This window comes from Nelumbo nucifera, chromosome 1 (assembly GCF_055504915.1).
Source record: "Nelumbo nucifera cultivar China Antique chromosome 1, China Antique-T2T, whole genome shotgun sequence".
NCBI lineage: Eukaryota > Viridiplantae > Streptophyta > Magnoliopsida > Proteales > Nelumbonaceae > Nelumbo > Nelumbo nucifera.
In genome coordinates this window covers 81,140,806-81,284,984 of record NC_142649.1, presented here as the reverse complement: position 1 = coordinate 81,284,984, position 144,179 = coordinate 81,140,806, and the positions used below count along the sequence as shown (strand labels likewise).

At 39.0% G+C, this 144,179-nt stretch overlaps 4 protein-coding genes, 3 non-coding genes and 1 pseudogene across 10 annotated transcripts in view; 4 read left to right on the top strand and 4 right to left on the bottom strand.

Annotated features, from left to right (window-relative positions):
- The window catches only part of LOC104587159 (transcription factor-like protein), a 56,399-nt gene extending 5,735 nt beyond the window's left edge, over window positions 1–50,664 (top strand). Inside the window, exons 4-15 of the mRNA XM_010244641.3 lie at window positions 5,175–5,268; window positions 5,439–5,539; window positions 5,682–5,724; window positions 5,829–5,888; window positions 7,539–7,607; window positions 8,244–8,327; window positions 8,446–8,529; window positions 30,397–30,482; window positions 33,250–33,340; window positions 49,541–49,621; window positions 49,841–49,915; window positions 50,012–50,664. Of these exons, the coding sequence (XP_010242943.1) occupies window positions 5,175–5,268; window positions 5,439–5,539; window positions 5,682–5,724; window positions 5,829–5,888; window positions 7,539–7,607; window positions 8,244–8,327; window positions 8,446–8,529; window positions 30,397–30,482; window positions 33,250–33,340; window positions 49,541–49,621; window positions 49,841–49,915; window positions 50,012–50,149 (1,006 nt within the window). The 3' untranslated portion in view covers window positions 50,150–50,664. The remainder of the gene's footprint in view (window positions 1–5,174; window positions 5,269–5,438; window positions 5,540–5,681; window positions 5,725–5,828; window positions 5,889–7,538; window positions 7,608–8,243; window positions 8,328–8,445; window positions 8,530–30,396; window positions 30,483–33,249; window positions 33,341–49,540; window positions 49,622–49,840; window positions 49,916–50,011) is intronic.
- A 13,885-nt stretch (window positions 50,665–64,549) lies between these two features.
- LOC104587160 (Acyl-CoA N-acyltransferases (NAT) superfamily protein) lies at window positions 64,550–65,705 on the top strand. The gene is made up of 2 exons (XM_010244642.3): window positions 64,550–65,002; window positions 65,277–65,705. The coding sequence occupies exons 1-2, from the start codon at window positions 64,756–64,758 to the stop codon at window positions 65,504–65,506; spliced, it is 477 nt and encodes a 158-aa protein (XP_010242944.1). The 5' UTR covers window positions 64,550–64,755; the 3' UTR covers window positions 65,507–65,705.
- Window positions 65,706–78,743: 13,038 nt separating this feature from the next.
- Window positions 78,744–78,816, bottom strand: TRNAV-UAC (transfer RNA valine (anticodon UAC)). Its single transcript has one exon. It is a non-coding gene; the product is annotated as a tRNA-Val (tRNA).
- Window positions 78,817–78,905: 89 nt separating this feature from the next.
- TRNAV-UAC (transfer RNA valine (anticodon UAC)) lies at window positions 78,906–78,978 on the bottom strand. Its single transcript has one exon. It is a non-coding gene; the product is annotated as a tRNA-Val (tRNA).
- Window positions 78,979–79,072: 94 nt separating this feature from the next.
- TRNAV-AAC (transfer RNA valine (anticodon AAC)) lies at window positions 79,073–79,145 on the bottom strand. Its single transcript has one exon. It is a non-coding gene; the product is annotated as a tRNA-Val (tRNA).
- Window positions 79,146–85,093: 5,948 nt separating this feature from the next.
- LOC104587161 (tetraspanin-19-like) lies at window positions 85,094–89,210 on the top strand. Of its 2 annotated transcripts, XM_010244646.3 has the most exons (7): window positions 85,094–85,304; window positions 85,404–85,596; window positions 86,252–86,351; window positions 87,533–87,613; window positions 87,711–87,815; window positions 88,618–88,818; window positions 88,970–89,210. In XM_010244646.3, the coding sequence occupies exons 2-7, from the start codon at window positions 85,433–85,435 to the stop codon at window positions 88,979–88,981; spliced, it is 663 nt and encodes a 220-aa protein (XP_010242948.1). In that variant the 5' UTR covers window positions 85,094–85,304; window positions 85,404–85,432; the 3' UTR covers window positions 88,982–89,210. The 2 variants fall into 2 exon arrangements, with proteins under 2 accessions (XP_010242948.1, XP_010242945.1); XM_010244643.3 differs by having other exon boundaries at window positions 85,095–85,596.
- Window positions 89,211–102,007: 12,797 nt separating this feature from the next.
- On the bottom strand, window positions 102,008–123,172 carry LOC104587162 (sphingolipid delta(4)-desaturase DES1-like). 3 transcript variants are annotated; one of them, XM_010244648.3, is made up of 5 exons: window positions 123,064–123,141; window positions 122,916–122,950; window positions 120,936–121,147; window positions 105,862–106,088; window positions 102,008–103,154 (listed from the first exon to the last, which is right to left on the bottom strand). In XM_010244648.3, exons 4-5 carry the CDS (start codon window positions 106,009–106,011, stop codon window positions 102,315–102,317), a joined length of 990 nt encoding a protein of 329 aa, XP_010242950.1. In that variant the 5' UTR covers window positions 106,012–106,088; window positions 120,936–121,147; window positions 122,916–122,950; window positions 123,064–123,141; the 3' UTR covers window positions 102,008–102,314. The 3 variants fall into 3 exon arrangements, with proteins under 3 accessions (XP_010242950.1, XP_010242949.1, XP_088742942.1); XM_010244647.3 differs by having other exon boundaries at window positions 120,936–121,159; window positions 123,064–123,138; XM_088886816.1 differs by lacking the exon at window positions 120,936–121,147 and having other exon boundaries at window positions 123,064–123,172.
- A 2,926-nt stretch (window positions 123,173–126,098) lies between these two features.
- Window positions 126,099–128,574, top strand: LOC148803486 (protein FAR1-RELATED SEQUENCE 5-like; annotated as a pseudogene).
- The last annotated feature ends 15,605 nt before the right edge of the window (window positions 128,575–144,179 follow it).

Sequence of the window (144,179 nt, the reverse complement as noted above, 5' to 3'; positions counted from 1 at the left end):
GTAGAGGGTTTGGAGAGTTGTATTCTGGTCGGAAACTGCCACGAAGTGATATTGTACTGCTTCTGCCCAAAACCCTAGCCGATTAGAGATTTTCGAAGTTACAGATAAAAGTAAAGCATTGGGTGTGGCGCTCTGTGCTTGGGAGGTGCCTTTTGACTTCTAAAAGAGGGCAGTTCAGTTTTGGAAGAGATTAGGAAGCTCTGGTAGGAGCAGATGCATCTTTTCTCTTTCTCCCCGACAGCCGGGCGTAGTGAAACCTTAGTTTTCAAGCATTTGGGTACTGGTTTGACTTCAAGTAAGTTTATAAAGATTAGATTTTTGGTTTTTTTGATTTTCGTTTGATTAATGGAGCAATACGGAAGTGAGTTCAAGCAGGTGCCTATTTCTGGGCTTGGCTCGATAGATTCCGTTTTGACTGGTGTGACCACAATTAAGCTAGATGGAACCAATTATCTTGCTTGGGCACAGTCTATAAGGATTTGTCTGTAGTAGAGGAAAATTAGGGTATCTCACTGGCAGTAAGGTGAAACCCGAAGAGACAAACCCTGAATTTGAGAAATGGATCCAAGAGAACTATACAGTCATAGGATGGTTGGTCAACTCTATACAGCTTCATATCAGTCAGCACTATCTCTGGATGTCTTCGGCCAAGGAGATCTGGGACAGTGTTACTGAAACCTATTCACAGAAGATGAATGTGGCTAGAGTCTACAAGCTGAAAAGTGATGTGAAGAACCTAAGGCAGGGGGAGAAGAGTGTGGTAATCTATTATTCTATGCTGAAATCCCTATGACAGGAAATTGATGTTATGGAGACAGTTGTATGGGTGAGTACGAAGGATGCAAAAACTTTTAGGAAGTTGGTGGAACGAAACAGGGTTTTTGAGTTTCTTACAAGACTCAACCCTAAGTTTGATATCATTAGGCAGAATATTCTGGCCAAATATGAGGTTACTCTTGCCTAGGCATATGCTATGGTAAGCAATGAGGAGAGTAGGCGGCAGGTTCAATTATAGAGTTCACCTACGGAACACTTTGCACATGCTGGAATAAAGCCGAATGCCCAATTGAGAAGAAGGAACATGTATGTGAATATTGCAAGAAATTAGGGCATACTAAGGACACTAGCTGGAAGTTTCATCCTGATCTTCTACCTAACCGGTTTAAGAATAGCAACAATTTTAAGAAAACCAGTCAGACAGGAAAGCCTAAGTCAGCTAATGTTGCCATAGTATTTGAAGGAGGAAGTAAGGAGAGTGAAGAGAAGTCAACCATGGAAAGGTTGGTAGCAATGAAGGCAGATTTTGAAAAGTATGGAAGGTTGTTAAATTAGTTGGAAGCTACTGTCTCTACATCTCACTCTCCAGGCAACACATCATCATCATCAGCATTTGCTCACTCAGGAATTCGTGCTTCTGCAAACCATGCTTCAATTTCAGGTAATCATAAAATCCCTTGGATCATTGATTCTGGTGCATCAGACCATATGACCAGCTTGTCTAATCTTTTTTGTTCATACCACCTCTCTGGTAGAGAGAAAATCTCCCTTGCTGATGGGTCTCTTGCTCCCATTTCTGGCAAGGGGGATATCAAGACCTCTGACACCCTTTATTTATCCTCTGTCATTCATGTCCCTAAACTTAATACAAATCTTTTATCTGTTAGCAGCTTAACTAAGTCCATGAATTGTAGCATAACCTTCTTTCCCACTCATTGTGTTGTTCAGGACTTGCAATCTCAGAGGATGATTGAGAGTGGCCATGAGGCAAATGGAATATACTTGCTAGACATACTTGATAGAGTTCTTGGACCACCTCATGGAGTTGCCTTGGAGTCAGTTTTGTCAGAGTCTGTTGACAAAGTCATGTTATGTCACTTTCGGTTTGATAATTTGTCTTTTTCTGCTTTGAGTCATTTATTCCCAGATATGTTTAAGGGAGTGTCTTTATCTAGTTTTCATTGTGAGTCATGTGAATTGGCAAAGCATTATAGACAATCTTATTCAGTAAGCAATAAAAGATTTATTTCTCCTTTTCATATTGTTCACTCTGATGTGTGGGGGCCATATCATTTGCCTACTATGGGGGTTACAAGTACTTTATCCTTTTGATGATTACTCCCGTTATACTTGAATTTATCTCATGAAATCCTAGGATGAAGTACCAAATATTGTGCAAAAATTTCATGAACTCATTCTTACCCAGTTTAACACCCGAATCAAAATATTCTGTTCTGATAATGCTAAGGAGTATTTTGAGAAAATCCTCTTAGCCTATCTTGAAACTTTTGGGGTTATTCATCAGAATTCTTGTTCGTACACTCAACAACAGAATGGAGTGACGGAAAGGAAGAATCGGCATGTGGTTGAAGTTGCTAGATCCCTCCTTTTTGCATCCCATGTTCCTATAAAATTTTGGAGAGATGCTGTCCTTATTGCTACCTTTTTGATTAACTCTATGCCTTCCTGGGTTCTTGGCTTCAAAACCCCCTTTAGCCTTCTCTTTCCGGATGAGGATCTCTTCCCTCTTCCTCTTCATGTTTTTGGGTGCACCTGCTATGTACATGTTCACAACCATCAAAGGCACAAATTTGAACTTAAGGCTCGTAAATGTGTTTTCCTAGGATATGCCTCCATGCATAAGGGATATTGCTATTTTGATCCGGTTAGTGGCACCCGTTTTGTATCTTGGGATGTCACATTTGCTGAATCTACTCCTTTCTTTAGCATTCCTCCTGAGGGGGAGAAATCTGAGGAACCGTTTACTATGTCTCCAGCAGTTTCTCTTCCTGTTCCTTTTGAGTCATCTGATGAGGTATCCGCTTCTCCCACTAGGCCTACCTCCAGTATTCTTGTTCCTCCTCTTCCACCTCATCCTCCTGTAATTCCTCCTCATCCTGTTCTCCAAAGGTGGTACCAAAGACATAGATTCAGACATGGGCAAGTTTTTCCACTCCTACAGATGAGCCTCTTGTTCCTCCCATCATTACTGAGGTAACAAGTCAGCCTTCCTCTAACCCATCTACTTCTTTCCCAGACCCTGATCTTCCTATTGCTCTTTGCAAGGGCAAGTGGAAGTGTATTACCCATTGTATCTCTAAACACCTGTCCTATAGCCTTCTATCTCCTACCTACTATTCTTTTCTTGCTTCTGTTTCTTCCCATGTGATACCTAGGTCTATACCAGAAGCCCTATCTAAACCTGAATGGAGGGATGCTATGATGGCTGAACTGGATGCTTTGCATAAGAACCATACCTAGGATATTGTTGACTTGCCAGAAGGGAAGGAACCAGTGGGTTGTAAATGGGTATTTGCCATTAAATATCATTCTGATGGCTCTATTGAGAGGTTTAAGGCCAGGCTGGTTGCTAAAAGGCTACACTCAGATGTGTGGTATTGACTATCTTGAGACCTTTGCTCCTATGGCTAAGATGACCTCAGTCCAGGATTTGTTGTCCCTAGCTGCTACTTTTGAATGGCCTCTCCACCAGTTTGATGTTAAAAATGCCTTCTTGAATGGAGATCTACATGAAGAGGTCTATATGTCTTTGCCTCCGGGATTGTATGGAAAGGAAATGCAAGGGAAGGTGTGTAAACTGTAGAAATCCATTTATGGTTTCAAATAGTCTCCTCGAGCTTGGTTTGAGAGATTCAGGGCTGCTTTGGTGACCCTGTTCTTGAAGAGAAGTGTCTCTCTGGTGACCTTTCTAATAGTTTATATTGATGATATTGTGGTCATGGGTAATGACACCCAGGAGGTTAGTAAGCTCAAAAGGTTTCTTAGCTCTGAATTTGAAATCAAGGATTTAGGAGATCTCCCATTTTTTTTGGGCATTGAAGTTGCTAGATCTAAGGATGGTATCTTCATTTCTCAATGCAAATATGTCCTTGACCTCCTTGTTGAGACTGGTAAACTTGGTGCTAAACCAGCCTCCGCTCTTATTGATCACAATCATAAGCTTTCTACTACAGATGGTGAACTTTTATCTGATAGAGGAGTGTTTCAGAGACTGCTTGGGAAGTTGTTATATCTCTGCATGACTTGGCCAGCCATTTCCTATGCAGTGAGTGTTATTAGTCAATTTATGCATTATCCCAGAGATAATTATTTAGCTGTTGCAGAAAGAGTTTTGTGTTACTTGAAAGGTACTCTAGGGAAAGGCATTCTATTTGCCAAACATGGACACATGAAGTTGGAAGCATACATTGATTCTGATTGGGCATGATGTATTGATAAAAAAAAGTGATAGGTTATTGGTAAAAAAAAGGAGACAAGCAATAGGGAGAGTGTATGTCTGTATGTATATAACTCATCAAATGGAAAAATAAAAACAAAATAAGTAAAAGCATGGAGCCCCTATTATTTTAAATGCAACAAAGATACACAGAAGAAAAAGAGTGTGTGTGTCTGTGATGTATATTATTTGCAACAAGGAAAAAAAGAAAGTGAAGAAAAGAGAAGGGAAAACCCCGCTCTACTAACAGATAAAAACATAGACATGAGCGATTTGAAAGAGAAAACATTAAAAAATGGAGGGGCAAACATCTTATTTTGCCCCAGATGTATGTATAATGACAATAATGATGCTCTGTTTTGCAAAGAATATCATGCTGAAGCCTCCTAAAGAAAACCATACCATAACGAGTGTATTTTTCTTCCATCACTGTCTTGTTGTTGCTTTTCTTCTTGCCTTAAACCCATTTTATGCCTTTTTGAATTGAAAACTTGTTTTTTATGATATCCTTTTACCCTTTTGGCTTTTCATTATACAAATGAAAAGTGTAGTTGTACTAGACCAAAAATTGGTACACAGCCTATATGAAAGTACCAAGGTGAGGCCCAAGGCATTCCCCCAAAACCCCTTATTGCCTAGGTGTCACCTTGACAACTGTGGCTTTCTCTTTGTTATCATACTAAAGAATGCATGGATGAGTGGTAGATTGCCAATCTTCTCTACCTCAACTGTTGCTTAGATCTTGATTGTATCCATTTGTTTGCATTGTTATTTGGTTTGTGATATGGATTATGGAATGGATATAAAAGTTCCTGCTTGTTTTGCCAATATATTTTTGTATTTGCAACTCTGAACGAGTATTTTTACCTCAAAGTGTTGCATTATATTCAAACTTTCAGAGAGGTTTTTGACTTGTGGAATTTGAACTTGAGAATTACAGTGGAGTTTTACCTAGGGAACCAATGCCTTCAAATATCACTGTGAGGCTCCCAACTCTGGAGGAATTAGATGCCTATGCACTTGAGCAATGGGAGGTTGTCATCCAGCAAAATATATCATCTTGGTCTATCTAGTTTGCATGTTTTCTTTGGGCAGTAATTCCAGTTTTACCCATCTTGTGTCTTAAAGTGGTCCTCTTGTCAATTTGTAGTTTTATTAAATTTCAGGTTACTCTTTCTTATGACTTGAAATTGTGATAAACCAGTGCTTCTTGCTACAACTCATTAGCTCATCCCATGCTGAAAGGCTAACAAACTTCAGCCCTTCTATGATGAAAGTTTTCCAGCGAGGTCTTTTAAGTCAGAGGTCTTTCCCTTACATTCTTTCTTTTTAAAATTAATCTATTTCAGCATGTTCTTTTTCGTCCAAGAAAAAGCATGTCCTATTTTTCAATTATAATGACTAATATTTGGAATGTTCATACATGCTTCTCTGCCTTTTTCCACAGAGAGAAAGGACCAAGGCTAACTGAGAGTGGTTTCCAGTTCTTGGTGCACATTATTTTGACCACAAGCTACTTCTGTCAATTTTAAACAACACCAAACAAAATTTCTGTTATTCCTCATTAGAATCTTATTCTATGTGTAAACTACAGTTGATGGATACAAATGCACAACTTTGGTACATTATCAGAGAATACATCTCTAATTCAGAGGTATGGACCTTGATGGTTTTAATATGATGGAGGCTTATTTATTTCTCAAGACCCTGCATATCCTTTTTTGTCCAAAATTTGATCTGTATTTTTTCTTGGGATATCACATTTCTCACATGTTTCATGTAATCATATCTGAGATTAGCATGAGATTTCTTGTTTTTATTTTCATTACCAATGTATATTTAAGGTTCTCACTACTATTTTCAGTGTCATTTAAGGAGTAGCCCTCAAGGCACCCCTTGGGGTGATGTTTCTTCAAAATGCCTTGAGGTGCATTAGTGAAGAGCCCTTGTCACATGAAGTGTAAGCTTCATGGTTTGAGGTCTATATGAAGCATAGAGGCACACACATCAAATATGCTTCAACCTGAAGATCACATGCTTGAAGGTTTGAGGTGCATACATATATAGAGATATACACATCGTAAAAGCCTACCATATTGGACATTTTAAAATGTGATTGGTAATTATTTGATAAACAACTCTATGCAGCAAAACAGATCCTTTACATATTTAGCCTATTAGATTGTCTTTTCAGTAAACACCCATGAATATTCATTCAACACCAAACTGCACACAAAGTATGCAGCAAAAGAAGCATACAACATTGGACCTCCCAAGAGAGGCCTTACCACAATTAACAGCAGAAGCAAAAACAAATGACAGCAACTGGTTATACATATTACAAATTAGCAGCTGGTCCCGGACATCCCCAATCTAAACAAACTTTTCCAACCCCGGCCTTATCCAGAGAATCAGCTATCATGTTGGCACTCCTAGGCACCCACTTGAACGAGGGTTCAATGCAGCACCTAGAGCTTGAGCCAATCTGACTAGAAGTCCTGAATTTTCATGGAATTTGACTTTGACCTGCCATCCAACATAAAACCACTTGACAATCACCCTCTACTTCCACATTCCTTAAATCCTGCCTAGCCAACAACTTCAAATCTTGAACCAAGACCAGAAGTTCAGCCCTCGAAGAATTTCCTTGGCCCACCAGATCTGAAAAGCTTAGAATGATACTGCCCCCATGTTCTCTAACAACTCCCACCACACCCAAGGGCCCCAGATTTCCAGCAGCAGTCAAAGTTGAGTTTGAGCATCTCTATATCAGGAGGGGACCAATCCACCACTGTTCGTTATACTTATAAAAATGACCATCTGAAGTTAACTGCACATGCTAAAAATAAATAGAAAAATATATGGGTTAGGTTATTAAAGTTTTTAAAATATATTGATTTAAAAATTTGATTAAAAAGCAAATTATGAAAATAAAAAGCAGGATTATAGTGTTTTAGTAAAACTGGAATGTTATTACTTATGCATTAAAAGACATGTCTGTTAGCCCATGCCTTGAGGTTTTTGCTCATGCTTCAGACAAATGGAATGCTTCAAATCGTGCTTCAGTATGTTCTTACATTAATATGTTTTTTTTTTTTTTTGTCTTTATTTTCCTATGATGATCAGTAAATTTATGTTACATAGAAAATATAAAATGCAGAAGGGGATATTTTGAGTGTGGATTTAGCAAGAATAGGAACTTATACTAGCCACTGTTTTACATAGTTCTTTGTAGAAGACCTAATAATTTTAGTTGGTTATTTGTGACATCTCTAATGATTTGCTTTTCATCTTTGTGATGCAGGACCGAGGTTTGGATCCTGCAGATTTGATTTCATTTCTCTTAGAGCTTAGCTTCCATGCCACAGGAGAGGTAATAAGAAGGGCTGTAGACATGATTACTTTGAAAGCTCCAATAGCATGCTTTAACTTCTAATGGACTATATTGCATTATTCATTCTGGAAATTCAGTCAACTCTTCTTGCCTTTAGTTACAACTAATTGGGCAATCTATGTGCGCAAGTGAGATGATCTCTAATACACTCTTCATAAAAAAAAAGAGACAGATGATCTGTAATACCATATTGGACCTTGTGAATTGACTCCTGGGTTCCCTTTGGTTTCACAGTGACGTAACTTTCACAGCTATTGTATTTTGTATTGCTACAGACCATCTGAATTCTCATATTAACAAGATACCTGACATAGAGAAGCTTTTTACAATCTTTCAAATGTAATTTAACAAATGCAGATTCTTTAGTAGTCTATCCCCAACAAGCCATGTTCTTTAATAAGTAATGAATTGCTAGCCACAAATAAATATCCAAACCAAGTGAACTGTCAAACCTAGTAACCATTGATTCAAATCTGTTCAGTAAGAGATGCATTTCAAGATGGGTTTTCCTTTTATCCTTTATGTGGTTTTAGAGAGCTTTCTCCATTAATAACAGATTTTGAAAAGTATACTCTTTTGATTTCTGGGACTAATCATTTTTTCTTTATGTTTTAGGCCTATAACATAAACACCTTGACTGAGATTCAGAGAAGCATTATCAAGGATCTTGCAGACTTAGGAGTAGTCAAACTTCAACAGGTAATCATGACATGATTATTCTTGTTATAGAACAGAAGAAATATCTTTTCCTTGGTAAAATGAGGCGCCCATTTTTATATTAGAATCTGAAACTTTGAAATATTTCTTGTTACTCCAGGGTCGAAAGGAAAGCTGGTTTATTCCTACTAAATTAGCTACTAATCTTTCAGTTAGCTTGTCGGATTCATCATCACGCAAACAGGTTTCTTGTTAATTTTTCTCTTCAAAATGTGGTAAATGAATGAACTGTAGCTCTTACCTGATGCGTGCGTATGTGTATGGATATTTCCTACTTGAAGTGTTGGACTTTAGAAATAGGAAACATGAGACCATCCCAAAAACTATTATCTCATTAGACACACCCATTGATATCTCAGCAATGCGAGTGTACATGCATGTGTGGATACTACCCGTTATGATTTTTATGTGGATAATTCCTACTTGAAGTGCTCGGCTTTAGAATTGAGAAATGGGTGCAAAATGCCATGCCATTATTATGCTGTAAAAAGAGAATTGAAACATTCCAAAAACTGTTCTCATTAGACATACTTGTTGAAATTTCAAAAGAAGCATGGTTACACAGTTTTACATTATTTTATGAATAGCATGTCTTCACCTTCTTGGTTTAATTTAATAAATTTATCTCCCAGGAAAACAAAACTTCAATACAAACTTACAAAACTTAACACTATATGGCTGTTAATCCTCCTTAGGGTTCATTATTTGCTTGCATCCTATTTCTTCAATAATCTTATTATTTAGATATTGCCGGCCTTCCACTGTGTAGGGAAGTGGAGAAGGGGGCATAAAACTAATGATTGTTTGACTATCTTTAACAAGTTGGTTATGTGCAAAACCTAGAACTTTCAGTTTTAACAGTTCTATGCAGAAAAGCTGATATTTCAGTGTGATCCGGGGGAGGGGGGAGGGTTTCCAAAACATTTTGGACATTGTAGAAATGCTGTACCTAGAAAAGAAACAACTGAATTCGTCCTTGTCCCCTAACTAGTGTTTCTTATGTCAGTTGAATGGTGAGACTACTTTTCATCTCTTAATCTCTTGTTTGCTGTATTTAGGATTATTTTTCTCTTTTTGGTTTTAGGTGGAACCCTCCTACCAGTTGGAAAGGTTGTTTAGTCTGTCTGTTTTGAGAAGCACAAAAAGGAGGGGCGAGATACTGTGGAAATGCACAAGGGCAGCAGTGATTTGGACGGTGTGGGAAGAAAGAAACACAAGAATCTTTGGGGAGAAGGAGAGGGGTAAGGAGACAATGATAGAACTCATAACTCTAACAGTAGCACTTTGGGTGAAGACCTTGAAACTATTTTCAGACTTTAAGGTGGAAGATTTGTAATCTTAGGAGCTGTACTCGAAGTAGCAAAGAAGAGAAGAGAACCTCTGAAATGCAGTGAATGTCGAACAGTACCTGCCAGTCGACCATGCTATTATTTATGTTTGAATGTAGTACAAGGTACAAGAAATTACTGGGATGCCCCTGATTAGTGATGGGACACCCAGATGACTTAAATCATTAAACAGGATTAGGCCCATTAACACAGGCCCAGTTACAAGATAAGTTAAATATAAGTATGGGCTAATAAGAACTCTTATCAGCTGAACATCATTCTAACATTCTAACACTCCCCCTCAAGCTAAGCATGGATATCAATCATGTTTAGCTTGCCAAGTATGTCCCTGAACTTTGTTGTTGCCAGCCCTTTAGTTAGTACATCTACAATATGCATCTCTGATGGAGTATAAGGCACACAGAGTTCTCCTGAAATAATTCTCTCTCTGACAAAGTGTCGATCAATTTCAATATGTTTTGTCCTATCATGCTGCACGAGATTGTTGGCAATATTGATAGCAACTTTATTATCACAATACAGCCTGAGAGGACCCTCAGTCTTGATACCAAGCTCATTAAGAAGAGTTTTGAGCCATAAGAGTTCAGCAACCCCGTGTGCCATAGCTCGGTATTCTGCTTCTGCACTTGATCTAGCCACAACATTCTGCTTCTTACTGCGCCATGTGACTAGGTTTCCTCCCAAGAATGTACAGTAACATGAGGTTGATTTTCTGTCTCCAACAGACCCAGTCCAATCAGCATCAGTGTAGGCTTCAATTTCAAGTCTGCTGTTTTTCCTGAATAGAATTCCTTTCCTTGGGCAAGTCTTCAAGTATCTAAGAATTCTTTCCACTGCTCTCATATGAGGGGTCTTTGGTGAGTGCATGAATTGACTGACAACATGCACTGCATAGGCAATGTCTGGCCGAGTAAGGGATAAGTATATCAGTTTTCTTACCAATTTTTGGTACCTTTCTTTATCACAGTATTCCTCACCCATTGATTCTTGTAATCCATGGTTCGGTTCTATTGGAGTGTCTGTTGGCCTGCACCCATCATGCCTGTTTCCTTTAGGAGATCTAGCACATATTTTCGTTGACATATGTAGATTCCTTCTCTTGATCTATCTCAGATTTCCCAGGTATTTGATCTCAAATTCTGAAGCTAAGAACTCCTTCAGCCTCTTCATCTCTTTCACATCATTTTCAGTAATCACCATATCATCCACATAAACAATGTGTTGTAAGTTTGTCATCCTGTCTCCTTGTAAACAATGTATGATCTGCACTGCTCTGAGTGTACCCTACTTTCTTCGTGGCCATACAAAGTCTCTCAAACCATGCCCGGGGACTGCTTCAAACCATATAATGCTTTCCTTAGTTTACACACCTTCTTTCCAACATCATATCCAGGTGGGGGTTCCATGAATACCTCTTCATGAAGATCACCATTTAGGAAGACATTCTTCACATCCAGCTGATGAAGTTCCCAAGAGAATTTTGCTGCTAGTGACAGTAGAACCCTGATTGTGTTGAGCTTTGCTACTGGGGCAAAGGTTTCCTTGTAGTCAATTCCTTCATTTTGTGTAAATCCCTTTGCCACAAGTCTGGCCTTGTATCTCTCAATTGACCCATCTTCCCTGTGCTTTACTGTGAATATCCACTTGCACCCAACAATGCCTTTCCCCTCTGGCAGGTCCACCAATTCCCACGTTCTTGCTTTCATTAGGGCTTTCATCTCTTCATTCATGGCTTCTTTCCACCTTGGATCAGATGCCGCCTCTGAGTACTTGGAAGGGACACATATAGAGGAAAGAACAGACACAAAGGAATGATAGGCAGGGGATAAGTGTGAGTAAGAAACATAATCAGCTATGGGATGCCGAGTGGTACAAGAACGAACAGGCTTACGGAGAGTAATAGGAAGATCCAAATCTGAATTGAGTGAGTCAGAATTACCTTGGATTGTAGAGACAGATTGATCTGAGTTCAACTGGAACCTTCAGAAGCATCAGCTGAATCTAGAGAAGTAACTGGCACAGTGGGAGTCTCACTAGGTTGACTTGGGATGTTACAACTAGGAGTAGTGGAAGGTGATGAAAGGGGAACAAAAAAGAAGGGAGAATTATTCCAACCCACTAGTCTCCCCCTGAAGAGGATTTTGAGAAGACTGGAAATAGGGTTGAGACTCAAAAAAGACTACATATCTGGTGACATTTTTTTCTTGGAGACAGGATCATAACACTTATACCCCTTTTGCGTAGGAGAGTACCCCAAAAAAATTCCCTTTGTAGCCTTGGGATTCAGCTTGGTTTTCTTTGGATCCTTCACATGTATGAAGCATGTATAGCCAAAAACCCGTGGGGGAAGAGGAAATTCTGGAAGAGTGGGACACAAAACAAAGAAAGGAGTCTTCATACCCAGTACCTTAGATGGCATCCGATTTATTGGGTATGATGCAGTGAGTATAGCTTGAGACCAATATTGCTTGGGCACATTGTGCTGGAAAAGTAGGGCTCGAGCTGTTTCCAATAGGTGCCTGTTCTTGCGCTCAGTAACCCCATTTTGCTGAGGGGTGTAAGCACATGATGATTGGTGTAACATGCCCGCATCTTCCATGAATGAGTTCAAGGATCTTTCAAAGTATTCAACTGCATTGTCTGAACGGAATTGCTTAATCTTCTTATCAAATTGTGTTTCAACCATCTTGCAAAACATCATAGTTATCCGTGGAACTTCATTACGTCCTTTTAACAGATAAATCCAAGTGCGCCGAGAATAATGGTCAATAAAACTGATAAAGTAACGGAAGCCATCAATGGAAACAATGGGTGAAGGACCCCAAACATCAGAATAAACCAAATCAAAAGGGGCTTGAATTTCATTACTAGAAATTGGATACATTGATCTACATTGTTTTGACATTTGACACACATCACAAATTCAACTCTGACTTGGAATGCCCTTACATAATTCGGGAAACAACATTGCTAAAGAAGAAAAAGACAAATGACCTAGCCTAGCATGCCACAGGTGCAGCCTAGCTATTGACTTCACACTTTCCGGACTAGTAGTAGCAGAAGCTTGTAGGGCTGAGCTGATATCTGCATCAAAATAGTAGAGGCCCCCATACTCATGACCACTCCCAATCGTTCTCCTCGTCAATCTGTCCTGGAAGACACAATGAGAAGGAAAAAAAGTTATAATGCAGTTCAAATTTTTTGTAAGCTTTGAAACAAACAACAGATTTGAGGTAAGGCTAGGAACATGTAGGACTGATTTAAGAGAGAGATCCTTGCTTAGGTCAACCACCCCCTTTCCAGAGATGGTGGAGAGAGACCCATTAGCCACTCTCATCTTATCCTGGCCAGACAACAAATGATATGAAGAGAATAAGGAGGACATATGTGTCATATGGTCAGTGGCTCCGGAATCAATCACCCAAGAGGTAGAATTAATGGAACTAGTTGCACTAAATGCAGAGGCTGTACCTGATTTGGCAGCCTGCCTTGTGGTGGAAGAGGACACTGTCTAAGTACTTTGTGAGTTGTCACTACTGTTGTTGGTGGCAAGATTCCCACTTGTTGTGTGGCCCTTATGTTGCCTTTTGTCTTTTCTCAGAGCAGCTGGCTTCAGATGAGGGTACAAGACCCAACATTTCTTCTTTGTGTGTCTCACCACCACAATGGGTACACTTGAGGGACTTCTTGTCTGAAAATCTATTTCCCTTAGTGGAGACTAGGGCTGAATGTTCTCCAGATAGTTCTGTTGACTATGTCTGGGAGTCAACTTGCATCTCCTTTCTCCTTACTTCTTCATTCCTCACCAAGTAGTAGACATGGTGAAGCTCAGGTAATTCATCTCTCCCTAGAATCTGTGACCTTTTACCTTCATATACAGGGTCTAGGCCCGCCAGAAACTTGAAGGCTCTGCTCTCCTCAATCTGCTTGTCATGCCTCTCCTTATCCCTGGCATTTTCCCAATCCAAAATCAAGTGATGGTCAAGCTCTTCTCAGGGGCCTTTCAGTGTTGCAAAGTATGTTGCCACGGACATGTCTCTTTGCCTTAGGGCTGCAATGTCTTGGTTCAGCCTGTAGATTCTAGCATTGTTCTTTTTCTGGCCGTATGTCTTGGATACTTTCTCCTAAATTTTAGCGACTGTAGGGTAATGATGAACAGTTCTGGCCACCCGAGGAGTCATGGAGGCCAGCAACCAAGACATGACTGTGGCATTTTCCTTGTGCCACACAGTGTATTCAGGACTGCCAATTTCTGGTTCTTTCTTGTCTCCATCCAAATAGCTTGTGAGATCACGAGAGGTAATGAACAGCCTTGCTGAGACGGACCACTCTCTGAAGTTATACTCATCCAGCAGCACACTTGTAATCTGCAAGCTGTGCAGATTAGGGTTTTCCAGGTTTGAGGACCTTGCGACAGGTCTGTTATCTCTAGAGGAAACTTCACCAGATAGTGAGGACATCCTGACTTCAGTCCTAGAGTTGTTCACAGTGCTGTAAGTGGTTCTGTTTAGGGCTGGCCGAAGTGGTCACAGTGTTCACAGTGCTGGTAGAAGTGTTCACAGTGCTGGTAGCACACTAGATAGACTTCACTTGGACTAAACCAGTTCGAGTACAGTAGCAAGTAAAAGTTCGAGGCTGCAACTGTGCAGTGTAAGTCTTTACCACTGTGCTGTGCAGGGCTGAAGTAGGGCTGGTAACCGACCTGAAAATAGGGCTCTTTACCACTGTTCTGTAAGAGTCTTGCTGGTGCACCGAAGCTGCAACTGTAGAAGAGGCTAAGTCTTTACCACTGTTCTGTGCAAGTCTTGCTGGAGCACTGAAGCTACAACTGTAGAGGAAGCTCTCCCCCTTTCGGCTAGTGCTAGGACTGCTGAAATCAATCCTCAACTAGGTCTGTCCTATACAGACCTCTCTTAGTAGCCAAATAGCTACTACTTGCTGGAAATAACCTAGTAGGACATCTACTTCAGGGTCTTACTTCCCTTGAGTCCTACAACCAAGAGAAACCCTAGGTTTGAACTTGCTTTACTCTCTTACACCCCTAGGTCTTTACTGCAGCAACCTAGAAAAGGAAGAGAGAAGATGAAAAGACAGCAAGAGAAGAGAGTGTGCCGGCTGAAACCAGGAAGAAGCTAATGCTCTGATACCATGTAATCTTAGGAGCTGTACTCGAAGTAGCAAAGAAGAGAAGAGAACCTCTGAAATGCAGTGAATGTCGAACAGTACTTGCCAGTCGACCATGCTATTATTTATGTTTGAATGTAGTACAAGGTACAAGAAATTACTAGGATGCCCCTGATTAGTGATGGGACACCTAGATGACTTAAATCATTAAACAGGATTAGGCTCATTAACACAGGCCCAGTTACAAGATAAGTTAAACATAAGTATGGGCTAATAAGAACTTTTATCAGCCGAACATCACTCTAACATTCTAACAAGATTTTTTTAGGAAATGAGGGCAATAGCTGGATCCTCTAGGAAACAAAAAAACCCTAGAGGTATGGTTGTTTAGGAATTGAAGTTTGATGACAAGTAGTGTGGGCAATTCAGGTCCTTTAGGAATTGGAGGGGTGGTTCAGTAAAAGCAGAATTCTTAGCAGCAGTTTTTGGGGTAAAGATGGCTAAAGAACTGGGAGTTGGGAGATTGGTCATTGAAGGTGATTCAAGGCTAGTAGTGGGGTGGTTAAAGCAAGGTGAGGGGGTGATTTGGCAGCTTAGAAATGAATTCAGGCACTTCAAATGGCTATCAAAAGACATGACCATTCAAATAAAACGGGCTAGGAGATCTGCTAAGAGTTTAGAAGATGGCTTAGCTAAGCAAGGGGTTCGAAGACAACATATGTACTAGGCACATTTGTAATACAGTTGTGTGGGGTTGTTCTGTAATGGGTTTTGACAGATTTTCACAACTTGTTGTAATGGCTAAAGAACTGGGAGTTGGGAGATTGGTTATTGAAGGTGATTCAAGGCTAGTGGTGGGGTGGTTGAAACAAGGTGAGGGGGTGATTCGACAGCTTATAAATGAATTCAGGCACTTCAAACGGCTATCAAAAGTTATGACCATTCAAATAAAACAGGTTATGAGATCTGCCAAGAGTTTAGAAGATGGCTTAGCTAAGGAAGTGTTAGGTAACTGCCTAACTCAGGGACTTTTTCGAGGAAGCCTGCCTCCTGAATGAGAGAGAGAGAGAGAGAGATTGTATTCCCCAAAATCGATAATTCCTCTTCTGGCTTCCTTTCCTTATTTATAACACTTTGTTACAATTCTGTTATATCAGCCTCTCCACTTGTCCAGTTTGTTATTTAGTTTGTTCTAGTGGTTGGCTGTTAGTTACATTACTTAAAGGCTGACATGGCCTTTTCTTGTACACTTGTCTCTTTATTCCCTTTATTTGTGTCTCAACAGTCCCTCCTCCCTTGAAAGCGACCTTGCCCTCGAGGTCAAGATGTGGAAATCTATTCTGTAAGTCCAAGTAAAGTTCCCAAGTTGCATCTTCAAGTGGGAGACCTGACCATACCACCAATGCCTCTGGTTCGATGTGATTCCCTTTGCGTATCCACCTGAAATCTGTTATCTGGGTGGGCTCAATTTGAACTTGGCCATCTTCCGAGAATGATGGGAGGGTGGTTGTTGTTATTGCTCCTGTTTTTGGCCATTTCTTTAATAGAGATACATGGAATACAGGGTGCAATTTCAATGTTGCTGGAAGGTCAAGCCTGTATGCCACAGACCCAATGCGTTCCACAATCCAAAATGGGCCGAAGTACCTTGGGCTCAGTTTGTTCCACCTGTGGCCTACTACTGAAACTTGCTTGTATGGTTGTAGTTTAAGGAAGACTTGCTCCCCAATCTGGTGCTGGACAGGCCTATGCTTTCTGTTGTATGAGTCTGCCATCCATTGTTGGGCTCGACGGAGGTGGGATTTGAGATCTTGTCACACCCTATCCCGCTGGAGGAGTTGGTCTTCCATTGCTGCTACTGCTATAGACCCTTTCTCATATGGGAGTAGGGGAGGTGGGTCCCGTCCATATAGAGCCCAGAAGGGAGTCATTCCTGCTGCACTGTGATACGTGGTATTGTACCACCATTCCGCCCAATGAAGCCACTTGAGCCACTGACGTGGCCTATCCCCTGCATAGCACCTTAGATAGGTTTCCAAACTCCGGTTGACCACCTCAGTTTGCCCATCTATTTGAGGATGGTAGCTGGTAGATTTGAAGAGTTTCACTCCCTATAGTCGAAAACGTTCTACCCAGAAACAACTCATAAAAATTGGGTCGTGGTCTGAGACAATAGAGTTAGGGGTACCATGTAGTCGTGCCACCTCCTTAGTAAAAATCTCAGCCACCATTGAAGCTGTAAAGGGGTGGGAAAGAGGGAGAAAATGGCAGTATTTGGTGAATCTATCAACCACTACGAGAATGACAGACTTGCCATAGGAAAGGGGAAGCCCCGTTATGAAGTCCATGGATATATCCGCCCACACTTGTGTAGGAATTGGGAGTGGTTGTAGTAGACCTGTTGGAGACTGGGTATCAGCCTTATTTTTCTGGCAAATGACACATTCGGCTATGAATTTTTGGACTGAATTCCGCATGCCTTTCCAGTGGAATTGGGTGGCTAGTCTCTTGTAAGTGCGCAGAATCCCTGAGTGTCCTCCTACTGGTGGTGAGTGGAACACTTCCAGAAGCTGCTGAATATGGGCTGAATCCTGTGGTATCACCATTCGGCGTTTATACAACAGCAAGTTATTCTCCACTGTGTACCCTGGGTGGCTGGTAGGGTCCTCTTGGACCTGTGAATGTAGCTTGTTCAGTTGTGGGTGTCTTTTAGCTTCTTCCCTTAACTAACTCATGATGGAACATGTTGGGCCCATGAGAAGTAATGGAAATAGTTGTGGTTGGCGTGACAGTGCATCCACCACCTTGTTAGTGTGCCCTGCCTTGTATTTAATGACATAATCGTAGCCAAGTAATTTGGCTATCTATCGCTGCTGTTCTGGGGATAGTACGGATTGCTTCAACAGAAATTTCAGGCAATGGTGGTCAGTTCGTATGATGAACCTTCTCCCTAGAAGGTAGGGTCGCCACCTCTGAAAATAGGGGTAACGATAGAGCCTTACATTTGTGGGTGCCGTTCCGGGCAGCAATGGAATACAATGATCATGGGCACGTTTCGGTGGTAATTCCTTAGGCTCTTGGAAGATCACTGGAAACTTCTGAAGTAGCTGCTATAGTTGTATGTGGTTTTCTTCTGATCTGTTGGAGTTACTTCCTTGGGCTAGCATTGGGCTGTTCCCGTGGGAGTCTATCTGCATTAAAATGATGTGGGCTGGGTCTGCTGCCTATTTTCTTAGGGTGGCGAGACTAATGTGTTCTGGACCCTTGGACAGCTGTCCTTGAATATGCACCTGTGAGCTGCCCACTTGAAAATCCATCGTGAGACGGGCGTAGTCACATATCACCGGCCCTAGTTGCCTTAACCATTGGACTCCGAGAACTACATCTGCTCCACTGATTTCCAGGGGATGTAGATCTACCTCGAACTTGTGTCCTTGTATCTTCATTTTTAATCCTGTGCACGTACTGTCGCACACCAGGTTGCTCCCATTAGCTACGTGTACCCGGAATGCTGTACATGGTTGGTCCGGGATCCTTAGTTGTTTGATCAATGTTTGGGTAATGAAATTGAGAGTGCTGCCACTGTCTATAAGAACCGACACATGTCGCCTGTGTACCAGTCCAGTTACTCTCATAGTTCGAGAGGAGGCAAGACCGGTCAAGGCTTGCAGGGATACTTCCGGGTATTCCTTTATCCATTGCCCCCATTCTTGGTTGTCCACTGGCTCGTCAATGTCTGCTGATTGCTCGGCGTTTTCGGTTTCGGGCCGAAGGAAGAATACTTGCGGGATCTTACAGCGATGGCCCGGTCTGAATTTGTCTCCACATGCATAACAAAGGCCCTTTTCCCGTCGGGCTTGCATCTCAGCCCAGGTTAACCTCTTGGTTGAGCCGGGGCCTGAACCAGAGTTGGCTTCCTTGCCTGTGATTCCTACTCTTGGTCTGGACTTCGGTTTACCCAAGATACCCGATTCTGGATTCGGTATACCTGGTCTGACTGCAGCTCCCAAAGGTCAATTAATCCTTCTTGCCCGATTCAGTTTGTCTTCATGGAGTCGAGCTAAGGCTGCTGCGTCAAGAACAGTGGTGGGTTGCATGGCTTTCACCTCCAGCCGCAATTCTTCCTTGAGTCCACCAATAAAACTGCCAACAAGTGTGTTTTCTGGCCACCCTTGCATGCGCGCAACTAACCTTTCGAATGCCATCTGATAATCTTGGACGGAGCCGGTCTGTCGTAGCTTAGCGAGGCTTTCATCATAGTTTTCAAAAGCCGGACTCCAAATCTCATGGTTAAGGCATCGGTGAAGTCCACCCATGTGGCTCTTGGGTGCCGTCGCCGGTACCATTGGTACTAGACAATCGCCTCTCCTTCCAGGTGTGCGGAAGCTAATGGAACACGATCAGGTCCCTGTGTATCGTGGTAATCGAAGTACCTTTCGGTTCGCAGAAGCCAGGACGTGGGATCTCCCCCTACGAAGACGGGAAACTCGATTCTTGCCGTTCTTGATCCGCTTCGATGACTAGTGGTCATTGTGTTCTTCCTGCCCTTCCCGATTCGACACTGGTGGTGTCTGTTCCAGTCGCTCAAGCAAGGATGTGAAGCTTTCTTTTATTTCTTTGACGTCAGCTGATAATCTTTGCATTTCTCCTTCCATGTTGTCGACCTTGTTCTCCATCGCGGACGACCTTGTGCTTGGCATCTTGGCTCTGATACCAACTTGTTAGGTTACTACCTAACTCAAGGACTTTTTCGAGGAAGCCTGCCTCCTGAACGAGAGAGAGAGAGAGAGAGTTCCCTTATTTATAACACTTCTGTTACAATTCTTTTATATCAGCCTCTCCACTTGTCCAGTTTGTTATTTAGTTTGTTCTAGTGGTTGGCTGTCAGTTACATTACTTAAAGGCTGACGTGTCCTTTTCTTGTACACTTGTCTCTCTATTCCCTTTATTTGTTTCTCAACAGGAAGGGGTTCAAAGACAACATATGTACTAGGCAAATTTGGAAGCTCAAATTTATCTTCAGAGAAATTGACATACTTGCAAGGAGGATCAACTCTCAGTTTGGTTGGGCCAAATGGGATGCAAATTGGATGGCGGATACCCTAGCAAAACAAGGGGCAAATAGATCTTCATTGTATTGGGCAGAATTGTAACTGATTGCTGGAGATTGCAGTTTAGATTAATGTCTCTCTGCAATCTTTATCCATCGTAACTGAATTTCTCTGTTATTAATGAAAATTTCTTGCTGATAAAAAAAGAAAGATTTTAATGAATGAATTTAAGTCTACTTTGGCCAACCTACCAGATTATTTCTTGTCCACTTTCAAGCTTCATGTGAAGATAGCAAGTCAAATTGAAAAGTTGATGAGGGATTTTCTTTGGGAACCAGGTGACTCAAAAAAGGATCACCTAGTGAAGTGGGAATTTGTCACTAGGAGGTGAGAGGACAGGGGCTTAGGCATTGGTAATATTAGTTTAAGGAACCTAGCCTTGTTAGGAAAGTGGTTATGGAGATTTCCCTTAGAGCATGAGAATTTGTGGCATAAGGTGGTGGTGAGCATTCATAGTTTGGCAACAAATGGATGGGATGCTGGTGTCAACCCCAGGGCCTCTCACCACTCCCCTTGGAAAGCAATTGTTGGAATCCTACCTTCTTTTCAACCTTTCATAAGGTATGATGCTTGCTCAGGTAACAAAGTTCTGTTTTGGGAGGACACTTGGGTTGGGAACGATCCTCGTAAGGACAATTTCCCGGTTATGTATTCTCTTTCATTAAACAAATTGAAGGTCATTTCCTCTGTTTGTGTGAATGAGGGTCCTTGGGATCTGGGACTAAGGAGAGGGTTGAGAGACTCAGAAGTGGCCTCCGCAGATGGGCTGTTCTCTCTTTTGGGTGCAGTTTTCTTAGATCAGTCTTGCCCAGATACTAGAATTTGGTCAGAGTCCCCCTCAGGGTTTTTCTCTTGCTCTTCATTTTTCAATGTCTTAGTTCTGATGTTGTGCCTACCCCTTTCCCTACAAAACAAGTGTGGGCTACTCCTGTTCCACCAAAGGTTAGGGCTTTCTGCTGGGAAGTGGTTCTCCAAAAGGTCAATACTTTGGATGTACTTCAAAGGAAAAGGAAAGGCTGGTGCCTTTCTCTTCATGTCTGTTGCCTTTGCTTGCAAAATGGAGAGACAATGGCTCGTCTATTTATTTCCTGTCCTTTTATTTCTTGTATTTGGGATTGGTTCTCCTCTCTCTTTGGTTGTAGGTGGACTCCTTCGTCTATGCGAAACCTTTTCGACTCTAGCTTCATCCAATTGCCAAAGAAGAGAGGCAGGGTGATGTGGAAAACAAGAGCAACTGTATTATGGTCAGTGTGGGAGGAGAAATAATAGGACTTTCCAAGGACAGGAAAGAACCAAGGAAACACTTAAATAGAGGGCATCACTACCAGGATCATACATTGGACAAAAGCTTTGGAGCTTTATAAAGACTTTTCTTTCACTGACTTCATTAGAGGATGGAGTGTCATAGCTGGTTCCTCATCTTTCTCCCCATTAGTTCAGGAAAGTTGGACCCCGCCGCCTTGTTCTAAAGTGGAACTAAATTTTGATGGAAGCTCTATAGGCAACCTGGTCCCCTCGGGAATAGGGGGTGTTTTCAGTGATGAGGGAGGTAGAGTGCTGGCCCTATAGGGGTGGGGGACTCCCTAAGAGCAAAAGTTTTTGCTTTACTCCAAGGTCTCAGATCGGCAAAGCACTGTGGATTGCAACAAATAGAAGTGGAGGGAGACTCCAAATTGGTAATAGGCTGGCTGCAATCTAGAAGCTTGGTCTCATGGATTTTCAGACATCAGCTAAGGGAAATCTCAAGCTTAGCAAGGGAGATTGGGGTGAGATTTATTTGGGCAAGAAGATCAGCAAATGGTATGGCTGATGCTTTAGCAAAGCAAGGAGTCAACAGGCAAGAGTTGTTTTGGGCTTGTTTTTGAGACAGTTTGTATCAAAGGGTTCTCCATGCGGCCCTTGGATGGTGGCAGATGTAATTTTTGTCCATTATTATTAAGGAAAGTTACCATTTTCCATAAACAAGCTGATCTTAGAAGGAGACGCTGAAACTGTAGTGAATTTGTTAAAAGAAGAAAATTCAAGAATATGGAGCTACAACAATGAAAAGAGGAAATACAACTGGCTGACAAAAGATATGGAAGTTCGATGCACTTGGATAAAGAGAAGTGCAAAATCCTTTTCAGATGGGTTGGATAGACAAGGGGTGAATAGGAGCTCTGTTTTTTAGGCTCAACTGTATTTTTGGCTTTAGTGGCATTTGCAAGGAGTTAAGTTACTTCATCTCTAGTTGAATGTTTTTTATCACTTAATCAATTAATGAAATCTCTATTTATTGATAAAAAAAGTGGCCGTTTTCCATAAAATATATATATAATGCTGTACTTAGGGTGTGACGTTGATCTAACTGCTTTTGTGTAGGCTCTTAATTGTTGACAATTAGTAACAATTACTATTTGTCTTGTAATAATACTGTAAAACAATATTATTCATTGTATCTAAGAGGAAGACTGAAAGTGCATCTAATACTAGTTAATGCAAAGTTAATTTTAATTATCCTCATGAGGCATGTTTCTTTTGGTTCACGATATTCTAGTTTCTTGTTCAGTGTTGCCCCCAATTATACACATGATGTCATATTTTCTTCTACATTCATGCATTGTATACTTTGTAGAGTTTAGTTTGCTTTTGCCACTCATTTTTATAAAACAGTTGTAAGGCTAACAATCAAGGAGCAAAGTATTAATATCAGGTATCATATTGGATAACTTAGATACATATACAAATACGCTTGGGAAATACATGGATACAAATAAAAACTATGAAAACAGTTGGATACTTTAGGGAAATGCATACAAATTCCATAAATATATCAATAACATTAAGTTTAATTGTCAAAATGGCTATAAATACATAGGAATTGATTATTTTAATGGTATACATGAAAAAATATATTACAATTAATATAGTGGGATGCATACGTATTATACAATTTTATTGATAATGCATCAATTAAAAGTCTAAAACACATATTGTATAGATTTTTACAAATTAATACATGCACAAAGCTATTATTATTTTATTTTTTATTAAAGTCCAAGGCACAAAACATATGCAACTATAATATCTGAATTATTATATCAATTTTTTTTATTTATTTTTAACATTAACAAAAAGTCAACTAAAAAATTAATTCTCAAATGTTTGATGGATAAACAATATTTTCATTTTTGTAAACAATAAAATATGTTATTTTAAAATATAAAATATATAATCTTTACTTAAAATATATCAAATCTATTAAAATTTTGAAGATGCATATCATATGAAAATTCATAAATTTTAATTACTAAAATAATTATTCCATTATTAACATTTTTTTATAAATTTTTAAAATAGAAAATTAATTTCTTATATAAATTTTGATTAGTGGATTTAATAGATCCAATTTATATTGTATTCTTAAATATTTTGTAAACAATATTTTATTTTTGTAAATAATAAATACATTGTTATTTAATGCAAATTAAAATATTTATTAATATTTTATAAAAATTTTAAGATACATATCATGTGCAAATTTATAAATATTAAGTATTAAAATAATTATTCTATTATTAATATTTTTATTTGTATAAATTTCTTGAAATTAAAAATCATTTTTTGATATATATATGTGTGAAAAAATGATTTTTAATATACATATATATATATATATGTCTCTATTAGAGTTGAGCTTCTAGGGGCAGTACAAGGTATTCAGATTGCAAACCAGTTAGGAGTTTAGAATTTGTTTATTGAAGGAGACTCCAAAGTTGTTGTGGGTTGGTTAAAAAGTCCAGCTTCAGTTATTTGATGCTACAGGGGTATTATGAGGAAAGCTAATTGGTTTTCAAGGAACATGACTGTTAATTATCAGTGGGTGGGTAGAACAGCTAATACCACAGTGGATGGGTTAGCTAGGCAAGGGGTATCAAGGGAACATTTATTCTGGGCTGCTCTGTAAACTCTCATTTCCTAGTCTGATGTAGTACATTGTTGTTGTTGAGGAGAGGTACCAGCTCGTGCCTCTCCTTGGGCAGTCTGTCTTGTAATATCATTCTGCTTTTTTTGAATAAAATATCAATCATTTAATTTTTCAAAATATTCCATTGGTTTTTTTGATTGGAAAATGTTCCCATTGGTTTATAAAATACTAATTTAGAATATTGTTCCTGTTAATTTGTAGTTGGATTTGTTGGACATAAGTGTATCCTGTTTGTTTGGAGTGCATGTAGACATTAATGTTAATAAAAGTTGATTTATTTCATTTATTGTCATAAAGTAAAAGGTGGCTTGGTGGTTAAAGATGCATGCATTCTTGGGCACCGAGCGATCTGTGTTCCTAGGTTAAAAATTCAAATCACACTAGGTCTCTTTTTTATAGTGAGCCATTGAATCACATGTCCAACGAATTAATATGGCAGAAATGCAAACATTGATAGGGGTGAGTGGGAAAACTAGGAAGAACCAGGTTCGGTTGCATGCAAAAAAGGAGATGGGTTTAACTGCTAAAACTAGGAAGAACTCATTTTATCCGATAGCTGATAAAATGAGTTTAACTGTTTAGGTAGACTAAGATGGTTTGGTTGCATGCAAAAAGATCATCTTTGGCACCCATAAGAAGTGATTTGTTACAAGTTGAATGGTCCAAAAGAGCTAGGGGCGGACCAAAAAGGAGATGGGTTGAAGTAGTAAGAAATGATTTTAGGGCTCATAATTTAACAATGGATATGGCATTGAACAGATTGGATCATTGGAATGGTGAAACAGGATTCATGTAGCTGACCCTATATTGGTTGGGACAAGGTTTAGATGATAATGATGGTGATGATAGTGATTCTCGTGTTTTAGTATTCTATATAATTTTTCACATTGCCTTCATCATAGGCTCCTACTTCTATTGGGATCAGATAGAAGTTGTCATCTATCCTATATTTATTCTAACCATGCCAGAAGGTCATTACTCGGGACTCTACTTAGGAGACTGTTGGAAAACGTGGGGTTACTGGTGCAGATCTATATTTGGTAGTTGTGTAAAAATAGAATTGTATATATTCCTAGGATTGTGGAAGGATTGATTTAGAACGTTTTCTTTCTATTTCTTTCTTTCCATTCTTGTACTTTCTATTTTCTTTTCTTTCTATTTTTTTACTTTCTATTTTCTTTACTTTCTATTTTTTTACTTTCTATTTTCTTTTCTTTCTATTTTTTTACTTTCTATTTTCTTTTCTTTCTATTTTTTTCTTCTTTCTATTTATTGCAGCAGCTTACTGTATAAATATGCCGATTGGCAATAGAATGAAATACATCAGTATTCTACCATTCCAAAACATGGTATCAGAGCTCTTGGTTTGTCAACCTTGAGATTTTTTTCGGCCTTCATTGCCAGTTTTTCGTGTTTTTCTCTTATGGCCTTCAGTGTTGATCTGTAACCAGAAGTGTTCCTTTATTCTCCTTTGTTCCGACCAGTTCTTCCCTCCTTTATTCTCCTTTCCTACTGGCCTTATTTTTCCTCCATTAACAATGTCCGACATGATTGCAACAAGTGCTCCCGTCCAAACCGATGAAGGAGCAACAAATTCTCACCTCACACTGGTGATTTGCAGAATATTCAGACAACATATAGACTGAATGGCCAGAACTACTTGAAGTGGTACTTGTATGTTTCTTCCCTCTGCAAAGGCTATTTGGGATGCTATTCGACAAACCTATTCCAAAGCCCATGACACTGCTCATGTCTATGAGGTCAAAGTGAAGACAGTGGCGGCCAAACAAGGGAGCAGAAGTGTTACAGAATATGCAAATTTGCTGCAAAATTTATGGCATGAGCTTGATCATTATCGGGTTCTTGAGACAAAGTGCCTTGATGATGCTGTGATCTTGAAGAATTTTATTGAAAGAGATAGGGTGTATGATTTTTTGGTCGTATTGAATGCTGAATTTGATCAGGTCCGAATACAAATTCTTGGCAAAGATGAAGTGCCTCCATTGAATGAAGTCATAGCCTTTGTCAGAGCTGAGGAAAGCCGCCGTGGAATCATGCTTAAGCCTAAAGATCCCAAAGGCTCAGCCATGGTGGCAAGGGGAGGAAGTTACAGTGGTTCAAAGGGTGAGAACAATCACAACTTGGCTCGTGACACAACTACCCGTGACTCTAACGATAACCTTTAGTGCACCTGTTGCAAGAAGCCCAGACACACAAAAGATCGGTGCTGGAAACTTCATGAGAAACCTCCCACATCCAGCAAGGAATGGGGAAATCGAGGAGTTTCGAAAGGAGTTCAACAGGCCCATAATGTCTCCACAACCCCGCAGCAAGAACACTCAAGTCAGGGACCATTTAATGATGAAGAAATTGAAAGGCTAAGGAGCTCCTGAAATCCTTGAAACCAGGAAGTGGTTCTACCTCTCTTGCTCTCTCAGGTGAGTCTTTATCTCTAGGATTACATGCCTTGGCTAGTGTTTTTCCATGGATTCTTGATTCTGAAGCTACTGATCACATGACACCCTCTTCACTACATTTTCTCACCTATACACTTTGTCCTAGTAATAGAAAAATTTCTGTTGCTGATGGTTCTTTCACCACAGTGGCAGGGATTGAGAATATTCAAATTACTCTATCCCTATTGCTTAAAATTCTGCTTCATGTTCCTAAGTTATCCACTAGCCTTATCTCTATACATAAACTCACCCAGGATGTGAACTGCAATGTTGTATTCTTTCCTTCTTACTGTGTATTTCAAGACCAGGTTTCGGGGAAGAAGATTGGACTTGCTAAGGAAAGGGATGGACTCTACTACCTTGAAGCAACCGGCAAACCATCTCACACTGTTATGCATGTCACACACGAGTCATTCTTATCTACCTCCAATAAAGATTTAATTTGGCGTCATCACTTCCGTTTCGGTCATCCTTCATTTCCTGTTTTAAAAACAATGCTTCCTTCCTTGTTTAAAGGAATTGATGTTGAAACCTTTCATTGTGATGTTTGTGAACTTGCTAAGCACAAAAGGGTTTCTTTCCCAATCAACAATAAAAGATCTTCAACTCTTTTTTATTTGATTCATTCGGATATATGGGGCCCTTCTCAAATTCCCAACATTACTGGTTCTAGATGGTTTGCCACCTTTATTGACGATTGCACTAGGGTCACATGGATCTTTCTTCTTAAGTCTAAATCTGATGTGGGTACTATTCTTCCCAACTTTCATAACATGGTCCAAACTCAGTTTGGTGTGAGAATTAAAAGGTTTCGATCTGATAATGCTACAAATTATTTTAATCAGAATTTGTCCCCATTTTTTCAGAAAGAAGGCATTGTGCATGAATCCTCCTATGTTAACACTCCCCAACAGAATGGGATAGCTAAGAGAAAAAATGGCCATCTTTTGCAAACCACCCGAGCCTTTCTCTTTCAAAACCGGGTGCCAAAACAATATTGGGGGGAAGCTGTCATTACTGCTGCATACACCATAAATAGACTACCATCTAAAGTTCCTAACAACCGAAGCCCAATACAAGTCCTTTCTCAATTCTCCCCTGATATTCGAACCTCAAATAATCTCACACCAAGAATTTTTGGCTGCACTGCCTTTGTTCATGTCCATAATAAGGGAAAATTGGATCCACGAGCAATCAAGTGTGTCTTCTTGGGATATTCCCCAACTCAGAAAGGTTATAAATGTTATCATCCAGCCACTAGAAAATTCTACACCTCCATCGATGTCACATTTGAGGAGGGACAATCCTTTTTCACTCAACCTTATCTTCAGGGGGAGCCCTCATTAATGGAAGATAAGGCCTCGGATCTACTCTCCTTAGATGTATTACCCTCCTCACAGTCATCCAACCGTCAAGAATCACATCCCTCTGAGTCACAATCCTTTGAGCCCCACATTCCCGAGTCTCAACAAGAGTCAAACAACCCGACCATTGAACCAAATTCAGACACTGTTAACCCCACCAATGATGTGCATGATGATGTGAGATATGTGCAGGTTTACTCTAAGAGAAGAAATCCAGATCCTCAACTTGTGCAAGTCCAAGATTCAACTCCTAATCCTGGAACTAAGGGATATGCAGAACCTGAACTTGCACCTTCACAGTCCGAGTATGACCACCTATTGCACTGAGAAAAGGAACCAGAGAATGTACCAAACGCCCATTGTACCCTTTAGCCAAATCTATTTCGTTCCAAAGATTCTTTAAATCCCATAAAAGTTTTCTAGCCAGCCTTAACACCATTCCAATTCCTAGTACTCCAGCCGAGGCACTTTCTAATAAGGAGTGGAGAAAAGCCATGAGAGTGGAAATGGAGGCACTAGAAAAGAACAACACATGGGAAGTTGTGGATCTACCAGGAAACAAGAAGACTGTAGGTTGTAAATGGGTGTTCACAATTAAGTACAAATCTGATGGGTCGTTAGAAAGGTACAAAGCATGACTGGTAGCCAAGGGATATACACAGACTTATGGCATAGATTATCAGGAAACTTTTGCCCCAGTAGCTGAAATGAATACAGTAAGGGTGTTGCTGTCTTTGACTGCTAACTATAATTGGGATTTGCAACAGTTTGATGTAAAGAATGCATTTCTCTATGGTGATCTAGAAGAGGAGATATACATGGACATTCCACCAGGTTTTGGAGAAGGCATTAAGGGGAACAAAGTTTGTAGGTTGAAGAAAGCACTATACGACCTCAAACAATCTCAGAGAGCATGGTTTGGAAGGTTTACAAAGGTGATGCTTAGTACAGGTTACAAGCAAAGTCAAGGTGACCACACATTGTTTATCAAACACACAACCTCAAGGGGAGTTACTGCACTATTAGTCTATGTGGACGATATAATCGTTACTGGGAATGATAAAAAGGAGAAGGAAGCATTGAAAAACTGTCTTTCCAGAGAATTTGAGATAAAAGACTTGGGGAGACTAAAGTATTTTCTCGGAATTGAAGTTGCACATTCTAAACAAGGCATCTTTATCTCTCAACAAAAGTATGTTGTTGATCTTTTGAGAGAAATAGGAAATATGGCATGTAAATCAGCTTCCACGCCTATAGATCCCAATCATAAACTTGGAGAAGCCAGCGAGAATGCAAGTGTAGACAAGGAGATGTTCCAAAGACTGGTTGGAAAACTCATTTATCTTGCACATACACGGCCAGATATTGCATACACTATAAGTGTAATAAGCTAGTTTATGCATAATCCTAAAGAAGTTCATCTGCAGGCTGCTCATCGAATTCTGCACTATTTGAAAGCCAATCCAGGAAAATAAATTTTATTCAGAAGAAATGAGGGATTGGCTCTTGAAGCATATACAAATGCCGATTATGCAGGATCTTCAGTAGATAGACGGTCCACTTCCGGTTACTGTAAACTTAGTCACTTGGAGGAGTAAGAAGCAAAATGTAGTGGCTCAGTCAAGTGCAGAGGCAGAATTCAGGGCTATGGCACAAGAAGTGTGTGAATTACTCTGGTTGAAGATAATTTTAGAAGACCTGGAGATTCCACGAGAAGAGCTAATGAAACTATGTTGTGATAACAAGTCAGCCATCAATATTGCTCACAATCCTGTTCAACATGACAGGACAAAGCACATCGAAATTGACCGACACTTTATAAAAGAGAAACTGGACAGCAAGTTGATTTGCACTCCCTATGTGTCTACAAAAGGACAACTGGCCGATGTACTTACTAAAGGGCTCAATAGTACAGACTTTTGAAGAATTATAGCCAAGCTGGGAATGGAGGATCTCTATTCACCAGCTTGAGGGGGAGTGTTGGAAAACGTGGGGTTACTGGTGCAGATCTATATTTGGTAGTTGTGTAAAAATAGAATTGTATATATTCCTAGGATTGTGGAAGGATTGATTTAGAAAGTTTTCTTTCTATTTCTTTCTTTCTATTCTTGTACTTTCTATTTTCTTTTCTTTCTATTTTTTTACTTTCTATTTTCTTTTCTTTCTATTTTTTTCTTCTTTCTATTTATTGCAGCAACTTATTGTATAAATATGCCGATTGGCAATAGAATGAAATACATCAGTATTCTACCATTCCAAAACAGAGACCACTTGGGCAGAAGATGTCTTCATTGGCATATACTGATAGTCTAATCTATAGAGTTCTCTAGGTTGTTAAATATCAACTACACACACACACACACCCCATACAATAAGTTCCTTAGGTTTAATTTGGATTTTGAGTAGGATCAATTCCCTGTCTTCCAAATGAGCTTGCAAGATATTCCAAAATGCTGATCTTCAATGCTTTCTGTGTATGCTCTATGTAGCACAATTCTGGTAGAGGATGACTTTATCTCAATTTTGCCTTGAATATATCCCATCCTTCAAGACTTAAATATTCATATTTTTCCCTTTGTTCTTGTATTAAGTTGCTATATTTTTGCAGCATCAGCATTTTTAGAAATTGAATAATGTATTGCTTGGTAATACTGTACCAATATATTTTTTGTTCACATAGGGACTTGTGGTTGTGGAAACAAATTTTAGGATGTATGCATACTCATCATCTAAACTACATTGTGAGATTTTGCGCCTTTTTTCAAGGTAAGCTATACTTTGTTGTTTTGGGAGTCTAATGATAAGATTCATTCTCTATTTCCAAAAGGTTCAATTTTATGGAAGGGCATCTTTTTGCTAGGTTTGACAAAATAATCACTAGAGCTAAATGGCCTTATGAGAAAGTTTAAAAAACTATCTTAGACTCAGTGTTTTAAAAGCACAAGGCACAAAAAAAGCGCAAGAGCCATTTTGTGGCAAAGGCGAATTGTTTCAAGGCTTAAAAAAAGTCATAAAACTTTAAGAAAATGCAAAATATTAAAAATATTAAACACATTATTCATTCAAAATATGGACTTGAATTTTAAAACAAATGCTTCAAAAAACCTATTGTCACAAATTAAAATACATAAATAACATGTAAAACATATTTCAAATGACAATTAAAAAACAATATGAAATGCAACATATAAAACATATTCAAGCATCTAAACTCTTAATCTCATTATTTTTTTGCCAATTACATTATTTCAAATAGCTAATGTGATGTTAAACATTATGCATTAATGATTCTACGAGCTGCCTTTGTACCAAGCCCCTTGTGGCAAAGCCCAGACAAGTCCAAACATTATGCATTCCTCATTCTAGGAGCCCAAACAAGCTCCAACACTTATAAAACCTTTGTTTATAGGGATTAAGAATTTAAGACCCTGATATGGACTTGTTTAGGCTTGCCTCGAGGGACTTGGTTGGGGTCCAAGGGTGGAGCCCCTGACCCAACTTCTAAACACAAAAAAAAGTGCATAGATTTTCAAAAGGTGCATACCTGGGTTGAAGTGCAAGGCGCACCTAGGCACACCAGGTGCAAGCCTTTTGGAAGTGTTGTGCCTAGGACATAGGCGAGGTGTTTACCCTAAAATGTGCCTAGGTGTGCCTTTTAACTCACTGCTCAAGATAAACATATAACCACATTGATATGAGCCCTACTTTTTTAATGCACCAAATTGCCTTTTTCTTTCCAATTGTTCGGTGATTTTTCAAATTTATAGATGGCATTGTGTAGCATTGATTTCCTATTTTCCTTTCTTCATTGATTAAATACCATTATTAGTACCAACCCCAGCTCTAACCAAGGATTGAAATATCAATATGATACGTCTGATACAGGGCGTTTCGTATCGGTATCATTAGTGTCCAGCACGGGATACACTACGACTGGAGATGTATCCTGCTAGTCGTGCGTATCGGGCTGATACGAGTGTATATCAGTCCGTATTGCACTGTATCATCCGATACATATCGATACGGACTGGTATAGAATGATACACCACCCATGAGATGCGAATGCGCATGCACATACTTTTCTACTAAAAATGAAAGTCGCAAGGATTTGAACCCGCATCAAGAGTTAAGGGAGAGTTTAACATTCACGCCTGTAAGCCACTACACCACTCCATCTTTGGTGTTTATGAGTAAATGAATATAGCTTTTATTTCTTTATTACTTAAATGCAATTCAAATAAATAATACATATTACAGTTAACTCCAACTAAAAATTAAAAACGTAATATTTAAAATCAGTATTTTATAAAATAATAGAAATAAATAATATATCAAATCTACATTTATACCAAAATATTATTTGAATCTCAAAAAATATATAAAAATATAATATTAATAAGAGAATAATTATTTTAGTACTAAAAAATTATAAATTTGCACATGATATATATATATTAATTTACATTACATAAAATCATATTTATTATTTAGAAAATAAAAAAATGTTCACAAAATATTCAAGAATATAATCTTAAATAGAATCTATCAAACCTACTAATCTACATTTATACTGAAAAAAGATTTTTAATTAGAAAATTATAGGAATAATCATTTTAAAAGTTAAAAATTATGAATTTGCATATGATATGTATCTTAGAAATTTTAATAGATTTGATATATTTTAAGTTGAGATTATACATTTTATAAATTATTAATGGATATTTTAATTTACATAGAGAATTTAATATTTGGTTGACCTCTTTGTTAATGTAAAAAAGTAAAAATAGTAAAATCGAAAATAATTGATATAATAATTAAAATATAATAGAAAAATATGTTTTGCATTTTGGACTCTTGATTGATACATTATCAATAAAATTGTATGATATTTATGTATCATGTTATATTAATTGTAATATATTTTTTTTCATATACACCATTAAAATATACATTTTCTATGTATTTATACATAATTTATGATTATTTCACCTTAAATTTAATATTATTAATGTATTATAAAATTTTTGTGTTACCCTAGCGTATCCATATTTTTCGTACATATCCATGTGTTTCCAAAGCGTATTCGTATCCAAGTTGTCCGATACGATACTCGATACCAATACATTAATCCTTGGCCATACAACACACTTTTGACTCCATTGGCCAACTTAATTGCTATTATAATATCCTTTATTTATTCCAAAAATCTTAATTTTGTTCAAATTTGTCAGCCGTCCAGAAAAATCAAGCCACCAGTATTTCTGTTTGGGCATTCTCTATTATGTTGGATGGTCAATGTATGCCCTTCAAGTCTCAAAACTACATTACTTGGTATATTGGGCTGTAGCCAATCCAGGATCTAATCATAAAATTTAGCAACTTGATTGACGTGTAATGCTTTAGTCTGTGCTGTGCCTGTACACAGCAAGATGCCATCTATAGTGAAGCTGTGCTGCAAACCATATTTCATTGAATATTACCTAATGATCTGTACTACATTTCTGAACTCGTTATTCTGTTGTGAGAAACACAGGGTTGAATATCAACTTCCAAATCTTATAGTTGGAGCAATAACAAAAGAAAGTTTATATAACGCTTTTGAAAATGGTATCACAGCAGAACAGGCAAGTATTAATATGCCATTAGCTTTGGAATCTCTATTATTATTTTTTTTTCAATCCTGTAGAAATATCTTTTTTACTTCAAGATCAAATATTTTGATTGGACTGAAAAGTAGCCTTGTAGTTGGAGTTCCTAGATTTTGGATGGTTTGGTGCTTGAACTTTCTGTATTTTCTGGTTTATGGTTTTATGGGCTTTACACATTTACCACAAGAAGGTATAGGAATGATAGCACCTGTAAACTGATCATTTGAAGTCCAATTCTACATTCTACTAAGTTTCACTAAGGTGGTGCATTATAATGTAATGCCTTCTAAGACACCATTTGCATAATCTATAAGGCTCAGTTTGGAAGTATTGAGTAAGTCGGTGAAAACTTCACCGGTGAATTTGTTGTAATCGAAATAGCTGATGTGGCAACCAGGCAACCACTTGTCTTCTACTTGCTTTTCGCACATGTTTCCTCTTCCTCAAGTATAAATATGTATGGTGTTATATATTCAAATACAAGAAGAATTACTTTCTTCATTGTCTGTCTCTGCTGTTTTCCATGGCATTAGAGCCGTGACTGCCAGATCCAAGAACTCTTTCTCCGTTTCTTTTTTCTTGCGATTCTGGTAGCCATTACCAGGTTGCGTCTTACTTCTTTCTTTCTTTTTTTGCGAACCATTTTCGATCTTTCTTCTTTCTTCCGCCATTTCCGATCCTCTGTTCCAAGATTACTACGCAGAGATCCCTTGTTCCAAGATTATTTGAAGTTCCGTCGTGGTTGGAGAAATTGATCAAGCTTCTCCCTATTACCTGCATCCATCAGACAATCCGGGATCTGTATTGGTCTCTTGTCCCTTCACCAGAGAAAATTATTCCATGTGGCAGCAAGCTATGAGGAATGTTTTACGAGCGAAAAACAAATATGGCTTCATTGATGGATCAATTCGGAAACCAAACCTGTCGACAGTGGAAGGGATGGCATGGGAGAATTGTAACTCCATGGTCATCTCGTGGTTGTTCAACTCGTTGGCTCGTGATCTACATGAAAGCGTCTCCCATGCAGACACAACACGAGAAATCTAGCAAGTTCTTGAGGAGAGATTTTCCTAAGGAAACAGGCCAAGAATTTACTAGTTGAAGCGAGATTTGTCATTGCTCTGCCAAGGTGAGCTCTCCGTTGCATCTTACTACACCAAGATTAAGGGATTGTGGGATGCACTGACGGATCTTGCAGTTATTTCTGATTGCACATGTGGTGCGGGTAAGGATTTTTCTGTAGAGCGAGAAAGAGATCACCTCTATCAATTCTTGATGGGGCTGAATGACTCATTTAACAGCATTCTTTCTAGTTTCTTGGCTCTTAAACCACTTCCCAGCATCAGTCGTGCCTACGCTCTCATTATCCAAGAAGAGAAGCACCAAGCATTAGTTGCCAACAGGGTACCATACCACCTGAAGTTGCGGCCTTCAATCTTTCTACCAAAAATGGAAGCCGTGGCAACCTGCGCTCAAAATATAAGTGCGATCACTGTAAAAAGACCGGCCACACGAAGGACCCCTGCTGTGAACTTCATGGCTATCCGATGGGTGGGAGAAAGGAAAAACCAATTGAAAGCACCATACGGGTTCTCAGGACTGTTCTCATTTCCAAATTGCAGCTTGCACCACGACTGATGCATCTGGAACAACACAATTTTCAGCCGGTAGGCTCACACCAGGTCAGTATGCCTAGTTGTTACCGCTCCTGAATTCTTTTTTTTTGATCAATAACAGAAACTTTATTAAGAGTTATGAAGCTTTAGGTACAAAAAAGGGGGAGATAAAGAGTCTTATCTCCCCATCAGAAAATTACAATGAAAGAAGATTAAAAAATAGCCCAAAAAATAGCCTCCCTATTCACCCAGCTGTATTGTATCTCAATGCCTCTACATAGCCATAAGAATTTTTTCTTTTCATTATTGTAACTCCACAAGCCACTGTCCTCTTTCTTCAACCAGCTAATCACCACCTTTGAATCACCTTCCAAAATCAGCCGACTGATATTTAGTTCCCTTTCTCTTTGAACCCCTTCCAAAGCTGCAAGGATCTCAGCCCTAATAGAGTCTCCTTCTCCAATAGGGCCTGAGAACAGAGCAATAACAGTCCCTTTCTCATTCCTGAAAACTCCCCTAATCCCAGAGGGCCCTGAATTCCTTATGCTACTGCCATCAAAACTCACTTTTATAAATCTGGAGGGAGGAGGGGACCACAAGGGACTAAGAGTCCTCTTACACAGAGTAGAGGTTGCTATCTCTTTCTAGTTTCTTAACAGGTCAGCAATAGGAAAGTCTGAGAACAGTTCCATAGTTTTTAGCCAGTGGGCAGCCCTTAAAAGTATTAGGTCTAATAGTTCTTTCAGGGATCTTTCCTTTTCTGAAAATATTCAAGAGTTTCTTTCCTCGCATAGTGACCAACACACGGCTGCCCTAATACTCCTCCACATCATTTTCCCTCGCTTCGTAGGCCATCTGAAAAACGAAGGGGAGAACAAACCTTGGACACTCTCAAGAGGGTTCCAAGTAAACCCAAAGCGAGAAAGTACCCACTCCCAAACAGTTTTAGTAACCTTACACCGGATTCCCCATCATCTTTACAGAGAGAGCATCTATTAGGAAGTAAACAAGAATTTGGTCTCTTTTTCTGAAGTAGATCATTTGTATTTATTCTTTCCAGGAAAATTTCCCAACAAAAAAACCCAACCAAGGAGGAATGGGCTTGCTCCAAAATTCCTTAATCGGAAAGGACACACCAGAAGGGACAAATGACCGAGTTAAGATTTAAAAAAACGAAGCACAAGAGAAGGTTCCTGAAGTAGAAGGGATCCAAACTCTGGTGTCTTCCCTATTAGGATCAAGGAAGATATTCTCAAGGATGGCTAATAAAGGTAAGAGGCTGTCCAAGTCTGTATCCCTAATTGCCCTTCGCAGGCCGAGGTTCCACCCAAAACCAGAATTGGAGTTTGAAGTGTTGAAGATTAATTAGTTTTATGATGTTTTTCTGAGTAGATGTTAGATAGAAGGTGGGGACCACAGTAGTTATGTGAGTCCAAATTTTATTATGTTTTTTGAGTGTTATATATGCTGTTTTATGTTTTGCCGCCCTATAAGGACATAATTGTCTTTGTACTGTTCTATTATATTAGTATAAATAATAAGTGAAGGGGGCGGCCAAATTAATTGCTCTCTTTTCTTTCAACTTCTCTTCTACTCTTCTTCTCCTTCTCTCTTCCTTCTCTCTTCAAGAAACTACTTTCTTTCATATTTTTTAATTCAGCAGATTTCTACTTGGTATCAGAGCATCGACTAGGGTTTCTTGAAGCATTCTCATGCAGCCCTAGATCAGCTGACTGCATGAAGTAGTAAAGGGTTGATTGATCTGCTATAGATTGCCCGGTTCTTGAAGTTTTTGGTGGGATCTAGACATCAGGAAGGTGATCTACTGTTCAACATCAAAATCAGGAAGAACTGGAGTACGGGGAAGAGTCCCAGAAAAGTTGGACTCTTTGTTTTTGATCTGATCTTGGGCGCCCAGGTATTGTTAGTTTTCTTTTGATTTTCTGAAGAGGGTGGTTTGGTTTCTGAAATTTTCTAGGCCTCCCGGAGTGATCGATTCACTTCTCTCTGTTGGGAGGCGTGGGGAGGAGAGAGATTTCCCTCCAGATAGGGTTTTCTTCTTCCGAAAGGGTTGGTTATTGTGGATGCTTTTGTTGGAAAGGAATACAGCCGCAGACAACAGCAGTAAGGGGCATTAGATTCAGTGTTCCTATCCTATCTTATCTCTTAGCTAGATTTAGTGTTCCTATCTTATCTCTTGGCTAAATTCAGTGTTCCTATTAATTAGGCAGTAGCATTATTATATCCTATGTCTTTTAGAAAGTTTCCTTATTTTTTTTAGAAAGTCTCTTTTTGGAAAGTTTCTTAATGTTTTTAGAAAGTTCTTTTTCAGAAAGTTTCCTTAAGAAGGACTCTTGTAATTCCTATTTAAAGGAGTAGATGTTATTCAATAAAACTATCAATAATTTCAGTCAAGAAAGAGTAGAGGAGAGTTGGTGATCTCTTTAACAAATCACCATAAAGGCGCTAAAGATAGGTTCCTCGAGAAAAGGGAGAAACAAGGGAAAACAAGAAGTTTTCCCCGTTAACCGACCCGTGACGAGATCCTATTCGTGGGCCCTTAACAATTTGGTATCAGAGCAGGGCGTCATGGGTGACTTTGAGCAATTGAAGACTAGGGTTCATGATCTGGAGCACAAACTCGTGGAAAACAACAAGGAGGTGCGCGAGATCAAGGACGACGTCCGAGAATTGAGGCACTTGATGAAGTTATATTTTTCTAGCAAGGAAAAGAGTTTAGAAGGGGCTGCAACCAAAGATGGCCGCTGACCAGACATGGCAGAATCGTCCGGCGAGCAGTAGGTCGTTGCCTAGGGAACCGCGATCGTTCCCAAATACAACAGGCTGGAATTCCCTTCCTATAATGGAACTGGAGATCCTTTGGGATGGCTGTACAGATGTGAGCAGTTCTTTCGCAACCAACAGACAGAGGACAGGGACAAGGTAGGCTTAGCCGCATTCCACATGACAGAGGAGGCGCAACTCTAGTTTTACAAATTGGAGCAGGAGGAACCTGGGCTCAGTTGGACCCAATTCAAATCCTACTGCCTTCTCAGATTTGGGCCCCCATTAACAAGCAATCCATTAGGCGAACTAATCAACCTCAAACAGACTGGAACTGTGGTTGAGTATCAGCATTAGTTTTAGACCCTCCTTGCAAGAGCATCTTCGGTACGACCAGACCAACAGGTTGACATGTTCACCGCGGGGTTAGCGGAAACTTAGAGGGTGGATGTGGAGATGCAAAATCCCCCCAATCTGGTTACTGCTATGAATTTGGCTCGCGCTTTTGAACGCAAATTGCAACTCAACCGCGGAAGTATCTGTATAGGGCGGCCTCAAACAACATGGGCAGCCCTGAAACCACTCAGAATGGCTCCATCTTCAGCAGCCAGCCAAGAACAGAAACCACAGACGAGAAACAATTCCAGATTGACATCCAGTGTGGGAAGCAGCGTTGTTGCACCCCCTAATAAGCGCTTGTAACGCAGGGCAAGGGGACGGTGTTTTAATTGTGATGAACTTTACTCACTAGGGCACAAGTGCAAGAGACTTTTCTGCCTCCTGGTGGAACAAGAGGAAGATGAGGATGAACCCTTTTCATTGGAACCCGATCTAGGAGGGCAAAATCATTCCCCAACCTCAGTCTATTGTTCGTTCCAGAATTAATCGAGGTGTTGTTGAGGTTCTGGTGGAATGGGCCAGCTTACCATTGGCTGAAGCTACCTGGATTCCTTTGACTGTGTTTCAAGACACCTATCCTGAATTCGAGCTTGAGGACAAGCTCTTAGTCCAGGAGGGGAGTAATATTGTGGATGCTTTTGTTGGAAAGGAATACAGCCGCAGTAAGGGGCGTTAGATTCAGTGTTCCTATCCTTTCTTATCTCTTAGCTAGATTCAGTGTTCCTATCTTATCTCTTAGCTAAATTCAGTGTTCCTATTAATTAGGCAGTAGCATTATTATTTCCTATGTCTTTTAGAAAGTTTCTTAATGTTTTTTTTAGAAAGTTTCCTTATGTTTTTTTAGAAAGTCTCTTTTTGGAAAGTTTCTTAATGTTTTTAGAAAGTTCTTTTTTAGAAAGTTTCCTTAAGAAGGACTCTTGTAATTCCTATTTAAAGGAGCAGATGCTATTCAATAAAACTATCGATAATTTCAGTCAAGAAAGAGTAGAGGAGAGTTGGTGATCTCTTTAACAAATCACCATAAAGGCGCTAAAGATAGGTTCCTCGAGAAAAGGGAAAAACAAGGGAAAACAAGAAGTTTTCCCCGTTAACCGACCTGTGATTAGATCCTATTCGTGGGCCCTTAACATTGGTTTTTGTGTGTGTGGTATTAAATTATTTTTTGATGGTCTCCAATCTATTTTTTCTTACTGTTGAATTGTTTGAAGTAAAATGGAGAGTTGGAATACCGAGATGAAATCTACCGGTACTGTGGGACTGGGTGTTGGAGGTAGTAGTGATATTTTTGGGTCTGGGATCATTGCTACAGTAAAACTTGATGGTACAAATTATTTGGAGTGGGTACAATCAGCTAAGATGGCTATTGGTGCCCGTGGAAAATTAGGGTATCTCACTAGGGAGGAGAAGAAACCTGATACAGACTCTTCCCGATGGGTGCAAGAGAATTATATGGTAATGTCCTGGATGTGTAATTCTATGTTACCTCATATTGCAAAAAATTTCCTATGGGCTAATACTGCTAAGGAGATTTGGGATGGAGTGACTAAAACCTACTCTCAGAAGCAAAATGAAGCCAGAGCCTATCAGTTAAGAAATCAGGTATAAGTATGAAACAGGGAGAAAAACCTCTTGCTGTGTATTTCTCCATGCTGAAAACCCTATGGTAGGAAATAGATCACTTAGAAACTGTGGTATGGGAAAGTGTAAATGATGCAACAACTTATCACAAACTGGTAGAGAGGAATAGGGTTTTTGAGTTCTTGGCAGGGCTGAACCTTGAATTTGACATTGCTAGGCAGCATATTCTTTCTTGGGAGGGTGTGACACTCTCTAGGCCTATGCTTTTGTCTCTGGAGAGGAGAGTAGGAGGAATATAATGCTGAGACAACCTGGGATTGACCAATCGGCAATGGTTGGTACAACAAAACCTAAGCCGAATGGAGACAGGGGGAGTAGTGAGACTAGAAGGGAAGATAAGAAGGACTTGGTGTGTGATTATTACAAGAAGCCTAAACATACCAGAGACACTTGTTGGAAGCTTCATCCAAATCTTATGCCTGCTCGGATAAGAAACAAGAAGGTAAATGCAAATGTAGCCACTACAGGAGACTCTTCAGCCCCTCTTTCCCAAACTGATTGGGAATCCATTGCAGTAGCAGCAGTGAGAACAAAATTGGAAAGGCTTGGACAATTTATGGGTAAGAAAGATTCACCCAGCTCTAGCCTTCCAGATGGATAGCAGAATGCAGGAGCCAACTACACCACTTCCTTTGCACATACAAGTAGTTCATATGCAACTGCGAATCTTGCAACCACTTCAGGTAAGGAGGGACCTCCCTGGATTATAGACTCGGGAGCATATGAGCATATGACTAATGCCCCTACCATTTTCAGTTCCTATCAGTTGTGCTCTGGTAGAGACTTTACAACATATGGTTCACATATGCCCATTGCTGGGAAGGGGACAGTTAGAGTGACCAATGATATAATTTTGTCCTCTGTTTTACATGTCCCTAGACTTCATACCAACCTACTGTCTGTAGTTCTTTGACAAAAAATTTGAATTGTTCTGTGATCTTTCTTCCTGCTAATTGTGTTTTGCAGGATCTGGAGTCAAAGAAGATGATTGGGAGTGGTCGTGAGGTGAATGGAGTCTACCTTCTGGATGAGATTTCGAGACATCAGGGCCATTATGTTAGCAACAGTAGTAGTGGGTCAGAGTCAGTAAACCAAATTATGCTTTGGCACAATCGCTTGGGACATCTTTCTTTTAGTTCTTTGAAATGTCTTTTCCCAAAGTTGTTTGAGTCTGTTCAATTATCTACTTTGGAGTGTGAGAGTTGTTAGTTAGGAAAGCATTGCAGATAGTCTTTTAAACCAAGTAATAAAAGTACTTTTGCTTTTAATATTGTTCACACTGATGTATGGGGGCCATATCAAATCCCTTCCATGGGAGGATTCCGTTACTTTCTCTTGTTTGTGGATGATTATACACGATATTCTTGGATATATTTGATGAGATCACGTGATGAGGTTCCTAACTTAGTACGACAATTCCACCAGATGATTCTCACACAATTTGGAGTGAGAACTAAGGCTTTTAGATCAGATAATGCCAGAGAGTACTTTGAGAAGGACCTAACCATGTATCTCTTAGAACATGGTGTAGTTCATCATAGCAGTTGTGCATATACACCGCAACAGAATGGAGTTACTGAGAGGAAAAACAGACACATTGTGGAGGTGGCAAGGAGTCTTATGGTGTGTGCTTCAGCTCCTGTGCAGTTCTGGGGAGATGCAGTTCTTACAGCCGTACATGTGATTAACCGTGTTCCTTCACGGACTTTGGGGTTTAAGATGCCATTTAGCCTTCTTTTTCCAGATGGAGAGATATTTTATATACCTCTGAGGGTTTTTGGCTGTGTTTCTTTTGTTCACATTCTTGTCCCTCATCGCAAGAAATTGGATTCTAAGGCCAAGAAATGTGTTTTTCTTGGGTATGCTCTGAACCAAAAGGGGTATTGCTGTTATGACCTAGTGTCGAGGAGCAGATTTGTCACTATGGATGTTACCTTTTTTGAATCCACATTCTTCTTCTCGAGTGGTTCTCCTCAAGGGGAGAGTTTTGGGGAGGAGAACTCACAATCTGTTCCTCTTCCTGTTTCTGTGGTGCGTTCATCAGTTCAGCCACCACCTGCGCCATCAGTTCAGCCAACATCGGTTCAGCTAGTATCTGCACCTCCAGTTTCATTACCTGAGCCACTACGGGCAGCCTCACAGCAATATCAGCGCTGACAGATGATGGTTGACTCCACACATCTTCGACCCACACCACTCTATCAGTCCTTTTGAAACTCTAGATTCGGCAGATACAGTTCCAAGTATTCCTCTTGAGCCTGAGCCTGTTATGTTTGCTGATGATAATGTTTCTGTCCCTAACACCATTGTTGCAGCTGATCCCATTGACCTTGATCTTCCCATTGCACTTCGTAAGGGGAAGAGAGTGTACAACCCACTGCATTTCACACCATCTTTCCTACAGTGCTTTATCACCCTCCTACCGTGCTTTTCTTTCTTCCCCGGATTCTGTGTCTATACCCAGGAATGTTACTGAGGCTCTCTCCAAACCTGAGTGGAAAACAGCCATGCAAGATGAGATGGATGCTTTGGTCAAAAACCAAACTTGGGAAATAGTTGATCTCCCCCCAGACAAGGAGATAGTCGGATGTCGATGGGTATTCACAGTGAAGTATAAGGTCGATGGCAAGATAGAGAGGTACAAGGCAAGGTTGGTAGCAAAAGGGTATACTCAGACCTATGGTGTTGATTATCTGGAAACCTTTGCACTAGTAGCTAAGCTGAGTTCAGTTCGTATCTTTTATCTCTAGCAGCCACCTATTCATGGCCCTTGTTCTAGCTTGATGTCAAAAATGCTTTTCTCAATGTGACTTACAGGAGGAGGTATATATGGACATTCCAGCAGGTTTTTATGAAAATGTTGGTAAAGGAAAGGTGTGCAGACTCAGAAAATCTCTGTATGGACTAAAACAATCACCTAGGGCTTGGTTTGACAGGTTCAGAGGGGCACTCATTTGTTTTGGATACACACAGACAGTCTAATCACACCCTCTTTGTGAAGAGGAGAGATGCTTCGGTGTCAATTCTGATTGTGTATGTGGATGATATAGTGGTGACAGGAAATTATCTGGAGGAGATTGATGATCTCAAAAAATCATTGCAGCAAGAATTTGAGATCAAAGATCTTGGTGAGCTCAAATACTTCTTAGGGATTGAAGTTGCAAGATCCAAGCATGGGATCTTCATTGCATAGAGAAAGTATGTACTTGACCTACTGCGAGAAACTAGGAAGCTGGGGACCAAACTAGCAGACACTTTTATTGATCCAAATCACAGAATTAATGGTGTGGATGGTGAATTGGTAAAGGATGTGGGGAGATATCAAAGAATGGTGGACCGACTGCTGTATTTGTGTATGACACGACCAAATATTTCTTATGCTGTTAGTGTTGTGAGTTAGTACATGCATGCACCTTGGGTTCAACACTGGGAAGCTATTGAGAGAATACTTGCATATCTGAAAAAGCACCCTGGCAGAGGCATTCTTTTCTCAAATCATGAGAACCTGAAGCTAGAATCCTATACAGATGTAGACTAGGCAGGATGCTTAGATGACAGGAGGTCTACATCAGGAGTGTGTAACTTTGTAGGTGAAAACTTGATCTCCTGGAAGAGTAAGAAGCAAGCGGTTGTGGAAAGGTCAAGTGCAGAGGCTGAGTATAGATCCATGGCTCATGGTGTCTCAGAACTTCTTTGGGTTAGATATCTTTTGAGTGAGATTGGGGTGAAAGCAGAGGAACCTATGATGTTATACTGTGACAATCAGGCTGGAATCAATATTGCCCACGATCCAATTCAGCATGATAGGACAAAACACATTGAAGTTGATAGTCACTTTATAAGAGAAAGGGTAACAATCGAAGAAGTTTGTTTGCTATGTCTCTTCAAAGTTGCAGCTGGCTGATGTTCTCACTAAAGGGGTGGCAAGGAGCAAGCTTGAACATGATCTACGCAAGTTGGGAATGTGTGACATTTACTCCCAACTTGAGGGGGAGTGTTGAAGATTAATTAGTTTTATGATGTTTTTCTAAGTAGATGTTTTATGTTAGTTGTTAGATAGGAGGTGGGGACCACACTAGTTATGTGAGTCCAAATTTTATTATGTTTTTTGAGTGTTATATATGTTGTTTTATGTTTTGCCGCCCTATAAGGGCATAATTGTCTTTGTATTGTTCTATTATATTAGTATAAATAACAAGTGAAGGGGGCGGCCAGATTAATTGCTCTCTTTTCTTTTAACTTCTCTTATTCTCTTCTTCTCCTTCTCTCTTCCTTCTTGCTTCAAGAAACTACTATCTTTCATATTTTTTAATTCAGCAGATTTCTACTTGAAGGAACTAGAAAAGAAGAGATAGGTTCATTTTTCAAATCTGACAGAGCATACAAGGAAGGAAACTGGTCCTTCAGAGGTGAAACCCCAACCCAAAGATGTTCTCAAAATTTTATTCGATTGCCAGAGTTAACATCGTACCTGATCCAAGGGGAGAAAACTGGAAGTAGATCATGGATGGATTTCCACGGAGAAGCAGTTGTAGCCCTTGCCACAATTCCAGAATCCCAGCCGTTGTCTTCCAGCCCATGTATGCTAGCCATGATCTTTGTCTACAATTTTTCCTTTTCCACTATGAACCTCTACAACCATTTTCCCAACAACGCCATAGTCATTTTCTTGATGTTTCCAATCCCAAGACCTCCTAGTTTTTTTACATCTAATTACCACCTCCCATCTCACCCTATGATCTCTCTTCTCCTCTCCCGACTCCCACAGAAAATTCCTCATTAATTTTTCCAATAAGTTGGAGACCTTGGTGGGGATCTTAAACATTGACAAATAATACACAAGTAAGTTAGCTAGCGTGGACCTAATCAGAGTGACTCTCCCTCCTATTATTGCACCCAACCAAGGAGCTTTTGTAGAGGGAAGACAGATCACTGATCAAATCCACATTGCAAATGAGAGTCTGGAGAGCTTCAGGAAATCTAAGAAGAAGGGAGTGGTATGCAAATTGGACTTGGAGAAGGCTTATGACTTAGTGGATTGGTCTTTTTTAGTGGAGGTGTTGAGAAGCTATGGCTTTGGAGATAGGTGGTGTAAATGGATTTTGGGCTGTATTAGGACTTGTCACTATTCTATATAGGTGAATGGAACGGTGGTTGACTTTATTCCTGCTTTGAGAGATATAAGACAAGGAGACCCACTCTCCCCCTTTCTTTTTACCCTGATGGCTGATGTACTTGGGAGATTGATCCATAGAGCATACTCGAGGAATCTGATAAAAGGGTGGAGAGTTGGCAGGGAGGAGGTACCACTGACACATCTCCAGTTTGCAAATAACACAATTTTGTTTTCTGAGGGTGGGAATATAAGCTGGATCCGGAATTTAAAATTAGCAATACAACTTTTTGAGCAGATGTCTAACCTCAAGGTGAACTTTGATAAGAGTTGTGTGGTGGGGGTGAATGTGGAGGAGAGGGAGTTAAGGAATTATGCAGGTGTGTTAGGTTGTGCAATCTAAGAATGGCCTTTGATGTACTTGGGCCTCCCTTTAGGAGATAACCCTAAGAATGAAAGGACTCCGGTAGTGGAGAGATTTGAGAAGAGGCTTGCGTCTTTGAAGAGAAATTAGGGGCGGACCTTCTTTATCCCGAGGAACAACACTTTCGCAATTATTTTATACAAGCTATTCACCAAATTAATAGGTCTGAAATCCTTAGGTTGTGATGCCTCTTTCTTCTTGGTTTACAATTATTTTATACCGCTCCTGAATTCTAATAGCCAACACTTCTGTGCAATCTGAAGGGATGAGAGATCTTGAACCAAGAACCGAAATTTCAAAAATTTCTCTCTCCCAAGTGGGAATCGCATTCCCTGTTTTAGAAGAACTGCATTTTTCAAGGATCAATCTTGAACCAAGAACCAAACTAGATCTGAACCAAAATAGTAGGAGAAGGATATACCGGATACGAAGATGCAATATCTCCCAACGAAGGTGTTCACGCCCAAAGAAAGACTCCAAAGACTGCTCCCACTGAAGATGACACAGTGAATGGTGGAGCAGAATCAGCAAGGTCCGTCCAACGAACCGAATCCTTCAACAAGAATTCGATGGAGGCAGTGAGCACGACTTCTGATCAGCCTTTCTCCAAAGACTGATATCAAGACACCTCTTGATCGCTCCTACAAAGGAAGGAGATTGAACTAGCAGTATGGCGGCAACTGGAGGAAACGCAGGGAGAAGATGGCGCAGTCACACTGTTGTTGTCTTCTCTCTGGGTGCTCTGAGATCTGATCTCTGAGATGCTTGGGATGCTGAGGATGAACTGAATGGTTCGCCCCATCATCCTTTTATAGCCTTAAAGAGAGCTCCTAATCTCATTAGGAGTTTCCTAATCCAAATCTGTATTTGGATAAGGAGTTCTCTTTAAGAGATAAGGATAAGCCCTTATCTTATTTGCAGATTAGATCAGCTCTCTCCTAATCTCATTAGGAGGTTTCCAGATCTGAATTCAGATCTGGACTCTCTGAGTGGATAGGGTAAGACCTTATCCTATCTGCTGATTTAATCCCAGATCCGCCCCCTTATTTAACTAGTCAAACTAGGCCAATTCGAAATGGGCTTTAGGCCCATTAAGTCTAAGTACTCAAACTGCTTCCAACCTGCTGCCCAGTTGGGTTCTTTGTATGGCGTGGGACCCAAACATTGATCTACACATCAGCCACATGGGTTCAGCCCAGCCTTTGTTACAAGGCCTGGCCGAAATCACTGAAAAGACAGTGAACCCCCTGAAGCCCATCACATGGACTCCTAATGGGCCCAACACTTACACTAAGTGGTCCCTGGGCCAAGCCACCTTATAAAAACCCAGGGACTGTGGGAAGATGCAAGATTAGCCCATCAGGTATTACCCTCAATGGTCTTACACTTAACCTCTCAGTCCATAATGATCAAACATTGCCCGACAAGAGAGGACCTCTCCCTCGGCTGCAAGGAACAGCGCTGCACTCTCTACTCACATGATCCCGGGAATTAAAATCTTTTGCAAACATTTTGAAACCATAATATATATGTATATCCGTATATAAATATATTTTGCAAAACAAATTCCAACGATTGAAATCGGATGCCGGCAGTCTTGGTTTCCATCAGAGAGAGTGCATCCCCGATCATTACCTTTGTCCGACAAAGGGGCTGATCTTGTCACTATGATCACCCACTCAGATGAATTCTTATGTCCTAACATACCCAGGTTTTGACCCCCGCTAAGGATCTCACTGATTGGCATATCAAAGACAACCCAATCCGACACCTAGTGCAGTATCATAATCGAGTCTAGGGATCAGGTGTAACTTTCTAGTTTTGCCCACTAATCACCAAGGTCCAGGGCAATACTGGAAATCTGGTCCGGTTCAGGGTTTCAAGTAAACCTAAACTGCATGTACCTCGGGTCTCACCCTGGCAGCTGAGACAATCCACCCCAACACTTGGCGGCACATCAGTGCTAGCCTTAGCAGGATAAATCTCCCCAGACTTATCCAACGGCTGTGAACATTCTAAACTAACACGAGTCTCATAAGTGTCCAGTTTAAGGGTATTACACAGAAACACACCACTATAACACGAATCAAATATGTACTTTATTCATTTACAATAAATGTCATAATGTACATCAATCTAATTGGAGCTAAGGGCATACATTGTCTAACACAATCAATGTTTCTATTTATCGCCTTTCTCCACTTGGTGAACAATTTTCTTGGATTCTTGACACCGGAGTGTCGGATCATATGACCTCCAACCTATCTTGCCTGCTCCACCATGAAATTTTGAAAGTTCCTATTCCTGTACATTTGCCCAATGGTTTTGTTATCACTTCTACACACAAAGGAACAATTGTTCTAGCTCCCAATTTTATAGTTTGAGACGTCCTTTATGTGCCATCTTTCACACATAATTTGCTTTCCATAAGTAAGCTCACCCATTAGTTCAATTGCGTTGCTACGTTTTCTTCTACCTGTTGCACATTACAGGACCAAGTCTCGAACATACTGATTGGCAAGGGAACGCTGTGTGATGGACTGTATTTTCTACAAGCCACTCCGGTTTCAGCAGCTCTCTCCATCAGTGCTGAAGGCAGTTTTTCCACTTGGCACAACAGACTCGGGCACACGTCACCATGTCAGATGTCCCTCCTCTTTGGTGGTAGACTTTCCCCTTCAAATAATAATGCTTGTGATATTTGTGAACGCGCCAAGCGTACACGTGTTCCTTTTCCAATAAGTTCATTACGAGCACAGATGCCTTTTGCTCTCATTCATTGTGATATTTGGGGAGCCTATCATACTCCGTCCCACTCTGGAGCACGATTATTTCTTACTATGTGGATGACTATAGTAGATGTACTTGGCTTTATCTCATGTGACATAAATCTGAGACACACAATCTTCTTGTGGCCTTTTGTAATATGGTGCGAACTCAGTTTAATCAGGTTGTCATGTCTATCAGATCCGACAACGGGAAAGAGTTCTTTTCTGGTCCCATGCAACAATTCTTTACAGGCAACGACATCGTACACCAACACACTTGTGTGGATTCCCCTCAACAGAATGGAATCGTTGAGAGGAAACATCGGCACCTTTTAGAGGTGGCCAAAGCATTAAGATTTCAGGCTTCATTACCCATATCTTTCTAGGGAGAGTGTGTTCTTACAGCTGCATACATTATTAACTATCTTCCAGCTGCTCCTCTACAAGGCAAAACCCCATATGAACTCCTGTTTGGAAAGCCACCGACTTATGCTCATGTTAGGAATTGGCCATATTTTTACCTCCAGGGATGTATCCTTTTATGAGGACACCTTTCCTTTCACTAATACCATGTTGCCTAGTCAGCAATCTTCAAACCAAATCGCCGTCCCATTGGCATTATTGAAGGACCAAGCGAGCCCACTATTGGCAAACCTACTATGGATGAAAATCCCATCATTCATACCACAAAACCAATTTTGTCCATGCTTCAACCTTAATGAGCACGCTGGCCACCTGCCCACTTCCAAGTTGAAGGCCTTGATTACCATAACACATATGCGCCCGTGGCAAAATTAGCTACTCTTCACTGCCTTCTAACTCTTGCAGTCAGTAAGGGATGGGAATTACATCAATTAGATGTAAACAATGCATTTTTGCATGGTGACTTATCTGAAGAAGTCTATATGAGTATCATAGCTGTCAAGGCGATGCCTAGGCAACAAGGTGCCCTTTGAGGTTCACCTCGCCTAATCGCCTAGCAGTTTTCTACTTCCTACTATAAAATACTTTTTTGTTCATTCTTTTTTGAGATTATAATTATAAAATAGACATTATTAAACTAAAATAATCATTTTGTGTGTTTATCACTAATATAGGAAATAAGTCCAGTAGTGTGTTGTTTAAAATCAACTGAATATATGAATTTGAGTTGTGTTTTATCCATGGGTGGGTAATCTACTTTAATGTGTCAAATGAAGAGCATAATTCTTGCAGAGATGGAAGCAATGGTCTGCTATGGAAGATTACCTTAACCATCTTTACCTGATGTAGAACTTCTTTACCTAGTAGATCTGTCCTTGTGGCAAGTATTAAGGACCTTTACTTGTCTGAACTCAAAAGGCTGCAGTTATCCTTTGACTCTGCGTTTTGTGCTACTTTTTCTCCAGGAGTTTTCTTTAAAAAAAATAATTCCTGAAATTTGCGTACCTGCAGATAATTTCTTTCCTTCAGCAGAATGCACATCCTCGAGTTGCAGAGAAGATACCATCTGTACCGGAGAATGTTACAGATCAGGTGCCCTTCTCCCCAATATTGGACAGTATAACTGGGCTAATTGGCTATCCTTGGGCTCAATCCACTTGACGAGCCTGTAAGGGGGTCCACTCAGTCTTGGCAGATTTGCCAAGTTCTTGGACATCACTCTATTTCTTCTTTTCTTAAGTAAACATGTTCTACCGAGAGTGCATTTATTTGTCATCAATTGTGGTAAGCTGAAATGTTTTTTGTGAGCAGATTAGGCTGTGGGAAACTGATTTGAACAGAGTTGAGATGATTCCTTCGCATCTCTATGATGAATTCCCCTCAAAGGTAAAGATTCAGGCATCGTTTTTGAAACAATCTCTCTCTTGCCTCCCCCCAACCCCACCCCACTGCAACATTTGAATGTTCCCTAATGTCTTTCAGGGAGTTTTTGAAGCTGCCTGTGAGTTTGCAAGAGAAAATGGTGGATTGTTATGGGAAGATCCCAAAAAGATGCGCATAGTGGTTAAAGGAGAGATACACATGCAGATGCGAGAATTTCTCCGCCATCAAAAGCAATAGTCAAATTATGTAATGAACTTCCGTTATTCCTGTCATATTGCTGCTAATAAAGAAGAAAAGGGTGATGAAATATGAACTGGATGAAAGATGGCAAATCCTCGTGCTCCAGTTAATCCAGAAAACTTTATTCGATTGGCATGGGTGGACAGCACAGGTTCTTGAACGTTGACGGCAGAAGTTTCTCGGAGGAGACAATGTGGGTTAGATCAGGCTGGGCCAGGATAGAAATGAAAAGCGTCTTTTGAGTTCTAACTCTAAAGTCAGAGAACACGGACAATCTTCCATATTGACCATAATGAGCACGATATCCTATACCTCTTACTGTCTTGTGCAAATTCCAATAAAAAAGCTTTTTAATGTTTGGTAAGATAGAATTGATGGGCAATTTTTTTAAATTAGCTAATTGACAAATTATACCCTTATTATTTACCTATTGTCTTAAAAGTATCATTATTGTATCTGACAATTGATTAATCCTATCTTTGCTGTTAGCATCTGTTAATGTTCTATTAAAATTCGTACATATGTGACACTATGTAACCTATGTATTTTTATTTTTAAAAAACCCAATATTACTCTTCATCCCTCTCCAGTATGCCAGGTAATCTCTCTGTATCTCCTATAAGCAGAGTAATCTCTTTGCTGACATATCCAAACCCCAATATTACCGTCCATTTGCTCTTTACTGACAATAATACCCCCAAACCCAATAAGGACCTCCTGCTTGTGCAAACTCTCAAAAGGAGGTCTGGTTCATCGTGGTTGCACAGAGAACTGACCCAGTAGAGTCTGTTTGTGCAAACTCTCAAACCTAGCCAGGAACTAATTTGAAACAATTGCATCAGTCTGCTTTTCCCAACATTTTGGCCGATGCATGCTAGAACCATGGTGACGATGGACCTGGTACTAAGTCCCTTCCAGGACTCATCTTCCTTCATCGTCGGCCTTGCAACAGTATTAGCAGGTAAGGGAGAAACAGGGGAAGGGAAAGAGAGAGGACGGTGGGGAGAAAAGGAACACCGTTGAGGATTTGTTGCCAATGGTGATAGCAGGGAAGACTAAGAGAAGATGCGTGGTCGGGTGGATGACACCACGGTTTGTTTAGACATAGCTGTCGAAGGGGTATCCGGGAACAAACAAACTGGTAATGGGCTTGCTCACACATCCTTGTCTCTGTCGCTTTCAGCACGATGATCACTCCCTGCCTCTATTGTTTTTGGCACGACGAGCAGGTGGTCTATAGTCCTCCCATTCCTCCTCATAAATCCCCACTCCCTCTCTCTATTGTTTCCGGCACAACGAACAGGTGATCGACAGTCCTCCCATCGCTCCTCACAAATCCCCACTCCCTGTCTCTATTGTTTCCGGCACAACGAACAGGTGATCGACAGTCCTCCCATCGCTCCTTACAAATCCCCACTCCCTGTCTCTATTGTTTCCGGCACAACGAACAAGTGATCAACAGTCCTCCCATCCCTCCTCACTAGTCCCCACTCCCTGCAACTACTCCGATTTAGGTCCTGTTACAATCCCTTTGATTTCCTTCCTCAAGCATGTATAGGAGACAGCTCTCTGTTCCTTGGGTGACTCCAACTTCGACCTAAGAAGGCTCCCCGTTCCTTCTCCCCAAGTAGATTGATGACATCATCGGTCACATAATCGTAGGTGAAGCAACAACCACACTTATGAGTCCTAGTGAGCATCGTAGAGGTGAAATTGCTCTGGGGCCTGACACTGAACAGAGATCCAAAAGATCATCAAGAACGGCTTCGTTGCAGTTCTTCAGATATTTTATCAGTTGGGTTCTATTTTGAAAATTTTAGAAATACTAGAGGGCAAATAAGGCATTTCGTTTTTTCCATTAGCGCTTAACGATCATGTCAATTGTTAGTCTCTTGAAGACATTCGATAAAATTTGAACATACAGAGAAGATCATGTCAATTGCTAGAAATAATAGAGGTACTTTAAGGCAATATATAAACAATAAGAGTACATTTTGTCAATTCAGTAGGGATAATTTAAGAAATTTGTCTTTATTTATAACTTTTTTCTAATAATAATTATTAATTATGATAATAAAAAGTCATTATTAAAATTAATAACTTTTATTTTATTCTGTCCATTGGTTTTACTTCATGGGCACGCTATGGTTTAAGCAGACCACATCTCAACAATTTAATTTGATATGGGCACGCTATGAATAATTTAATTTGATATAACCACACCACATTTTGCATGGGTATTGATGTAAACATGTAGAAGATGAAGTAAAGCTGTAAACGGATGATAGATAAATCCAAATTTGATTCATTGATATTCTAGCTATTCAAGTTCATCTACAATCAATTCAGTTTATAATATGCAGTACTAGCTTCAAACTATACGTTGTGAGTTTTGCAGGAATGGAGGGAACCAGCTAATAAACCATTGAGCCACCCCCTGGTTGATTACCCATTATTTAATTGTAACTATCGGATCTGACCTCATGAGACCCGACTATCGGATCCTACCCATACCTATCCATAGGACACTACAGCTGTATACGGAAGATGTTCCCAACGTGGTGTCATGTATGTTGGTAGGATATCCGGATTCTGCCATTTTAACGTGATCCGGAAATTGAACATTTGGACATTATAGCTGAGTAGGTGAAAGTTGTGTTGACTCGGGATATCTGAATTTGGGGACATCCATGAGTCCTGGGTCAACCCAATTTTTCAGCTACAACATTCGGATGTTCAGGATCTGGATCATGTTTAAGGGTATGTGACTTTTTGATGGGGAATGAAGGTAGAAGATGTTAGACAGTGTATGCTCTTATCTCTAATCAGATTAATGTACTTATTATCATTTATTCTAAATGAATAAAGTGCATAATTGATTTGTGTTATTATGGTATGTTTTTGTGTAATACTCTTAAACTGGACACTTATGAGACTCATATTAATTTAGAATCTTCACAGTCGTTGGATAGATCAGGGGAGATTTATCCTGTCAAGGCTGACACTGATGTGTCGTCAAGTTGGTTGGAGTGGCTTGTCTCAGCTGTCAGGGTGAGACCTGAGGTACATGCAGAGTGAGTTTTCTTGAAACCTTGAACTAGACCAAAATTCTAGTATTGCCCTAGACCTTGGAGATAGATGGGCAAAACTGGAATGTTACACCTGACTCGTAGACTCGAATATGATACAAAACTAAGTATCGGATTGGGTTGTCTTTGATATGCCAATCAGTGAGATCATTTACCGGGTCAAAACCTGGGTATGTTGGGGCAGTCCGAGAATTCACTTGAGTGGGTGATCATAGTAATAGGATCAGCCCCTTTGTCGGACAAAGTGAATGATCGGGGAATGCACTATCTCTGATGGAAACCTAAACTACCGGCAACTGATTTCAAACGTTTGCAAAAGGTTTTAATTCCTAGGATCCATGTGAGTAAAGAGTGCAACATTGTACCTTGCAGCCGAGGGTGAAGTCCTCACTTGTCGGGTAGTGTTTGATCATTATGGGCTGAGAGGTTAAGTGTAAGGCCATTGAGGGTAATACCTGATGGGCTAATTTTGCATCTGCCCACAATCCTTGGGTTTTCACAAGATGGCTTAACCCAAGGACCATTTAGTGTAAATGTTGGGCCCATTAAGAGTTTATGTTGATTGACTCAGGGGTTTGTTGTGACTTACAATGAATTCGGCCATGCCTTGTAACAAAGGCTAGGCTGAACCCATGTGGCTGATGTGTAAATCAATGATAGGGTCTCACACCATACAAAGAGAACTAAACTAGCCAACACATAATGGGTTAAATAAGCAACACGACTTAATGGGCCTAAAGCCCATTTCGAACTGGGCTTAAATGGTTTAATTAAATTGGGAAAATTTTGGATTTATAATCTAACTAGGATTAGCAGTTGGATAAGATATGTCTTATCAACTTGAGAATCCAGATCTAAATACAAGATTTAGATTAGGAAATCTCATTCTTAATCAGATTAGGAAGCTAATCCTGAATGGATTATAAATATCCATGAAGAGAACACATTCCTTTCTACAGTCTCTTCTCTCCCTCAGTTCTTGGTGCCATCATAGTTCGATCTCCACCTGCTGGAGCAATCAAAAAGTGTTCTTGATATTGTTTCTTGGTGAAGAAACAATTAGAAGTCGTGCTCACATCACCCTACTCGATTCTTGGTGAAGAATCCCAGGTTCTTGCTGAAGAACCGTTCCTGTTGATCCTGCCTCAACATTCGTTGTGCCATCTTCAGTGGAGGCGGATTTGTTATCCTCTTTGGGTGTGAACACCTACCTTGGGAATTCCTTTTAATTTCGTATCAGGTATTTCCCTCTTCCCGCCTTTGGTTTCAGATCTGGTCTGGTTTGTTTCAAGAATAATCCTTAAAAATGTTGTTAGGAAATGCGATTCCCAGATGGAAGAGAGATAAATTTTTAAAATTTTGCCCAACCTTCCTACAGGGTTCGGCCATCCATATGATGGATCTCTCATCCCTTTAGTGGTATAATAGTCAGGTTCACATTCTTGAACCAAAATCAGATATGATCTAAACCTACGCAAATAGGCATAATCGGTTATACCCGATTTATGCAGATTAGGTTTTTTTTTTCTAAGAATTCGATTCTCAACTATGGGCGATTGATATGAAATTAAATTATTTATTTTCTGCAATATATTTAGAACTGTTCTATTTATATTTCTTGAAATCTGGGTTGTTCGTACGGTGGAGATCGAATTTCTTTAGGCATTGTGAATCTGTGCATCTACTACTTTATTCTATTCATTTTGGGTCTATAAATAATTAAATTTTTATTTATTTTCTAGGCGGAATGTATAGGAATTTGATTCTTATGTAATTAATAGAGAAATTAGGTTTTTTTCCTTTTTTTTTAATCGAAAGAAATTGCTGGAAGCACGAAGGAGAAATTTTGCAGGTATGAGTTCAGCAATCTGCGATTTATAGTTTTGGAAATTGCAAACTACGAACTAACTTTTGTTTTGCAGGTTGCAGCCTTACAAACAACCCTCTTGCTATTGTTTACTGATTCTTGATTGTCACGTATCAGTTTTTAATTTCATATCATGTTTTAAGAATTGAATTTTGAATTAAACATCAAACCCTAGATCTATTCGACACAAATTGGACCAAACTGGTTGAACCAAATTTGTGATTCGACTAGGGCTGTTAACAGTCCTGAAATTCCAGGGTTTGATGGCTGATTGCAAGATGCAATTCGGCCCACATCTGTAAAACCCAGTTTTAATTTGTTAAAGCTATATAAGCCTAATACAACATAAAAGCTATATGGGCTAAACTACTTCAGCCCATAAACCTAGATAATATTAATTGGTAATATTATGGGTTTTAAATGGGCTTTAATTGTGGGTTTTACAGATATTTTAATTGATTGGATCAATTTGTTTCATGCATATGATGTATGGATGTGTGATGTGCTACGTACATGGGCTATAAGCACTTGGTCCATGTTAATTCGATAGTGGCTCTTACGCACGCCATGGTTGAATGCACATCATTGCCATGGTGTTCATAAGATCATTGGATGATCTCGTTGCATGATGGGCCCCACATCAGCTTCCTCCCCAAGAGGAACCGTGCGGAACCCTAGCCGTTTATGGCTCATCTACATGGTTTGACCTAAATAAAACTAGGGCATAATTATTCGTTCCCTCATGAAAATATAAGTGCATGTGATAGGGAGATTCATGTGATGAACTCTCTAAAGGCCTTCCATCATTAGCATGAAGATGGGTTCTTCAGTAATGAGGAGATGCACCATAAAATTGGGCTATCCATTTGCTGTTGGATCTGTTGGATTGTTTCATAAGATGATAGGAGTGTCATAAACTGATGGGTAAGCACTTACTAGACAAAAAGGTTTAACCTAAAATGACAATGAACCTTGTCTGACAGAGGCCAAAGGGAAAGCTCATTAGATGAGTGGATATGATCCTTCACAAAAGGTGGTGGGGTTATGCAGCTGAAACAATTGGCTCTATGTGGTTTCCCACATTTTCACAGACATATTTTGCACTTTTCATAACTGAAATAGGAGGGAAATCTTAGAGATGAACAAATGGAAATGGAACATAAATTAAAAGCCATATCTATGTAAACATGAAACAATTTAGGTTGTGGACTAATAATCTGCCTTGCCTTTTATCAGAAATGGCAAATGGACAATTCACCAAGTTGTTGGACGATAACAAACTTAAGGGCTCAAATTATGCTGACTGGTTTCATAACCTTATATTGGTGTTAACGTCCGAGAAAGTGGACAAGGTTGCTAAGAACCCTGCTTCGGATCGTCCAGGTGATAGGGCTTTTGAGGCACGTAGGAAAGAGTATCAAGAATGGGAAGATAAGAATTCTCTTGCTCGGTGCTACATCATAGCCTCCCTCGATAATTCGATACAGAGACAATTCGATTAGATCGAAGTGTCCAAGGATATCTTGCATAGTCTGATGACTATGTATGAAGAGCAGAATCGTTCTACTCGTTAGAAGGTCTTGAAGTTGTTCATGACTGCTAAAATGACCGAGAGCCAGATGGTTCATGACCATTGTCTTAAGATGATGGGTTACATCAAAGAACTAGAAGCACTCGGGTCATGGCTAGCTCATGCCACCAATGTTGATGCCATCCTAAATTCCTTGCCTCCCCCCTTAATCAGTTTATCATGAACTACAACAAGAATAAGCTAAATGTTAGCCTTCAGGAACTCAACAATATGTTGCAGAGGGCTAAAGAATTGATTAAGAAGGATAAACCGATAGTCATGTTTGATGAATGTGGCAATTCGGATAAGAAGAAGAAGAGGGCAAAGAAAAAGCCTCAGAAGAAGACTAGCAAATCGAAAAAGCAGAAGAAGGACAAGGCATCAGATGCATTTCACTTTTGCAAATAGATCGGCCACTGGAAGATGAACTGCCCTCAATATCTGGAGACTAAGAAGCAAGGTAATTTCGAATCTTTTATCATAGAGACCAATTTGTTGGTTACTTCTGTTTCTTGGTGTATTGACTCCGAGGCTTCAACTCATGCGTGTAACTCACTACAGGGGTTCAAGATAAGCAAAAGACTGAGTGACGAAGAAGTAACACTCTACTTGGGGACTTCTGCAACAGTTGTAGCTACAGCCATAGGAATTGGAGGACTAGCTTTCAGGCAAGGAATAATTGTACTTAAATATTGTCTATTCGTACCTAATTTAAGAAGGAATTTGATTTTTGTCTCAAAATTGTGTTTGGATGGTTATTCTATCTTATTTAGTAATGTGATTACTATTAAACGGAATAACAAATTCCTCGCATACAGAAAGCTCGAGAGTGGTCTCTATGTTCTCCATCCTTTTCTGGAAATCAACATTACCGAAACAACGCCAAAAATAATCTCTAAGAAGATGACTCGTGATACAGTTAATCCCACGTGCTTGTGGCATTACCGACTTGGCCACATTAATATAGATCGTATCACAAGGTTAGTAAATGATGGTTCTTTAGATTTTCTAACTCTAGAAGATCTTCCAACCTGTGAACCTTGCCTTCAAGGCAAGATGACAAAATGGCCATTTAACGGTAAGCCTAAAAGTTCGACAGGCACACTTGACTTGAACGATGTGTTAGAGAGGAGAAATCAGACTCTATTAGATATGGTCCTTTCATTTCTCATCCACTCAGAGTTACCCACATCCTATTGGGGTTTCACATTAGTGACTGCGATTTACATGCTGAACCGGGTTCCAACCAAATCCGTTTGTAAAACTCCATATGAGCTATGGACCGATAAGAAACCAAGTGTGAGACACTTGAAGATTTGGGGTTGTCTGACACACGTTAAAAGACCTAGTGCTGACAAATTGGAATCCAAGACTAGCCATTGCCTATTTGTAGGTTACCCAAAAGGCTCTATAGGTTACTTATTCAATGATCCAAAAGAGCAAAAAGTGTTTTGTAGTCGGAATGCCAACTTCCTAGAGGAAGATTACATCCTGGATAATCTTCATCAGGAAGTTGTTCTTGATGAGGAGAGCCCAGGGGTAGTGAGAGACGTCCCACACCTACTCCAGAAAATAACCATCCTAGAAGATCCACCTAAGTTTCTAGACCTCCAGTTTGTTACGGCTATGACCAAGAAAGTTACTTGGTAGAAGCCATGACCAGTGAGGAGGATCCCATGACTTATGCAGAAGCTATGTTGGACATAGATTCCTTGAAGTGGGTAGATGCCATGAGAGCTGAGATGGACTCAATGGAGACCAATGGAGTTTGGACTTTAGTAGATTCGCCCCTGGGGTAAAAGCAATTGGTTGCAAATGGATCTATAAGAGGAAGAATGGCCCCGATGGTAAGGTTGAGACCTACAAGGCTCGTCTTGTGGCGAAAGGGTATACTTAGAAAGAGGGAATCGACTATGAAGAAACCTTTTCGCCCGTGACCATGCTTATATCCATTAGGATCCTGCTAGCTGTAAAAGCATACCATGATTACGAGATTTGGCAAATGGAAGTCAAAACCGCGTTCTTGATCAAAGATCTTACTAGAGATATCTATATGCAGCAACCACAAAGATTCACTGTTGTAGGTTAGGAACACATGGTATGTAAACTTAATCGATCCATATATGGACTTAAGCAAGCTTCTAGGAGTTGGAACATCCGGTTTGACTTTATTGTTAAACAATTTGACTTTGAGCAGAATCCAGATGAGCCCTGTGTTTACAGGAAGACAGTGGGAGATAAGGTTACGTTCTTGGTTCTGTATATAGATGACATCCTACTCATTGGGAATGATGTAGGGATGTTAAGTACGGTAAAAGTGTAGCTTTCACAACAATTCTCCATGAAGGATCTTGGAGAAGCCTCCTACATCTTGGGTCTTCAACTCTATAGAGATAGATTGAAAAGGATAATAGGATTATCCCAATCTACTTACATTGATAAGATAATCAAAAGATATAGTATGGAGAACTCCACAAAAGGAAATGTTCATTTCAAGCACGGAATCACTCTCTCCAAGGGTATGTCTCCCAAGACTCCCGAGGAGATTGAGGGCATGAAAGAGACTCTCTATGCGTCAGTCGTAGGGAGCATCATGTAGGTCATGCTGTGCACTTAGCCTGACATTGCTCAAGCAGTGAGTGTGGTAAGTAGATTTCAATTTAACACAAGTCATGATCATTGAACAAATGTGAAACACATACTAAAGTACCTTCGAAGGATAAAAGAGTTTTGTCTGGTATTTGATGGTAGTTCACTACAAATCTAGGGGTATACTGATGTTGATTTCCAGTCAGACCCAGATGATAGAAAGTCTACATCTTTACGATGAGGTCCTGTGTAGTTAGTTGAAAAAGTAGCAAACAGGGGTCCACTACAGATTCCACAACCAAGGCCGAATACATTACCACAAGTGAAGCTTCCAAGGAAGCCATTTGGATGAAGAAGTTCATTCAGGAATTAGAAGTGGTTCCATCTAGCACATCACCCATTCCACTGTTGTGTGACAACATTGGAGCCATAGCTCAAGCTAAGGAGCTACGAGCCCACTCGAAGTCCAAGCACATCGAGAGGAAGTACCATGTACTACGGGAGATAGTTGGTAGAGGAGACGTCTTAATTCAAAAGGTAGCATCAGCGAAAAATGTAGCAGACCCATTGACTAAGCCACTAACATAGAAAGTGTTTGAGAAACACGTGAAAAGTATCAGACCCAGACTTGTACCCAATTAGACCTAAGTGCAAGTAGGAGCTATTAGATAGTATATGCCCTTAGCTCCAATCAGATTGATGTACTTATTATCATTTTTTCTAAATGAATAAAGTGCATAATTGATTTGTGTTATTATGGTATGTTTTTGTGTAATACCCTTAAACTAGACACTTATGAGACTTGTGTTAGTTTAGAATCTTCACAGCCATTGGATAAATCTAGAGAGATTTATCCTACCAAGGCTGACACTGATGTGCCACCAAATTGGTTGGGGTGGCTTGTCTCAGCTGTCAGGGTGAGACCTGAGGTACATGTAGAGTGAGTTTTCTTGAAACCCTGAACTAGACCAAAATTCTAGTATTGCCCTAGACCTTTGAGATAGATGGGCAAAACTGAAATGTTACACCTGACTCCTAGACTAGATTATGATACAAAACTAAGTATCGGATTGGGTTGTTTTTGATATGCCAATCAGTGAGATCCTTTACCGGGTCAAAACCTGGGTATGTTGGGGCAGTCCGAGAATTCACCTGAGTGGGTGATCATAGTAATAGGATCAGCCCCTTTGTCGGACAAAGTGAATGATCGAGGAATGCACTCTCTCTGATGGAAACCTAAACTGCCGGCAGTTGATTTCAAACGTTGAAATTTATTTTCGCAAAATATATTTATATAGAGATATACATATATGTATTATGGTTTAAAAAATGCTTGCAAAATGTTTTAATTATCGGGATCCATGTGAGTAGAGAGTGTAGCACTGTACCTTGTAGCCGAGGGAGAAGTCCTCTCTTGTCGGGTAGTGTTTGATCATTATGGGTTGAGAGGTTAAGTGTAAGGCCATTGAGGGTAATACCTGATGGGCTAATCTTGCATCTGCCCACAATCCTTAGGTTTTCACAAGATGGCTTGACCCAAGGACCATTTAGTGTAAATGTTGGGCCCATTAAGAGTCTATGTTGATGGACTCAGGGGTTTGCTGTGACTTACAATGAATTCGGCCATGCCTTGTAACAAAGGCTAGTCTGAACCCATGTGGCTGATGTGTAGATCAATGCTATGGTCCCACGCCATACAAAGAGAACCAAACTAGCCAACACTTAATGGGTTAAGTAAGCAACATGACTTAATGGGCCTAAAGCCCATTCCGAACTGGGCTTAAATGGTTTAATTAAATTGGGCCAATTTTGGATTTATAATCTGATTGGGATTAGTAGTTGGATAAGATAGGATTTATCAACTTGAGAATCCAGATCTAAATACAAGATTTAGATTAGGAAATGTCATTCCTAATCAGATTAGGAAGCTAATCCTGAATGGATTATAAATAGGGGCGAATTCCATGAAGAGAACACACTCCTCTCTACAATCTATTCTCTCCCTCAGTTCTTGGCACCATCCCAATTCGATCTCCACCTACTGGAGCGATCAAGAAGTGTTCTTGATATTGTTTCTTGGTGAAGAAACAATTAGAAGTCGTGCCCACATCACCCTACTCGATTCTTGGTGAAGAATCTCAGGTTCTTGCTGAAGGACCGTTCCTACTGATCTTGCCTCAACATTTGCTATGTCATCTTCATTGGAGGCGGATTTGGTATCCTCTTTGGGCGTTAACACCTACGTTGGGAATTCCTTTTAATTCTGTATCAGGTATTTCCCTCTCCCTGCCTTTGGTTTAAGATCTAGTCCGGTTTTGTTTCAAGAATAATCCTTAAAAATGCAATTTTCTAAAATAGGGAATGTAATTCTCAGATGGGAGAGAGAGAAATTTTTGAAATTTTGCCCAACCTTCCTGTAGGGTTCGGTCATCCATATGATGGATATCTCATCTTTTCAGAGGATACCCCTTGTACAATACCTCTTTGACGAGCGTGTTACTTGAAATATTCTGAATGTTCCATTAACACAATCAAATGGGTCGGATGGATGGATATGGATTTTGGAGCAGAAGGGTGTTTTCACTATTAAGTCCGATACCATGCTCAAATGCTTGACTTGGTGGAGGGGGCGAGGCTCTCTTTTGGAAGAAATTTTGGAAGTTAAACCACTATCCACGGGTCAAGCTCTTCCTATGAAACTTGTCCATGGGGTGTATGGACATGGGATAAGTTGTTTGGTTCAGTTGAGCAGGCTCTCTGACCATTTGGCTGTGGTGTTGTAGAAATCTCATAGCACCTTTAAATGCAATGTTCTTTCAATAGAGCAGTTTGGTTTGGTTCAATCCTTGTCTGTAGATCAGATCAAGAGGGTGTTTGGTTCTGTGTGTGTTTATTGAAAAAATTCCATCACATTAGCGCTTCATAGGCATTGGCATTTATTGCATATAAAACCACTGTTTGGTTTCACCATTTATCAAATAAATGGTAAAAAATTGAAATACTTTGATTTATGTGCATGGGGCATTTGAGAAAACGTCAAATTCTCATTCTCTCAATGCCCCAACATTTCTTGAAATGAAATGCTTATGTGGCACACTTTTATGGAGTGTTAATCTGAAGTGGAAAAAAAAAACTTTTAAAGTAATGCCCAACCAAACAACTAGTTCGACTGGCCTACACATCTACATGTTACAATGCGGGCTAAACTTCTATCTGCGTTGTAACACGTAGATGGTTTAAGTGACGTATAAAAAAAGTAAAGACGGGACGGGAGTGTTAACTTCCGTTACTTTTTTTTTTACATTTTTTAAACCTAAAAAATAAAAGAAAAGCTTTAAATTTATTTATGGTTTTTGAACCACTGTTGAACCGGACGGTCAGACCATTTGGCCCAAGAATCATCTAGACAACCGGTTTACTTCAAACTTGGTTCCTAGCCAAAACCCTTTGAATCGGTCAATGACCCGTCAACCCGTTCAACAATTTTTGGCCATTTTTTTATTTTAATTATTTTTTAAATTTTTAAATTTTTATGTCAAAATGGGCCATTCGTTTGAATCAAACGGTCAAACCATTGACTCGAAGACCAATGGCCAAAATAGAATGGACCAGACCGGATGGTCAAATAAAAAAAACGTCCATTTTACCCTGGTTGAACAGTTCGACCGTTTGAATCGAACAGATGACCCATTATGACAAAAAAAATTAAATATTAAAAAATGGCCTAAACCATTGGATGTTTTGAAGGCTTGGGTCAACAATTTGATGACCAAATCAACAGTTTTTGGCAAAATAACGGTTTTGGGGTAAAATGGACAATTTTTTTGGTCTAACTGTTTGCCTTGGTCTGTTCTGGCCACCGGTCTTCGAGCCCACGATTCAACCATCCTATTCAAACGAGTGACCCATTTTGACATAAAAATTTAAAAAATTAAAGAAATGTAAAATAAAAAATGACCAAAAATCGTTGAATGAGTCATTAACTGATTCAAAGGTTTTTGGCCAAGAACTAGGTTTAAGATAAAATAGAACCAATTGTTTGGACGATTCTTGGGCCAAACGGTCTGACCATCTAGTTCAACAGTGGTTCAAGAACCATAAATAAACTTAAAGTTTTTCTTTATTTTTTAGGTCAAAAAAATGTGTTAACATTCCCATTTTTACTTTTTTTTTGTACGTCACTTAAACCATCTACGTGTTACAACGCGGATGAAAGTGAATCCACGTTGTAACATGTAGATGTGTAACCCAGCCGAACTCGTCTGTAAGTAGCTGATTCAACTAGCCGAATGGCTGCTAACGATGAATGCTCCGTTTGAAGACCTGTGAATTAACGTGTTCGCCTCGGATTGGAGGGCTCACGCTTCCTATGAACCCACGGGTTCTCAGGATGCAAGCTCCCAAAAGGCCAAAATTCATCATTTCCTGACTCTTGGGCCTGTTTGTTTCCTCTTAATTCTTATTTCTTAAGAGGAATCTTTTAACTTTAAGAGAAAAATGGTTGTTTGTTTCCTCTTATCTCTTATCTCTTAAAGTACAATCATACAAATTTTTGTTTTCCAATGATACCCCAAAAAAGACAATAAAAAACTCTCATATATGGGGTCAAAATGGATATTTGATAATTTTCAGAATTCAAAATTCAAAATTCAGAACAATATTCTTTACATTCAAAATTCAGAGGAATGAAAAGTTCACCAATACCAAAATACCTCTTAATGTAATTATTACACTTTCAAATGTCATATTTCAGAGCAAACGAACTGGCCCTTCGTCTCGCCTAGAACTGAACCTGCACTCCCTACTTTCCTCTTTTTCGACGCTGGACAACTGATTCCAGCGGTTATGTCGTCGTCCGGCGATCTCTCAGCTAATGAAAAATCTGCTCTCTCATTTTTTTTTATTTTTTATTTTTTTTTTTATTACCAGCAGGCAAAGGAGGTACTCACCACCGGGCCAAGCAGCCATCACGTACGACCACCGGCAACATTCAACAGGTATTTTTTTGCCATTTCCTTCTACTATTCATTATATATTTCCATTTTTTTTTTTGTATTTTCCCCAACCAACGAACATGTGTCATGTATTTGTCTTTTTCCCAAACATGGTCTGACGCTTTGTATCTCTGTCTCTCGCAGGAGTCAGAACCGATCGATATGCATAATTGCATATAGTCAGTCTCAGTTTGTTGGAACAATCAAACCCGATCCCGATCCAATTTTAACCGGGATGGGATATGTATAAACCCAAACCGAGTATAAATGGGTCGATCCGGTTCCATTGACTTTCCTAGTGGGGGATCTCCATTCTCCAAAGGATATGTGAACCGTCAGATACGAATCTATTGAAATGTAGGCCGATATTACCGCCTTTTATCAGCTGTATGAATCGAGTCGAGTTGAGCAGCCGTCGCGACCAAGGCAAAAGCAGAAGCTCTTCTTAGGTTGATACCAACTGAGTAGTGAGTACTGAAGCAGCATCTATCTCCATGGCAGCGAGCTCTGCCATCAAAGAGCTGAATCGGGATTCGACGAACTGGGCTAAAGTAGTGGAAGAGATGGTGAAGCTTGAGAGAAAATTATTCCCCAAGCACGAATCGCTTGCCAGATCCTTCGACGACGAAGTGAAAAGGAAGAACTCCGGGTTGCTGTACGCGGAGGTGGAAGGGGAAATTGCAGGCTACGTGATGTTTTCGTGGCCATCTTCCTTGTATGCTTCAATCACCAAACTTGCAGGTTCCTAAACCCCTCTCTTTCTTTCTTTCTTTCCTGTGAATTTAAATTTCCCCCTTTCCTAGGAAGAAAACGAGGGGCAGATCAAATGAGAAAAGGCTTTTTTTTTTTTCTCTCGTTTTTCCCCTGCGAATTTGGAATTATATTCAGTTGGAATTGGAATTGGAAGAAGAGGGAAATGCTCATTTCCCTGAATCCGTTAGTGTCCGAAAAAAATCGAAAGATATGGTTTCTTTGTCTGAATTTGAGTCTGATTTTTATTATCTTCTCTAAATAGTGAAGGAGAAGTTTAGAAGGCAAGGGCATGGAGAAGCACTACTAAAAGCAGCAATCCAGAGATGCAGAAGCAGAAAAATCCAGCGTGTTTGCCTTCACGTTGATCCTACAAGAACTGCTGCCGTTGGTCTCTATCGCAAATTGGGCTTTCAAATCGACAAGCTAGTTGAATGCTATTATTCTTCCGATCGGAATGCCTACAGAATGTATTTGGATTTTGACAGTGATTAGTCTTGATATGAACGGATCCAAAACTTGTTTCCTGTTTCTCGAATTCATGGATGTGCCCAATGCAATTTCCCGTTTTGTGTGTCTTGAGAACAGTGTGCATTGATCCTCCATTTCTTCTTCTTTTGCAGACGAAAATGTCGAAGCGGAAGCATTTGATTAGTGAGCATTCAATAAAACAATTCGGTGCATTTTTATTTTAGTGTTCTCAGTTCTCGTCGGAAGCATCAAATTACAGTTGCTGAAACCCTTTTATCCCATAATTCACTGGTTGCTGACGCCTAACTATTAGGCTGCGTTTGGGAGTGTTTTTAGCAAACGGACTTGTGAAATAAGCACTTTTTGAAATGTTTTCTTTTTTCTTTTTTTTTTGAAAAAGTGCTTTTTTAGTGTTTGGTTGATCACTAGCCTTTTGGTTCAAAATAGCGTGTTGCTTAGACTCAGTTCGGAAGTAGTACAACTAAAAGAAAGTGCTTTTTTTAATGGGGTATGGGTTGATCCTATAAGAATTGCTTATTAGAACTTGAACCGGCTCGGCATGGCTTGGCACGATGATCCACGGGCCGTGCCAGGCCTGACACGATCATGCGGGCCATGTTGGGGCTGGGGTTTTAGGTCCACAGGCCGGCACGACCGAGTAGGTTGTGTCGCCCACAACCTGACCCAACACGACCCATATATATTATTTATATAATATTATATAAATTATAATTATATAATAATATATAGTATATAATATATTAATAAAATAAATATTTTGTTTTTAATTTTATTATACTAATTTATTTAATTATTGTATATATAAGCAATTGTATACACAATTCATATAAAATTAAAATTTAAGTTTTTTGTCAATTTTTTTTTAAATAAATAGCTTTGGCCCGACCTGGCCCAAGGCTCGGCCCACGGGCCAGCCTGGCTTGTGGCACAACACAGCACGACACAGGCCCGCATGGACCTGGTCCAAGGGCCGTGCCGGGCTAACCCCCAAAATTTTCACTGGGGAGGGCAGCACGGCCCGTAACGGCCCGCAAGCCAACACAACACGGCCTGACTTTGCGCGGGTCACCCACAGGCCATGTCGTGTCGACCCATCCCGACCCACTTTACACATTTGCTATTGATCCTATGATTTCTTAGGCTTGGAGAGGAGTTCTAAATTCTAGAGACTTAAAAGGGGTATGGGTTGGATTGTTGGCAATGGAAAGAGTATTTAAGTTTTGGAAAGATAATTGGTTGGACTCGGCTCCAATTGAAGGAATATTGAATAGAAACCCTTCGGGGGTTGAAATTGAGCATGAGGAGTTGCTAGTGAATGATGTTATTAATCATGAAAGACATATTTGGGAGGAGAATAAGATCTGTAAATTAGTTACCCTCAATATTTGGAATGGCATTAAAACCATCTTTATCCCCTCTGACTCAAATGAGGATATGTTGATATGGAGGTTGAATCCCAACTATTAAATCGGCCTATAAAGAAGCTATTATCATGCACAGGGGTCAGAATGATCTTAACCTTCAGGTCAACAAGATTTGGGGGTTTAAAATTCCTCCTAAAATCAAAACTTTTTTATACCTGTTGTTTAATTCTAGGCTGCCTTCAAAAACCTTCTTGAGGTCTTTAGGTCTTTCCATTGATGTTGGTTGTGTAACTTCTGCGATGGAATTGAAGACATAGATCATATTTTTAAAAATTGTTCTATTGCTAAACAAATCTAGAGTATCTTAAACCCAAATATTAAGGGGCCTAGTAAAAATGACTCCTCACTTGGGGAGTGGTGGGATGGCATATTTTCCAATAAGATTGATTCTACGATCCATGTGAAATCCTACTTTATCTTGTGGCAGATTTGGAAGAATAGAAACGAAAAAAACCTTCCATAACCGTTGTTGCCACCCTTCGATCATTATTAATAGAGCTTTGTCTCTATATTTTAATCACAATGATGAGAACTGTTCTAACTCCGGTCCTATTCAGACTAAATATTAGAAACCAATCAAATGGAAAGCTTCAAAAGAGGGTTCTATCTACACGTCTAGAAATGATAAAGGTGATTGTGCAATTAGTTGCATTCCAATAAATCAATGGGGGAATGTTCTTGAGACCAAAGCTTATTTCCTCAATTAATGTAGCGTAGGCTTGGGTTGCATGGGAGGCCCATAACATTGCTCTTAACTATAGGGGACTGCCCGTGGAGATTGAAGACCATCATCAAGGAGTGTTTGAAGCTCACTGGAGATTTGGAATGTGGAGTCACCTACAATCACGTTTATAGAGAGGCCAATCAAGCTCATCAATGAGTGTTTGAACCTGGCTGGAGATTTGGAATGTGGAATCACCTACAATCACGTTTATAGAGAGGCCAATCAAACTATGGATTAGATGTCAAATCAAGCTCTTTCTTTAGCTCCTCTTATTTCTATCAAAAAAAGTGTTTTTTAAATGGTTTGAGCTTTTTTTCACTGACTTTACTTTTGATTTTCCCAAACATGAAAAAAAAAACAGAGAGAGAAAAACTCGCAGACGCGGCCTTAAAATAATGAATTGGATTGAATGTTTTTACCATCACTCAGACAAATTTCGAGATGATGACAATTATCGCCCCACAAACTCCGACTCCAGAATCCCGCCTTGTCTGCCATTTATCAAGTCTCGCATAAAATCACTAATTAGTGAGTTTGAACTTTGAACTACAAGAATCTAATCAGCCATCGACCAGAAAAGCCCTTCTTGTATTGAGTTTGGGGCCAACTGGAACAGCATCCATCTCCATCTCCATAGCGAGTCCTATCCATCTGTCATCAAAGAGCGCAATCGAGATTCATCGCACTATGCTGAAGTAGTGGAAGAGGTTTCAAAGTTAAGCCAGCCAGAGAGAGAGAGAACTGTTCCCTTGAGGATTGAGGACTGCCCCCGTTGGTCTATTGTGCAAATTGAGCTTTTAAATCTATAAGCTAGTTTAATGCCTACGGAGTTTTCACGATGATCACTGATGTAGGGTGATTTGGCCCGACCTCGTAGCATGGGGACATGTGTATATGACCTGGCATAAGCGACAACCCAGCACGACAGCCTAGCCACAATTCGGCGTAACAAGCTCGCCAAGTCCCGACCAAACGATTCGGCGGGTGTAACAACCCGCCGAGAAGCAAGGCCCACTTCGCCCCAAGCCTGAAGGCGGAGATCCCCGATCTCCCCCCGTGCAAGGGGACCCGAGCTCTCCCTTCCTAAGAAGGGAGCACCCCAGCTTTTGGCTAAGTGTCCCAAGGGAGAAACACCTCGGGGCAGCACCGTCGAAACTCCTGTTCGTACTCGCTTAAGGCTCACCTCCAGTATGAGCACCTCGGCATACCTCGGTACCTCGGTGCAGGGCTAACCTACCCCAGGTGGTCCGGTGTACAGCAGCTCAACAGACTACAGGGGAGATCCACCTGACAACCGTACCTACCTGACATCCGTACCTACTGGATCCAGTGGCAGTGCCCACATCCCTTGCCAGGCGGTGTTCTGCCTGTCGTCTCTGAAAAGCATGGCACGCCTGACGAGTCCGTACCCTACTGTAGCTACCTGCAGCAGCAGCCTGCACCTGCCACCCCAGCCCTGGCAGTAACGGCTAGGGCAGTGGCGGTTGTGCCTGATGTGACCGAGCTCCGATATAAGAAGACTCCAACCCTCACGAAACAAAGGTATTGAAGCTAGCACTTTCAGGACTCTTAACTCTCTATGTCTTCTTTGAGTTTTCTCAGAGTTCTAACTTAGCCATCGGAGTGTTCCCGCCAGGAGAGCTCCCCGGGAACCCTTCACCTTCCTCTTCCTCTCAGGTGTCGTCCGTCACAACTAGGAACCAAGTCTCAGCCAGCTAGGAGTGCCTAGATTGTGCTGCATCATTTGACGTCGTCTGTGGGATGCGCTTCAAAAGCCCTTCCTTTAACTTTTGTGCAACTCTCTTCGAAGAACTCATTAGTACTACCAACACCTATGGCTTCCTCCAGCAACGTCGGATGCCGGAACACCTCTGAGGATCAACCCCAGCTACCCACCATCTGCATCGGGCAGTTCATCGTTCCCCTCTCTGTGGACGGGGTTCCAAGTCTGAGTGAGCCTCAGACGGTAGCACCCGTGACTGTTCTACTACCTTCTATAGTCGGAACAACCTTCGCTAAACCCACCATCCTCCCTCCGGTGGCCAGCCAAGGTTAGCTTGAGGATCTGATGCAGTGCATGCGAGCCATGCAGGCTCAGATGCAATAGTTCCAGCAACTCCAGTTCCACCAGCAGCAAGTGTTGCACCAAATTTTCCAGTTTCAGTATCAGCAACAGTTTCCTTCACTTCCTCCTCGGCATCCAGCTGCGCAGCCAACCAAGCCTCACCGCCGAACTGAACTTCCTTCCCACCGAGGAGAGACCTCGATATCATCCCATGGAAGGAACCCCTGCCTCGCGGCCTGCAATTAGGTCGGGGGCCTCCCAGCCGGTTAGGCCGGTATCACCTCAGCGCTCGCAGTTTCCTTCACTCCCTCCACGGCATCCAGCTGCGCAGCCAACCAAGCATCACCGCCAAAGTGAACTTCCTTCCCGCCGAGAAGAGACCTCGGTATCATCCCATGGAAGGAAGGAAAGACCCCCTACCCCCGCCTCACGGCTTGTAGTTAGGTCAGGGGCCTCCCAGCCGGTTAGGCCGGTATCACCTCAGCACTCAAAGTTCGAACCTCCGCTTGCCGAAAACCGGTTTGAAGTGTTGGCCGATGACCTGGAACAAGGTCCCTCTGTTCGCAGCTACCGACAGTCGTCCAAGCATTTCCCTGGGCTCATCAAGCTCAGTAATACCGAGGCCAGCAGCACCAACGCCGAGTCGGCTAAGAAGCAGCGAAGGCATCGCCGAGCTGTCACTCGCGACCTGCCCGAGCTCAGAGGCAAGGTAGAGGTCGGCACGGGGAGCAGAGTAAAGAGGCTCCCGATTCCAGCAGACAAGCAGAACAGCCGCAGAGGCAACCTCCCGATGAGAGACTAGTCCGGGGGACCATCCATGTAATTGTCGGAAGATCAGTTGTTGCGGGCTGCACTTCGGCAGTAGCTCGGTCATCAGCTCGCGAGGCCGCCAGGGAAGAGCATAACCCCCCAAAGCGGCCAAGAATGGAGGAATCGATTTTCACGGAGGACGATGCGCGGGGAGTCAATTACCCCCATGATGACGCGCTCGTCATAAAGATTAAGATCAACAACTTCGAGGTCAGGCGCATCCTAGTCGACTCGGGCAGCTCGGCAAATATTCTCTTTAAGGCAGCCTTCGATCAACTTCAGCTCCAGGAAAGCGACCTGAAGCCCGCAAACACTCCGCTTGTAGGATTCAGCGGTGAGAAGGTCAGGCCTTTAGGGAGAGTCATTGTACCGGTGGAGGTCGGCACCTGGCCTAGTGTGGTAAGGCTCAACCACGAGCTCCTGGTGGTCGCGACCCCCTCCCCGTACAACGCAATAGTAGGTCTGCCCATCGCCCACGCCTTACGAGCAATAGTCTCTACCTACCACCTGGCGATGAAGTTCCCTGCAGACTTCGGAGTCGGAGTGGCGCAAGGTGATCAGCTCGAGTCCCGCAAGTGTTACGTAGCCGCCCTCAAAGGAAAGGCCAAGGTAGCAGATGACCTCGAGCTAGAGCGGCCCACGGAGCAGTTCGCGAAGCGAGTCACGCCTACCGAAGAGACCATCCCCATCCCGGCTTCGGCAGAGGACCTAGCTTGGATACTTCAGATCGGCTCTTCTATTGAGGAACCCCTAGCTTGGATACTCGAAAGTTTAGATGTTTTTGCATGGTCAGCGATTGAAATGCCCGGCATAGACCCCAGCATTATAACTCATAGGCTCAACACTAATCTTGTAGTTATGCCCGTTAGACAGAAGAAACGCAACCTAGCCCCAGAGCGATGGAGGGCAGTCGACGAGGAGGTCGGGAAGCTCCTTGCAGCCGATTTTATTAGGGAGTTTCATTACCCGAGCTGGGTGGCCAACCCTAATCTGGTGAAAAAGGCCAACGGTAAATGGCGCATGTGCATCGACTACACCGACCTGAACCGAGCTTGCCCAAAGGACTGCTTTCCACTTCCCATGATCGACCGTCTAGTGGACGTGACCTTGGGGCACGAGTTGTTGAGCTTCCTGGATGCCTATTCGGGCTACAACCAGATCAGGATGGACCCAGCTGATGAAGAGAAAACTGCTTTCATAACCGAGTTCGGCCTGTACTGTTACAAGGTCATGCCCTTCGGGTTGAAAAACGTTGGGGCCACTTTTCAAAGACTTGTAAACAAACTGTTTGAGCCACTAATTGGCAAAAAAGTAGTGTCATGTAGACGACATGGTCAAAACCCAATTTTCACATGATTTAATACAAGATTTACATTCAGTTTTTGAAATTTTGCGTAGATTTAATATGAAACTAAATCCAAACAAGTGTGTCTTTGGTGTCACCTCGGGTAAATTTCCGGGGTACATCATTAACCGGCATGGCATTGAGGCCAACCCGGATAAAATAAAGGTCATCCTAGACATGAGACCACCCTAGAAGCTGAAGGAGGTTCAGAGGTTGAATGGCCGAATAGCAGTTCTGAGTCGTTTCATGTTCAAGTCAACAGATCGCTGCCTACCCTTCTTTAAGGCCATAAAAAGCAAAGACTTTGAATGGACTGAATAATGCCAGCTCGCATTTGACGAGCTCAAAAAGCACCTCGCCAGCATCCCAGTTTTAACCCGACCCAAAGAGGGTGATTTTTAGAGCTATACCTCTCGGCAAGTGACGAGGTGGTCAGCTCGGTACTAATAAGAGAAGTAGATCGGGTTCAACGACCCGTCTACTATGTTAGTAAAGTATTGCAGGGAGCAGAGACAAGGTACCCAGAGATAGAGAAGTTAGCCTATGCACTGGTCATAGCAGCCCGAAAGCTCCGCCCGTACTTTCAAGCTCACACCATCGTTGTCCTTACCAACAAACCTCTAAGGCAAGTGTTGCTCAAGCCCGAGGTCTCGGAAAGGCTAACAAAGTGGGCCATCGAGCTCAGTGAATACGAACTCCAGTATAAGCCGCGAACTGCTATCAAGGCCCAGGCCTTAGTAGACTTCGTCGCAGAATGCACCTTTAGCTCTGAAGTCCCTAGGCCGGTGGAACACGAGGCCACCAGTGCGGGTGAGCCCGGGGTTCCTGGGCTAGTTGAGCTCGAGCGCCGTGATGTAGAACCAGCGCGGCCTCACTCCTTGTTAGGCTAAGCGCGAACTGGGACGAGGAACCCTGGATCCTTCACGTAGATGACTCGTCAAACCGGCAGGGCAGCGGAGCTGGGATCATTCAGTATGGTCCAAGCGGTGTGAAACTGGAGTATGCACTACACTTCGAGTTTGTTGCATCCAACAATGAAGCAAAGTATGAAGCGCTAATAGTCGGGTTGGATCTGGCAAAGGAAGTGAAAGTTAAACACATTGTCGCTTGCAGCGATTCCCAACTCGTGGTCAATCAGGTTATGGGTGAGTACGAAGCTCGCGAGCCAACCATGGTTGCATACTTAGCCAAAGTAAGAGGAGCTCTGCTCAACTTCCAATCACACTTCATCCAGCAAATCCCGAGGTCAGAGAACGCTGAGGCTGATGCCCTATCCCGGTTAGCCAGCATTGGTGATAACACCATGAGGACTCTGTATATAGAGAACTTGCCTCGACCTAGCATTCTCAGGGGGGCAGAGGAGATCGCTCATGTCATTCAAGCGTAGCCGAGCTGGATTGATCCGCTCACGAGCTTCCTGCTACACGGGACCCTCCCCGCAGATCATAATGCTGCCAGAAGGGTAGAGCGTCAGGCAGCCAAATACGTCATGATTGACGGACGGTTGTACCGAAGATCCTACACGCTCCCCTACCTGCGCTACCTGCAACCCTCTTAAGTCGAGCTCGTCCTCTGCGATACTCATGAAGGCCTGTGCGGTGGACAATTGGGGGGCAGAGCCCTCGCTCAAAAAGCGCTACGACAGGGGTATTACTGGCCAACGATGAAGGCAGATGCGACTGAGCTCATAAAAAAATGTGACAAGTGTTAGAAGCACGCCAACATCCACCACCGACCTAAAGTACCTCACTAGCCTGTGGCCATTTGCACAATGGGGGATTGACTTACTTGGGCCATTCCCACCAGCTATAGGACAAAGGAGGTTCCTAGTGGTAGCAGTTGACTATTTTACGAAGTGGGTCGAAGCTGAACCTCTCGCAACAATCACAGCCCGGAACATGCAGGACTTCTTTTGGAAGAACATAGTGTGTCGTTTCGGATTACCTCAGGTACTGATCTCAGACAATGGTAAGCAGTTCGATGATATCAAATTCCAAAACTGGTGCCGAGACATGGGAATTCAGCAGAACTTCACCTCAGTGGCGCACCCTCAGGTAAATGGTCAGATGGAAGTCACGAACAGAGCTATTCTACGTGGACTAAAGGCGCAACTAGACCGGGCTAAGGGACTATGGGCAAACGAGCTACCTAATGTATTATGGGCCTATCGTACCACAGAAAAAACCGCCACAAGAGAAACCCCCTTTAACCTCACCTACGGCACCGAAGCAGTCATTCCAGTCTAGATCGAAGTCCCCTCGCTGAGATTAGAAGAGTATGATGATAGGGCAAATGAAGATGAGCTACGTACCAACCTCAACTTGCTTGACGAGGTGCGGGACCTCGCATACATCAGGACCGCGGCCTACCAGCAAAGGGTAGCTCGGTACTATAACGCCAGGGTCAAAAAGCAAACTCTCCGCGTTGGCAACCTGGTTCTCCGTAAGGTTATGGTGCCTGAGCTCAGTGTTGGCAAGATCAGTCCGAACTGGGAAGGACTCAACCGTGTAAAGCGACTGCTCGGGGAAGGAACGTACGAGCTCGAAACCCTGGAAAGGAAACAAGTACCTCGGGCATGGAATATTGTCAACCTAAGGCAGTATTACCTATAAATAGCTGAGTAGACTACGAGTCACTCTCAGGGCTTAAGGGCCAAAATGCCGAGTTAACAAAGACCTCGGCACAATAAAACCCAGTCGCTTCTATGCCATGGGCGAACTCCAAGAGCAGACCGCGTCTCTCAGGGCCAAAATGCCAAGCTAACAGACTCCGGCATAGTAACCTAGCCACCTCTATGACGCGAATGAACCCTAAGGGGCTAGAACACCGAGCTGACCAAAGAGCTCGGTACCACAATACACAATGTGTTGAGGGTACAAGCAGACCTGTAGATTTCACGACGCTTAACTCGCCTCAGTGCATGCCAGAAGACAGTTCGGGCACATGCCTTACTATGCCTTACTGTCAATCACCTCGGTGCACGCCACAAGACAGTTCAGGCATGTGCCTTACCATGCCCTACTATGTCAATCACTTCGCACACTCAACCATGATAGCTCGGATAAAACAACACTTGGAAAAGAAAGACCAATTTCATTAACAAGTAAGTTTTGTACAATGAGCTTGATAAAAAAACAAACAAAAACAAAACAACAAAAACTGAGCTCGTAGGCTCGGAATACAAAGGCAATCACTTCGGGGACTCTTCATCTCTGCGCGAGACCTCCTCGGGAGCTTCAGGATGGTCAGGGGCGTCCGCTTCTTCGTCATCGTCCTCCTCCTCTAAATCTGGATCCTCTGTGGCTTGACGAGCTATCTCGTCCGTGATTCGCGAGGTGGTGATGGCGCTTGTGTCAAGATCGAGGTACGTATGCCTTATCAGCCACCGGCTGAGCTTGAACCCCTTGTGGTAGGCCTCCCCCAGAACGGCATCAAATTTGTCAGATTGGATGTACACCGCGACAGCCTTGATCTTCGTCTCCTCTATCGCTTGAGTAAAGATCTCGGTCTTCTCTTCGATGTCCACCTTGAGGAACTCCACCTCGTGCAGGAGGGCCCTCTTATTCTCCATAAGGCCTTCCGCCTCTGCCCTGAGGGCGTCCAGCTCGCCCCTCAACAAACTCTTCTCGTGTGCCAACTCCTCTTTGAGGGCCTCTGCTTCGCCCCTCAGCACGTCATTCTCGTGTGCTAGCTCGTCCTTCTCCGCCGTCAGCGTCGTAATTACGCCCCTCTGGGCCATGGCGCCACTCTCCAAATGGTGGATCTGCTCGCGAGCTGCCCTCATATCAGTATGGGCAGCGCGGGACGACTCCTCGGCGGTCAGAGCCTGCTTCAGGTTCCTTTCGGACTGAAGAGTAAGGGCGTGCACGGCGGAGTTTGCCTGACAAAGAAAGTTGGTTAGTACCGAAGAAACATACGTATAAAAGAAAGAAGAAAGAGGAGAACTTACCACCATAGTGTGGGTAGTAGCCCGGGCTCCGAGCTGAGTCGGTTTGAGCATATCGGCCCAGACCGAGATTTCCTCAGAGTAAACGGCCCCATGCTTTTCCGAAGGCCACATTGGGGGACCAAGATACTTCGACCCCCATCTGGGCTCCCCGAGCTGGAGACCGTCGTCTCGACTATACGGATGGGCTTGGCAGAGACCTCAACTGCTACGTCAGCAGCCCCGGTGGCAACCTCGGGCTCAGTTGTTGCCCTCGTAGCGGGCTCGGCCGAGTTCTCGAGCTCCCTAGGTGGTATGGACTCCTCCAAGTCAATGATCGGAGGAGCCCCAGGGAGCTCGGGCTCGGAAGTTGGAGCCAGTGGAAACTTGGGCTCGGGAGTGGGGGCTGGTGGTGACTCGATACGAGCTCTCTTAGCAGCCCGCTTCTTCCTCCCCTTCATGTGCTTGAAGAGCCAATCTCCCTTGAGCTTATCTGCCTCCATGAGACTTGCAACAGAGCTCGGCATTAGTACTCGAGTGAAAGAAAGGAGCAAGCATGACAACTAAGGTACCAACTACCTACCCGGGCTCAAGCCGGCCTAGATGAGCATACTCTCGGTGATGTAATCCTTGTAACTACAACCAACCTCAGCCCACGGCTGGAATGTCTCCCTGGTCTTCTTGTCGAGGATGATGTCGGGGTCTTGGATAGCCGCCCTCCAGTGAGTAGGGAAGGGCCACCCCGTAGGGTTCCGGACTACGAAGTAGTCCTGCTTCCAGGCCGGGATCTTGCTAGGAAGCTTATGCATCAACTTGAACCCCGGGCGAGGGGACAAGTAGTACGCCCTCCTGTGCTCGGGGAGAACGCATGAAGCGCTCTTCTTGATGGTGAGGATAGAACAAAATATGTCCAAGTTAAGGGGAAGGACACACTCGTAGCAGAGGGAGATGGTCCCGACCACGTTACGGACCGAGTTTGGGTGAAGCTGGTCTATCGTAACATTGAAGTGGTTCAAGACCTCCACTATGAGTGGATGGAATGGAAGGTGCAGCCCGGCTATGAGCTGCTCCTGGAAGATTACGACCTCATCAGGGTCATGCTCCCATGGGAAGTTACCCGCAGGTATACTGTAAGTGTACTCCCTGGGCAGGTTGTACTGTTGAATAAGGTGGGGGAGCCTCTCCAGGGCCATGGTGGAGGGTCTGAACCTGTCCGGCATCCAACCTCGGTGAGAGGTGGACGCCAAGTTACTCGAGGCCTCCCGCGCCTCGGGGGACTGGACTCTGGTAGGGTTACCTTGAGCCGAGGTACCCACCTCGGGCTCATCTAATTGGCTATCAAAGGAAGACATAGCAACGAAACCAAAGAAGAGCCAGGGTGACTCACCGAAAGGAGATGGACCGGACTGGGAAGAACTAACCCGACTGGAGGCTTTAGACGCGAGCTCAAAACTACAACTAAGGATTTGTGGTGAAGGAAAATGGCCAGGATCCCCACTATTTATAGCCACCATACGCGGGCGTCAACAGTTGAGATCGAAACGATCTGACGGTCCTCATGAAAATCGGTTGCACGACCTTCGAGGCAAAATCAGTTTAGCACGTTTTTTGACGTTCGCGGAGTCCATAAGTCGCGTGACGTCCATGCGTAGACCGTACGCGACCCGAGCTGCACCTGATAAAATCAAGCAGAGAACCGGTCCAACCGATGAGCTGATAGATACGAAAGCTCAGGACTCGAGCCAAATCCACCCGGCATACCGCGGACTCCCCGCGTTGGGTCAGAACCCCTAGCACGGGGAGTGGGGGGCAATTGATGTTGGGTGATTTGGCCCGACCTCGTAGCACGGGGACACGTGTATATGACCTGGCATAAGCGACAACTCAGCACGACAGCCTGGCCACAACTCGGCGTAACAAGCTCGTCGAGTCCCGACCAAATGACTCAGCGGATGTAACAACCCGCCGAGAAGCAAGGCCCAGTTCGCCCCAAGCCTGAAGGTGGAGCTCCCCGAGCTCCCCTTGAGACCCGAGCTCTCCCTTCCTAAGAAGGGATCACCCCAGCTTTTGGCTAAGTGTCCCGAGGGAGAAACACCTCGGGGCAGCACCGTCAAAACTCCTGTTCGTACTCGCTTAAGGCTCGCCTCCAGTACAAGCACCTCGGCACCTGGTGCAGGGCTAACCTGCTGCAGGTGGTTCGATGTACAACAACTCGGTAAATTGCAGGGGAGATCCACCTGACAACCATACCTACCTGACATTCGTACCTGCCGGATCCGGTGGCAGTGCCCGCATCCCTTGCCAGGCGGCGTTCTGCCTGTCGTCTCTGAAAAGCATGGCACGCCTGACAAGTCCATACCCTGCAGTAGCTGCCTGCAGCAGCAGCCTGCACCTGCCACCCCAGCCCTGGCAGTAACGGCTAGGGCAGTGGCGGTTGCACCTGATGTGACCGAGCTCCGGTATAAGAAGATCCCAACCCTCGCGAAACAAAGGTATTGAAGTTAGCACTTTCAGCACTCTAACTCTCTATGTCTTCTTTGAGTTTCCTCAGAGTTCTAACTTAGCCATCGGAGTGTTCCTGCCGGGAGAGCTCCTCGGGAACCCTTTACCTTCCTCTTCCTCTCAGGTGTCGTCCGTCACAGCTAGAAACCAAGTCTCAGCCACATAGGAGTGCCCAAATTGTGAAGAAAGGAGGAATGCTTCACTTCTGAAAGTAGAAATGGAGGATCATGTCATCTACGCTGATCTCAACCACAAAACTAGAATTGGAGTGAGCGTGAAGCAAGAAAAAGTGTTGAACTCCATTCAATCCGAATGAACACATTTCTCTTGTAGTGGAGACTGGGGATCTATTCAAGGCTTCATTCAGTTTGGGGTTTGGGGATTATTGACTGAAAAACAACGAAGCATTTGTCCAGATGCGGGTAATGAGTAGCAAAAACCAAAGTGATGCCACCCAGGCTCGAACTGGGGACCTTCAGTGTGTAAGACTGACGTGATAACCACTACACCACAGCACCAACGCACAAGAGGGTGAAAATGTGAATATCATATACAAATGAATAAAAGTCAGGAAAAGACTCATCACGAAAATAGCACAATATAAATTTGATGCTGCCCAGGCTCGAACTGGGGACCTTCAGTGTGTAAGACTGACGTGATAACCACTACACCACAGCACCGACACACATGAGGATGGAAATGTCAATTTCATATACGAATGAAAAAAAGTCAGAAAAAAGACTCATCGTGAAAATAGCATAATATTTATTAATTTGATGCTGCCCAGGAACGAACTGGGAACCTTCACTGTGTTAGACTGACGTGATAACCACTACACCACAGCATCAACTACATTTTGATTTGTTTAATAATATTTAAAAATGAAAATAATCAGAAAAGAAGATACAAACAATGAAATATGATGTTAAACTGATACTGCCCAAGATCGAACTGGCCTTCAATGTGTAAGACTGACGTGATAGCCACTACACCATAGCACCAATTACATTGTAAGTTAAAACATAGGGTAATAGTATACAAGGTTAACTTTTGGGGTTTAATATCAATAAAAGTAATATATTTAAAAAAATTTCAAAAATGGTTTCTCTGTCCAATGCCGCCACCTCCGCCCATCTCCACCTCCAGCAACATTGCTGGAGATGGGTGGAGACAGAGGTGGCAGTGGCGGCGAGCAGAGGAATGACCACCATCGCCGTCGTCACCACCTCCGGTAAGAGGTGGGCGGTGGCGAGCAGCGACGAACAGTGGTTCTGATGAAAAAATGGCAAGAAGATGATGAATAGTGTTTTTGCCCTTTATTGATATTATTTTTAAAAAGTTAACCCATTTTTGAAATTTTTTTAAATATATTACTTTTATTGATATTAAACCCCAAAAGTTACCCTTATATGCTATTACAAGATATTCGAATTTGGAAAGAATATCCTTTAACATTTCTTGTAAATACTAAAACCTCCCCTCCTTTTTTTAATTTAACTAAAACCTCCCCTATTAAAGTCTAACGGAGTCATTAAAAAAGTCTCATTACTCTTATTAATTCTTCAAATTTTCAAAATATGAGATTCAATGGAAATTTGCACGATATGAGAAGGGTCACAATTGTAACCATGGTTTTTGAACCGTTGTTGACTTGGACAATTGGACCATTAGGCCCAGAAATTATCTAAGCAACCGGTTTCGTTTCGCCCCTAACCCCATTTTTTACCAAAAACTATTGACTTGGTCAATGCCCCATTAGCCTGGGAAGTTAGGAATGGCAATTTTCCCCATTTCGCCGATCCTAATGGGGACATGCCCCATTAGGGATGATTTTCCCCCATACGGTGGGGATGGGGAGAACCCCTCGCCCCATGGGGCCTCAAAACTGTACCTAGTGGAGATCCCCTTGTATGTATGTATGTATGTATGTATGTATGTATGTTAATATTATTTTTAAAATATAATTGAATGAAATAAAAAATAGGATTATAAATTTTAACTATTTTATTTTTAATCTTCCGAATGAAATAAAAAACAAAAACTAAATTATTAACATCATAAAAAAATCACGGGGAGCGGGAATCCCCACAGGGATGGGGATAACCATGTCCTTGGTAGTAGGGATATTTTTCACTGGAAAGGGGATAGGGAGTGGCTCCTCATGTTTACCTCGCCCCGTTGTCATTCTTATGGGCAATTGAACCATCAATGCATTTGACCCAAACAATGAGTTTTTGGTCATTTTTGTTTTATTTTTTAAATTGCAACCAGTCATCCATTCGAACTAAGCAGTTGAACCACTGACCCACAAATCAGTGGTCAAAGCAGGTCCGAGAACATTGATTTGAAACCATATGCTGGTATTGGTGATAATCTTCATCTGTAGAGTAGAGGTGCTTTTAAATGTCATGTGATTTAAGCTGCATTCAAGGACTCAATCATCAGTCACTAGAAAGCTTAATAATTAATTAATGAAGATGATTGCATGGAGAATTGAAATTGGAATCAGTTTTGGGTTATTTCCCATTAAAAGATCTGCACCAACTGCATGGTTAGGAGTTGGGATGGATGAACACTATACATGCACATTACATTTGCTACCATCTAATGCACAACGTATCTGCACATACAACCACCCAAATATTAGGTTGAGAATGAAGCTTATTCTCTTTTCTAGATAGAGCACTGTGATTTCTAAACGTCTGTACCATTTTCTAAGAGCTACTTATTCTTGTGTAGTGAAGGAAATTTCATTAGGCACAAGGCCAGAAACCAAACAGCAGACAACAAGAAGCAATGCAAATACAACATAAAGCACAAAACCGAGAAAAGAAATATAAAACAAACCAAACTAAGGTGGCGTTCAGTAGCGCTGAATTGGAGGTCTTTCGGTTGCACCTCAGAATCGAGACAAAAGAGTCTTCCATAGATCAGCCAGCCTCTGAAGGAAAAGCTATGCATAGCTATGTTACAATCTCTAGGGATGAAAGCAAATCTGACAATAAGATTTTGTAATCAATATTGAGGCCCTGATCACTTTTCAGTAAGTTATTAATCGGGTAAATACAATTATCTGGGTAAGTTTTATGTGGAAACACTTACCCATGTAAGTGTATTTATCCATGCTCTTTTATTTCCCAAGTAAAAAAATGAAATGACCATTTTAGCCATATAAATCCATTATTAAAAGGGGCATTTTTGTCCTATTCAAGTGTTGGAAAATTTCCCCACAGGTGGAAAAGTTATTTACCCACTTACAAGATAGGGTAAGTGATACCTAAAAAAATAAATTTTTCCTAGTTCTCACATTAATCTGAAAAAAGAACGCCCTATCTTTCACCTGGAAGAGGATTTCGGAGTGAACTTCCTTCTTGGAATCAAGCAAGACCAACATAAGGTTCTTGCAGTGCTCCTCAAAAAGAATTTTTGGAATATTCAGTCTTTTAGCTAGTTTAACCCCTTTCAATTAGAGCAAAAGCAAGGCGATCCTGCGAAAGAAGATCCACAAGATACCTGCCCCTGAAGTCTCAACAATAACTCCAAAAGAGGCTTTATTATTGCCAAAAAAAGCCACCATTTGAATTAACTTTGATCCATCCAACGTCCGGAGGTCACCAAATAGTATTCAGTGAGACAACGAACTTACTCCTCTGTGTTGCTTACTGGGATGAATTGAGGCACTCCATTCTCTCCATAACTTTCCTATTTAAATAGTCAAATTGTTAATGAAGGATCAATATTAATGCTTTCAAAAAACAAATTTGTTTCTATCAATCCATATTAACCACTGGGAAACCCACTACTAAACACATAATTAATTGGAAATAGCTATCCAACCAAAGCATAGGAAAACGGCAGGTAACCAAAGCATAGGAAATTGATTCCTCCTTCTTTTGGCTTTGTTAGAACATTTCCACAGGAAATATTTGATTTTTTGATCCACATGAATAGACCAAATTGTGTGCTATAACTTTTTTTTGGACCTGGATGGAGATGGTAGCAGAGGAGTCTCCGTTGGTGATGATATAGTGGGTTGATTTAACAGACAAAAAACCTTTCGGGCCAGACAACCATCTCATAAAATCATTCCAAGGGAATTGGGAAAGTCTAATTTCATTTATTCTGCTAACTATTACAGCTGGAAAAGGGGAGTTCAACTGACCCAGGTTCCAGATTCTGTTAGAGAGATAGACCTAGGGACCCTGAACCTGGGTCCATAACCCTAAAACCTTCAACCCCCGTAATCCAGGGGTCAAACCAAATATCAACTTCATTTCCAGAGCTTATGGCCCACCAAGCTCTTTTTAAAAGAACTTTGCCTACAAGAACACTCTTCCAATCCCAGGAACCATTTTTCTTGACACCCCCATGGAGAATTTCATCAGTCTTGCCCACAAGCAATCTTCCTTAATGTAAATCCTCCAAGCTAATTTAGCTAAAAGGTCAAGATTGAATGACCTTAACCCTCCATTCCCTTTCTTTCTACAAATCCTCTTCCATCTCAACGGGGTTTTTTATTTTGTTTCATTTTTTGGTACTCCCCCACCAAAAATTCTTTAGGCTTTTGCCAAATCATCAGTGAGTTTCTTAGGTAGGAAGAAACAAGACATGGTATATCTTGAAATGTCTAAGACAACTGACTTTAAGGTTATGTTTGGTTTGAAAGAAAAAGAAGTAGAGAAAGAAAAGGAAACCTTTACAAACCTTATATGAACATTCTTACCTTTTCTTTCAAACCAAACATAGCCTAAAATAACCTCCTTACTTGTAGGTGAGAGAAGTTGTTTGTGCCAAGAAGTTTTATTCTGAACTCTCTATTTGAGACAGGAGATAGTCTCCTTTGATTTACCAATAAAAGTAGGAATGCTCCAATAGATAGATGGAGAGAACACTATTTTTAGATGTAGAACTTTAGCTATGATTTTCCTCAATGTAGGATGAACACATCTACTGAAAAAAAATCTCAAATTTTAAGAGGTTCACCTGCTGCCCAAAGACTCTAATACTCCTCAATTGTCTTCAATAGGTCCCACCCTTCATTGAAGCTTGCTTTTGTGAAAATATAATTGTCTTATTCAAAGAATAAATGAGTAATGTTGCGGCATAATATATTGAGCTCCAATTCCTAAAATTTAAAAGAATTTGAGAGGTCCTTAAGGAGAACACATAATAGAAACAAATAAGGTGAGAGAGGGTCCCATTGTCGAAACCCTCCTGAGGTTGCACTTGGAAACGATGCAAATTAGTGTGAATGCAAATATGTAGAGTGTAAAACGGTTCATATAAATTGTAAAATTGGGTTAGTTTTGCACTGACAAATTTACCTTCTTACCAAACAGACTTTTAGCTGTAATGGATGCAAATATGAATTCCAATAAAGTATATGCTTTTTTTTATCAAAAGCCCACTTGAATGCAAATTTATTTCTTTTTTATTGATGTACTTTTACATTTTATTATCAATGTAAATATGCATTGGTCTGTCATTTGTAAATGCATAAATATAGTGTTGCCAAACACAGGCAAACGTGAACCAGAGTGCAAATTTACCCTGAACCGGGATTAACACTCTATTTGCATCATTTTCAAACGCAGCCTCAAGGGAAAAATCTTCTAGATGAATCCCCCAGATAAAGCTAAATGTAAAAGCTTTCTAACATACCAACTACAAACTCGTTGTGCAACCCAAGCCCAAATTGGGAGTTGCTTTCTTAGTGAAGGCCAAAGCAAAGAACCATAAAAGGGGTAAAATTGGATTTAAAAAAATCAGCAAAATGTGATGTTACTTGCAAATGGATCTTAATGCTCAGTTTGGAAGCAATACAAATATAAATATGTAGAGCGCAAAACCTTATATTTTGTATGTACATATTTGCATTTATACTCCTTCCAAACTAAGCCTAAAGGATTGCCAATGGAGGGAGGTCCTTATTTGATGGCATCACCTAACAAGAAGGGTCTTTGTCCAATTTGAAAGGCAAGGGGAGGTTTAAGTCTTTTACCCTTCTAGGGATGCAAATAGATCAAATTGAATTGAATTCGGATTGGGATATATCTGAATTCGATCGATAATATACATGGTGTTTGGAAGCGTGGGCGCTTTTTGGGACCGATTTTCAAGAAAAAAACACTCCTTCTAAGACCCATTTTTCACAAAAAATGCTTATACCACGTAAGCAATGAGCAACACTATGCTATTTGGTAAGGTGATTTTCATCACCGTTTTTCATGTATGTTGACAGATAAGTACCACATAGGATACACATCAGTCAACCGTTGGGGGAAACGGGTCACCGATGCATGAAACGCCAACATCAATGGGGTCCCGATTTTCGAGGCATGACCGATTTTTTAATAATCGGCTGAACCAAACAATGAGATACATGGACATTTGTTGAAACGCCTATGTGGATCCGACGTGGCACCATTTTTTTGAAAAATGGCCACGGTTCCAAACATCCCCATAAATAATGGATCCGATATAGGGGTAATCCGAATTAGATCCGATTAAAAAATCCAACAAGAATATCCAAATATGATCGGATCCGATCCATTTACGCCCCTATTACCCTTTTATACTAAAAATGTTTTTTTCCCTTGCTGCTGCCCAGGCTCGAACTGGGACCTTTAGTGTGTAAAACAAACGTGATAACCGCTACACCACAACATTAGAATAACAAATAGTAATTTCTTAATCCTTTTATCTGAAGTGCCTTGAAGTGTAAATGCGAAAGAATTGCATGGATGGCGAAAATAGTTTCCGCAACGCGAATGACGTGAGCGACGTTGTCTTGGGGGGAAACCCTCCATGATTAATCGCTACTTCGCTACTCGTCAAAAAAATCCTTCCATCTCCTGTCGGATTGAAGCTTCCTTTGTGTTTGTTCCGTAGAAGCCTGCAACAAGAAAAAGATGAAAGCTGTTGTATGAATCCCTTTCGATGCTTAAATACCAAATACAAGAAATTCAAGTACTTCTAAGTCTTAACACTGTGGAAAAAAAATAACGTGAGTTCTTTTAATTTCTAAATCGACTGAAACCAATAGATGCTGTAGTTTCGATTGTAAGATACAGAGAGAAGTGATTCTGAAGTAGTAATTCTTCAGGTGTTGATTTGGTGGGTGGTTTGGTATCGATGGGGAGAGTCTTCAAGAGTTGCCTCCAGTGTCTCCTCAAAATCGTGAATTCGGTTATTGGGATTGTTGGAATAGCGATGATTCTCTACTCTTTCTGGATGCTTAGGATTTGGCAGAAACAAAGGGATGGGTTTGCTCTCTGGGACTTGAATTCTCCTCCATGGTAATTGACTTACTTTCCATGAAGCTCTCTTCTTTTCTTCCTTTCTCGTCATGGTTGTAATTCACCTTTTTAATTGGTTCATTGCTCAGTAGCTATCTTCTTCAGATTTTTAGCTCGTGAAAGATGTAAACTATTACAGTCGTATTTGTGAATTGAAAGGCAAATGGGTTTCACTGAAATGCAAATGCTGCATGTCACTGAAATTTTGATGGGAACAATGTTTTTATTTTTGCTCTTTTATTTCTCTATCATCTGGTATACTGGGTTTGAGCTTGATTAAGGGATATTGGATGTGTTAATTCTTTCCTGATTTTGGGAATTGATCAGTTTTAGATGCTTATATTCTTGATGAATGAATTTGTTTTTGATTAATCGAAAAGAGCTGTTTTAGCCAGATTTTGGGGAGTAGATGGTTATTCTTCTTTTGCTGGTTGACTAAAAGGAGAGTAGGTTATTCTAATTGTTGTTATGAAATAGAAGATTTTAAGATATTACATTTTGCAGCTTCTGCATGTTAACCTTAGCTGCAACCAGATGATAATTAATTTTATTTTGTTCTTTCGGTTGAAAAATAACTAGTTTTCTTCATTTTTATGCACTTAACTTTTTGTTTATATTTAAATCAGCTAAACCATTTTTCTCACAAAAAATGCAGGTTGACCTATGGGTTTTTTGGCATCGGAATCATATTGTGTGCGATTGCATGCACTGGTCATATCGCCGCAGACACCGGAAATGGCTACTGCCTTTCTTGTGTATCCTTTTCCCTTTTATTTTATTTTTTATTTATCTTATTTATTTTTTCATTAACTGCTTTTATGTATTTTATGATTGTTTGTTTGCTATATCAGTTTAATTGTTTTATAAGAATATTTTCATTCATGTTATTTCCTCCCAAGTTGCTGCCTCAGTGCATGCAACTGGGAGAGGAACTACATTGATTTAGTGAACTGGTAGATGTACTGTGAATTCTAGGTAGATGTTTCTTTTCGTATTAAGAGAATGTTAATTATTCTTGAGGCTTGTCCCAGTATTCATAGGATCCAGACTGGTGCATTTTTTCCTGTCACAGACTGAATGGAAGTGCAGGAAAAAAGAGGGCAGAAGATCCCAACTTGTATTGTGAACTTCTATGTTACCATCTTAAATCCTGCTATCCATCTGGAAGAAGTTGAATCAACCTTTTCACACAAACTGTGAGGGAGAGAATGGTATAGATTTCATCATATAACCTTTCAGAATTGTCTACAGACTACAGAGATGCACAAGGGAATTTCCAAAACTGATGAGAAAAAAAATAAATAACAGAATAAATGGAAATAAACGTACAAAAAATACTGAAGAAAGAACATTTTATGGTGACATTGCAAAATATCCAAGATTGAGAGCTTCCAATCCTGTTAATCTGCACTGTGTCCTGGCCCATTCATATTAGCTCAATATGACCCACAGTGAAATGGTATTATTTGGCCTTCTCCCTAATTCTTCTTGAAACTGGTTCATAGTAATTATTGTTTTAGGACTGTGAAACATAGTGGCCAGCAGCATTGCAAATCCAATTGCCATGTTTGATGACTGTCAAGGCTAGATATTAGATGGTGCCTATTGTCATGCAAGGTGAGAGTGTTTTGGAATACCAATTTTAATATGCATTGGCAGAATATGGTTGATTTGCATAATATTGATCTTTTCAATAGATATTTAATTATTTTACTTAGTATGGTAAGTTCTTCAACTTTTGAAACAGAATACCTGGTATCTATACCTGTTTTGCTATCTTATGTAAATTGATTTCATGGTAGACCATTTTAGAGCACAAATAGTTTGTTTTGTGCACCAATAAATTCCAAGAAACACAAACTCAATTTCATAAAGATCTATTGTGCTGAATGGAATACTGAATATTATTAATTATTGCTGACCTTAGCGGGCACAGTATATGGTATTAGTCTTCTTGCTTCTCCTACTGGAAGCTGCAGTAGCCGTAGATGTTTCTCTAAATAATCACTGGGAGGAGGTATACTTTCTTTACATATCCCTGTTCTCCTTCTCATAGTCTGTCCATAAGGGAAACTATGCTGATTCTATTCTGATTGTCTTCCCCCTTGTATCAGGACTTTCCAGAAGATCCTACAGGGAAGTTCGACAAGTTCAAGGATTTCATAAAATCAAACTTTGATATTTGCAAATTGATAGGTTTGTTTGTTGTGTGCGCACAGGTATGTGAATTCGTGTTTTTCACTGACGGCAATGGCTAATATAGTAATATTCAAGTGTGCACTAGGCTTTTGCACACAAGGAAGTGTGAAATTGGTCTTTCAGTTCAGAGGCCCTCTATCATATGACAGTGGTGGAAGGGAATGAAATGCTGGACAAATTTTTAGTGGACTTTTCTGTAGGCAAAAATCTGTTTTTGACTTTTATAGGTTGACAACAATTTATAGGTTCCCGGGTGATACTTCTAGGCTGCTTCTTTTTTTGTCCATTCTTGTTTGGTTCCTATCCCTTTTAATTGAAAACTTCCATGCTGCAAAGGCATTTTTGCCATTTATTTATGTTGTTTCTCCATCACTTGATGTCCCATTATTTGTATTTCACTTGAACTCCCAAACAGATATCCCCACTTAGATAATTCACATATTGGATGAATTAATGATGATATGCAAGAATTTCTTAGTTGAGGCCCATCGGATAGATGGTTTCTTATTTTACTATACATTGCAATGAATCACTTGCTTATGAGTTAAGATAAAAACTATTATATGGTCATATTGGTGATGCTCCCAGTTTTTCTTCAACTTTGACAGAGCATTGTTATTTTCTGTTTTGGCAAGATATACTCATGTCCCCTGATTTGAAATGTCTCCAAGTGCACTCTGTTGGAAAACTAAATGCTATGAACTGTGATAAACATTTTTCCATTTGGATAGGCATTTTAACGTGAGAATTCTGTAGTAGGGGATCGGTTTCTTTTTCATCTATGTTAGACTTGGTAATAACATCCGCACTCTCCGCCTGTAGGGATTATCAATCTTATTGTCCATGGCTCTCAAAGGCATGGGACCAGATCAGAAAAGCTATTATGATAGTGATGATGATTATGCTGCAGCCAGGCTTCCGCTTCTGAAGAATTCTGTTCAGCCACCTCCATATGTTATTGGCGACCCTCAGTATGCTCCCAATCCCAAGAGTGATGCTTGGAATTCAAAAGTTCAGGAGAAGGTAAAGATGTGTTTGGTTAACTCAATCATATCCTCTCATGCTTAGTAGTTATTTTTTTCTTGTATAATTTTTATCTCTTAGCAAAGGGGGGAGGGGGGAGGACAGAAAAGAAAAAAGTATATCATTTTCTACATATATGTACTTTTTCCAGATAAGTAAATGACTGAAATTGCACGGAAGGAGCCATTTGACTGTGAAAGCATTGTTGAGATGTGAAAACAGGTTGTTTTATAGTGAAGGAGGCTTCTCGTCCCAGGTTAGTATATGAAATTGAAGATGAAGGTCTGTTTCATGAGGATATTGAGGTTCTGTACACCCTTTGAACAACATGTATAACTGCTATTCTACTGTATTAAACAAATCATAGAGCTTCAAAGGTGTATATGTGACAATTCCTGTTTCTGTATGTGACAATGATAGTAGTAATAGTAATCCTTTAGACTGTATTATGGTTTCAGACCTTACTTTGGCAATCGCTAGAAACCAAAAGAATAGTAACCCAAAAAAAAAAAAAAATCCAATTTATGGACCAACTGCTGCAGAGGCCACTGTTTTGGAAACATCCAACAGTACATTACCTTGAACTGATCTCCTGACTGACCCACGTCCTTGTTGGACATTGTTCATGTTTAAGGCTGCAACTTGGGTCGGGTTGGCCCGAACCCAACCCTAACCCTAGGAATGACAACGGGGCGGGTTTGGGGCAGGGCACCCCCTCCCCATCCCCGCCCCATAGTCAAGATACTTTGCCTCGTCCCCAGTGGTAGGGGGGGTTCAGGGCGGGGTATCGACTCCCCGTCGAGGACGGGTAATACCCAAATTTTCCCCACTCCAAGGCAATTTCTTAAAAATTATTTATTTTGTGGACAATTTACACATAATATAGGAATTTGGGGGTATTTTAATTGAATTATAATACTTTGGGGGTACTTCAAAAATGGAATTATGGGATTCTAGGATTTTAAGAATTTAGGGAAAACTTAGAGATTTTTTAAATATCAATGTTAAACCTAGAGATATTTTACTAATTTTACCTTTGGGTTTGGGATGGGTTTGGAGAATTATATACAAAACCCGTCCCCGCCCCATCCCCGTTTAGGGTCAGGGAAAACCTACCCCATTTAAGGCGGGGCGGAACCCCAGTTTTAGGGGGGAAATTGCCATCCCTACCTAACCCAGTCCATAAAAGTTGGGTTAGGTTGGGTTGGGTTGATGCTCGGGTTAGGGTTAGGGTTGAAATTCATGAACCTGACTTTACTTCAGGTTGGGATAGGGTTGACCCCTTAGGCAATCCGACCCAACCCAAACCTAACTCTATATTACATGTTATATATAAATATATGTTATATGTAATATATAACATACATTGATTTGTTTAGATGCATGATATTTGTAGCCCCCACCACACAGTATCATGTATTTCTTTTAAGATAATCACTTCACTTTATCCTAATCGGAAAGACTAAAACCTTAATAATATTATTTTATGTTTTTTGAAAATTTTATTCTTCATCTCCTCTCTGTTATTTGTCACCCATAAAAGATCTATCATATGTCATAACTCATAATAAACTATAGTCATTTCTAACACTTGTTTTTTTGAATTTTGTACCACAATAACAAAAAAAAAACCGTCAACAAACAAATACCGATGAAACATAGGATCAATATATATAGTGAAAGTTGAGTTAAAATCTAAAATCGAGAAATTCTATGAGGTTTTAAGGGATGGGAAGAAGGTTGGGTTAGGTTGGGTTAGGATTGAGGAAATTTAGTTAGGGTTAGGGTTGGGGTTGGGGGTTTAGAACTTAGGGTTGGGCTAGGGTTGGCCTCAACCCGACCTAACTTGACCCGACTTGCAACCCTATTCATGTTAGTAGTCATAGAACTAGTAGGAGTCAACATGGTGATCAATGATATGGGCACATCACACACACACACAAAAAAAAAAAACACTTTTATGCGCAAAAACACACCCTAAAATTGGGGCTTTTGGGCTTTTGGGCTTTGAAAGCACAAGTTCTAAAGCTTATCAACTTAGGTTTCCTCGCAACTTCTCAAGAACCACACGAAACCATTTCTGCGTTTGTCCAAGAAGTTCACATGCTGGAACTAGACAATTTATCTTGTTATCGACGGCAGTTGCTGCTTGAACGCTCCAGTGGTTGTGACTACTGTGACGTTGGCATCGAACAATTTTGTGGAATCCGGATCTCCTATCCACGAGACAATAGAGCTGTATATTGGAAACAAACATTTTGGAAACATCATGACCCCAATAAAATATACAGTTGTAGCCAATTGAGTGGTGGCCAGTTGGTATGTTTGGTAAAATTGGACGATCAATGTTAGCATGTCTCTCCTTTGAGAGAAGTTATTTATCTATTTTCTCCGTTTTTTACATTTTTTCTTATTTTCTTTTGTTTTAAAAATATAAAATAGTAATTATTGCTTATCTTGATTAGATTAATAAAGCTGCACTTATTTTAATGCATTTTATTATTACATTTAGAAAAGGCATTTAAGAGAGGGAGAGAGAGAAAGAGAGAGAGAGAGAGAGAGAGAGAGACCGTTAGGTTTTACAAGGCCTCTTTTTAACACATGTTATTAGGGAAATTGTCAAAAACTCACCATGAGTTTTCAGTATTTCTCTTAAACTCACCACAATTTTTCAAAACGTCTAAAATTCACCATGTCACTAACTTGATGTTAAAGAGACTAACAGCTGTTAATATATTACCATTTTAACCTTCATAGAAAAATATAAATATATACATATATTTTAATATTTAGACATGAAAAAAAAAGAAAAGTTTGAAAAATATTTTCAAATATAAAAACATAGAAATTACAAAAAATATAAAAATTATAGAAATTGCACACAAAATAAAAAATTACTTTCAAATTATAGAAACTCTAGAAATTGAAAAACAAAATCAGAAAATAAAAATTGTAAAAGAAAATAAAAAATTATAGAAAAACATAGAAATTGCAAATAAATAACAAAAAATACAGGAAATTTTATAGATGGTAGAAAATAGAAAAATGTAAAAAACATTAGAAATTATAACAAACCACTAAAAATGTAAAAAAAAAATGAAAATTGAAAAATGAAAAAGACCGTTTTCCTCCAATTCGCCATTCAAGGGTGATTTGGTCATAAAATTGTTATTTATGCTGATGTGGAGACCTCTGTTAAGAAACACTAATGGTGTACTAACAGAAGGTGAATTTTGAAAAATAAAACTTATTGACATGATGAGTTTTAGACGTTTTGAAAAATTGTGGTGAGTTTAAGAGAAATGCTGAAAACACATGGTGAGGTTTAGACAATTTCCCATGTTATTACATTAAAGAGAGAGAGAGAGAGAGAGAGAGAATAGTAATAATATAAATCAAGGTTTTTAAAATCGAATTGGCCAACGAACCAATCAGAGGTCTGGTTCCTGGGTCAAACGGTCTGATCATTCGAATGAAATGGACAGTCCGTTCAAACCGTTGGACGATTCAAACGGTTTGACCACCCGAGTCAACGATTTACTGACCAAATCAGCAGTTTTTGGCGAAATAACAGTTATGGGGTAAATGGAATCGGTTACCTGACTGGTTCTCGGTTTTTCTGGTCTGGTTTGGTTTTGAAAACCGTGATATAAATCTAATCATATAAATAGGTTAAGGTTAAACAATCAAAATTTTATTAATTTAAAAATCCACTAAACTTTCACTAAAAATAAATATTAACAAAACTTGGTAAATATTAAAAATGTGTTTCAATTCCACTTAAAAATCCAACTTAATAAACGCAAATAAAAATAAGAAATTTAAATATAAAAATATTAATTGATAGTTTTAATAATATTATTAGATAACTTATGAGTTGAGAACTTAATAAACACTAAAAAAATATTAATTGATAGTTTTAAAATACCAAAAATTAATTATAAATCCGAAAAAATCTGAAAAACCTAAACATAATTAAAATACTAAAAATAAATAAATAAATATTGAAAATTAACAATATTTTATATTAATAAGGGTACTTACTAAAAACAATTAAAAGTACAATTAATATAATTTTATTATTAAAAAATAACAAAAATTATGAAAAAATACCCAAGCTACAAATTATTGAAAAATATTGAAAATTAGCTGAATTTTTTTAACTATGGTATTTATTTAGTTAATTTATTTTTACTGAAAGCAAATGCAAATTAATTTTGTAGTGACTAATATGCAAAAAAAATGATGAAAATACTGAAAATTATTGAAAAATACTCATATGCAAAAATTACTGAATAATAATGAGAAAAACACCAAAAAATAATTAAAAATTCGAAAAATCCTGAAAACCTAAAGTTTAATTAAAATACTAAAAATAATTAAAAAATTAAATTAATTGTATTTTATTGCAAAAAATATTGAATAATAATGAAAAAATAATGTATTTTAATTATTAATAGCAATATAATTAACAATAATTATTTTTAAACTATAATTAATAGTAATTATAATTTAAGCTATAAATAGTATAAAATTACATTTAATTACCAAAAAGTTATATTTAATTACCAAAAAATTACATTTAATTAGTTTTAGCCAAGAAATTAGAAATATTTCTAAAAATATGATAGTTTTCCAGAATTATTGTATTTTAAATAATATAGTAATTTAATAATTACAATATTTTAATAGCTAACAATATTTTAATAATTAATAATAAAAAGTAACAAATCGTTTATAACTTAACCTAACCCGATTAAATCTATAAATTTGCATGCTCAAGCAATTATTTTCTATAAATTTGTAGGCTCAAACAATTAATTCTATAAATTTGTCAGGGATAATTAGATCTGAAGTCTTATAGGGTATCGAACTTTTGGAGTCCAATGATGGCTTTAGCGGATAAGGCCCAAGCTAAACAACCCCTAATAAGCTCAACTTGGAAATTATATGCATATATAGTAAATATTATTATATAATATTTAAATAACAAATTCTATATTAACATATATATATGTTATATATTTTTTTATACTAAAATAAATTTTAATTTGTAAAAAATCATAGTTTTATAATTAACATTGGCCTCTTTATCAACAGAAAATGTGCAAGCCCGAGCTCGAGCTCGGCCTGACCTTCGTGTCAAGATCTTGAGCCCAAGCCCAGCCCTTATATAAAGCCCGAAGCTCGATCTGTATACAAAATGTTTTATTTTCAGTTTACTTTTATGAACTAATATTATATTAATTTAGTAATAATTTAATAAATTAATGAACTAATTTATATTTCCTAATCGTAAAAATTTAAGAAGCATATATATATATATATATTATAGCATAAGTACTTTTTTATATATGTAATAATATTAGGCCGAGCTTATTTGAGAAAGCTCGAGCTCGAGCCTACGAGCCTGAAGTTTTGTCCAAGCCTGAAAAGTAACAGGTCAAGCCAGGTCGGGCCGTCGGGCTACTTAGCCCATGAATAGGTCTAATTGTATATATAAACAATTGTATACATAAAAAATCATATGAAATAAAAATTTAAACATCTTTTTTAAGTTTTTTAAATAGACCTCTCATAGCTTGGCCCGGTCCGCAGCCTGGCCTGACCCAAGGCTCGGCCCAACACAACCCGATTTACACCTCTACTTGAACCCTCCCAATACTAGGGACGAGCCATGGAAATATGAGGATTCTCCATCCTTGATAAGGAGTGGGGTGCCTTGCCCCGACATTGAGGAGTGGTTGCCTTGCCTTGAACCTACCTGACACAGGACGGGGATGGGGTAGAGCGTCTTGACTATGGGGCAGGGACAAGGATGGGGTGCCCCACCCAGTTGTCATTCCTATATAATTGTTAATTATTAGTGAAATTAATAAAAATATTAGCTTTTGTAATTTTTTTATTTATTTAAAGTTAATCAAAATATCACTTAAAAATAATAAAAATAATAACAACTATTAAAATTACTATTAATTCTTAATAAAACTAAATAAATTAAAAATTATTTGTTCATATTAAATTAACAACAATTATTTTCTGTAAATCAACATTAAATTAAAATACAATTATTAAAAATTTAGATATTAACAATAACATTGAATACTTTTAGTTAATTAATAACAAATTTTGATTATTAATTTAATATTAATTAATAATAAATAAAATTATTAAATCTTTCAGATTTTTCCATATATCACAGGGTCCTCGCTAGTTATATACATATATATGGAGAGAGAGAGAGAGAGTTATAGTTAAAGTGTCCAATGGATAGAATCCTTGTGAGTAGGAGATCCGAGTTCAAATCTGTAGGTATGCCAACAGCTCCTTGGAAGTGCTATAATCATCGAACACTGGCCGTGTCAGCATGCTGCACTCTTTCACCCTACACCCATGGTAACTTGTAAGGGTTAACTTTGGCTGTTGGGGCCCAACAGCATAGGCTGTTGAGACTATGGTTTTCAAAACTGGACCGGACTGGAAAAATCGGGAACCGGTCACTTGACTAGTTCCGTTTTCCCCCAAAACCGTTGATTTTGATCAGCAAACCGTTCAATTTTTAATTTTTTTTTTGTCAGAACAGGTTGACCGTTCGAACCAGTAACCAAACCCCTAACCGATTCGATCACCAGTTCAGTTTTAAAAACCATGGTTGAGACAGTTTCTAGGTTGGGCACGTTCTGGGCAGTTCACCTATTCACGCCCATGCTTTGGTATTTAATCAAAATATAAGATGCAATTATTAATTTATCCATTCTCATGGTAACGTGTCATTTTCAAAAATTCTCTCAGTAGCATAGGTTGTTATCTGTTGGCCCCCAATAGCTAAAGTTTTTCCCTTGTAATGTATAGGAAAGGAAGCTCCAGACACCTTGGCCTCAAGCTTTTTTTCTTTTTCTCTTTTTTTCTTTTTTTCTTTTCTTTTTGGTAATGCAAAGTGTATTAATTTTGTGCTGATACTAGTCTGTTTGTGCTTTCCGGTTTCCACCAAATAATACTTTGGGGTTGTTTTTGCTGACATTTATTTAATAAACATTTTGTATAATATTTATCTTAAAAAGTGAAAAAAAAAATGGCTAAAAAAAGTTCTTTGACAGTGATGCACCATTAGATGCCATTAAGCATCATACAAGATGAATAAAAACGCTTTGGTGTTAGAAGAAACATTAAAAATAAGTTTCTCCTAACAGATGATTCTTCCACAAATCGAAATAAATGTATATGTGATAAACGATTTAACCAAATAAAGTTTCAAACTCTAAATTGGCGCCACATTTCAGACAAAGCAATGGAATCAAACACTATTTTCATTAATCATTACTCTGCAACAATTACCGGTAAAAATTTTCCCAAAACCACTGGAATAATCAAACCTCGGTAACAGTGCAATTTGGTCCAAATCTCTACAAGACTACAACCAACCACATATATTACAAACTGAACCAGTTGGTACTCTCAAACCTACATGCCACAGATACGCAAGTTCTTTGTGGTAGAGTTTGTGGATCTGCTGACCACAAAATAACATTGACCACATGGCCACATCTGCACATCAAGAAATCCGAACTCGTGGTATGGCTAGTTTTTAATTATAGTTTTCAGATTGGTATCACTCGAGTGATACAAATATGAGATGTATGGTTATGAGTTAGGAGGTGGGAGGTTCAAACTGCATTCCATCAAATGAGCTTGAACGAAGCAACCCTGTCTACATGTCTTTCTCGCCTCCGCCCCTATTTCTCTCCTGTCCTTTACTATTTTTTGGTTTCTTTTCACCTTCTCAGTCGAAAATTAATGATGTATTTGGTTGCAGTGTAATTTTATTTGCACCATTATAAATGTATGGGAGTGTAAATGAAAAAAATACAAATTTTGATTTAATTTTATTTTGAATTTTACTTGATTCTACTTTGAATCTTAGTAAAATTTGAAACAAAAAAAATAAATCAAAACTTGAAGCCAAATCATTTGCACTACCATAGTCTTGCATCAATGCAAATGAATTTCCACTGCAACCAAACACAACCTAAGGGTTTGGGGTTGTAGAACCCCCCCACACCACCACCACCACTTGATCGACACCATCCTCCCACTCAACCATCGGCAGTAACACAATCGATCAATTGTAGAACGGTTCTCACCGATTGCCCATGTTCGTCGTTGTCGTTGTCGTTATTGTTTCTTCCACCATCAATCATCTGCTGCTCCTCAAATCCTCAAACCATCCCTCTGTTTTGCTCCTCAAATCCTCACATCTATTCCTTCCTCGAATCCTCCCTTTGTTTTGCTCTCTCGTCCCTTGTCCACTTCCATCGCTACCATGTTGTTTCTTCCACCAGCCACTGAGTATTGTTGTAACTGGAGATTGGTGCAACTTGCTACTATCCCAGGTGATCGGGCCCCATGTGATGAACAGTGTTCGGTCATAGGCCCAAATCTAATCACAGTGTCACAAACCCACCATGACTGACTGGGATGTGGTCAAGCATCGAGAATATATGAGCAAGATTAGGAATAGGACTCTTACTTGAGACAGGGGAATCAGTGGACCCCTGGGACCATATGGATGGATTACTACATTTTTAAGGGTAGGATTTAGTTGGAGGAGGGATCTGAATTAATTCCAGACATCTTGGCCCAATACCATAATGCTACCCATGAAGGCTACTTGAAAACCATCCACAGATTACGAAACACTTTCTATTGGAAATGCATGAAACGCCATGTCAAAGAGTATATTAAATCTTGTGAAACATGCCAACGTGTGAAAGGGGAGCAAGCACATCAGCTGGGTTTTTACACCCATTACCTGTTCCTTCCCTCATATGGAGTGATATCTCCATGGATTTCATTGAGGGATTACCTCTTTGCCATGGAAAATCTGTCATTTTTGTGATAGTTGACCGGCTTAGTAAATTTGTACACTTTATTGCCCTCAGCCATCCATACACTGCCCAAGGAGTTGCCCAGATCTTCATCGACAACATCTTTAAATTATATGGTATGCCCAAATCTATAGTCAGTGACCGGGACCCGACATTGGCCAGCATTTTTTGGCAGGAGCTGTTTCAGCTGCAAGGTACTCACTTCAACCTTAGTTCTGCCTACCATCCTCAGACGGATGGACAAACGGAAGCTACTAACCGCACCTTAGTGATGTATTTGTGGTGCTTTGTGGGCTCTCAGCCCAAGATCTGGTGCAAATGGCTATCATGGGCCCAATTCTGCTACAACACAAGTTGGCACTCTACCATCAAGACAACCCCATACGAGTCAGTTTACGGTAGCCCACCACCTTCTCTCATACCATATGTACCGGGAACTACCAAACCTAAAGCAATAGAAAAAGCCTTGACGGATCGGGATCAAGTGGTTAGACAGCTACAGGTCCATATGAGAAAAGCTCATCAAGTTCGCATGAAGCGCATCTATGATTTACATCACCGGGAAGTAGAATTTACTGTAGGAGAGATGGCTTACCTCAAATTGCAGTCCCACCGACAAATTTCAGTAGCCACTAGAAGAAATCTTAAGCTGGCACCATGCTTCTATGGGCCATTCAAGGTTGAGTCGAGTGGGCCCAGTGGAGTATCAGTTGGAACTTCCTAAAGGCTCTCGTATTCACCCCATTTTTCATGTTTCCCTATTGAAGAAACACATTGGGCCCAGCAGCATAAAATACCGGCTTACCTAGAAACTCCCGAAGCTCCACTTCTTGAGCCTCAAGCAATACTTGATCGTCACATCCAACATGAGGTCCACCAAGCCTTAGTTCACTGGAAAAATCAGTCCCCTGCCGATGCAAATTGGGAGGATTTGAATTGGTTGTTACGGCAATTTCCAGAAATGGCCCATGAGGACATGGACTTTCTCAAGGGGCCGGGCCGGGCCGGGAGGGAGATGTCAGGAACCCATTGAGAATATAAGAGCAAGACTAGGAGCAGGACTCTTTTTTATTTAAGTTGTTCTCACTTTTTTTTTGTTGTTGTTGTTATCATTTAGTCTTTATCTCTTATTTTTTCTGTCAATAATTGCTCGTAACAAGGAGTTTTGACTCCCATTTACTCGTTGTAATAGACTATTTTCAAGGAAGCATATCTAATTTTTTCTCTCTCAATACAAAAGTTAGTTTAGGTCTGGGTTTTCTCGAATTAATCCAACGTGACTAAGCTCTCTGTCAAAATAGGAAGAAGTATTCCTCTTCACTACCAGTACCACTTCTTAGTCAAGTTCTCCAGCTCCCACGTCCTACCACGAGATCCCAAGTGCAGGCTCGTGACACGCAGCTTCCATTGAGTGCTGCTGGGGTGTTGGATTCATGTTACTCTACCTCCCACTGGAAAAAGAGTATTCCCCCTATTCATAGTTATGAGAAGGGAACACAAGCAAGCTATCGGTGTCTTCGCAGCCCTCTATTGGAATCCATTATGTGAGCCAAGTTGCTCTCTTGCTTAGATGATTCCATGGCACTAAGAGCAAGATCTCGAAAAGGTTTCAACAATTTGTAGCCTATCCCTGTTCCTGAAAAATCTAAAAAGAATAAAGAAAAAGATATTGAAGGAGTGTTACTTAATCGGAGGTGCAGATTGGAATGTGTCATGGTGAGTTGCAGATCGGAGCATTGGCAATCCTCTAGCTTGGGTCGTTGGAGGGGGTGGACTGAGTGCTGAACCGGAGGGTGGATGAAGGTGGTGGTGGTTGTCTCCTGCAAGGGGGAGATCAGAGCCGCTGCGTTTTGATCCTCATCGACAAAGTGGATGGAGAGAAAAAGGAAGAGAGAAGATGAGAGACGAGAGATGGGTTGGTCCTTGTTGCAGCTGGGAATGGGCAAAGCCGCTGAAACCATGGATGTCAATCGGACATCTCTCTTGAATGACTGGAACTCGAGAAAATGGATGTCGCCGATACATCCATGAGCTGCCATTGTGTGAGTAGTCATCGCTTTCCGACCCAAGCATTCCTCTACTTTTACATTCCAATTTTTAAAATGAGAGGGTATTTTAGAATTTTTTGAAAAATATAAGTCACATGATGTCACTAGGGATGCAAACGGATCGAATCAGATTCGAATCAGGGTATATTCAAATCCGATTTGACATTGTTCATGTCAGATCCGATCGGATTTTATTTGAATTCGAATCTTATCGGATCTTTAGATCTTTATTGATCCAACTTGTTTTTTTTTAATTAATAAATTATTAAAGAAAAATAAAATATACCAATTTAAATAAAGAAAAAACAAAAAATACAAGTATTTTTTAATTATTTTCATCATATATATATATATATATATATGTTTTTTATAATCAATAAATAATATAATAAATTTATAAAAATACAACATAAATAATATATTTATAAATAAATAAATAACATATAAATATTTATAAATATATAACACATCGGATAGGATAAGGGATGATCTGAATCATATCCGATTTCTCATCGGATCATAGGATCCGATCCGAAGATCCGATCAAGGGTGATCTGAATTCGACCAAATAGGATCGGATCTTGGACCGGATCGGATCATAATCTGATCCATTTGCACCCCTAGATGTCACATGCGATGGAGTGTGACGGAAAATTAATGGTAGGGGAGGTTTTATATAATTGTCAGAAAACTTGGAGATACTTTAAGACAATATGTAAACAGTAAGGGTAGAGTTAGTCAATTAACTAAGCCATAAGGATAGTTTAAGAAATTTACCCTAAAAACAAAAGCAAGTATCCACTTTATATAATATAGATATATTCTACTTTCTTTCATCATTTTTCAATAGTTATCAATTGTATTCCAATGTTTCAGAGTTTATATAAAGTTATAAACCATTAAATTATATTTGTAAATAATTTAATAATAGTTATATGAAACTTGCATTTATTGTTATTGATGTGTTTTAAAGGGTTTATTGGCGTCTATCTTAATTTTTTCACGTATACATCTTTTATAATTGCCTTTTCCATACTCTTTGCATATTTTTTAAGGCAAATGCTAGAATGTAGAAATTTATGATACAAAAATGAATTGTTATCACGCAATCCCCTTGTATTGCTTCATACTTCATAGCCATAAGCATAATCAGGTATTGAGTCGTTTTCAACCAATGGTCACTGAGAGAATTCTATCTATCCGACTACCATGCTCCATGCGGGGTTAATGCTACTGACTCCGTCATTTGGGAGTTCATGAAAGTTGTCATTTGGATGTGCTGGTTTTGCATTAAGAACATTTCCCAATACACGATTGAGATGTGCTGTGGGGTGTTTGTGGGGTATGTTCTCTGAGGTGCAGATGTGAAACCCTCACTTGGATGAAAACTCGGATACTTTTTTATGCTCTACAAGAGTTCGGTTCTTCACATCAACAGATGGCTGTCGATGGGATGTCATGGAAGGAATTTTGGCATGTGAAACATATTCCACAGAGAATCCACATGTTTTTATGGCAATGCTTGAATAGCTCCCTCCCATTGCTTAATAATCTCTCAAGATTCTCACATTATCATGATGATGCTTGTCGGAGTTGGATGTAACATTTTGGACCACCGTTTTCTTCCTTGCAGCATAATGAAATCAATGTGGTTTGTTGCTTTACACGTAATAGGTCATTTAGGCTGAGTTTGGGAGTAAAAATAGAGTGTAAAAATCAAAATCTTATATTTTATATTATTTTGTATGTATTTGTATTTGTATTCTTTTTTTCAAATTCAACTTTACAACCAGTTTGGGAAGAATAAAAATATAAATTTGTATAGTGCAAATTGCAAAACCTTGTATTTTATTTTTTTAAATATTCACACTTTCTAAGGCCCCATTCATTACCCAGACTATTGGAGAGGGGGGAAGTCGTCAATGGATGCCACTGACCGACTCTCCCATGTTCTTTTTAAGAATTTGGCTGGGACCTATAAGATGTTTTTCTCGGGTATTACTTATCCAGGGAAGTATTACCTTTGGAAAAGTTGTAGAGAACAAATGCTCAAAATACAATCTGTCAAAAATTCCCATTAAAACAATATAATCCAAAAAAACATGAACTTAAATCCAAGGGTAAAAATGGAAAAAGATGAAAAAATTAACCACTTCGTCGTGAATATAAATGCAGTAAAAAAACATGAAAAAATTGAAAAACTTCATTTACTTAGATAAATTTAACAAAAAAGAAATGCACTTGGCCAAATACACGTATAAATGACCTCCACATAACCAACGAGGCCTAATAAAAATCAATCAAGAATGAACCCACCGGTGTTCTGTACACCCCAGTCCGTTCTGACCGGTGTAATCGTACATCAGATGACAACTTAAAGGGTTCGTTGGACAATGTTTATCAAAAATTAACATCGCCCATTCCTCAGTCTAAAACCAGATAGTAAAATTGTAACGTTACAAAGAATATTACAACGAAAAATGAATACCGGAAGCAAAAACCCCCCAGAGGTCAGGGGCTAAATACAGTACATGAAAAAAAAAAGACCAAATAAAGGGAACACCTAGTTATCTTTCTTGACAGCACCATCACTCTTGGACCTTTTTCTCTTCATCCTGCTAAATGGTCCTACGGTCCGGTCCATGACGTACATGTAAATTACCTGGCTCCAAGATCTATATGACTTAAAATCTTCATAAAACTCAGGCGCAATTTCCTTCACCTTGTGGAGCTTGCTCCCAGGAATCCTTGGGAAATCATGGTGCTCATTGTGGTACCCAACACTCCAAGTAAGCAGGTTCAAAGGTCCGTAGTATGAATAAGTCTCCTGGTCAGGATTGAAAACATAATGCTCTGAAATGAAGTGGCCTGCCATTGGGTGCATCCCTCCTCCAACAAATGTGGAGAGGATCATGTAACCAAAAGACTTCCAACCCCAGAAATACACCATCACAGCGTCGAGAGTGAGCTGGATCACCAAGTTAGTGAACTCCCATGAACCAGGGGGCTTTGGATTGAGAAAGATTGGCCGCAAAGCGTAGAAGAAGAGCTGGAAGATGACCCATAATGACTTGGTGAAGACATTGGTAACAAGATGAGCCTCAACATGGCTGGGGATGTCCATATCAATACCATCGACACCTTGAAAGCGGTGGTGTTCTAAGTGGTATTTTTGGAAGGTGATAGACATGGGGACACCTATGGGGAAGTTTGCAAAAATCCCTAGCCAACGGTTGTAGGTTGGGGTCAAGAAGGCAAGGTTGTGACTGAGCTCATGGATGGCTAAGAAGAGATTGTGATTAAGAAAAGACCCAAAAAAATAGGCTACTGTTAATATCTTTAACCAGCTACAGTTGGAGAGCAAAATTGCAGTCCATAGCTGAAGCAAAACAACCACAGTAATCTGCAGGCACCACAGTTTCAAGGATAAGAATCAATAATCTAAACTGATCAGAGACATAGTTAACAGAGCACCATAAATCCCACATCCAACAGTTCTCCTGCCACAATCAAGTTATAGCATTAAGAACACTATTGATTGCAGGAATCAGAAGTGCTTTAGCTTGTAAGACCAACCCTTAAGCAAGAGAACCAAAAAGAAAATAAAAAACATTCATCTAGACATTCAACTAGAGAGTATTCCAAAGCTAATAGTATTTTTTAGGCCTGAACAAGATATATAGAACTTTTCTATATATCTAATCAGTAGAACCACCAAACAAGAATAAAAAACAGTTCTCATGTTGAAATTGACCTTTTAAATTCTAAGGAATACTAGGTAACTGAACATGGAGTTGGTTACATGGATCATATTTCACCATTCCACTATATCAAAAGCCCAAGTAGCTAAAATGTTAAACATCACTACCAAGTAATGTAGGCGGTACTTCTCAGCCTCCCCTAGAACTTTTTGCATCAGATAATTCCCTACTGGGGCAGTAGGTAGTGAGGAAATAAAGAAATGCAACAAAAGTACCAGTATGAATGAAGGATTAAACATTGGGTTGACATACAAGTTCATGCCTGGCAACTTTAGAAAATATTAAGTGAGGATGCTCCGAACAGAGATTTTATACATCACTGAAGAGATATTTACGACAATAAAAGAAATAACAAAAATTACTTCTTTAATAAAGACATGATGAAACAAAACTTGTTCCAGCTTCAGGCACAATAACTGAGTTTCCTAGTTGATGTAAATATTCTGTCCTCCAAATATTTCCCTACCTTTTTAGTAGAAAATATTTTCCTTCTTCAACAAGATAAGAGTTTGAAAAAGATGGATTGCCTTACCTTTTCTTTTCTTACATTAACTAATCTTTTTTTATAAGTATTAACTAATCTTCATCTATGAGCTAGACTCAATTGGCATTATATAATAAAGCTTAACTAATCTTTATTACATAATGCCAATAATTGCCTTGGCTTCACATCCAAATAACTAGGCAAATTTTAATACATGTATTTCCTGTTGCATGTACAAAGTGCATGCCACTCAACCAGTACAGTAAATGCAATTGGAAAGTACCTCTATTTGCATGTACAAATGTACATGCCAATGCCATTTCAATGTACAATTGCACATTCCACTCTCTCCATTTATCTAGAGCCTGTATATCTTTTTTATCAGTAAAAAGAATTTCATTAAGATAAGAAATATGAATTACAGATTATGAGTAGCCTCGGCTACCCCACTAAAATTTAAGTTGCCACCTATCACTTATGATTTTTCATCCTTACAACTGAGCCCAAAAACACTGATCCCTGTTTACCCCTTGTTTTGCTAGCTGGTCTGCAAATCCATTTGCCGCTCTTGGAGTCCACTAAAATGATAGCTGCAAGTCCTTGGAGAGGCTTTTAACTCTTGATATCATTTCTATGCATCCAGGGTATTTTTCAGTTTGCTTTAGCAAGCTTATCACAATATTTATGAGCTAGACTCAATAAAATGGCATAACCACCAATATGACAAGTAATATACCAGCAATGGCAACAGAAATGTCATAAGTAATAGAAATTAATAATTCCAACACAAGAAAACAATTTTGTTGCAAAGACAAGCTGCATAAAGATGAGGGCAAGAAAGATGTTAGCTCCAAATACTCTATCTAATGCAATGAAGAACAAAAAAAAATCAAGATGGTAAAAAAACAATATTGACAATAATGATTAGGAATCGGATTTTCTTCATGGCAGAATAAGGAATATGAAGTAAAAACATTAAAGCAAGACAAAATAAAATAAAAGGCACAATTTTAAATGCATAGAAAATATGAATGCCTTTTTCCAAGTAAAGCTCCAATCTTCTACTGAAGACCACAGTTTTCTATGATGCTGGAAAGACATGATACCAGAAAGGCTTTGACTAATCACCCTTCAACTAGATACAACTTGCAAGGAGAAAATGCTTTTGAAAGTTCAATTAACAAAAATTTGATTAGGACAAATGAAACCAATCAAGCATCTATTCCTTGTTTTGAGGACAGGGGAAAAATCAGCATGAAGATGACAAAGCATGTTGAGACCAAACAGGAAAACTACTAATTGATGCGTATAGAGACTGGCCATAACTACCTCCCCCCCGCTGATTGAGAGCCAAAAAAAGGAGGTACTCGTATGGTAGTTAAGTCTCTGTTTGGTTTTAAATTAAAAATACAGATTGCAAACAAACTGAATTAAGAAACCGTAAAACTCAACAATAAAAGATCAGTTCTTGTACAGTGTTTAAAATAGATCAATTAATGTAGGTTAAAGGGGACGGAAATTGAACATGAGATCCATGAGAACAGGATCATCCCGAATACATAAAACAGAACTACCCAAAAATTGGAGGAATAAACACTAGATTTGATTTGATACTAGCAAAATTAAAAAAGGACACCCGCAATCCCATTCAGAAGAAATCCAACGAAATGGAATGCTGAGAAGATGAACCTAGGAAATAAAGATATTCAGTCAGATAAAAGATATCAGAATTCTAATACACAGAAAGATGGAAAACCAAACAAGTATCACAATGCATTTTAATACAAAAGCAGGAACATCTAATCATGCTGAAAACAAATCCACATTATCAAAAAAACAACCAAGAAAGGGAGAGACGATGATACCTTGAGGAAAGCCCATGGATCGGGTCCAAAGAGCTCTTTGATTTGTGGGTACTTAGAGAGAATCTGACGCCTTCTTGAAGCATGCGGTTCATCTGTGTATGACCAGAAGAAATCCATTGCCATTACTCCATCTCTCTGTTCCCCACCCATCTCCCTCTTCCTCTGCAGACCGTCCTCTTCCTCTCTTCTTCTTCTTCTTCGGCAAGGTTGTAATCCTTCCGAAATAACTGAAAATTTAGTGGTTAAAGCAGGAAAATAGACAAGCTGTAGGGAAAGATTAAAGAATGCTGAGCTCAACCATATTTACACTTGTAACAGGAGGGGGAGACAACCCATTCCTGGTTTGTCAACATGACAACACCCATTCTGAGGCTTTAAATGATTTGAACTTCTTTGCTATATTCGACTATGATACCGGGAAGACGTGATATTGAAAAAACTTATTGCATCAACTGGTAACATAAAATAATGGCCAATCCAAACGAATGCTTAGAATACCGGGAAGGCATGCCTTGATTGGCTAAAGCTCTTTTAGTATCGTATCTTTTCAGTATACTTAGATTAAAAATACAAGAAACTTTCCTGAATGAACAAACGAATGCTTAGAATATGAGACGAGTGATGAGCCAGACGGGAAGATATTTTTGGACCTACGAATTCTGTGAAGTGTGAACTGTGAACTGTGAAGAGTGATGGGTCTAATGTTACCACCTCCTTCACTATTTCAGCAGAGGCACTGGACACATGATTTTGCATGTGGGTCAGGATTTATATCCCAATCCAAAAGAGCCCAACTAACATTCTCCTTGCACTGGCCTGATAATTCATGATATTTAGCTGCACTCTGATGGCTGTGTTAGGGATCGTTTAACCAATAATAACTTCCCATGTCAGCCATATGTTGGATTGCTTGTGGAGCATGGATGACGTAGGACATTATTATTGGTTAAACAGCTCTCAATACAGCCATCACGTGCAGCTAACCCAGGGTTACGTATGGTTGGATAGAATTAAAAAAGAAGGCTTCCACCTTTCAGCGTTCTTTAATCTTTCCCTACAACTTGTCTATTTTCCTGCTTTAACCACTAACTTTTCAGTTATTTCAGAAGGGTTACAAGTTTACAACCTTGCCGAAGAAGAAGAAGAAGAAGAAGAAGAAGAATTTCTTCTGGTCATACACAGATGAACCGCACACTTCAAGAAGGTGTCAGATTCTCTCTAAGTACCCATAAATCAAAGAGCTCTTTGGACCCTATCCATGGGCTTTCCTCAAGGTATCATCGTCTCTCCCTCTTGGTTGTTTTTTCGATAATGTGGATTTGTTTTCAGCATGAACAGATGTTCCTGTTTTTGTATTAAAATGCATTGTGATACTTGTTTAGTTTTCCAGCTTTTCGTGTATTAGAGTTCTGATATCTTTTATCTTACTGAATATCTGCATTTCCTATGTTCATCTTCTCGGCATTCCATTTTGTTGGATTTCTTCTAAATGGGATTACGGATGTCCTTTTCTAACTATGCTAGTATCAAATCAAATCTAGTGTTTATTCCTCCAATTTTTGGGTAGTTCTGCTTTATGTATTTGGGATAATCCAGTTCTCATGGATCTCATGTTCAATTTCTGTCCCCTTTAACCTACATTAGTTGATCTATTTTAAACACTGTACAATAACTGGTCTTTTACTGTTGAGTTTTACGGTTTCTTAGTTCAGTTTGTTTGTAATCTGTATTTTTAATTTAAAGCCAAACAGAGACTTAACTACCATACGAGTACCACCTTTCAAAAACATCGTTGCAAGTTATATCTAGTTGAAGGATGATTAGTCAAAGCCTTTCCGGTATCATGTCTTTCCGACATCATAGAAAACTGTGGTGTTCAGTAGATGATTGGAACTTTTCTTGGAAAAAGGCATTCATTTTTTTTTTTGGCTAATGCAATGAAAAACAAAAAAAAATCAAGATGGTAAAAAAACAATATTGACAATAATGATTAGGAATCAGATTTTTTTCATGGCAGAATAAGGAATATGAAGTAAAAAATTAAAGCAAGATAAAATAAAATAAAAAGAACGACTTTAAATACATAGAAAATATGAATGCCTTTTTCCAAGTAATGTTCCAATCTTCTACTGAACACCATAGTTTTCTATGATGCATAGATTCAAGGCTGTTTTTTTTCTTTCTTTTCTTTGTGGTTTGCAGTAGTTATGAGCCTCTAGGGAGAGTGGGTTCAAGGGTGAGGTCACCTGCAAAGAGAAAAAACACTCCAATATATGCATTTGTTCATCCATTTCATCCATCACCAACATAGTTGTCAAGGCGATGCCTAGGCAGCAAGGCGCCCTTGGAGGCTCACCTCGCCTAATTGCCAAGAAATTTTCTATAGTGTGTTATAAAAAACCTTTATATTCTTAATTTTTTAAGGTTATAATTATAAAATAGACATTTTAAACTAAAATATTCATTTTGTGTGTTTATATACTAATTTCTTTTTATTAATTTTTTATTTGTTAGGGTTTAATCAACACAAACATTGCTAAATGCTGTATTGAACCCTCAAAGACTTCAAAACCTGAACCAATAAGTAAGGAAGAACATAAAATGTCGTCCAATCAACACACTTTCTTCTTTTGCTTTACTAATTTTGTGTGTGTATATACTGATTTCTTCTTTTCCTCTTTTCTTTTCTTCTTTTCCTATAACAGAAATAGGGGTTCAGCCCCTATATTTTTTTAATTTTCTTTTATTTCTTCTTTTTCTTCTCATGAATATGTTGGAATATGTTGATTTTCTATACTTTAACATGAAGTTTTACTTTTCTTATGAAAATTATGGATATTTATTAAGAAAATATGATTATGGAACCTAGGGAACTACCCTAGGATACATGTTTTTACTTAAAAAATCCATCACCTAGGCGACTAGGTGACAAGGCGCCCCCCTATCGCCTAGCCTCACCTTGACGCCTTGAAAACTATGATCACCAATATCCAAAATGGTCTCCCATAATCCATCACATCAGCCATCAATTACAAGATCACCACTTAACATAGGAACCTTTCAAGTAAAAAACACCACATCCATGACAAAATTTATCACAACATGATCATTTTTACTACAAATTTGATGAAATTAATCATTCAAATGAAACATGATCACTATTATTATTTCCCATATGACACTCAAACATACCAGAATTATCATCTTTGAAAATTTCCAAAATTACTCAAGCATATCATAATCTTTATTTTTTAGTCCAAAACCAAAATTGAATCCAAATCCTAAAAACCAAGGTGCAGATAGTCCATGCTGACTTTAGCAAAACGAAATTCAAAGAATACAAACATTAGATGATATAAAACCTGATCCAGAATGACTCCTAAAACTCTCATGTGCATAGAGTAATACGTAATGCTATTCAGAACATAGGTTCAGCCCCTTAAAACTTTAATGAGAGTTTTACCCCCCTCACATCAAGGATTTCATGAGAAGATGTTAATCAAGCAAGAACAAATCAAAACAAACTCCTTATTTGGGTATATATATACATATATCTTTTTTTTTGTTATTATTATTTAAATTAGGAGAAAAACAAACTAGTCCTTTCCTGCTTTCTTTTGTTCCTGTTCACCCCACAAATGTTTATTATACTTTTATCAGGAAACAAACTACATCCTAAACATCTCGAGCCTCAGGGCCAGGCCCACATCTTCATCTAGGCCAATAAGACCTAGCCACCAGTTCAAATGGTTGGGATCTACTCAGGGGGTTTCGAATTTCAGACAACAGTATTCTTAAGCCTAAGTGACCAACTAAAGCAATCCTTGAACTGTAAATCTCAAATTAGGCAGATTCAGGTCAAGTGGTAAAACTCTGGGTGTATCTTGGATTGTTCACTAAAGGTGCTTAGACTAGGCATGGAATTGGGAAAAACAAGGCTGTCATGAGGCAAGTCAAAAACAACCCCGCTACAGCATACTCGATGTCACAGTAAAATTCAGCAAGCATCTGAGGGTAACTAGGCTTCAATCTTGCTTTTGTTATGAATAACTTGCATATGACAGCAACCTTTATGCATCCAATAAAAGGAAAGACCTAAAACCTTGACATAACTGAACTCTACGCAATCAAAGTCTTGTTTAACTGATACCAAGGTTCAATGGGAACTTGACTGTTAAGAGCAAATTTTTAAATATTGAAAACTTGAGGTCCCCTTTTTCTTTATTTTTTGGATTTTTTTCTTTCTTCAGATTAGGTGCCAGCTGGGTAATTTCAAGCAATTATAACCCGAACCCGCACAGATCTCATTTTTTTCCTTTTTAACAAAGCTGAGACTGTTTTTTTTTTATAAATGAGTAAAATTTTATTAAACCAGCAAATAAGAGTTACATGCAACCCATGGAAAGGCGTGAGATACGACATTTCCTTTAAAACTAGTTACAGAATTATAAGTACAAAAGAAATTACACAGAAGCCCAAAATAAAGTATCCCGGAGAACCCCTTGTTTTGCAAGTGAATCAGCCATTGTGTTTGCTGATCTGCCTACCACCCACTGAACTCTGATTGTCATATTCCTTGTTAACCATTTAACCTTTTTGAGAATATCTCTAAAACCCCAAATCACAGTGTCTGAATCCTTCAGCCAACCCACTATCACCTGGGAATCCCCTTCAATAATCAGATGCTCTATGCCTAGCTAGTTTGCAAGCTAGAATCCTTGTATAGCAGCAAGTAATTCGGCCCTTAAGGAGTCTCCTACACCTGCAGGACCTGGGTACAAAGATATAATGCTACTATCTTTGTTTCTCAGCACTCCTCCTATGTCTGAAGGTCCTGGATTTCCTCGGCTACTTTCATCAAAGTTCAGCTTGATAAACTCCTCCCCTAGTGGCATCCATTCAACCCCATGTCTGTCCTTCCTGGTAGAAGTATTAGCCACTGCTAACCAGATTCTCTATAGGTCATCAAAAGAGTATGCATCAAAGAGCTTTAGAGTTTTCAGCCACTGAATTGCCCTTGTCAGAATACATTCTTTAACTTCCGAGAAGTTCCTTTCTTTTTCACAAAAGATTCTGGTGTTCCTTTCTTCCCAAACTGTCAACAACAAAACTGCTCTTATGCACTTCCACATAATTCTCCATCTTTTTGTGTGCCATTCAAAAGTAGACAAACTAAACAACAAGCTAATATCAGATGGCAGGTTCCACCTATACTCAAACAACATAAAAATCCAATTCCATAAAGCTGTAGCAAAGGAGCAAGAGATCAATAAGTGGTGACGGTCCTCATTCTGAGACTGTCACAGGACTAATCAGTTTCAAAACGCCACAGCAGATCTAAAGACCAATTAAACTTGCTAAAGATTTAATTTTTCTTTTTTTTTTTCTTTTACCCAAAACTGTACCTTACCCTTCCTTTATTTCACTTGGATTTTCTTGATTCCTTCTTCTTTAGACCCTTTGCTTGAATTATTTTACCTGAGCTAACCCAACAACAATCCTGAATTTTTCAAGGGGGAATACTTTAGGTTATGGGGAACAAACCTGCTAATGAATCATGCTAGCCATTTATCCCTTACGCTATGTTTGGTTTGAAGGAAAGAGTAGGGAAAGGAAGGGAAATGCAGGGAAACCTATACAAGATTTGTAAAGGTTTCCCTTCCTTTCCTTTCCTTTCCTTTCCCTACTTTTTCCTTCAAACCAAACATAGCATTAATTCCCAACCAGCCCTAATGATTGAAAAATCACCAAGAAACATTGATGCCCTTCCCCCATGCTTGTCTACAAAATGTCATTTATCTGACCCATCCAGGATTAAACCTTTGGAACTTCCAAACCAATCTCTTGCTGCCCCAGAGTTCACCCACTCCTCAGAGGGCTCTCTCTACTGCTATTGGACAAGAAAAATAGGAACATGACTTGGAAATTATACTAATCAATTCAAGGGCTTGGTTTGTTTACTATAATTCAACCTGGGTTCCTAATTCAGGTTAAAACCAGAATTGATGGCCAAAAAGCTGAGTAACAGCAGAAAGAAACCCATTTGGACCTCCATATATGTTCCCAAGACAGGAAAGGCAAAAAAAAAAAACCTCTCATGAACCACTTAATATATCAGCACCTTGTATGATGACTCTACACAAACTAGAAGCAACCACTTTACAATGAATTTCAGATGCAAACCATTTATCAGAATTGGATTCTCAGTCTATCACAAGAAGGGAATCCCTCATTAGTCATTCCATGGATTGAAATAGCGTATGGAATCCAGCCATACTAAGTAGACTTAGTATGTTGACAAAATTCAAGAAGCTTCAACCTGTCCTAGAAAGAACTTTCTCCTTTTCTTTTCAAGCTTTGGGTAACTAACACCAAGAATTCGAAACAGAACTTCATCTTATAACAGAGTTTATCATGAAACTTTTCTTTCCTTTTTATTGACTCCTAGGATCAAGACAACTTCCAATTATTATTTAAATATCTTGCAAAGGCATAGTTCGACAACCAAAGAAAAGGGGGCAACTTCTCTGAAAGAACAAAACTCTAGGACTTGAAACCCTATGATTTAGAGGAGCTATAACTATGATTCTAAAGAGCACAAGATCCAGAAACAGCTCCAAGTTAGCTCCAGTTATTTCAGAATTTCTAAAGCATGCCATACACACCCCTCCTAGGTCACATGCTTACAAAAACTACTTCAGCAGAAAAAACACATACACACAACTATGATCAGTTTTGATATTTCTTAACTAAAGGAAGATTAGGAGCAAACTACTTAAGGATGTGAATCCAAAATTGAGGCCAAAATAGATACTGGGAGAACCTCATTACTTAAGTCCAAAAAGTCCTACTGTTATGATGCATGATCAATTATGTTCAACTCATTTATGCTTCAAAATGAAACGATAAGAGCAAATACTCCTAGTTCAGATTTAACCCAAAACAGGGGATCATGACCATAGAATACTCTGCACTTCCCCATTATACTTACAAGGAAAACAAATCAAATCTGAGAGATGAGGGTGAAAACCAAGCCAAATTTTCCTGCTTATTTTGACATCAAACCAGCAACTAAAATCAGAAAGTTATGCTCAGGAAATCAATTTCAATTCGTAATCCCATCTGAAAGTTTAGCTAAAAGCAAAAGACAAAGGCCACATTACCATCTACAGTAATGCAACCAGCATCGTGAACTGAAATTTGAAACAACCTCCCTCTTTGATTTTTTTTTTCTTTTCATATCAGTAGGAGCTAAGCAAAACAACATGCATGGATCAAATAACTAAAAACTTAAAACACAAAGCATGAGGGTGCAAGCTGCCACAAAGGGGGTTTATTCTTGGCTCTCCCCAGTGGAGTCACCAATTTGTGAGGCCCAAAATTTGGCCAGAGGCCTCTTGGAGTCACCACTCACCATGAATTCAGGGTGGTGAGTCCCTTAAAAAAAGTTTTCTTCAAGAATTTTTTTTAGTGATTCCACATACCTAGCTTGCTCAAACCCAGATTCTGGGGTTCTAGCCTAAGAGAGGGAGGGGGAATGGCACGAAACATAGATGTGACAATTTGGATGGGCTTGGGTTTCGTCTATTTGCTCAAGGCATCATTCCCTTCTTTTGGCTGGAACCCAATGAGGAGGGTGTTATTGGAGTTCCCTACTGACCTCTCTTGGGACCAGCTTGCATTCATAAATGGGAAACTGCAGACCTATGGATGGAACCCTAACCCTTCTTCATTATCTTGGTCCAAATAGAACAAAATGAAAAGAAAGCTAACAACAAGAGTTAGTGAGTTACAAGACTTACCTACGTATGGGACTGAAGTAAGCACTCCTGGAAGTTTTAACTCGGTTGAAACCTAGATGCCTCCACTATCAGTTGGTGTAAGGTAGGAGATGAAGTTGGTATGGGCAGGCGTCCTATCACTCCAAATTTTACCACTCTTCTTCGAATGCGAAAAGGAAAGAGGGGGAATAGCGCTGAACGACAAAGGGGTGATGAAGCAGATCCTCATTCAAGTTGGTTTTGAACCAGCAATGGCGGTTTTTTCCCTTCTTCGAACACTCCCCCTCTCCTTTCCAACGAAAAAGAGGAAGGGCGGAAGGAATTAAGTAAATAATAAATAAAATATGAAAATATAATTTCTCAAGGGATGAAATATATCTTGCCAAGGTAACATTAATAATGTGTCTTGAGAGGAGTTGAATAGCTTGATCAAATGCCCCCTTGGGCTCCTTTTCAACCCCCTTTTATAGGCCTTGGGTAGGGGTAGTTTGGGAATTTTGAAAATGTTTAAGGGTAGGAGGGTCCAAAAGTGGTAAAAGTAAGGATATTCTAAGTAAGAGGAAGGTTGGAGGGTGTTTTGTGTATTTTATAAAAGTTTAAGGGTAGGACTGTCTAGGAATTAAAAAGCAAGGGCATTCTTGGGTAAAAGCAAATTGAGGGTAGTTTAGGCACTTTCGAATTTTGGGGGGGGGGGGGCAAAAGTGTCCATAGGTGGTAAGAACATGGCAACTTTGGGGAAAGGGAGGATGAAGGGTATTTTGGGTATTTCAAGGGGTGAAATCGTTCAAGTGAGGTAAATTCAAGGGCATTCTAAGTAAGAAGGGTGAAGGGGTATTTTGGGTATTTTGAGGGTTTCCAGGGGTGAAATAGTCCAAATGGTGTGAATCCAGGGGTATTCTAGGTAAGAGGAAAGGTATGGGTGTATTTTGGATATTTCAAAGGTTCTTAGGGGTATTCTTGTAAAAATTGTAAGAAGGGAATATTCTCATCTAAGGGTTGGCAAATTTGGGTGGCCAAGATTACTTTTGGAGAGGTTATTGTGTTAATGCTACACAACAAGGCAATTGTACAGGCCAATGACAACTTGCAAAAAGGGTTATTGCCCAATTTAAAGGCTACAGAGAGTTTTTAGGTGAAATTTGGTAGGGTAGGGTTTTCAAGGGTTCTAGGCTTGTTGGTGAGGTCCAATTGGTCCAAAGAAGCTTGGATACAGGGGATTCAAGGGTCATAGGTCCCAGTCAATAAGATGAGCGGAAAAAGAATCTTGACTCGATCAAGGGGCAAACGAAGGTGTTTCGAGGTAAAACTTGATAGGCAAGGGTTTTAGAATATGTAGAGTCTTCAGGTAATGTCCGATTGATGAAGTGTCCATATTGATGATTTATGGTTTAAGAGGGTGAGGTGTTCAATTTTGGGTGCTGACAACATAAAAAAATAAAGGCATTCAATCAAATAAAAGAGATGTGAATTTGTCCTTCAAATTTGATATAAAACTGATAAAAAATAAGAAAAGTGAGAAAGAAAAAAGGTTATAGCAGAATAAAAGAAGAAGATGGAGAAGAAGAGAGTTCGATCGGTTTCTCTCTCCCTTAACTAATCTTTTATTAATCTTAATTAATTATGCTAATTACAAGCCTGCCCTTTAAGTGAGCGGCCAACAAAGCAAGAGCTTAAAAGAAATTAAAAAGAAATTAACAGGTCCATTAACTCATAAAACAAATAGAACACTACTTAAACATAAAACAAATATTAGGGCCCATTCAACCCAATATCTCTACACTCCCCCTCAAACTGAGCACAGATGTCAATCATGTCCAGCTTGCTTATATAGTGTGTCAACTTTCCTTTTGGAACACCTTTGGTCAAAACATCAGCAAAGTGCTCTTTTGAAACAATAAATGGCAAGCAAACTTCCCCTGAAGCAACTTTCTCCCTTATGAAATGTTTATCAACCTCTATGTGCTTAGTTCTATCATGCTGAACAGGATTATGTGCAATGTTGATAGCTGCTTGGTTGTCACGGTAGAGCATCATTGGCTTTTCATAGTCAATACCCAACTCTCCCAAAAGTGATCTCAACCACAATAATTCTGACACTCCATGTGCCATTGCCCTGTACTCTACTTCAGTTAGGGATCTGGCAACTACAGATTGTTTCTTACTTCTCCATGAGCCAATGTTCCCTGCCACCAAAGCACAATATCCTAAGGTGGATCTTTTATCATCAATACATCCAGCCCATTCAGCATCAGTGTATTCCTCTAGCTTCATGTGTCCATGCTTGACAAACAAAATACCTTTCCCTAGAGTGCCTTTCAAGTAGCATAAAACTCTTTCTGCAACTGCTAAATGTATCTCTGAGAGAATGCATAAACTGACTAATAGCACTTACTGCATAGGAAATATCTGGCCGAGTCGTGCAGAGATGTAACAACTTCCCGAGCAGTCTCTGGAACACTCCCCTATCAGTCAACAGTTCACCATCAGTAGCAGTAAGCTTATGGTTTAGATCTATAGGGGTGGAAGCCGGTTTAGCACCAAGTTTACCAGTCTCTGCAAGGAGATCAAGAACATACTTACGTTGAGAAATGAAGATACCATCCTTAGATCTAGCAACTTCAATTTCCAAGAAGTATCTAAGATCCCCCAAATCTTTTATCTCAAATTCAGTGTTAAGAAATCTTTTGAGCTTAATCACTTCTTGAGTGTCATTACCTATAACCACAATGTCATCAACATAAACAATCAGAAAAGTCACCAAAAAGTTACTTTTCTTCACAAACAAAGTATGGTCAAATTGAGTCTGTGTATAACCAAAAGAAACAAGGACAGCTCTGAATCTCTCAAACCAGGCTCTAGGGGATTGTTTGAGACCATAAAGAGACTTCTTCAATTTGCACACCTTCCCTTACATTTCCTTTCCATACACCCCCAAAGGTAAAGACATACAGACCTCTTCATGTAAGTCTCCATTCAAGAAGGCATTTTTAACATCAAACTGGTGAAAGGGTAAATCAAAAGTAGCAGCTAGAGACAACAAAACTCGAACGGAAGTCATTTTAGCCACAGAAGAAAAAGTCTCAAAGTAATCAATACCATACATCTGAGTGTAATCATTAGCAACCAATCGAGCCTTAAACCTCTCAATAGTGCCATCAAAATGATATTTGATTGTGAATACCCATTTACAACTCACTAGTTCCTTCCCTTCAAGAAAGTCCACAATATCCTAGATATGGTTCTCATGCAAAGCATCTAGCTCAATCATCATAGCATTCCTCCATTCAGGTTTAGACAAGGTTTCTGGTACAGACCTGGGAATCACATGGGTAAAAATAGAGGCAAGAATAATAGGTAGGGGATAGAAGGCTATAGGATAAATGTTTAGAAATACAATGTGTTGTACACTTCCGCTTGCCTTTGCAAAGGGCAATAGGAAGGTCAAGATCTGAGAAGGTAGCAGGTGGGTCAAAGGCAGGCTGACTTGGTACCTCAGTAGTGATGGGAGGTGCAAGAGGCTCTGATGAAGGAGTGGAAACAACTTGCCCATGCTTGAATCTTTGTCTTTGATACCACCTTTGGAGAATAGGTAGTAAGGAAAATATGGGATGATGAGCTGGGAGAGAAGGGGGAGCAAGAACATGTGAGGTAGACACAATGGAAGGAGAGGCAACAGAAGAGGATGACTCAACAGAATACTCCCCTTAGGAGGAACAGCTGGAGACATAGCACATGGTTCCTCAGAATACTCCCCTTAGGAGGAATACCAAAGAAAGGAATAGACTTAGCAAAAGTGACATCCCTAGAGACAAAGCGGGTGCCACGAACCGAATCAAAACAACAATATCCCTTCTATGTGGAAGCATATCCTAGAAAAATGCATTTATGTGCCTTAGGCTCAAATTTGTGTCTCTGATAATTATGAACACGTACATAGAAGGTGCACCCAAAAACTCAGAGAGGAAGAGAAAAGAGATCCTCATCCGGAAAGAGAAGGCTAAATGGGGTCTTGAAACCCAGAACCCAGGAAGGCATATGGTTAATCAAAAAAGTGGCAGTAAGGACAGCATCCCCCCAAAATTTAATAGGAACATGAAATGCAAAAAGGAGGCATCTAGCAATCTCAACCACATGGTGGTTCTTCCTTTCCACTACTCCATTCTGTTGTAGAGTGTAGGAACAAGAACTCTGATGAATAACCCCAAAGGTCTCAAAGTAGGATGAGAGGTTCTTCTCAAAATACTCCTTAGCATTATCAGACCAGAATATTTTGATACAGGTGTTAAACTGGGTAAAGATAAGTTCATGAAATTTTTGCACAATAGTTGGTACACCATCCCAGGATCTCATGAGATAAATCCAAGTATAGCACAAATAATCATCAACACAAAGGATAAAATGCTTGTAACCCCCCATAGTAGGCAAATGATATGGCCCCCACACATCAGAATGCACAATATGAAAAGAAGTAGATCTTTTATTGCTCATTGAATAAGAATGTCTACAATGCTTTGCAAGTTCACAAGACTCACAATGAAGACTTGATAAAGACACTCCCTTAAACGTATGGGGAAACAAATGACTCAAGGCAGGAAAAGGTAAATGACATGACATGACTCTATCAATAGACTCTGACATAACAGACTCCAAAGCAACTCCATTAGGTGGTCCAAGACTCCTATCAGGCGTGTCCAACAAGTATATTCCATTCACCTCATGGCCACTCCCAATCGTCCCCTAGGATTTTAGGTCCTAAAAAACACAATGGGTAGAAAAAAGAGGTTATGCTATAGTTCATGGATTTAGTCAAGCTACTAACAGATAAAAGGTTGGTATTGAGCTTAGGAACATGAAGAATAGAGGATAAAACAAGTGTGCCAGAAATGGGAGCAAGAGACCCATCAGCAAGGGATATCTTCTCTCTACCAGAGAGGAGCTGATATGAACAAAAGAGGTTAGATACTTAGATAAACTGGTTATATGGTCTAATGCACCAGAGTCAATAACTCAAGGGATTTTATGATTACCTGAAATCATAGCATGATTTGCAGAACCACAAGTACCTGAGTGAGAAAATGCGGATGATGAGGTGTTGCCTGAAGGGTTGGATGCTGAAACAGTGGTCTCCAAGTGATTAAGTAACCTCCCATAATTTTCAAACTCTACCTTTACTGCTGTCAGTTGCTCCATAGCTGATCTTTCTTCGCTTTCCTTGTTTCCGCCCTCGGGCATTGTGGCAACATTAGCATTCTTAGGCTTCCCAGTCTGACCATTCTTCTTAAAGTTGTTGTTATTGTTGTTGTTCCGAAACTTGTCCAGAAGAAGATCTGGATGAAGTTTCCAACAAGTGTCCTTAGTATGCTTCAGCTTCTTGCAATATTCACATATTACTTCCTTCTTCTCAATCAGCCCCTTCAACTTTATTCCAGCATGTGCAAAGTGTTTTGTAGGTGGTCCCTGTAATTGTACTTGCCACCTACTCTCTTCACTACTTACCATGGCATATGCTTGGGCAAGAGTGACCGCATCTTTGGCCAAGATGTTCTGCCTAGTAATGTCGAACTCAGGGTTGAGTCCTATGAGAAACTCAAACACCCTGTTTTGTTCCACCAATTTTCTAAATATCTCTACATTTTTAGTACTCTCCCATACAATTGTCTCCATAACATCAATTTCCTGCCATAGTGACTTCAACATGGAGTAATAAACTGCTACACTCTTCTCCCCCTGTCTCAGATTGTTCACATCACTCTTCTGTAGAGACTGTGAGAAGATCTAGCCGCAGGGCTATTTTTATACTTTTACTTATTTTGTTGTACATCTATTTTATGTACTCTTTCTTTTGTACACTAAGGGCATATTTGTCCTCTTACTTTCTTTAATATAAACATCTCTTTTAGGATGTCGACAGACACCAAGTGACACACCTACCAATTTGTCATGTTCTCTTCTCTCTCTATCTTTTCGATCTGACTCTAACATCTTCAACTTATAGGCTCTTGCAACATTTAACTTCTGTGAATATGTTTTTGTAAAATTGTCCCAAATCTCCTTGGCTAAGGTCATCTAGAGGCAACACTGACTTATATGGGGCGGCATAGAGTTGACCAACCACCCAATCACTGTGTAATTCTCCTGCATCCATTTCTCATATGCAGGTTTCACCTTACTACCTATGAGATACCCTAGTTTACCTCTACTGCAAACATAAATCCGTATAGACTGTGCCCAGGCTAGATAATTGGTTCCATCTAGTTTAATTGTGGTTACACCAATCAAAAAGGAATCTATTGGACCAACCCCGGATACTGGCATCTACTTCATTTCACTTCCAGATTACTCCATTGATCAAACGAAAATCAAAAAAACTAGTTTTCAATCTTTATAGACCTAACTGAGGTCAGTACAGTACCTAGAGATTCAAAAACTAGGTTTCACTACACCCAACTATCGAGGAGGAAGAGAAAAGTAGTCGCTCCTACCAGAACTTCCCAACCCTCTTCAAATCTCAACCGCACACTTCTAGGGATCAAACTACACCTCCCAAGCACTGAGCGCCACACCCAATCCTTCTCCTTAACTTGTAACTTGAAATCTCTCTAGTCTACTAGGGTTTTGGGCAGAAAAATTACAGCTCCAATTCCTGGCAATTTTTGGCCAGATTCTAACTCTCCAAACCCTCTACCAACTAGGCAAATAGTCCTCTGATTGATCAGCAACTTATCTCTCCATACACTCTTTTAATTGAAGGGTGTATGGGAAAATAAGAGAAAAAGAAAAGAGGAGGAAGAACTACTTTGATACCAAGATGTGAATATGTCCTTCGAGACTGATATAAAACTGATAAAAAATAAGAAAAGTGAGAGAGAAAAGAAGGTTACAACAGAATATAAGAAGAAGATGGAGAAGAAGATGAGAAAGGAGAAGAGAGTTCGATAGGTTTCTCTCTCCCTTCACTAATCTTTTATTGATCTTAATAAGTTATGGTAATTACAAGTCTGCCCTTTAAGTGGGCGGCCAGCAAAGCAAGAATTTAAAAGAAATTAAAAAGAGATCAACAGGCCCATTAACTCATAAAACAGATAGAACACTACTTAAACATAAAACAAATATTAGGGCCCATTCGGCCTAGTCTCTCTACAAAAAGATATCAGAACTCTAATACACGAAAAGATGGAAAACTAACCAAGTATCACAATACATTTTAATACAAAAATAGGAATATCTAATCATGCTGAAAACAAATCCACATTATCAAAAAAAAACAACCAAGAGAGAGAGAGACAATGTTACCTTGAGGAAAGCCTATGGATTGGGTCCGAAGAGCTCTTTGATTTGTGGGCACTTAGAGAGAATCCAACGCCTTCTCGAAGCGTGCGGTTCGTCTGTGTATGACCAGAAGAAGTCTGTGGCCATTACTCCTTCATCTCTCTGTTCCCTACCCATCTCTCTCTTCCTCTGCAAACCGTCCTCTTCCTATCTTCTTCTTCGGCAAGATTGTAATCCTTCCGAAATAACTGAAAAGTTAGTGGTTAAAGAAGGAAAATAGACAAGTTGTAGGGAAAGATTAAAGAATGCTGAAAGGCGAAAGCCTTCTTTTTTAATTATATCCAACCATGCTGCACTTTATGGCTGTATTGAGAGCTGTTTAACCAATAATAACGCCCCACGTCATCCATGCTCCACAATCAATCCAACATATGGCTGACGTGGGAAGTTATTATTGGTTGCGATCCCTAACACAGCCATCAGAGTGCAGCTAAATATCACGAATTCTTAGCCCAATGCAAGGAGAACATTAGCTGGGCTCTTTTGGATAGGGATATACAGCCTGGCCCACATGCAAAATCACGTGTCCAGTGTCCCTGTTGAAATAGTGAAGGAGGTGGTAGCATTAGACCCATCGCTCTTCATAATTCACACTTCACACTTCACAAAATTCGTAGGCCCAAAAATATCTTCCCAGCTCTCTCATCATTCATCTCATATTCTAAGCCATTCGTTTGTTCATTTAGGAAAATTCCTTGTATTTTTAACCTAAGTATACCGAAAAGATACAGTACCGAAAGAGCTTTAACCAATCAAAGCATGCCGTGAATTTTAATGAATAGCACCTGACTGGTCATTATTTTATGATACTGGTTGATGCAGTAAGTTTTTTCAATATCATGTCTTCCCGGTATCATAGTCGGATATAGCAAAAAAGTTCAAATTTTACAGATATATATATATATATAGAGAGAGAGAGAGAGAAATGAATCATCGAAAGCCTCGGAATGGTTGTTGTCATGTTAACAAACCAGGAATGGTTGATTAGGATATGGGTTGTCCCCCCCTCCCGTTACAAGTGTAAATATGGTGCAACTGATGTACACGTGAATTTGTAATGTTGCCAACCAACAATATTAAGAAATCTCATCCAGAATCTATGCCAATTATCTGAAAGACTGAAACCTGAAAAGTTAAACTGGAAGTACACCATTCAATCTTTCAAGTTACAAAGAAAGCTAGTGTCCCATATAAGTGCCCCCCAAGCTAGAATAATAACCAAACCACATTTTGAATTCAAAAAAGATAGAAACATGTTCAGAAGTAAACTTCATACAGTACCATAAGTGGACAATGACTTTATGTGACCAAAAAGATAGCCACTTTAACCAAAGGAGATACTTTATCAGTAATTATACGGTACTTAAATACTTATCAAAGGTTCGGATGCTAATAAGGGACCTATATTGATTTGTAATCTTGCTCACCTAGAGTAACAGAACTTGATATTCTGGCCTGATGACGGCTTGGTTACCCAAATGGGTAAACAGGACAAACAGGTTGAGGTAAAATTTTGACAATTTTACATTTTCCTGTCTAGAAGACTAGAACCGTTGTGAACAAGAAAGGGAGAATTACAATAGAACCTTTATTTTCTCAAAGTACCAAGTAATGCCTTCATTGAAATATATAATTTTCAACAGGAGTGGTCATACTTTTTTTATTCTTGTTCATACATTTGGATTGATAGAAAATAAGAGAAAAACAGAAAAACAGAAAGATGATGATAAATTGTTAATCATACACGAAACCCTGAAATTTATATAATTTAAATCCACCGGCACAATCAGAAGGTTGCATTTCCAAAAAAAGAGAGATAACCAAAAAAATAAGAACAAGCCAAAATGAAAAACATAAGGAGCAAATCTCGCATATTTCTTTATCGCAGTTTGTAGAGACAGTTCATGGATAAAAAATACCGCAGGTTTTATTGGATATACTCACCTTTACCGCTGGTTAAGCGTTCACCGGTCGGAATGCTAGACGAAACCATCGAAAAAAAAAAAACAAAACAAATAAGGAGCAAATCGAAACCCTAGAAACATGGAAGAAAACGTGAGGTAAAAATGGATATTTGAGTTGAATAGCATACCTGCGAGCCGGCGCTGGAGATCCTTTCCCCTTTCGGTTGAGGAGTTCGAATGGCCTAATCTTCGACTTAAACGAGGGGCATAACGAGTCATTTAAAAGATATATGAGGATGTTTTTGTCTTTCACCCAGGTATGAAACGCGTATTCCCGCGTTAAGTGCCTGGTCCGGCTCTTACCAATTCTGATCAGAATTTGGGTTTCAGATCTGCTAATTAGACTTCACATCTGCTCCCCACAAACGCGCTCCAAAAACGCTCCATGCACGCGTGCATTGAAATCATTTCCCGTATTTGTCAAGTTGTTACTGGGAGATGTTCCCAAAACACGGTTGATATGGGCTGTGGGACGTTTTTGGGGAGATCAAATCATCCCCCACGACGCCCCACAGCACATTCCCCACCGTGTATTGGGAATGTCTCCCGTAGACCTGTTCATGGGTCGGGCCGGGCTGGGCTCAAGCCGGGCTTTATTCATCATTAATGGAAATACGCTAGGCCCGAGCCTGAGCCCGGCCCGACCAATGGGCCTATAACTTGGGCCCGAGCCCAGCCCTGATAAAAAGCCTAAAGCCCGAGCCCGAGCCCGAAGCCCGACCTAATAAAAAAATTATAATTTTCCCTATTTAAATTAGAATTAAAAATTCAGATTGTTTTTTTTCCTATTTAAATGAATAATGGGCCTACAAGATGTTTTTTTCCCTTTCTTTTACGTTTTAAAACACAATTTTACATTCTTAAATCAAAAAATTTATTCAAATGGACATAATCACATAACCCATTTTAAGTCTAATTTTAGGTCGGGGCGGGCTATTTTGACAAAACCTGAGCCCGACTCAAATTTATTGCAGGCCGGGCTTTTTGGCCCGAATTTAAGCCCGCGGGCCTATAAACATGTTCAAGCCCATCTGGGGGCCGAGCCGGGTGGGCCGGCCCATTAACAGGTCTAGTCTCCCGATAATGAGATCACCTTTTTTGGTATTATCATTAGAATATGTTCTCAATACACAACATAAATGTGTTGTGGGGGGCTGATTTGAACTCGTTTTTGGGATGCTTTCTATGGAAGGTGGATGTGAATTCTGCTAATTAAACCCAAACCAAATGTAAGTAGCATCTAAAAAGCAATATGTTCAAACTTCATATATAACCAATTTTGTGAGAAAGGAATCCATTATTTCAGTCTCATATTCAATTATGGGGTGTCAAATCAGGTTGGAATGTATTTTGTGGGAAATAGATACCAACTATCGAGTTCGGATCTGCTTCACACAATAAGTTCCAACACTCTTCCAAATGATATGATGGCACACATTTCACCGTGAGACTAATGTGCATTATTAGATCATGTTGAAAGAGTATTGTTAGAACTTATTTTGTTGAGAACAGATCCATCTTGAAACACTACCTGAAGCTTCAAATGATTTTGTATTTAAAAGAAATGGGGACTAAACTTCATATCCAATTAAGTAAAAATGTTTTGATAGACTATAATAGTCTATAAGATTCAAAATATCGATTCAGTCTCATACATCGGATGGGGTGTATTGGCCTGTATCAAAGCTTGCCTTCTTTTTTTTTTTAAGTTCTTTTTTCTCTCAAACTGATTAGGAGGTCGATTTAAGGTCCATTTAACCACTTATAGGGGCGTATCAAAGGGCCCCAGTGGCTCCTTTGTCGAGATACTTCAAATGTACCATTGCAATGGGTAGGAAATGCCCCAAATTCAATCTAATAAATTTCTTTCCTTACCCAAAAAAAGAAGAAAGGAATTAGTTTTGGTTATTATATTCCTTGTCAAAATCAACCAAGAATAATAGAGGCCCTTAATTTAATTCCAAACTACAGATTATTGAGACGTTCAAATCAATCAATATAGTACCACAAATCGAGTTCAAATTTGTGCCCCACACAACGAGAGGCCACCACATGTCTAGTCGCACACGGTCAGCATTCCCGCGTATGAAGCTAATGGGACGGCCATTAGCCCTAAAACGAGCCTAAAAAACTCATTTCAACATTCTTGCCCCCTCAACCTTAACGCGTGCCTGAACCGAGTTCCCTGACCCCCATTCTACTCCCCTCCACCCAAGCTCAAATCCAACTCCCTCTCCGGCACTGACGATCGCTTCGGCCAGTTCACCATCAACAGGTACTCTCCAACTCTCATATTTTGTTTTTTTTTTCATTTCAAATCAGAGAAACTCTGTTCTGATGTTTTGTTTTTCATTTCAAATCAGAGAAACCACCGGCAACAGTAAATAGGTGGTTCTTTTCTCCCCTCTTCCATCTATTCATTTTTTCCCATTTGCATTGTCCCCAAACTGTTACACTAGGTATATGTTGTCGAACATAGAGCGGAACTCGACTGTACCTGAAGTTGCCTTTTGATTTTGAAGGTTTTTTATTTTATAGTTAAAGATCTTTCTCAAGTTCTATGTTTGATTAGTGCAAGGATTGAGATGGAGAGGAAGAGTGAGACAATGGTGACGAGTGTTAGCACCGATTGAAAGAGAGAGGAAGCGATGGGTCTAGTAGATCTTGAGGAGGTTGTCTGATTTTATGAGTTTGATGGTCTCATATATATAGAGCATTTTTACTTCTTCAACCCAATAGTATAGTACCATATTTCATATAGATTTCTATACTGTAAATTATTTAATAAACCACTTGTATGCAAATGAGTATTTGAATGCTTCTATAGGGACCATATCTTTTGCTATTTGACATGTTGGTTATATTTATAGAATATGATTAATAGTGCTTTCATGTTACATTGCTCATTAGGAAACAATCCATGTTTGAGTCTACAGCAAGAAGAGATGTTTTTTCCACCTTTTTCCTGTACAATTATGCATGAATAAAATTGCTTTCTTTTGCTTTTGAAAAAATAATGCACATATTTTTTGTTGATTTATGTGCTATCTGAATTGCATATTAGGTTTTTTTTTTTGTGTTGTTGTTGTATTATTTAATTCCATATTGGGTTAATTTCTTAGTTCCACGTAAGAATAATTTATTTTGGCATGTGCAACAGGAAATGGAGGGCACACCAAACTCTGTGTGAAGGTTGGTGTTTTAACTTGATGGAGATGAGGGTGAACCATCCAAACCTTCATCTAGCATGGGTAAAATGGAGGGTACCAACATTGTCGATGCTTTTGATGAGGTAGAAGCTTTGCCTAACATAAGTTAAGAACTTGATAAGCCCACTAATGATTTGCCTACATGTGAGGAAACTAAAGGCATTGATGCAAGTATTGAAAATATGTTGAAAGAAAAGTTAAGTGTTATTCCTAAAGAGTGTACTCCAAAGGTTGGCATTATATTTGAAACAATAAAGGAAGCATGTAAGTTATATAAGAGATATGTCGGGAATGTGGGGTTTAGTACTCGAAAAAAATAGAGTTGTTGACAAACGGACTAACCACGTAAGATACTACAAGTTTTGTTGCTCTAGAGAAGGCAAACATAGTGCAGATAAATGTAGGGTCAATGTAAAGACTAGTACACCAATGACAAGATGTGGTTGTATGGCAACTATGAAGATAAGTCATGTGAAAGATGGTTATCGTGTCATTGGTTTTGATGAGATGCATAATCATATGGTCACGACCCCTTTTAAGCCACATCATTGAGGTCACAGAGAAAAATCAATGAGGCACAAGGTAATCAAACTATAATGGAAGATGATGTAGTAATTGCTCTAAAAGCAGTAATGGAGTTGATGGCAAACGAGGCCGGTGGGCATGAAATTATTGGGTTTACTTCAGTGGATTTGATGAATTACTTGCATACATACCGGACTAGAAATATGGAGAAGGGGGAGGCAGGTGGTGTTCTAAAATATTTTGAAGATATGCAACCACAAGATCCATCGTTTGTTTATGCAATTCAACTTGACCAAGCTAAATTAGTTACAAATATGTTTTGGGCTGATGCTCAAATGATTGTAGACTATGCTTATTTTGGTGTTGTGATATGTTTTGACACAACATATAGAACAAACAAAGAGAATAGACCATTTGCAGTATTTGTTGGGGTGAATAATTATAGGCAAACAATAATTTTTGTGCTACATTGTTGTACAATGAAATTGCATATACTTTTGAGTAGTTGTTTAATGTATTTGTCAAAACCATGGGAGGAAAAAATCTAAAACAATTATAACCGATGATGATGCAGTTATGGCAAAAGCAATTGGTTTAGTGCTATCAGAATCACATCATCGGTTATGTGTATGGCATATGTTCCAAAATGTTGCAAAACACTTTAGCGGTGTGTTTGAAAATTTTAAATCATTTTCCAAAGATTTTAATAGTTATGTGTATGATTGTAAATATGTTGATGACTTTAAAGATGCATGGGTGGTCATGATCAATAAGTATGGACTTCAGAAAAATGAATGGTTGCAAAGATTATATAGTAAAAGGCACAAATGAGCATTAGCTTTTGGACGATAACCATTTTCTGTCGGGATGAGCACAACACAAAGAGCTGAGAGTTTGAATGCTTCCCTCAAGAAATATCTCAATATTAGGTATGATTTGTCAAGGTTTCTTCGACACTTTGAGAGATTAGTTGTTGATAGGCGGTATGAAGAGTTAAAAGCCAAATTTGCAACAACACAAAGCACCCCAATCATGACAACATATGTGGGAATAATGGATTTTTGCTTCTCATGTGTATACACCACCTATCTTTTCCATATTTCATAACTAAGTAAGCAATAATTGACTTGCACCATTGAAAAAGATCGTGTAGTGTGACATTTGATTCAGGTGTATGGGTGAATCATCGGTTCATTGTGACATTTGATTCAAGAAATAAAACAATTAGTTGTATTAAAATAAAACAATTCAGGTATATGCAAGAACTTTGAATTTGTTGGGATCTTATGCAGACATGTATTGAAGATACTTAATTATAGGCGAGAGCCCTTACCATCATCCTATGTATTGAATCAGTGGACCATTGGTGCAAAAAAATGCAAGGGTGTAGCATCTCATGGCTTTAAGGCTGCACCTAGTGATGATGCTTACAACATTGTTATGCAAGTAAGAGAGAAGTTGTTGGAAGATGTGACAGGGTGTTTAAGAAAGTTAACAATCATTGAACGATCATCTATAGCATCTCATGATATGCAACTTGAAAATGAAAAAATTGGGCCTCCTTGCACTGGTCTTGATGGCACACAATTAGAAATGGATATTGGGAATAATACCAATGTAATGAATGTTGGTGATAACACCAATGCAATGGATGTTGGTGATAACACCAGTGCTAAGGGTAGTTCTAGGGGGGTTGGGTTTCCGAAATCAGCAAAGGGATTTAAGCACAAGGTTTTCTCCGTACACTCTTCAAAAAGGTCAAAAAATTCCATAGAGAAAGCATTAGCCAAGCAGAGAAGATCAAAGAAAGACCAATCTGATGACAAATGCTCTTCACATGTATTTTTCATTTTATTTCAAATTTTATCGTTCAAACATTTACCAATTGATTCTTCTATGATTTAGACATGTAAAGATAGGAAATTGATAAATATAGAAACACAAGGGTTTAGCCACTCTGTCATTTACACATAGGTATTAAGGCTTAATAGGTGATAAGTAGTTAATCTTGGTATATATTTTTGCACTTGAAACTTTAACAAAATCTTTATAATTTAGGGTCAAGGTTCTAGGGGAAATATTCAAACTACTACAAATGGAAGTGATCCACAAAGAACCATTCCTTACCTTTTTCATGTAAGTTATTTTTTCCTCTGTTGCGAGTTTACAATAATTTCAAGTAATTTATTATGACATTATGGGTTACACTATAGTTGAATTGGCAACAACATCACACCATGCCCTCACCTTTGCATGTAGTTGTTTGAAATTAACTTAAAATTTTAAGCAAAGATCAATTTTATTAGACAACAGATAACATATTCATTACATATATTTTTTTGCCACAAACACCACATTGGTTCATGTATAACCATTATAGCTCTTTTGTAAATGATTTTCCCATACAAGTAAGTGGTGTGTATGGATTTTTTTAATACTCTATAAAACCATTTCAATTCATAAATGGGCATTGTATCTATAGGTAGAGGTACCTAGAAGTAGGTTAAGTCAAACCATCTCTAGTGGATTTCATATGAGTTAGGTGAAAATATATATGTGCAAGTGTCTATTTCTAAAAATGTGTTTTATTTTTTGCATAATTATAAAAACACTATCATGTGTAAATGCAGGAATCATCTTGGATTGGACCACTCTATCAAGACCAACAATTAGAAAGGGGGGATGTCTTACGCTAGCATGTAAAGTATTTTATCAGTCAGGTGATCCATTAATTTCACATCCTAAAATTCCTTACTAATTTTCTCTTTCTTATTCTTACTTATTTTTTGTGGAGCCAAACACCATATGGAGGGAATATTATTTAATTGATTGAACTGCATTCAACTTTTTTATTATGCCATGGCTATGAAAAATTCACTTAAAAAGTTGTTTGGTTTACAAGTTTTGGCTATGGTTATGAACTCTATTCAGCTTAGGAAAAATGATAGAAGGAGAAAGGGGAAATAGTGTAGTGGTTGAATAGTACTACTATTTTGTAAAATTTATTATTATTTTTTTTTATGTTGTATGCTTTGGTACAGACACACAAAGCTAAACTTTCAAACACTTTCCATTGGAAAATATTGAATATGAATGCTTTATCATGCTATTGCTTCATTTGATCTCCATGTCATGGGATGTATAAACCTAGGTTGATATGTTGGTCATAGGTGCATAATCATTTTCTAAAAGGTTGAAAAAGTACTAGATGAGATGGGGAATAAATGCATAATTCACTGAATGTTATGTCAAAAGCTGTTGAAATGCAACTCCTTCATACCATTAACAAGGTACTCATGGGGAATAGATGGTTGCAAAAAGCTATTGGGATTCAGCCACAACTTCCTCAAATGGTTGATTTTCTTTTAATAAGATACTATAAGTGCTTGTTTCAGCTTTATAATGTGAGGGGACTAATTGAGGTTTTACATGTTATTTGTAGAATTGACTAGGGGTTTTTATAGTTGTATGCTTTAAAAGTGATTCATGATCCAATCACCTTTATAGGTCAAACCATATTAGATTTTAATAATTCTGAAAGACAATTGTTCAATTTTTTTGAACAAACTTCGATTAATGAAAGGATTTTGCCAGTGTTCATAGACTAATCTTGAGTTCATTCGATACCTAAATAGTCTCTTTTTTTTTGCATTCAAATATATGCCACAATGAACCAATTAGATGTAAACTAATTCACCATTAATAGCATTGCACTTTAATTGGTATTCTATGAAAAATTAAGGCCCATGTAAATGAACATTGAGGTGTCTCTATTGTCTCTAATGGTTATGATCAAAAAGTAAAATAGCCTGTCGAATTTCTCTAATGGCCAAGAAAAACCCAAACGTCCATAAAGAAATCCCATGATGATGTGAGGTTTAGGGTGGTCATTATCATATGAATTGTGTGTTCTAAAAATAAAACTAAAATTGAAGTTATGATGAAGGTATCGAAATGAATGATCATCAACCTGACCTAGAAAATCAAAGACAAAGATTTTAGTGTTTCTAGCACATGGGTAAATACTTCAGTATCCATAAATATAATAGTTATCATTATACTTAGGAGCAATTAGTTCTTGTACCTAATTAATAGTAATTGGTTCTTTCACCTATATACTAATTCTTGTACATGTACAAAAATACTATAAACACAACTACAAAACTAACAAACAAAATCTGTATAGTCTTCAGTCCTTCGGTAAATAACTATTGTGAAACCTCCAGAGCATCTAGTCCTTCAACAATTAACTTCTCTAGCTTTTTAATATGGCTTTCTAGATTCACTACATTGTTCCTGGTTGATGTGGCTTCATATGAATTAATTATAGGAATTGCCCATTCAAAAAAGTTGCAAAGCTTCAAATTGGAGTACTTGATATTGGAATAAATTTCCTCCTCAGTGTCATTTGCCTACATACATGCAAACACAAGTCAATACGTTTAATATACCAAACTTGTCATCACAAACACATAATGAAAATATAGTAGTACTTACAGGCTTGCCAGAGCAAGGGTAAAATAACCTTTGAGGGTTAGCAAATGTCTTTGGCACACGAAGTATACATTTTTTTCCACACTTGCAGCATCTTGCACTATACTTTAGGCTATTATGAAACCTAATTCCAGATATGGATTGAGAACTCATTCTTGTATTGATAGATGAAAATTAATTATTTACTTTATTCCATCCATTTTATACTTTATTATATTTCTATAATTCAATTCAAATTCAACAACAACATAGTTTTGATAATTTCGATGATAGCAAACAAAGTAACAGATAACATAATTTTCTTCTGATAATTCCAGATAAGGTACTCTCTAATATGTTCATTTCAAATTAGTCTCATGAGGATTTTCCACAATATTGCTAGAACTCAAGAGGAACTAATTTCGATAACAGTTGGAAAACTAATATCTTGGGTGTCAACAACTAAAGGAATTCTGGCCTCTCAATTGGGGGCTAGACTTCCAATAACTTTTGCCATTTGTAATATGGGGAGTGTAGTGATTGTACCCTATCAAGGTTTTACCTTGGGGGGGATCTCCTTTTAATGTATTTCAGTAATGAAATTATTGGAATTGCTCCAAAAGCAGTAATGAAATTGCTCCAAAATCTAATGCAACACTGCGTCAAGCAGCAACTTCTGGCGGAACTATAACTTACGAGGTTTGTGATATTACTGTTTATTGTTTTATCTGCCATTGTCTAATAACTAGATGTTTCAAATATATGTTCAATAGTGGAAAAACATGCTTATTTCTCATAAAATTTACTCGTAATATTTTTTTTAACTGAGGCTCAAGAACTTATAAAGGGAAAATAATTCTAGTTTAATGAATTTCATACCTGATACTACAGAAAATTTAAAAGGGAATGGGCATCTAAATGTGCCTTTCTATATTATGTAGTTTATTTATAATTTTATATGTATTTTATTTAGGTATTTGATCATGTTTTGTCTAGGCTATTTAGGGTCTTCTGTGGCATAGAGTGGATATGGACCAAACTCTGAAATTTTATCATGAATTGGTCACTCTGAGACTTAAATGTGTCAACATAGAGGTTTTATCATAACACCAAGCAACTATCCCTCAATATGATATGGATCTTATGGTGTCAGTGAAAATTCTAAGTGGTAGCAAGATCTATTTATTAGCATAGAATTGATAAAATCCATATGGTTATACTAGTTTGTCAGCTTTCTAAATATGTGATTGCATCTACAAGATATTTGCACATGTGAAAGTGTTGAGATTCTAAAAAATCTATTTCGGTATGAACCTCATCAAAGAGAATAGAAAAGAGAAAAGATGAGCATGCAGAAAGTTCATATCTCAGTGGGATAGTTGTGTTCAAAATGATGAAATGGGCGGAGTGAACATGGTTTGTTTTCTATTACTTCGTTTTCCAGGATCCTTTCAACAACACAGCTTTGAAATGAACAATATTGGAGAGTACCTGGTGATGGTGAAATGGCTAGAGCGATCGCCGATGCGAAAAAAAAGTAGTGTTGCTGATGGTCATAGATGGCTGGTGGTTTCTCTGATTTGAAATGAAAAAACAAAATATCAGAAAAAAAATGTGTGAAAAGAGAGATGATATGAGAGTTGGAGAGTACTTGGTGACGTTGAAATGGCCGGAGCAATCGCCGGTGCTGGAGAGGGAGTTGGAAGAGGGGAAAAAAAGCACTGTTGCCGATGATCGTTGTAAATGGCTAGTGGTTTCTCTGATTTGAAATGAAAAAACAAAACATCAGAACAGGGGTTTCTTTGATTTGAAATGAAAAAAAAAAACAAAATATGAGAGTTTGAGAGTACTTGGTGATGATGAACTAGCTGGAGTAATCGCTGGTGCCAGAGAGGGAGTTGAATACGAGCTCGGGTGGAGGGGAGTAGAACAGGGCCAGGGGACTCAATTCAAGCACGATTTGAGGTTGAGGGGGCGGGAATGTTGAAATGAGTTTTTTGGGCTCATTTTGGGGTTAACAGGACGAGCTAACAGCTGTCCCATTGGCCCCACACGCGGGAATGCTGGCCATGTGCGACTATACATGTGGCAGCCGCTCGTTGTGTGGGGCGACGGGCGGTGGGGCATAGATTTTAACTCCTACAAATCCTTGAGACTTTCAAATCATTCTTTCATCCACGTAAACAAGAGATATAAATGCAACTTAATTTTATAGCTTTAATTCTAGTATATGTAAATTGGCGTACAAGATTATTGTTAAAAATATTGGTCAATAGAATAAAATCATATCTTAATAAATAGATATCCCCCATTCAAAATTGCACTCATTCCAAATACATGGTTGCTTTCAAAAGGGAAGGAAAAGTTATGATACTTATTTTGCAAAAAGAAAAAAAGAAAAAAAAGAATGTGATAGGCTGGAGTAAAAATCATTAGAGAAACCGACCATGGAGTGAATTGCATAAACAGACCATGGGCATCCATCAAAATTGAATAAATGGACCATGGAGTGTATAACCACATTTTCATATCAAGACCTTCTCAATGGATCTTTACCAACCAAATTTAACCCAACAAAGGGGCATAAGATAAGATGAGGAGACCTTACTCTCCCCATATATGTGCAGAAACCCTCCATTAGAGGTGCAAGTTGGGCAGGTTGGGCCCGAGCATGAGGTTAAATCTGAATTTTCCAATCCAAGCCTAGCCCGAATTGAAATTTGATGCACTCAGGTTGGGCTCAGGTTGGTCAATCAGCCCACATTAAACTTTAGTATAAATGTATGTATGCATGTATAGTTTATTAGAAAAAAAGTGCATATATGTGTTCTACATGCATATATGTATTTACATAGATGAGTTAGGTCTTGTTTAGGATAAGGTAGGGTTGGGCTTGAGCTATCTAAGGGCTAGGCCTGGGCCCGGCCCAACAAAAATAAAATAAGCCAAAACTTTTGGGTTCAAACCCAGGTCGAGGCCCTAAAATTAGGGGTGTCAATGGTATTCAAAAATCCGATTTCGAATTCGATATTTGACATAATCGAATCGAATTCGGATAATTCGAATATCTAATCGGTCGAATTCGAATATCCTATTCTTACCGAATAGTTAATCGGATTCAAAATTTGATATGACCTGATTCAATTCAATAAATATCCAAATTCGACTGATTATTTAATTCTTATATATAATATATAAAATATTTTATATATAATAATTAAGTTAAATAAATAATTGATATATTTATATACTTTAGATCAATAAAATATTTATTTTATATATCTATTAATTATCTAAAATAATTAATTAATCGAATTCGAATCAAATTGAATATTCAAATATTTAATCGGATTCGAATTCGGGTGTTAATTTTCAATATCCGTCGGATATCGAATCGAATTCGGGTATTGGGTTTTTTTTAATCGGATTTGAATTTGGATATTGCCTGGTCCAATTCGAATTTGATCCGTTTACACCCCTACCTAAAATCCAAGCCTAAGTCCATGTAAAATTACGGGCTGATTCCGTTTGGGCTTGGGTTGGGCTCGCCCAAGTTTCATTCCTACCCTTAGTAGGCAAATTATTAAGCAATCAGGAAGCAAGAAGAATGACCTAAATGTAAAGGTAAAAGAGGGGGGGTTCCTTGATCTTAGTGTTGTAGTTTGCTAATGACAGAGATATCAATGGAATGGTTCTACCTGACCAACCAAACCAAATTGAGTCGATTATATCAATTTTGGTTCTATAATTTTGTCTGGATTAATAATTGGGTCAATTCTGGTCTTTGCTTGTTCGAACCAATTAAAACCTATACTTTTATTAAATATAAGAAGGTTTTCTAGTCATGTCTAAAATGGTAGATTTAATGGATAATGTATAAGATAATATTAGTTAAAAAACTTAGTTTATTAACAAATAAATAATTTACTATTTACTGTCACTTTTATAAGGGTTGAGCATTCGATTTGTTAGGTTAAAAACTAAACCAAATAAACCAACATTTTTAAAATCAAATTAAAAAAAAAAACTGAAACCAAAATCGAATTATAGAAAAACTGAAATAGTCAAAACCAAAAGTTTTGGTTTGGTTTTTTGTTAAAACCGTATTTTAATAATGTATATACTATTATATATATTATATACTATAATATATTATGAAAGCAAATTTCATTATATTATATACTAATACACAAATTATATAATATATTATACATTGTATATTACATATTATATAACAAAGTTCGGTTAATTCGGTTAATCTAATTTCTAATTTTAAAAACAGAAAATCGAAATAACCAAACCGAATTTTCCAAAACCCAAAAAACAAACAAAAAATTGAATTTGGTCTCGGGTTTTCTTTAGAGGATTTATAGAAGCTTCCCCATTGCAATTATGGAGGGGTTGTGGTTGTGGCATTTGGGTCGAATAGAGATTGTGTAAACATGCCTTCCATTGGCCGACAAATGTGCCTTCTTGGCCAATTTGTCGTTCTGGGGTTGAACTGAGGTTGAGTCTCGGTCTAGAGGATCCCAAGTAATTAGGGGATTTTTGAGGTTGAGGTGAGTCTACACCGCAATATGTAAAGAAATGATAAACCCTAACTGAGGGTTGATAACAATATGTAATTTTTTCCCCCAACTGGGAAAGCAAAGGCGTGTTGGTCTTGTTTCCCCACTCTTTCACAACTATTAAAAGATATCAGAATTGTGAAGTGGGATAAACATGCTGAGATGTCCATATGAGAGAAGGAAAAGACATTGATAAGGTGGCTTCATGAGAGAACAAAGAAGACTATATGAAAGAGGGCTTGAGAGTTCTTTATTGGGGTAAGGGAGAAAGCAAAGGCCATGTGACGTGGCACCAACTAAAGTAAAGGGAGAAGACACGCTTTAGTGTGTACACACACACACACACACATACATATATATATATATATATATATATATATATATATATATATATATATATATATATATATGTCCAAATTCAAATATGATTAGTTAATCGGTATGAATAAGATATCCAAATTTGACCGATTACGATATTCGGATTATCCAGATTTGATTTGATTAAATAAAATCTCGAATTTAAAATTGGATTTTTCGAATGTCATTGACACCCCTATATGGGCCATAGTAGTAATATTTGCCAATTACGGATTGATGTAGGAAATAAGGTTTAAAAATACAAAATACAAGACATTACACTGTATATATTTGTATTTGTACTCTTCCCAAACTAAGCCTAAGAAAATGATTTGTATTAAACAATAGGCTTCTCAAGGGATGGGCTTTTGTCTAGTTGTTCGGTGTCAGAGGGAACTTATAGCTATACAAAGTAGAGCAATGGAGTTAACTAGATTCTAATCTAACAACCGGAAACCCCTTTGGCCCTCTCCTTACAATTTGGTCAAGTTTTTGCACTTTCAGGGGTTGGGTTGTATGCAGGGTTGTAATAAGGCTAGATTTTGATAAGATCGAGCAAAATGCAAATATGATTGGGTATTTGGACCATTGTGTGTATGTGAGAGAGAGAAATATCTGAATCTGATTTGATCGGATTTTGGAGATATTGGATTGGATTCCAATCATATTGAGTGGGTTATTAATCTGACTCAATTTCATTTTTTTAAAGATAAAGAAAAAAATATAAAAAATGAACTACTTTTCACTTTTGGGTTCGACTATGATATCGAAAAGATATGACATCTAAAAATTTTTGACCAATCAATTGGTATCATAAACATGGAAGCCAATCAGTTGTTATTTATCAAAATTAATGGTGGGTTTTGATTGGTCAAAACTCTTGTGATACCATGTCTTTCTTGCATCATAAATTTTTCCTTCACTTTTTAGATTTATTAAACATGACATATTGAATTTATTGTGTAAATTTATCTATAGTATCAATGCTCTTCATCTATATTAAATGAATATATTATAAAATAATCAAATTAGATGGGGCTAAATCCGCATCATACCAGATTATTGATCCGATGTAGAGTATAAATCTAGATATAATTCAATTATTCAAACGGATCCTCCAAATCCGAGATGATTAGATTGGATGTTGGATTGGGTTTCTAACTTTTGAAATCTATTGACTGCCCCACTTGTGTGTATGTATGTATACTATGTAGGCATGTGTTAATAATATATGTTCGTACCAAACCCATCTTCAACCATCCATGCTACAAAGAGTCATATAAATATATGAATTATTCATTTATTATTTTCTCCTAAAGAATGCAGTATGTAGACTCCATAAAAATACAACAGAAATCATGACGAAAGAAGTTCTTAAACCTAACCAACCAACACAAGTTGCACCCGACCTCGATCGGATCTCGAGTCATGACTTGACCTACGTTGTGTTAGGGTTGAGATCCAGAAGTTCCTTAGGGCTTATGAGGGCCCATTATTTGAAACAAAGTATATATATTAAAATGGAATGTGTCAAGTTAACACTTTCATGCCTATTGATTTATTCTCCAAGTCACTTATATTTTTTTCCGGTTTTTTGAATTTTCTATTTTTAAAATTAAACAAAATAACTCAAGTGACCAATCACCATTAAAACTTTTAACGTTGCTCATTAACTCATCATTCTCTCTCTCTCTCTCTCTCTCTCTCTCAGTTATAAAAAAGATTTAATTAATAAAAGGAATAAGACAAATAAAAAATTGATATCAATTTAAAATTAATATAAAATTATCTAGCAATTATTAGTTTATAATTACTTTTTACTAATTTAATATCAACCTAAGTTCTATTGAAAAATATAAACTTAGTATACTTAATTAAATATAATTTTACTAATAATTACAATATTAATCATTAGTATAGTTTAATTATTTTAAAATCAATTTAAATACCATTTAAAAATAAGGACAATTATAAAAACCTCCTTACATTTTTTAACAATCCTATGAAACTCCTCATTGTTTTGATCTTAATAAAAACTCCCCTAGTGTTTTGAAAAAAGGTGCAAATACATTTCTTTTGTCATCATTCCAAAGAAAAAATTTTATGTAATGCTGTAATTTTACTTCACTTTAGCCTTTTTGTCGTATTTTGTCCAAGAAGAGTAAGGAGATTTATTCTTTGAAAGTTGTTTGGCAAAATAAATTAGTGAAGGGTGAGGTTGAAATTTTAAATTTTGTATGGTAATGCATTAAAAATGACAAGGGTATTTTGGTAACTTAAATATCGTTGTTACTAAAAAGCCAAGGGAAAAGAGGTATTTGCACTTTTTTTTCAAAACTATAGGAGAGGCCATTGTTAGAGTCAAAACACAAAAGTGGTTTATATAATTGTTATTTAGATTTTTTTTATTTTCAAAAAATTAATAAAAAATAACATTAAAATACAAAAAATAATACAAAATTATTTAGAAAATAAAAAATTAGCCACTCTCACTAAAGCACAAATTAAATTGTGATTGAATAAAGTAGACATGACCCAAAAAAATAATACCATAAAACTCCATCACCAATTTTGTTTATAAATAAAGTCCGTACATCGCAGGGATTCCGACTAATTTTGATATAAAATTCCGAATATATATTGTTGTGTGATCTTTCGTGCAATAAGTTGTGGGCCGCCAAGGGTTGATGTTGGACCCACAACCCATCCATTTATTTTGTCAAGTTTGTGGGCTGATTAACAGGATCCATGTGGACGTTCGCGCCGGGGGAAATTGCACTCTAGGTACCGGAGGACCCAATTCCCTAACCTAATGATGACCGCTTTATTGATTGGGGGTTTATACCTTTTTGAGTGCTATTTAGGGGCCGTTTGATAATAGGTAAAGTTGATTATGACACCTTAACGGCTGAATGGTATATTGCATTGATTATTCATTATTATATCCCTAACACTTTTGTTACATGACATTTTATTGGCTAAAAGCATTAAGTCATTCAGCCCTTAATAATTTAAGATTTAGGGTTTATTTGGTTTGTGAGAATAGAAGTTTGGAATCAGAATCAGAATGACCCATTCCGATTTTAACTGTTTAGTTGGGTAGAATCGGAATTTGCAGAAATGGCATTACCCCATTTAAGGAATTGGCCATATTTTCTCCTCATTTGAAAATGAAATCTCATTCCGGTTTATTTTAATTCTTATCTAAACCAATCAAACTACGAGAATAGACTATCCGATTACAAATAATTTTGATTCTGATTTCAATTCTTACCATGAACCAAAAGATCCTTACATTAAAAACTCGTTCATGTGGTTTAAATAATCAATATTTAATTCAAAGGGAATGCTATCCCCACAAGTACAACCGTTGTACTGTTGTTCAAAGATGCTCCAACTTTAACATAGTGCACGTGATTGACTGATTGGCCAATTTTCACGTAGATTCCCATACTTTCAGAGTGTGTGCAGGGTTTTTGTTTGCAAGAAATTTCGTGGCACTTTAATTCAGGTGGAGGAGCGTCCACCATTCCCAAAAGACTGATAAAGAAGAACAAGGGAGGACTTAGCCTGCTTTGCCCCAAATCTAGTTAAAAGAAGCATCCCTAAGCCACTCAACTCACCCAAAATGCAACTAAACAATACAAACAAAATGAAAAAAGCAACTAATTTCGAATGTCTTTGATTGAGGTGATAGCAATCTAAGATCTCTTACCCGTCCAATGTGCAGATACAAAGGATAAAGAAAACAAGAGAACAAATTACTTTTCCAATTCCACCTCCAAATCAAGGCCGGATTTGGAGGCTTTTTATAAAGTATTTCTTCATATGTCACTTTTGCTTTTTTGGAGTGTGATATGTGTGGACTTTTATGAAAAAATATATTATCATTAGGACTATTAATAGCTTCTTTGTCGCAAAATCTCCCATCTTCACTTTCTAAAAAGTATTTCATTCTTTTGTTGTTTTTCGCATGATCGCTTTGAATCATGGTTTTTAAAAACGAATTGGTGACCGAACCGGTCAGGGATTCGGTTATTGGTTTGAACGATCTGATCGTTTGACTCGAATGGCCAGTCTGTTCTGACAAGAAAATAAAAAAATTGGAAAACAGTCAAAACCGTTCAAACGATTAACTAGTCGGTTCAGCGGTTTGACGACCAAAATCAATGATTTTGAGGAAAAAAGCGATTTTGAAGGAAAATAGAACCGATAAAGTAACCGATTCCCGGTTTTTCCGATCCAGTCCGATTTTGAACAATGCTTTGAATGTACGTTTTATCTCCAAATCTGAATACTTTTGGCTGTATGACAAGATCTAATGATTTTTTTTTTCTTGATACCCAGGGAGGGATTTTTACTTATAGTTGGTATGGTGGAGCTGAATTGCATGCCATTCTGTTTCCAGTTAAAGTGGCAGCCCATTTTAAATGGCAAAATGTAATATTTGAATCAGATTCTTATTGGGGCCATTTAATTAACGATGATAAATTAGAGGGCTTTCTGAAAAAAAAAATTGATCATGTTTTCATGGTGTTTTTTTTTTTGTTAGACTGTATTAAGTCATTCTGTACTTGTTTAAATGCTGCTTCACAGCCAAAATCGGAATTGGAATTTCCAACTCCAGTTCCAGACCCCTATTCCTGTGAGCCAAATAGACCATTAGTTTGTTCTTAGGAAAGGGAATAGAACAACTTATGTAGTTGCTCAAAAACTAGTTTATTTATTTATTTATTTTTTTTTTGTGGAGGGAAATCCTAAATTCCTAACTAGTTATTACAAGTTTTGGTTGTGTTTGGTAGTTGCTATTTCTAATTGGAACATCATTTTGGGTTGATCACTACAAATTGGTGATTTGTATTGATGTTTCTACACACAACCTCCCAAACATGCATTTTTATGGTATGCCTGTTTCAACTATAAATAGGCTCAAATAGTAGTTATTTACCAAATTGTATTGATCAATTCAAAGCATTTTAGGTAGAAAAAATAAAGATATTGATGAGGGCGGATTTGGCCCTTCAATGATATTGTGACACATGGTATCTCGGAACAACTGGGTAACACCCAAAACCACTTAGGCGACAACTTGCCTTAGCCAAAATGATGGAGTCCTAACTAGTGACCTGGCACTGTTGCCGACCTGGCAACCTGCCTCTGGCGCTGACCTGGCGACCTGCCTCTAGCGCTAACCTGGTAGAAACCTAGCCAGTGACCTTGTCCATGACTTGGCTAGCAGCACCTCATCCAGGGCTAACTTGTGGTACCTCGTCAGTATCGGCTGGAGCGACCTCGACGTGGGGAGCGACCTCCCTCAAGGTCCAGGTGGCGACCTACAAGACGTGCTCGATGTGGATTTCTGCATGCATCTCATCACTCCCGGGTCTCTTGGAAGTCAACTCTCACACCGAATGTTTTGAGAGAAACCAAGTAAGGCGCAAAGATTGGCTCCGAGGACTTTGGAGCAGTTAGTCACGTCCTCTCGGATATCCCGGACGTGTTGCGTGATGCTCACGCCAAACAATGCCTATATAAAGGCCTTACCTCCAACTCCAAGAGAAAAAAAAAGAGAGGTACGCATGATTATTCTACTCACTATCATTCAAGCTTTCAAGCATTCAGCTCACATTCATAGCAGAATTACTGACTTAAGCATTGGAATGACCTCGCCGGGTTAGCTACCTTAGGTTCTCTGATAGACTGTCTTGTAGATCAATCCAGCTTGCTGTCCACCTGGAGTCTGAATCGCCCTCCAGCTAGGAATAGTCAGATCGCACACCATCAGATATCAAATACAACCTATCTCTGTATGATGATTTTATGGGAAGATCTATAATATAATCGTTTGCTTAGGGGCCATTACCTGGTGCAATGATGATATAAATGTGTCAGGTAGAAAGCATTATTTTTCTAATTGAGATAAAAACTTCTCACCTTTCTTGTAAGAAAAAAAATAAAAAAATTTTAATTCATGGAGATGCTTAGGTATTGATGCAATAGGTTTTAGCAAGCCTTGGTCAAAATCGTTAAAGAGACCTTTTAGATTTGAAGAGATGTAGGAAATTCGTAAAAAATTCAAAGAGGTTATTTGTTGAATCTTGAAATACATTTATATATGGTTTAAAGTAATATTGTTTAAAATTTTAAGTCGGACTCTTTAGAGATAGAAAACGGACACATGAAAATATTATACCAAAATCAATGAAATTACAAACAAGCTAGAAATAGAATTGAATACAACTAAGGGAGAGCATAATAGAAACAAGATGCAAGGTTTGATAAATCAACTTGATAATCTCTACATAAATGAGGATATTATGTGGGGATAAAAATCTAGAATTAACTGGCTCATATAAAAATACCAAGTTTTTTCATGCAAATACTATGAAAAGGAGGGCCGGAATAAAATCATTAAATTGAAGGCTCAGTTTGAACAGACTACAAATACAAATATACGTAAAGTACAAATTCATACAAAATACAAGATTTGCACTTTCAGTTTGGAAGGAGTACAGATACAGATATGTAGAGTACAAAGCCTTTTTTTTGTATTATTTTGTATCTATTGTACTCTACTGTCTCTACATATTTGTATTTATACTCTTTCCAAACTAAACCTTGCAATTTGGAAAGACTACATATACAAATATGTACTCCTTTCAGAGCCTAAGAAAAAGAGTGTAAATGACCAATTTTGTCCATTATGTGATAGGGTTCTCAAAAATGTATCACCCAACACCCATGCTTTGGTTCCGGGGCAGAGACAAGTATATTGGTGGAGGATCCTTGGCCCCCTCAAACTGGCTCAACCACTACATTGGTTTCTTGTGACCATGCTAGGCGTGCATGGTTTGGTTTTAAGAATAAGCAGTAAACCCAGTTTAGTGGATCCATTAATTAGTTTTAAGGGCTAGTTCAAATCTTGGTTTCAGGGCTGCAATAGTCAAAAAGAAATGAAATCAGAATTGGTAGTATTATTAACAATCACTCTCTGGAATATCTAGAAAAAAAATGCAGTATTTGCTAGCCTTGGTCTATTATTTTTATGATAAATAGCTGTTTTTTTTTTTATTTTGGTAATATTAATAAAAGAGTAAATAAGCTGTTTTTTTGGTAATAAAAGAGTAAATAAGCTGTTTTTTTTGGTAATAAAAGAGTAAATAAGCTGGTCATGGACACTTTGGATTCCTCCTAGATTGGGCATAGTGAAGATCAATGTTGATAGAACTTGTATGAATAAAGATGAGGCTGCTTTTTTGTGTTGTGGTTCAAGACTCAAATGGATCATGGCTTGTAGTTAGGGGTGTAAACGGTATTCGAAAATCCAATTTTGAATTTAATATTCGATATGATCGAGTCGAATTCGGATATTCTTTACCGAATAGTTAATCGGATTCGAATTTGAATATGATCTGATTCAGTTCGATAAATATTCGAATTCGACTGATTATTTAATTCTTATATATAATATATAAAATATTTTATATAATTTATATATAATAATTAAGTTACATAAATAATTTATATATTTATATACTTTATAGCAATAAAATATTTATTTTATATATTTATTAATTATCTAAAATAATTAATTAATTGAATTTGAATCGAATTTGGATATTGGATTTTCTAATTGAATTTGATTTCAAATATTGCCTGATCGAATTCAAATTCAACCCATTTACACCCCTACTTGTAATTCTTTTTGATAATGGTTTAGCTAAATTTGCATTGAAGATCGAAGCTGTTGCTGTCTTAGAGGGGGTGAAAGCTCATCAAATCTCTTGTGTTATATTAGGTGGACATCAATTGGGATTTTAGGAGCATCATTGAAAGCATTTATAGAATAAAAGTGAATTGTACTTTTGATGTGATCTTAGTGATAAAATATATCCTCATACTCTATCAAGAAATTGAGTGTATGTTCTCCCATGTGAGGAGAGAAGGTAATTGGGCTGCTCATGTTGGGTTTTCTTAAAGGCTCATTTTGGAAGGAGTAAAAATGCAAATATGTAGAGTGTAAAACCTTATGTTTCGTATTATTTTGTATGTATTTGCATTTGTAAGGCTCATTTTGGAAGCAGTACAAATATATAGAAAATAATATAAAAT

What these genes read in the sequence shown, in the direction of transcription:
- LOC104587160 (XM_010244642.3), top strand. Translation starts at nt 64,756, where the DNA reads ATGGCAGCGAGCTCTGCCATCAAAGAGCTGAATCGGGATTCGACGAAC. An exon ending in TTCAATCACCAAACTTGCAG is followed by an intron (nt 65,003 to 65,276) that starts GTTCCTAAACCC and finishes TTCTCTAAATAG; the next exon opens with TGAAGGAGAAGTTTAGAAGG.
- LOC104587161 (XM_010244646.3), top strand. Translation starts at nt 85,433, where the DNA reads ATGGGGAGAGTCTTCAAGAGTTGCCTCCAGTGTCTCCTCAAAATCGTG. An exon ending in TAAATAATCACTGGGAGGAG is followed by an intron (nt 87,614 to 87,710) that starts GTATACTTTCTT and finishes CCCTTGTATCAG; the next exon opens with GACTTTCCAGAAGATCCTAC. An exon ending in TGTTTGTTGTGTGCGCACAG is followed by an intron (nt 87,816 to 88,617) that starts GTATGTGAATTC and finishes CTCCGCCTGTAG; the next exon opens with GGATTATCAATCTTATTGTC.
- LOC104587162 (XM_088886816.1), bottom strand. Translation starts at nt 106,011, where the DNA reads ATGGGTGGGGAACAGAGAGATGGAGTAATGGCAATGGATTTCTTCTGG. An exon ending in ATCCATGGGCTTTCCTCAAG is followed by an intron (nt 103,155 to 105,861) that starts GTATCATCGTCT and finishes TGGTGCCTGCAG; the next exon opens with ATTACTGTGGTTGTTTTGCT.